Source organism: Ictidomys tridecemlineatus, chromosome 1, assembly GCF_052094955.1.
Source record: "Ictidomys tridecemlineatus isolate mIctTri1 chromosome 1, mIctTri1.hap1, whole genome shotgun sequence".
Classification (NCBI taxonomy): domain Eukaryota; kingdom Metazoa; phylum Chordata; class Mammalia; order Rodentia; family Sciuridae; genus Ictidomys; species Ictidomys tridecemlineatus.
In genome coordinates this window covers 585,743-707,638 of record NC_135477.1, presented here as the reverse complement: position 1 = coordinate 707,638, position 121,896 = coordinate 585,743, and the positions used below count along the sequence as shown (strand labels likewise).

Here is a 121,896-nt window from a genome sequence, read left to right as displayed (position 1 = left end):
CAAGGAGCCAGCACCAGGCTGGTCCACTGAACCTCCAGAACTGTGAGCCCAGACTCTGAGCCACCCAGCCTGTGACATCAAGTCATCAGCAACAGAAAGGGCCAATAGGCCCCCTGGACCCTGGCGGACCTCCAGCAGGAAGCTGGAGGGACAGTGGGGGTGCAGACTTGGCCTGGGGGCTGTCCTGCCTTCTCTTTCCCTGGTGGAGAGCCCTCGAGGAAGCAGGCAGCGGGCCTTCTCAGCCCCATGGGAAGGGGCCACCCAGTGCCCCTGCTGGCCTCGCTGGCCCAACCAACAACATCAAAACGTGTTGGGAATTTACAAAGGCCACTCAAGGGGCTCCCCACCTGGAGCCGCAGCCCCCGGGCGCTAAGATGAGCACAGCCCGGTGCCCATCTCCTCCCGGGCACAGCTGCTACCAAAAGGCAGGAACAGTGCCCCCTTTCAGTTCTGATGGTGCCTGCGCCCAGGGCCATGGCAGGAGGGCAAGCACCCCACGGTGGGGCTCCCACGGTGGGCTGACCCTCAAGGGCTGGGGTCTGGAACCACACTGCAATCTTTTTATTGTTTATTTAAACACCAAACCCAAACCCAGCTTGTGGTCTGACCACTTCTGTTGTCTGAGAGGTGGAGCAGGAGCTGGGGTGTGGCCCTGATGGTGGTGGTCTCGGGCTTGTCATGGGCAGAGGCCTGTCCAGGGCTGGGGGAGCCTCAGGTGGAGGCCAGGCCAAGGAGTCTGGGGCAGGGGCAGAGCCCAGGCTTTGGAGGAAAGTGGGACAACCTGGAGCACTGTCACACAATGGCTTGGTTCGGCAGCCCGTAGAGGACCAGGCCCAGGGTGGTGGAGAAGGGCTCCACACTGGGGACCGGCTGGAGGGGCGCGGCCCGGTCCTGAGAAGCCTCGTCTGTGGAACACAAAGGGAGCCCTGAGGGCCTGGGAGTGGAGGCAGCGTGTCCACCCCCATTGAAGGTCAGGGCACAGGGGCCTCGCGGGCTCCCAGTGGGCCAGACCCAGCTCAGGCCCTTGTGAGCTCCACCTGTGGTGGCTCCCCTCAGGCTGCAGCCACACGAGGGGACAGTGGCAGGATGACTCTGCTCCCCACCACATCCTGCTCTAGGTGGGCACGGCCCCAGGACCAGGCTCTGTTCCACATGGGTCAGTTCAGCCTCGCCATATCAGGGCCTTTCCAAACACCTGGGTCAGTACCTGATAGCGGGGGTCACCCGGGTACCGTGTGGAAGTAATAGCCATCCCTGCTCAATGGCCAGGAGCCTGGGAGAGTGTCCACTGCTATTTCTCGGGGCTAGGAAGGGCACTGCCCCACAGCACCTGCTGATCCCTCACTCACCCACTCCTACTATCACTCACTTACACACTCACTCACTCAGATTCACTTATTCACCCACTCACCCACCCACTCACCTGCTCACCCACTCACTTATTCACTCACCCACTCACCTATTCACTCACTCACCTATTCACCCACTCACCTATTCACTCACTACTCACCCACTCACCTATTCACTCACTCACCCACTCACCTGTTCACTCACTCACCCACTCACTCACTCACCCACTCACCTATTCACTCACTTATTCACTCACCTATTCACCCACTCACTCACCCACTCACCTATTCACTCACCCACTCACCTATTCACCCACTCACCCACTCACCTATTCACCCACTCACCCACTCACCTATTCACTCACTCACTCACCCACTCACCTATTCACTCACCCACTCACCTATTCACCCACTCACCCACTCACCTATTCACCCACTCACCCACTCACCTATTCACCCACTCACCTATTCACTCACTCACCCACTCACTCACCCACTCACCTATTCACCCACTCACCTATTCACCCACTCACCCACTCACCTATTCACTCACTCACTCACCCACTCACCTATTCACTCACTACTCACCCACTCACCTATTCACTCACTCACTCACCCACTCACCTATTCACTCACTACTCACCCACTCACCTATTCACTCACTCACTCACCCACTCACCTATTCACTCACTACTCACCCACTCACCTATTCACTCACTCACTCACCCACTCACCTATTCACTCACTTATTCACTCACCTATTCACTCACTCACCCACTCACCTGTTCACTCACTCACCTACTCACCTACTCATCCACTCACCTACTCACCCACTCACTCACCCACTCACCTATTCACCCACTCACCCACTCACCTATTCACTCACTCACTCACCCACTCACCTATTCACCCACTCACCCACTCACCTATTCACCCACTCACCTATTCACCTATTCACCCACTCACTCACCCACTCACCTATTCACCCACTCACCCACTCACCTATTCACTCACTCACTCACCCACTCACCTATTCACCCACTCACCCACTCACCTATTCACCCACTCACCCACTCACCTATTCACTCACTCACTCACCCACTCACCTATTCACTCACTTATTCACTCACCTATTCACTCACTCACTCACCCACTCACCTATTCACTCACCCACTCACCTATTCACCCACTCACTCACCCACTCACCTATTCACTCACCCACTCACCTATTCACCCACTCACCCACTCACCTATTCACCCACTCACCTATTCACTCACTCACCCACTCACTTACTCACCCATTCACCCACTCACCTATTCACTCATTACTCACCCACTCACCTATGCACTCACTCACCCACTCACCTATTCACTCACTCACCTATTCACTCACTCACTCACCCCACTCACCTATGCACTCACTCACCCACTCACCTATTCACTCACTCATTCACCTACTCACCTATGCACTCACCCACTCACCTATGCACTCACCCACTCACCTATTCACTCACTCATCCACTCACCTATTCACCCACTCATTCACCTACTCACCTATGCACTCACCCACTCACCTATTCACTCACTCACCCACTCACCTATGCACTCACTCACCCACACGCCTATTCACTCACCCACTCACCTATGCACTCACCCACTCACCTATTTATTCACTCACTCACCCACTTACCTATTCACTCACTTACTCACCCACTCACCTAATCACTCACTTACCCACTCACTCACCCACTCACCTATTCACTCACTCATCCACTCACCTATTCACCCACTCACTCACCCACTCACCTGTGCACTCACTCACCAACTCACTCACCCACACGCCTATTCACTCACCCACTCACCTATGCACTCACCCACTCACCTATTTATTCACTCACCCACTCACCTATTCACTCACTTACTCACCCACTCACCTAATCACTCACTTACCCACTCACTCACCCACATGCCTATTCACTCACCCACTCACCTATGCACTCACCCACTCACCTATTCACTCACTCACCCACTCGCCTGTTCACTCACTCACTCACTCACCCACTCGCCTGTTCTCTCGCTCACTCACGCACTCGCCTGTTCTCTCACTCACTCGCCCACTCACATATTCACTCCCTTATTTACTCACTGTACCAGCCTTCTCATTATCTCACAACTAACTGCCTTCCGGGTGCTCATGTGGGCCACCGCCAGCTGACATCATTCTGGGGTAACCTCTCGGTCAGGGTAGGTCACCCTAGTGTGTGGCTCAACGCTTGGCCTGCATGTTTTCTGATCTCGCTGCATCCACATGTGAAACATTGCTTTGCTGTTCCACATGCTGGCATCAGGGTCTGCTTGCTCTGATAGGTGGGCTTCATCTCATCTGCGAGAACAGTCACTTCCTGTCCCCTCCTGAGACTGTGCCCATGATGCTGGGAGGCTGTGGGGACTCAGAAGCCCTAAGGAGGCCACAGAGACTTTCCCTGCGACTCCAACAGGACTCGCACCTCGGCCTCGAGGTTTCATGTCATGGCTGGGCTGACTGTCCCTGCCCTGGGTGTAGGGGAACCGCAGGCGTCCCTGGGCCTTCTAGCTCTGTAGTTCAAGCCTGTGGTGCTGAGAGGAAGTGGCAGCCCAGCGCTGGCCTGTTTCCCCAAGGGCTTGTGCTGGGTCTTGCCAGCGCTCCTCTGTGGAGGGTGCAGCGCCTCAGCTCGGGCTGCCCGCTGTGCACGCAGCAGCAGCATCCTGCAGGACAGCTCTCTCTCTCTCTGGTGCTTAGCTCCTGGCTCAGAAACCCACTTCCTCAGCAGAGGCAGGGGCACCTGTCCCTGCAGGGCTCCAAGGACACCACCAGCCCAGGTGGCTGAGCCCAGTGACAGAGGCAGGCAGGGGAGTAGAATTGCAGGAGGGAGGGGCGAGGAAGGTGGACAGGTGCTGCCTGACCTGGCTCAGCCATCTCACTGCCTTCCATTTTCTGAAGGAGCCGGACCGTCTTCCCAATCGGCTTGCCCAGTGCCAGCAGATCTAGGGCAGAGCAGAGCCCTCAGATGGGCTGTGGACGCCTGGCAGGCTTCCAGGACACCCCAAAGGGCTCTGGGCGGCCAAGTGTCCACTCACTGTCCCACAGGACGCTGGCCCGCAATGCATTGTCCTGCAGTGATGTTGGCCACTGGTTGGCCACGATGCTCTGGACTCCCACCAGGCTCAGGAGGATGGCAGTCTGGACAGGCTTCTCCAGGGACAGCTGAGAGGTGCTGTGCGGACCCAGCACTGAGTGAGGGTTGGAGAGGGTAGGAGGCTGCCCTGAGGTGGGCAACTCTGGATGACGGTCCTCCCAGCTGCTGCTCCTCCGTCCCCAGCCCCCTCAGCAGGCCCTGAAGCTGTGGCCAGGCCCAGGTTTCTGGAGAGTCCCTTCGCCACCCTCACTGCCCGAGACACCGCCTCCTGCACCACTCCCCAGGGCCTTGGCCAGGGCAGCATGGAAGCACATCCTGGAACCTCAGAGCCCTGTGGAGCCCTGTTATGTTGGGTACAGGAATACTGTGTCCTCCTGCCCTGTCACTGTGCCGGTGGGCACTCTCCCCGCTGGGCTCATCTGCTGCCCCACCCCAGGTCCTGCCCACGGGCAGGGACTCCAGGCACCTTTTGCTCTCCGAGACCTCCTTGTGCCTCTGCAGGCTCTCATAGGACCGTGTCAGGTGCAGCAGGACCATCATCTGGCACTCTGCAGGCACAACAGGGCCGGCTCAGCCACTGCCAAGGTCCATGCCACCAGAGAACCCCAGAAGATTGCAGAAACACTGACCATCAGCCTGAGGCTTGCACTTCCCATCCAACAGGCCTTCCTGCTCAGAGACCCACTGACCACATCTAGGCCAGACACCAGGAGGTGGGGATGGGCACTGGACCCCAGCAGTTCCCTGCAGGCAGCATGGCCTCTGCCTCCTAAGGAGCTTGGAGCCCTGCTGTTCCACAGTGATGGAGGGCTCAGGCCTTCACCAGTGCAGAGAGGCCCCAGCTCTTGCCTGGGGTGGTCCCCTCGGTGTGTGGTAGAGGAGGCCACAGGAAGGGCCAGCCAGAGATGCTGTGGGCAATGAAGGCTGATCAGGGGCCTCAGCTTGCTGGGGACATGGGACATTCTGGGAGGTGAGTCAGTCACTAGAGGACATAGAGGATAGCCAGTCACCCTGAGCAGGTGTGCCCGCTGAGATGGGTGCCGGAGTCTAGAGTGTGGCTGGGCGTGACCGTCTGCAGGAACCCCCATGGATGCAAAGGGGATGGCTGTCCACTTGCCCCTGAGGCCCGGCTGAGAGGGACTTCAGGGCTGTTCCTCAGGCCACCTCTGTCAGGCCTTGTGCAAAGTGTTTCTTCTACTTCCTGCACCATCTCACTTGGAATCAGGCCCTCAAAAAGGCCTTGCCTGGACCCCTGCCTGGGATAAGGAATGGGCTTCCAGGTGCTGCCTGTGGCTGAGGCCCAGTGACAACTTAGAGGGGTGGGGGTTCTGCTGGCCCCACCCACGTCTCCTGGTGCCTGCCCAGAGGCAAAGGGGGCTGGAAAAGAGACTTGGGCACCAGGCGACTGTGGTGGCCATGGGCACCCTGCTGTGGGACAAACATCCAGGAGCTGGCCATGCAGCCACACATGGGCCAGCACATCTCATGAGGGCAGGAAGGGATACTCCAGAGGTCCCCGAAAAGGCCTCCTGCGGTCCATGCACAGCCATGGGTACCCCAGCAGCCCCACCAGGAGCAGCTCCTCATGGGGTGAGCCAGGCTGCCCCATGGGCACCCCGGCAGCTGCAAGCCCTCTTGTGAGGAGTGTCCAGCCTGGTGTCCTGTGGTCGGCTACACCCCTTCAGTGTGGGTGGAGTGTGGTACTGCATACATGCTCTAGACACTGGGCCATGCCTGTCCCCTGGTTGTGCCCCTGGGGACTCCTCTCAGTCCACCTCCCCGCAAACAGCCGGTGTCCTTCCTTCCCCTCCCGCTGAACCACTCCTGCAGTTCTGTTGGAGTCCAGTTCTGCACCCAGGGCACAGGGTTCCACCTGGAAGGCCCTCTGTTAACGGTGGATGGTGAGAGAAACAGCAAGGTTCCAAGCCCCACCTTCAGACTGGATGGGGGCTGGGGAGAAGAGCTGTAGCCCCAGCCCTCCTGGATCCAGCAGCCCAGCCCTGGAGGTGACACTACCCCAACACTTGACCCTGGCCTCTAGGTCTGGTGATCTGACCTTGGGGCCTGAGGAACAGAGGAGGGGGCTGAGGACTGCAGGACCCAGGAGTTCAGAACCCTGCGGCTGCCACACTGGAGCAAGCCAAGCGAGGGCTGCAGGGCCAGGCAGAGGAGGCCTGACTGCAGACAGGAGCTTGTGGCTGGAGGTGTCGGAAGAGGGGGTATGGGGTGGGGCCGCCCCCTCCCAGCAGCCCAGGCCTTTGTCAGGTGCGGCGGGGTCTGCTCTGCCTCCCAGTGTGCTCACAGTGCACCTGCAGGTCCTGGTAGGTCTGACTGTGGTGGAGGGCACTCACCCTGCAGGTTCATGGCCACCAGTCTCTCCACTAGTATGTGGGACAGGAAGCTCTCCATCCCGTAGAAGAAGAACCCTCTGCAGCTGCCCAGCGCCTGCTCCCACTCTGCCTGGCTGCATGGGTGGCGAGAGGGGGGTGCTGTGTGGCCAAGTGCTTGGGCCAGGCCTGCCCCTCCTGGGGATGCATCTTGAAGCAGGGTGTGTTCTGCCTTTGGCCTGCCACCCCACATCTTCCCTGGAACCCAGCTGATTTTCATTTTCCCATTGCCCATGGTGGCGTCTCTCCCATGGACTCCGTCTTAGAATGGATAGACCTCAGTAGGCAGGGTTGGCCCTGGAAAGTACTAAAAGGGGCTTCCTGGACAGCTCCCTGCCACCTGCCCCACACCCACACCACACCACCCACAGGCAGTGGTGATGGGGGCTTGTGGCACAGAGCAGCCTGGCCTGGGGACCGCAGTGCTCCCTCCCTGCCGGTTGCCCCTGGGGTGTCAGGCCTGCGCCTTGGAGCTCAGACCCTGTGGAACCCTGAGGTCAACTAGGGACCCTGCTGGACCCCACCCTGGTGTGTGATCCTGGGGCTCCAGGCCCAACTTCAGAGTGGGACAGCCATGGCACCCCCCACCCCAGCTCGATGCCTGGGGCCTTTGCAGGAGAGACCTGGGAAGAGGAAGGGAGAGAAGGGGCTATGTGAGGGTGCCACAAGTGCTTGACCACTGGGGACTGGCTCCTGGAAACCCAGATCCGAACCTTGGAAAGTTCTGATTTCCCAGATGCCCCGACCATCGCAGAGTGTATGTCTCTTGGAATCTTTCCAGAATATCCCCAGTCACAGAGACAGGAGTCACCATCTCTGCAGGGAGAATTGGAGGGAGACAAAGTCCAGGCTCTGACCCTGGGACCTCCAGGGCTCGGCCCAAGCCCTCTCACCTCCTTGACTGGGGGTCAGATGGAAGGTCAGCCCTGCCCCTCCCTTGGGGAGAGACTGCTAACAGCAGTCTAGCAAAAGAGAGAGAGGGAATGTTTTTTCTCTCTCTCTCTCTCTCTCTTTCTCTCTCTCTCTCTCACACACACACACATACACACACAGAGTTCAGAGCAGCAGGAGGCTCCAGATGCCATGTGGGGTCATTTCCAGGGGGTTGGAGGAGGAGCAGTGGCCCTGGAGCACTCACCAATGACACTGATGCTCTGGGCCTCGTCGAACGGGTCTATGACGACTGGATCTCAGTCAAGGACAAGCAGGAGCACAGGGGGGGATCTCGGGGCCAGGAGCACACACCCCTCAAAGGATACACCTGAAGCCGTCTGAGTCAATGGTGAAGCAATCTGGCGGGACGACCCGGAGCACGCCCTGCAACAGCAGACATGTTGGGGCCGTGGGCGGGGCCCTGGCACAGGCAGCAGTGCTGTGGACCCCAGCCCAGCGCCGCCCCTGCCTGACTCCCTGCCCTCATCCCTACCTTCACACCCTTCTTTGCGGGGCTTTTCCTCTTGAAGTCTCTGCTTCTGCCCTCCTTTTTCACTTCTGTTGAAGACAATGAGAGGAGGGCTGTGCTGCCGAGCCCTTGCAGAATCAGCAGGAGCACAACTGATTCTAATTCTGTCAAGTTGGAACAGCAATAGTTTCTGAAAGGCAAAGCCTCACAGGGCTGGGAAAGGCCCTCAAGAAAGGACCAGCCTCCAAAGGCTCCCAGACTCACCAGCTGCCCATTGGTATAGTGTAGGAGGCTCTCCAGTGCGTCCTCCGGGTGCAGAGGCCTCTGTGGGAGACTCACAGCCCTCCCTTTTCCAAGGCCCCTCGAGGCTGGCAGATTTTCTTGGCGGCTCTGTGTAGACACCTGTGTACCCAAACTAACCTTCCCTTCTCTGCTGCCAGGCCCTGGGCTCCCTGCGCCTGCCTGGGCTCACAGAGTAGAGGCCCTGCCTGGGCCAAGCCGTCCAGCTTCTCGGGAGCTCCACCAGGGAGCGAGCTCTGGAGCCTCTCGGGTGCCACCAGCTGCACACGGCCTGAACCCTCAGGATCCTGCTGCCCAGCCCCTGCAGGAGCTGTGCCTCTGCTTCCTGGGCCTGGAGCAGTGGCCCTGCAGGAATGCTTTTGTGGAAACTCTCAGGCTCCCCTTTCCATCCGGCTTCTTCCACGGGTGTGATTCCCTGAGCTCTGTCTTCACTGCCACAGGTGCCAACATCCGTCCTTCCACTGCCACTGAAGAGTGCTCACGGCATAAACGCGCTATGAGTATCCACCCATCTCAGTGGAGTGCTCAGTGACCGACCGCCAACTGGCTGGCTGGCTTGATGGACACTTGGTCTCAGGGGCTTCTAGATTTGGGCCACGGATGAAGAGCTGCTCTGCCTTTCTCATGCAGGTCTCATGCTTTCTAACCCCAGGTAGATTCCCGGGAGTACAGTGGCCGGGCCACATGGCAGGCCACGCTGGACTGGGGGTGGAACCCAGGGTCTCTACCACTGAGCTAACTCCCAGCCTTTTTATGTTTTATTTTGAGATAGGGCCTTGCTAAGCTGCTGAGACTGGCCTCCAACTTGGGATTCTCCTTCCTCAGCCTCCTAAGTCTCTGGGATGACAGCCGTGTGCCATTGTGCCTGGCCTTAAGAGACTTTTCAGCTGTTGTCCAAAGTGGCTGGGCCTTTTATCATTCCCCCTGGCAGCGAGCGAGGGCTCCAGTCTCTCCACACCCTTGCCAATCTTTGTCATGGTTGATCTTTTCAATACTTGAAGATCTTCGTGTATTTTATTTGTCTTCTGATCCTCACAGCAGGCTGCTCCTGAATCTGCATGCTCCCCGTGGGCCAGGTCCACCAGCTGAGACAGGCGCTCTCCCACCCGTGGCTTCCTCTTGCTAAAGTGCCTGGAATCTCGCAGTCCTTCTGCTGAACAGACACCTCGCTTCCTGCCCTGAGCTTGTGGAGCTCCCGTGCTTTGCCCAGGCCTCCGGCCTCTCCCTGCCACCTGGCTGGAGTGGGACAAGGAGGTGTCTGCACCTGGCTCACCTCACTTAGGCCACATGCTTTGGCCCCTCCACGTGGTCCCAGACAAGGTCCCTTCTTTCTGCAGGGGCAGTGCCATGTGGGCCTGAGTGCGATGTCAGCCACTGGCTCCACACTGGCAGCAGGCCCTGTGTCCCGGCTGCTCTGAGCTACACGGAGCTGCCCTCGACATGAGGCTCGGCCGCCCATCCTCCCGCAGGCAGCGGTTGTGGCAGATATCATGGCACCCGGCCCAGTGGGTCTTTGCTCAGCCAAGTTTGCGGTGGCTTTCCTGCCCCTCCCCCAGGCACAAAGTCCTGAGCACCCAGGAGCGTTCACGCCTGTTCACACCTGTCCCCGCTGCACGGCCCTCAGCGTGAGACCCAGGGTGTCTGTTTCTGTCTCTTTAGTGGTTGCTGAGGGCTTTGACTTTGCAGTCACCTTCAAGGGCATCCTGCCACCTTATACGCAGAATGAGAACATTCCAGAACACTCCCTGACCTCCCGTGTTCTTGCATGTTGAAACTCCTCAATCAGTATGATTTTATTCTTTGTTTTTGCTCAAATCTTTTTGAAAGATTTTAAAACGGGAAGAACTCATATATCTCTGTGCGTCCCCTCCTTTCCACCACGTCAGCTGGTGGGAGGTCTTTCCCTGACCTGTGGGTCCCTGTGCCAAGGTTGCTCACGCTCATCTGACCTTTGTCAGGGACTCTCCCCTGGTTCCCTGTCCCAACTCCACTCACCCTGGTATCCCAGCTGCCGCTTCCTCTCACCCAGGGGACCCCAGGCTTTCCCTGGTCACCCCAGCCTTGCTTTGACCTGAAAATCTTTAGGAGCACCCTAGGGCCTCCCAGGAGCACATCGGGGCCTCCTTTGTCTCAGTCTGGGTCTCAGTTGTTTCAGTTGGAAGGGCAAATCTGGTCCTTGTTACATCATCTTACACAGAAGCAAACGTGTAGTCTACTTATTTTAGTTAAATGTGGTATCTACTGAAGTGCAACGTATGTGCCCAAGCTGCACATGCCCCCAGAGTAGAGGCGGGAGAACCTTCACAGACCAGGAGAATCTGTGCAGCCAGCACCAGTGACAGCACCGTCGAATCCCGAATCCCCACGGCCATGCTCTCCAGGCTGAGCCCGTCCCCCTGGCCTCCCCTGCAGCTGCCACCAGCTAGCTTAAGTCTCTTCACATGTCTGGTTGCCCACCACCTCCTGGGACGGTGTGTGCGAAGCTCTTCCTCCCTCCTGTAGGCACCTGTGAGTGAGCACAGCACAGAGCAGCACAGAGCGGCTGGATGTGGCTGGGCGTGTTCTGAATGACCAAGCACCTGGGATGAGGTGGCAGGAGTCAACATTCTCCTGTCTGGAGAGCACCTGGGACATTTCCATTCTAAAATCAAACCCAGAGGTGCCTGGGCAGCTCTCACCTGGCTCCTCGCGGTGGAGGCGGTTGAACAGCATTTGGAGAGAGAACTCCCGCGACACAGAGGAGGCCGCCCCCTCGTGGAGCACAGAGAGTCCTTCCAGCGGCAGCTCAAGGAGGTGCTTGTCTGCCACCAGGATCACATGGCTGGGACCCTCAGGCTGAGCTGCAAGTGTGGAGGGGACAGAGGCTCCTGGGGGGGCAGCAAGCCCCAACTGGCAGCTGGGCACCTGGCCTGGCATGTCAGCGCTGAGACTTGGGAAGAAGTCTGACCTCAGCTGGGCTTGCAGAGAGACAGGGTTGCGGGGATGGCCAGGTCCCTGGGCTGTCCCTGGATTTGACTGCAAGGCCAGGCTCACAGCTTGGGCCTGGAGAGAGCCTCCGTCACGGTGGGGATCAGGTGGCTCCCTGCCTCGGGATTTCCACCCAAACGGATCCTTTAGAGGGTCCTTGGTAGAAGGGCAACATTACTCTGCTGACCCTGCAGCTTCTCCAGGTGACCAGAGACTGGGCCCCAGCTGAAATCCTGAAATCCTGCCATTGGCTGTTTTCATTTGAAAAAAAACAACACAAAAAAAGAGTGCCTGGGACAGAGCCTGACCCTCCCCTCCTGACGCCAGGAGCCAGGGCAGAGGCTCAGCTCACGGTGGCCCCTGGAGTGGAGCTCTGTTGCCAGCCAGGACTGAGGGGGACTCCCAACCACTGCTGGAGACCCCGGCCTCCCTCCCCAGGTGTGGGGTCCGCCGTCGGCAGCTCAGGACACTGTGTCCTGGCACTTCTGGGAATCAGAGTGCTTTTCTGGCAGGGTTAGTGACCACCCCTGTCCTTGCTCAAGGAGTCTTTGTGGGTGACAGAAAAGCAGACAACGACATCTGCTGGGACAGGGCTGTGAGCACAGCCAGATGTCCCCAGGCTGAGGAACAAGAAGTGGGCCTGTGGGAAACAGGGACAGGCCTGGGAGCCAGCAGTGGCCAGGCAGGGCAAGGTGAGGGTGGAAGGGCCTCTCCCGTGAGCTCTCTAGGGTGGCTTGGCAGCCCTCTCTTCCCATCCCTCATTGGCCTCCCCGCCCCACAGGGCCTCTGGTCTGTGCCCGTGACTCTGGGCACCTCATGCACAAGGGTGGGGTGCCCAAGGGTGGGGCGCCCCCTCAGGGTGCCTGACAGCTGCTGTGCACAGAGCCTCCAGGGCCTCCCCACTCAGCCTGGCACCCAGGGCCCTGGGGGGCCTCAAGTTGGGGCCAGCACATCTGTGTGGGGCTCCTGGTCCACCTCAGCGTTTCCCGGCAGAAGGGTGAGTCCCAGCCCACCTCCCAGCTTCCCCGCACCACCAGCTCCCACAGCCTGCCCTGTCTCCCCTCGCACCCCAGCTCCCAGGGTGCTGGGGCCTGCACCACTCCACACACCTTGTACGACAGACGTCCGCCGCTCTTTCTCTTTGCCCTTTGACTTCCCTGGGTCGGTCACAACCACAGGCATCTGTGTTCTGAAAGCCAAAGCTACGCACTGAGGCTTGAACCCAGACGACACCACACACAGAACAGCAGAAGTGCCCCTCCGGCCGTGAGGGCAGAGGCTTTCTCACTGTGCGGGGTGGTCTTCCGGGGCCAGGGCTGGGCTGGCTTCCCAAAGCGTGAGCAGAGAAGGGCTCAGGGGGAGCTCTGCTCTCCGGCAGAGTGCCCATCCCCCCAACCCCCCGATTTCCTCCCACATTAGACCTGAGGGGCCAGACCTGGGCCCCGGGCCAGCTCCTTCTCCCTGCCACGTCCAGCCTGGGGCTCACAGGCGTGGCAAGGCCCTCCTGCCACATGCCCAGGGCCTCTCTGGAGGTGGTGTCTGCACGATTCCCCCTCTGCAGTGGCAGCGAGCTCTGCAGTGCCACGGCCTCAGACCTGAGTCTCCAGGGGAGCAAGATCCAAGGAGAGAAGCCCTTGACCCCTGCTACCATCAGTGCCCCTGTTGGTGGGGTTCCGCGAGTCCTGGGTGTGGGAGCTGGCTTCCAGGCGGCTGGGCCGGCCCCCGCATCCCAGGAGGATGCGTGGAGCCCCAGCTCCCACACTCCACACAGGGGAGGCCCCCATCGACCTCGCCCAGCCCTGCCACTGCCCCAGGGAAGTGGCCGGACATGCTCAGCAGCCAAAGGCCACGCAGGCACCTGGACTCAGGGAGGCTGAGCAGGGGGAAGAGCGGCTTCAGGTATTCCTCCATGGGCGCCAGCACACCGCTGGTCCTCTGCTGGCTGCTGCCCGGCTCCTCAGTGTGCGGGCTGTCTGATTCCTGCCTCAACCCAAACCACAGCCTGCCATCAGGAGGGCTGTCAGGGCCCCACCCCACCCAGGTCAGCCGCGAGGGAAGACCCACGGGAAAGGACCTGGCTCCTGTCCCTCCGACACAGCCTGGTGGACGTGGGGCCCAGCTCAGGGCATGGGCAGACCCTGCCCTGTCACACACCCCACCTTTCCAGGCCCCCAGAATTTCATTCTGAAGCCACTCTGACACCCGATTCCCCTCTGGTCTCTGTTTATACCAAGGACGGTGTCACCTGTGGGGACAGGACCCCGTGAGATGACCCTGGGCACTGCAGAGCCTAGTTGGGTGGGCCCCCTCCTCAAGGGTCTGACGGGGTCCAAGGATTCGAGAAAGAGCCCTCACCACAACCTGGGTGGGTCGGTCCTCACCCACCTGGGCTCTGTGCCCAGCGCCTGCCCGTCCTACCTGGTTCCCTGACCTGGGGCCTCACCATGCCTGTGTTCTGGGTGGTGTCCTCACTGAATATCTGATCCTGGATCTGCTCATAGAACTGCTGGGCACTGGCCAACAGGTCTGAGAGGGCAGCTGGATTCACAGTTACACGAATGACCTTGCAGTGGCCTGTGGAGACCCAGACACACCCATGGTCCCCATCCAGGGCTGAGCAGAGCCCCTGGGAGGGTGAGGAGGCAGGTTTGTCAAAGTACTTGGGAAGGACTCCCTGTGCAGGCACCCAGCCTAGTGCTGCTGTCCCCAGAGGGAGCTGCAGGATGGGTGGACCTTCCTCCCTGTGGAGTTGCCCGCCTCCCGGGGCCACAGGAGGGGCAAGGCTGTGGTGCTCAGGAAGAGGGGTCAACAGATGGTGGGAGGCTTCAGGTGCTGCAGGGAGAGCAGAGCAGGGTGGTGGAGCCAGTTCCTCCAGACCCCTGGAAACACTTCCTCGCCCGCTCTGGCCTGGCACAGCTGCCCCAGTGGGGCACTGCGCAGGCATTTGCCTCCTGGAAGTGAGAGGCCTGCAGCCCAAGGTGTCTCAGCTGGCTTCCCACAGCCCACCTGCAGAGCACCTGTCCAAGCCGACTCACCACCCACTTCCTGCACCTTCCCCTTGGCTGTGGGCTGGTGCTTGGGTCTCTCGTAGGCAGCGCCGTACAGACGGGTCCTGGGGCAGGATGTAGGGGTGCAGGTGAGTCCCCACAAGAGATGGGGTCAAGGCTTGTGGGTCCTGGGGAAGCCTGAAGGGGCCAGTTCTGCAACCACACACCCCGACAGGTGCCCTCCCGTTGTGAGTGGAGGGCAGAGGCTGGGCCCAGGGCTGGTGTCAGACAGAGCAGGCACAGCGGTGTGGGGGACTTCTCAACCAGCAGTGCTGGTTCTCCTGCCACTGGGGATGCTCTGTGCAGACCAGCAAGAGCAGGCTGTGCAGCTGTCCAGCTCTCTGCTGCACTTCCACAGTGACCCCAGGTCCTCAAATCTAGGCCCACCCAGACCAGGCACAGACACCCCGTGAGGGGATGGATCTCAGAGGTGGCCCCACCCCTCAGAGAAGGGGCAAGTGGCCATCCCAGCTGGGTTCACACCTCCCCAGTGGGCTTCTCCAAGGGAACAAGGCCTCACCTGTCCTGTGAATGGTGCAGGAAGAGGACACGGTAGGTGGGTGGAATCTCGTGCAGGAGATTGAAATGCTGCTCTGTTACACAGAGGTTCTGCCAGGCCTGTGTGAGGGGAGGCAAGGATGCACGGAGGACCTGGGGCTGGCTTCCACGGCTTTTCCACAGGAAGCAACCATAGCGGTAGGCATCCTGCAGAGCACTGGTCCAGAAGTCCTTCCCATGAATGGGAGTGACTCACGGCCACCACCAGGGGGCAGCAGGGAAAGCCACTGGCCAGTCAGAAATGTCCTATTCTGTCCACTTGTTGAGTGAGCAACAACACAATGGAGCACCTGGCCCGTTCTGCCTCCTGCACCACAGAAGTGCAGGCACACGCAGACTCACAGACACACAGTGGTCCCTGGGGCCCTGCAGGAGGCCTTCCCTTGCCCAGCCCTTGGGGTGCTCTGTGGGGCCCTGGACTGTGGTCAGGGGTGGCTTCTGCCATTGTGCCCAGGCCTTTACACCCTGTGTACTGTGGGCCTTGGGCACTGAGGGTCCGGAGTGACAGAGACTCTGCACCCTGGCTTTTCCCTGAAGTGACAGAGGGCTGCTCACCTGGGCTAGGGGGTCTGGGCGGCCTGTGTCCTGTGTGTGAGCAGCCCTCCCTAGTCCAGCTGTGAATGCTTGCAGCTTCAGGTCCAAACTTTTCAACTATGCCACAGAAAACCCACCTGAAAGGCAAGGTGGCTCTTTCTCCATGGGCTATGCCCATGGCAGGTGAACAGATGGTATGGCTGGCCTCACTGGCCGGCCCTTCCCCAGGGTTTCTGAGCAACTTCTGATGGCCCAGGCTGGCCCCTCTGCCCAGTGGCTCATGTCCAGCTCCAAGCAGGTGGCTCCTCTTTGCTGCCACATCTCTGATCCACTGCCGTGAAGGTGGCCATGAAGAGGCCTCCAGCATGTGTTCTCTGGAGCACAGTGAAGCATTTCTGTGGGGCCCAGAACCCAGCAGAACTGCTGGGGACTGCCGGCTCTGCCTGTTCTCCAGCGGGATTATGGTACCACCTTCAGCCAGGCTGACCAAGAGTCACCGTCAGAGGCCAGCCCCCATTTTCTTTTTTTGATATCTATTTTTTAGTTGTAGTTGGATACAATGCCTTTATTTTAGTTATTTATTTTTATGTGGTGCTGAGAATCGAACCCAGGCCTCGCACATGCTAGGCGAGCACTCTACCGCTGAACCACAACCCCAGTCCTCAGCCCCCATTTTCTATTTAGCTATTCCAGTGGGTGTCTGTTGGTATCTGATGTGGTTTTAAATTTTGCATTTCCTTGAAGACTAATGAACTCAAATACACTAAAAATGTCACTGGGCCTGTGAGGACATTCTGTCAAACCCGAGTCTTGGCCTGAGTGTTTGTCTTGTCAAGGAGGGATGTCTGCCCTTCAGCAGGCAGGACAGGACCTAGCCAGTGGTGTGCCCCGAGACCTCTGTGTCCCACTCCACGGCCCCGTGGAGCTTTTCCTTCAGTGCACACCATCAATCACTTCTCCCCTTCCGCCGTTAGTGCTTCTCTCTCTCCCCACAAGGGAAGGAGTGTCACCTTCCCAGGAGCAGGACCTGGCACAGCTGCAGGCTCCCCACAAGGGGAGCCCAGGAGGGCAAGAGGGGCAGCTCTGTGGCTCACCTGTGAGGTATTGATAACACCAGGCCAGCCAGGTCATTCTTGCTGACCAAAGCTCAGGGGAACAGAGACAGGGCAGCAGCTGAAGGAGAAAATGGTCTCCTTTGTCCACACAGAGGACAGGTAGCTTAGTACCTGGAGCCTCCAGCCCAGGCACATGGACCTCTCTCCATTCGTTCCACTTGTCCTCACCTATGAACACGGACCTCTCTCCGCTTACTTCCTTGTTCCTCAATCAAGATCATGGAGCCCTTCTCCATTTACTTGCGCTTCACCAACCTCACACAAGGCACCCTCTCCATGTGCTCTGTTCTTTCTCGTCCATGGACACGGGACCTCTCTCCACTTCTCATTCTTCATTCCTCCTGAAGGGTTTGCAGTTTCATTGTCTAGGTTCTATGAGTGGTTTCCTACATGGTTCCCTACGTTCTCACTTTCTGCCTTTTTTTTTTTTTTGATGCCACTGAGAATGAGAAGGTATAATTTACACAATTTCCATTCTTCACTACTGTTTGTAGCTGGCATATAAAAATACAAGGAATGTTTGCAGATTGATACCTTGGTGATTCTGATTGATAATCATATTCTCTTTAGGACAGTTGAGGCTCACAATCATGTTGACCATGGGTTCTATTATTTGATCTTCTGTCTGAATATTTTCTATTTTTCTGGAGCATCACATATTTTTTTTTAAGAAACATTTCTATTTTGGGGTGATGTGGTGCACAGTCCTTTTTGTTACCTTTTTGGTGTCCTGTCTTTATGTTGCAAACATTGGAATTCCGTCTTTTCTCTCCTTTTCCTTTGATAGGTCTCAGTGTTGACTAGTCTTGCTGCCCTCCTCTGGGGGCCAGCTTTGCAGTGTTGGTTTTCTCTGCTCCACAAGTGTTTCCTGCATCCTGTCTGCTCCCTCCATGCTCTGTGGATGTGGCTGCCAGCTGCTGGGCCTCTGGGGAAAGTCGGAGTCGTCTCTGGCCTCCTTCTCCTCTTCCAGGAGGCACCCCTCCTCGGAGCTCTGCTGGGGCCAAGTCTCCAGGTCTGCCCTGGGACCATTTCACTCTGTTTCCTAAGCTCCGTGGGATTCCTGGCCGACGCGGGGGGTGATTCTGAGTGTGCTGTCCACAGGCCTCATCGTCACTGATTTCCAGTCTGATGGTTGTGTTTGGAAACTGGGCCGGGGATCCCAGTCTCCTGGGTTGGCTGAGGCTGTGTGGCCCAGTGCTGGTGGGTCTGGTGGACATTCTGCTCGCTCGGGCATCAGTGGGGCAGCAGGCTCTGGCTGTCTCTAGACCAAGGCCACCTGGGCCCTGCACAGCCTCTGGATTCCCCTCTACCTGACCCCCAGGGACTGAGACAGTCTGCAGTGTCCCACTAGGACCATGGGTTTGCCATGACTCCTTTATTTCTGTCCATGTTTTGTGTATTTCAAAACCACAGTACTTGGTGGACGGTGACTCCTGGTTGGGCTGGCCCCTGCACCATCAGGAGTACCCCTCGTGCTAGTGATACACTGTCCCACGTCTGCTTTCATCTGATTTGTCTTTTTGTGATTTATGTGTTTTTCACTTTTACTTTCAACATTTCTGTGTCCTTATATGTAAAGTGCCTATTTAAGTAATGTACAGATAGATTTTTTTTCTTTTCTTTTTTTAAAAAAAACCTCAGGGGGCTGGAGTTGTGGCTCAGTGGTAGCATGCTTGTCTTGCATGTGTGGAGCACTGGGTTCAATTCTTGACACCCCATAAATAAATAAAATAATAAAATAAAGGTATTGTATCCGTCTACAACTAAAAAAAAGGAAACCCAGGACTGGGCCCAGGGCTGTCTGCCACTGAGGGACAGCTTCAGCCCTTTTTATTTTGAGACAGGGCCTTGCCAAGTTGCCCAGGCTATCCTTGAGCTCGAAACCTCCTGGCTCAGCTTCCCTAGGAGCTGGGCTGCCAGGTGTGGAGCACTGTGCCTGGCCTTTGTTTTTCTTTTATCCAGTCTGACTGTCTTGTCCTGGATGTGGAGTGTCTAGTCAACTTACATTGTAACTACCCATATATTGCTTTTCCCCTACTACTGAACTCTCCTTGGCTACGGGGACCATCTCTTTTACATTTTTTTTTTGCCCTCTTGTGGACTGATGAAATACTATTGTCAATGGTTGTATTGTACTGAGCTGGCCACACATGTGTCCGTGCCACCCACGGGGTGTAACAGTCATCTCTGTGGCTGTGGTGGCTGGATCTTAAACTGTCTGCTCTTCTGGGACTGTGCAGCCTCCCACTGTGGCTGCAGCACTCCGCCCTGGCCCCTTCTCCATCCCCTCTTGCCGATTTCTGCTTCTGTCTGGGTATTCCTCCCTGCCTGAGCCTCCTTTCAGCTTTTTTTGTTTGTTTGTTTTATTGTCCAGTTGCATTTTTATTACAAGGATCTGAACATGCCCTTATTCGCCTTCATTCTGAGCCTCCATATCCGGGACCGGCCGCTCTTCTCCAGCCGTGGAGGCGTGCAGGTCTCTCTGCTGCCTGAGGGCTCTCTCTGTGCTCTCTGCTCCCAGGTGCCCAGGGTGATTTTCTGGTGTCATCCAGTGGGGGGTTGGTGGGGGTCGGAAGCCCATGCTCCCCAGCTTTAGAGGCTCTTGGCTTCCAGCCTGTGCACCCTGTGCTCTGGTGACGATGCAGCGAGAGCATGTGCTGGGCCCTTTGTCCCCAAGCCTCCTCTCCTGCTGGGCCTTCTCCTGTCTGTATTCCAGCCCCCAGTCCAAGCTGAGGCTGCCATTCTGTTCCTGAAACCTGCACATCTGACTCTCCATCTGTGGTGGCCTCTATGAATGCTTGTGGGACCAGAGGGTCCTGGAGACGGCTGGAACCCAAGGTCTCCACTCAGTTTCCCGGGTCACTGCCTTCCAGAAGCTTTGAGGTGGACTCCAGTAAGCCCTGGACACTGCTGGGTCCCCCAGCTGGTGTCTCGTGACCCCGTGGGACCCACAGCCTGGTTTTCCACCCCCGGGGGCTGTGCTGATGTACTCTTTGTTGAGTCTGTCCTAGCCAGCGACCTGGGACTGAAGATGGACGCTTGGCTCACTTTCTGTTGTCATTTCAGCTTAGCTACTTCTCAATACTGCCACAGCTGGGACTACGCACTGGCTCTGTGGCGGTGGCCGTTGCCTTACCTAGGACGGAGCCCTCCTCCGCTCTGTCCCAGGTCTGTGCTCTTCCGTGCTATGGCCCCATGCTCCACACTGTGGATGCCATGACCTTGTCCCCGCCTTCCCCACGAGGTGAGCACTGCCCTATCCCCAGTCCCAGGGCCTGGCTGGCAGCAGCAGCATGGGGCCCGCCCCTGGCTGGTGTGCTGGCGTCCAGTAGCTCACTCAGGTCCAGCCTCCTTGCTCACTCACTTTCTCTGCTCTCAGGACTGGGCCAGCCTCAGACCTCCAGCCTCTGTTCCCGTCTCCCTCCTGGATCCAGGAGGCTGGGTTTCCGTTTTGGGCTGAAGGCACTGGTTCTTGGAGGGACGATTTGCTCCTCTTGGTAACACCTGAAGACGTTGTCTCAGTAGGGATAGGAAGTACTGGAAATGCCCTGGTCCTTATGGGGGGGCAGGGATGCTGCCCCACATCCTCCAGTGAACAGGAGGTTCCTTTGACCCCATCAGCAGAGAAATCTAGCCCCAACTCTCCTAAGAAGAGTGGATGGAGGGAGCTGGAAGCAGTCAGTAGGAAGAGGCCAGGAGGACCTGGCTAGTGCTCCCACTGGTGTCCAGGAGGTGGAAGTTCACTTTTTCCCTCTCAATGCTCGGGTTAAGCTGTGGTGTGAGTAACAGAAAGGCAGCACAGTGCGGCCACAGGGTTCTGAGCAAGCAGGGGTCCCGCAGACCCCGGTAGAGTACCTAGATCAAAACCTTCCCCACCCTAGCACTCGCAGCGCCTTCAGAGTGAGGGGTCACCATCCCACAAGGCCAGAAGGCCACAAGGCTCAGAGAGGTAGAGAGGCCTCCCAGAGCCACACAGCCTGAAGCCAGAAGCAGAACCTGGGCCTGAGCCTGCATGATCTAAAGCTGCCCTCTTGGCACTAGGGCAGACGGGAGGGGGTCTGCAGGGTGCAGGAGATCACCTTGGATATGGTGGCCAGCCTCTGCTCCACGCTGGCGAGCAGGCTGGTGGAAGTCTTCTCTTGTAGCTGTAGCTGGTGCCAGAGCTGCAGCAGGGCTGCCAGCTGGGAGCTGCTGGTGTTGGCGGCGGCTGTGGACAGGATGCCCCGCATGACCTCGGAGGCTGTGCAGCTCTGGAAAAGATCAGCCAGGTGCTGTGGGGGGAGGCTCACTGGGCTGGACAGAGGGCAGTCAGACTGTGTGGCACACTCCCCCGACAGCCTCGCCTCTCCGGGCCATGCTCTCTGGTGTCTGTGCTGGCCCACTGTGGGGACTGAGGGGAGCTCAGAGTGTGCTTGAGCCCCAAGCATCTGTGGCTGGACTCTGCAGCTTCAGGCCCAGCCTCCTTCCAGCCGATGGCTGTGGCCAGGCCCATTGGCCTGCAGCTCTTCTCTCTAATGGAGCCAATTCCCACGATGACAGTCCCAGCCAGAAGGGGCCCCTGGGTGCTGGGGGATGCCTTCCATACTCTGAGCTGCAGACACACAGGGCAGAGCCATACCTGAGACAGTGCCAGGAACTGGCAGGTGGCCACCGGGTCCAGGGTGCCGATGCATTCCACCATCTCTAGGCTGGCGGCAGCTGCGATGCCCAGGAGGCCTCTGTCCAGGGCTACCTGCAGGCACTGCAGCAGCACCTCAGAGGTCTGGGCCAGGTACCTCTGGGCCAGCACCATCCTCCTCTGCAGGTAGAAAGGGCTCAGGCTCAGTGCTGTGCGGACAGAGGCCACTGGGGGGCAGCAGTAATGCACATACCCTCAGACTCTCGCCCTTTTTGCAGTTCCCCTCAGGGGCTGCTCCGAGGGCTGGCAGGTCCCTGAGAAAGGCCTTGGCACTCTTGTTCTCTGCTTCTTGCTCTAGAGATCGGAGCCTGCTCAGCTTAGCGCCCACCTACAAAGCACACAGCAGGAGGCAGAGGGCACTGTGGATTCCTGCTTGGTCAGCAGGGGTCCCCAGGGCCACTGTAGACTGAGTTCTGGCCTTCCACCGCCCGAAGCCTGCCTGCCCTTGTCCAAGCCTGGTTTAGTGGACTTGGGAAGGTTTTGGTCTGAGGGCCTGAGCTGATTGCCAGCTGCCACCAGGTGGGGAGGTGGCACTCAGGGAGACCAAGCACCCTGGTCTTGGGACAGAGGCATCAGGCTGGCGTGGCAGCACCAAGCTGAGGTGCCCACCTGTGCTCTGGGAGCTCAGTCTGGCCAGGAAACAAACAGAAGGAAGGGAAGGGGAAGGGCAGGTCAAGGGAGAGTGGCCAGGGAACTGGGGCTGATGGTGAGCCCTGGATGTGTGTAGCCCAGGGTCACAGTCCTAGTGGGACACTGCAGACTGTCTCAGTCCCTGGGGGTCAGGTAGAGGGGAATCCAGAGGCTGTGCAGGGCCCAGGTGGCCTTGGTCTAGAGACAGCCAGAGCCTGCTGCCCCACTGATGCCCGAGCGAGCAGAATGTCCACCAGACCCACCAGCACTGGGCCACACAGCCTCAGCCAACCCAGGAGACTGGGATCCCTGGCCCAGTTTCCAAACACAACCATCAGACTGGAAATCAGTGACGATGAGGCCTGTGGACAGCACGCTCAGAATCACCCCCCGCGTTGGCCAGGAATCCCACGGAGCTTAGGAAACAGAGAGTGAAATGGTCCCAGGGCAGACCTGGAGACTTGGCCCCAGCAGAGCTCCGAGGAGGGGTGCCTCCTGGAAGAGGAGAAGGAGGCCAGAGACGACTCCGACTTTCCCCAGAGGCCCAGCAGCCAGGAGGAAGGAACAGGTAAGGTGAGACTGGGCCTGGGGTGGAGAGGTGTGTTTCATGGGGCCTGGTGGCCCCATGTGCAGGTTGATGCATCTCTGGGGACAGCCTCTGTGGGCCAGGGTGGTTAACATGCTCACACAGACCATGCTCAGAGGCACCTGGGTAGGTGCTCATGAACACTGGTGAGTGGAGAGCCAAAGCTCCATCAGTCCACCCTTAGGACGCAGGACAAACGGGCTCGGGGATCACCAGGCTCACGGTCTCCTGCCAGGATTTGCACTAGTGCTCAGCCTGGTGGACACAGTGTGCTCTGGGCAGGAAGAGGTGTTCTTCAGGAGCCGGTCAGCGGGAAACCCTGGCTTGTGCCCTGGGCTGCCATGCTGGAGGAGGAGCCACCTCTGTGTGGGCTCTTGGGAGGGTACCTGGTGCGTTCGGGGCCGTCCCTGGGGTCCTGAGTGTGTAGGCTGTTCCCAAGCACCAGCCTGGGGAAGCAGCCCTGCCCTGGGGAGTAGACTAGCCCCCCTACCCCAGGGATCGGTCCTGCCCTGGAGAGCGGCCTCGCCCCGGCCCTGGGGGTTTCAAGTGAAAGGTCCTCACAGCCCTTCTTGGAGGGGCCTGGGCCCACGGGCGCAATGGGAGCTGAGTTTTGGTTTGGCTCCCTGGGTGGTGCATGTGGGTAGAGGGCCAGGGGCTACAATGTAACCGTTAGAATGACCTGAGGGGTGTGTGTGGGGTGCTTCTCAAGCTCCCAGGGGCCTGTGTGTGACCAGACTGAGGTGGGGAGACACCAGGGCAGACCTTCCGTCATCTCACCCCAGGTCTACTGCGGAGCCTGGACTGGGAAGCGGGATCACCTACCGAGAAGCCGTCTTCCCAGCACAAGTCGGGGCGAAGAGGGTCTGCCTGCATGGCCAGCAGGTGCAGGGCCCTCCCGGCCAGGCCCAGGAGCTGGGCACGGATCTCCACGCAGCCAGCGCTCAGTGGCTGCAGGCTCTCCAGCTGTGCCAGCACCGAGTGGGCCAGGGTGCGCTTCAGCATGAACCATTGCTTCAGGGGGAGGAGAGGCTTTGTCAAGACCAGGGGCCTCTCTGCAGCCTCTACCTGCCCACCACATGGCGCAGCCCACCAGCCCTTAACAGGCCCTGGGAGGTGGGGTGGGGGTCTCCAGGGCTTAGGTGTGGGAAGGCCAAACTGTGTTCTTATATAACCTTGACTGGCAGCTCACTGGAATATCAAGTTCAATTTCAGGGCTGTCTTTGGTTCATTTGTATTTATGTCAAATTGGTTTGATTCATATTTCATGATATCTAAGCAAATGTAAAATGGAAGGGTTCATATTTCCTTCCAAATATCTTGCATATTCAATTCATTTTTTGTTTTTGCTTTTGCGGTACTGGGGCTGAAACGGGGGCCTTGTGCTGCTGGTCAAGCCTGTACCCCTGAGCCACACCCCAGCCTGCCTCTGGGTCTTTTTAAGTGCAGTGTGGCCCTCCACTGTCCCTCTGCAGCCCACTGGCCACTCAGCTGAAGCCCAGCGCTATCACACCATTAGTCTCAAGACCTGGGGGACAACCCTGAGGTGGCACAGGGAGCACCTGCTCTACTTAGCCAGGTGAGCCCTCAAGTGACCAGATGACGGCTCTCCTCCCCAGGCTGGGAGCTCACAGCTGTGCAGGGCTGGCTGGGGTCCCCACTAGAGCCAAGGGTGCCCTAGGTGTGACTAGATGGAGGGTGGCCCGGCCCAGGCAGCCCCTGAGGAGATGTGTGCGGGGCTGTGTGGTCACCAGGTCGGTGGACGTGTAGTCGCTGGTGCTCTGCAGGTAGGTCTCAAGCAGCTTCTCCAGGGACCGTGGCTCCAGCTGCTCCAGCCCCTCCTCCCACATAAGCTGCAGCATGTCCAGGGACACCTCCACCAGGCTGAGCTTGTGGCGGGCCAGCTTCCTCATCAGAGGGGTGTTGGTGTTCTGCAGCTGACAGAGCCAGGCGGGCGTCAGGGCACCGGGCACTTTCAGTGCTCCCGAGCCCACACTTCAACAGCGCTAAGGGACAGAACGAAGCTGTGAGCATCTCAAGTGTGACATGCACACTCAAACCACCACCACCGAGGCCACAAAGGTGCCCTTCCATGTCCCTGGCCCTGGCCACCCCACATGCCACTGCCTCCTGAGCCTCTCTCCTAGGCAACCCCTGGGGCTTTCAGTGAGCTGCCTCTGTACCTCTGGTGTACCACCCTCTGGTGTACCACCCTCTGGTGTACCACCCTCTGGTGTACCACCCATCTTGGTGCAGCCATTCTAGGTCTCTCTGTGCTGTGGCCACATGCTTATTACGTTCCGAGTCAGTCGACCCCACTGTGTGGGCTACTAGAACCCAGCTGCCGCGAGCACGGCACACCGGTGTTCCTCTGGATGGGCACATTCTCTCCGGGACCGGAGGGCATGCCTGGGGTGGGGTGCCAGGCCACCCCGCGGCGGGCCCGAGTTTCACTCCTCTCAGGACTTCCAAAGCAGTCCTTCAGCTCCCATTCTCACGGCCTGAGGGCTCCAGCCTCCCCACACTCCTGCCACCATCCTCACAGCGCACGGTTCTCCCCGTGGTGACCTGGATTCTCTAACTGACTGACGATGCTTGTCTTCCATGAGCTTATTTATCATCTATACAGTTCCTTAGAGGAGATGTCTAAATTGTTCAAATATCTCCCTTTTTTTGTGATGCTGGGGTTTGAACCCAGGCCTTGTGCCCGAGAGGCAAGCACTTTACCATCTGAGCTCTATCCCCAGCCCTATTTTCACTTATTTTCGATGGGGCTACATGTTTTCTTAATTAGCTTTTGAAAGTTCTTCATATACTCTGGATACGCTTTGCAAATACTCCACTCCTGCCCATCTGCGGCTTCTCTTTTCATCATTCTTTAACAGTATCTTTTGAAGAAAAGTCCAGTTTTTCAATTTATTCTTTTATGAATCATGCTTTGGGTGTCAAATAAAAGAAATCTTCAATCAGGTGTGGCAGTGCACACTTGTAATCCTAGGAACTCAGGAGGCTGAGACTGGAGGATCACAAATTTGAGGCTGGCAACTTAGGGAAACCCTTAGCAACTTAGTGAGAACCTGTACCAAAATTAAAAAAAAAATTATATATATATATATATATATGACTGGGGTTGTGATTGAGTGGTAAAGTGCATCTGGGTTCAACACCTAGTATCCCCCCCCCAAAAAAAGTGGGCCAAATCTGAGGCCACAGAGGTGTTTTCTGTGTTCTTCTAGATGTTTTATGACTCTAGGTCTTCTGCCTAGGACCACAGGCCATTTTGAGCTGACTCTTACATGCAGTATGAGGTAGGACTTGGACTTCCGCTTTCTGGACTTATGCTTCCAGTTATTCTAGCACCATTTAAACACTGTCCTTCCTGCTGTGGACAGCATGGGCTCCTCTGTTGGGAGTCAGTCTCTGGTGTCTCTGTGCACCAGATTGATCTGTTGGCCTGCTCTTACTCTAAAAATATACTCTCAATTCCTGTAACTCTATAACAGGACTTAAAATCAAGGAGCATTAGATGTCTAATACTGTTCTTTTCCAAAGTTGTGTTGGCTGTGTAAGGCCTTTTGCATTTCCATATAAAATCTAATATCATTCTATTTCTATTAAAAATTCTGCAGATAATGTAGGGAGAATTGACATCCTAGCAATTAACTGTTCTGATCCATGAACCATATGGTTCTTCATTCACTTAGGTCTTTTAATTTTTCTCAACAATGCTTTGTAGTTCTTAGGGCACAAATTTTCACATTTTGGGGGTAAAATTTCATTTTTTAATGCTACCACAAATGATACTATTTTTTAATTTTTACTACCTGATTGATAGTTCCTAGTTCATAGAAACATACGATTGATTTTTACATATTATTCTTCTGTCTTGTGACCTGATTAAACTCATTGGTTAGCTTTAACTTAATTTGCTTATGAGCTTTAATTTAGCTTTACTAGTAGCTTTAATGTTTAATCAGTACATTGCAAATAATTTTCTATACCATCATGTTACTGTCAAGCTTCTTCCTACCCAAGCTGGATCCTTTTACTGTCTTTTTCTTGACTTATTGCATTGGCTAGAATTTCCTAAATAATACTGGATAAAAGTGGTACAAAGATACTTCCTAGCAATAGTCCTAATTAAAAGAGGGAAACATTCAGTATTTTGTCAATAAGGATGACTTTAGCTATAGTTTGTTAATAGATACCTTTCCTTGGGTTGAGGGAATTTCCCTCTTCTGTATATGGATTTTTGTGTGTATGTGTGTGGGGGGTACCTTGGATTGAACTCAGGGGCACTTGACCACTGAGCCACATCCCCAGCCCAAGTTTGTATTTTATTTAGAGTCTCACTGAGCTGCTTAGTGCCTCGCTTTTGTTAAGGCTGGCTTTGAACTCGCCATCCTCCTGCCTCAGCCTCCTGAGCTGCTGGGATTACAGGCATGCTCCACAGCGCCTGGCTTTGTCAAACAATATTCCTGCATCATATGGTTTTTATTTATTGGGTCAAAAAATATGCTGAACCACATTTTTTAAATGTAAAATTATTCCTGAGATAACCCTAACTTGGTTATGATGTATTACCTTTTTAATATGTTGTTGGATTTAATTTTCTAGATTTTTATTTAGGATTTTTTTGTACTTTTTTTTAAAATTTTTTTTTAATATTTATTTTTTAGTTTTCAGTGGACACAACATCTTTGTTTGTATGTGGTGCTGAGGATCGAACCCGGGCTGCACGCATTCCAGGCGAGCACATTACCGCTTGAGCCACATCCCCAGCCCTTTTTTGTACTTTTATTCATGAGAAATATCAATTTTGTTGTTGTTGTTGTTTGAATGTCTTTGTCATATTTTGGAATCAGGGCAATAGTAGACTTGTAGAAAAGTTGGGATGTATGCCCTCTTTTTCTACTTTCTGGAAGGATCTGTGCAGAGCTGGTATTATTTTTCTTGCATATTTGGTAGAATTCATCATAGAGTCACCTGAGCCTGGCTTCTCCTCTGTGAGAGTACTCCCAATGCAGATGAGATCCCTGGGCACAGAGCTGTCAGTCACCTCTTTCTTCCAGGGACTTGGTGGGTCATGCTTTAAAGGAGTCTGCTCACCTGAGTTGCCAGTTCATGACATTCCCTTTCTATGCTTTCACTCTCTGTGGAGTTGGTGGCAACGTTGCCTCCTTTTTGATATTGGCTACATATGTCCTTTCTTTTTTGTCGGATCAAATTGACTAGAAGTATATTAACTTATTGGTCCTTCCAAGAACCAGCTTTGGCTTGGTAGGCTTCCTCTTTTCTGTTTTCTAATTCACTGATTTCCACTCTGACCTTTTAATTTCTATTCTTCTACTCATTTGGGTTTAGTTTGCTCTTTACTTGTTAAGGTAGAGAGTGGACTGAGATCTGATCTTTTTTTCTTTTTGCAGGTGCTTACTGCTGCAAACCCCAGGTCCCTGCCCAGGACTGCGCCAGAAACATCTTTGCAATGATGGACATTTTTTCCTTGAATTCAAACACTTTCCCTTTTGATTTCTTCTGTGGCCCATAGCTGTATGAGTGTAGGCTTTTTAATTTCCAACTATTTGGGGCTTCCCACATATATAGCTTTTGATTTTTTGAATTGAGGTAAAAAGTATATAACATAAAATCAACCATTTTAAAGTGTACAATCAGGGGCCACCACATGGTGCAAGCTTCAGCTCTTGTTCCTGAACATGTTCATCCCTCCTGGGAAAGGCCTTGTCCCCCAGGTCAGCCTTCACCTTCCTCATTGCACCCCCCACACCCCCTAGTCTGCTTCCAGTAACTGTGGATCCATCCATTTCAATTTTAACTCCACTGTGGTGCCAGTGCAGGCTTTGTCTGACTTAAATCCTTTGACTTCATTGAGACTTGTTTCATGGTACAGAATATAGTCTGTGTTGAAGGTTCTTTGAGCACGTGAGAGAAGGTCATCCACTGTTGTTGGTTGGGTGGGATACTTTATAAAGAGCTGTCAGAGCCTATTGACTGACTGATTCAGATCCTCCAGTCCTTTGCTCATTTTCTTCCTACTCATTCCACTAATGATTGAGAGGAAATTGAAATTTTTCACCATAATCATAGATTTGTCTCTGCCTTCATTGTAATTTTAAAAAGTCAGGTTTTACTTAATTTTTTTTTTTAGAAAATCAGCCACTTTGGAAAGTAGCATGGAGATTCCTCAAAAAATCTGGAATGGAACTAGCATATGACCCAGCTATCCCCCTCTTTGGTATTTATCCAAAAGAGTCACTATAGTGACACTACATTCTCACGTTTATACAGTGCCACCCACAATCACCAAGTTAGGGAACCTCAGTGCCCACCTCCATGGGCTAATAAAATGTGGAGCATATACACAATGGAATTCTATCAGTTAAATAGAAGAATGAAATCATGGCATTTGCTGGCAAATGGATGGAACTCAGCAGATCCGAAAAGTTGAGAGTCAAATGTGAAAGCTAGAGAAAAGGAATTTAAATAAAAGGAGGAGGAATCTCATGAAAACAGGAGGAGGAAGAGTGGAGTAGGGGGTGGGGGTTGAGGGGGAGAGAGGAGGGACAGCAGGAGGCCACTGGCCCAATTAGGCTGTGTGTGGACGTGTGGACACATCACAGTGGAGGCCCTTTATGCCTAAGCCTAATGCACCAATTTAGGAACAATAAATAAAGGGAAGGAAGACCAGAGAGCAGAGGGGGGCAGGTAGGAGGAGGGGAAGGGGAAGTGCTGGGGACCCTGGAGTAGGTCACCTTTGGTGTGTTCCTGCCAGGCACACGAGTGTCTGGAGAGCCAGGTCTTCCTGCCTAGTCCCGTGCAGGGCAGGGGAGCAGCTTCCCTGGACCCACTTATCTGACCAGTTGCAGCCACCCCACTTTTCCTGGGTCAGTGCTGGCTTGAGATACTTCCCAACCTCTCTGTCCTTGGGTCCATGTGCTTTCTGGCAGGTGTGCAGTGGTTTTGCCTCCTTACATGACCTGGCCACTGCTCAGGGCAGGCCCTCTCTGCCCTCGCCCAGTACCCCAGGCTGCTGCCGTTTCTCAGGGGGCTGCAGAGAGCAGGCACTGCTTCTGCCCTGTTCCTACAATCCTCCAGGCCGCTCTGCCCAAGCTTGAGCAACTGGGCTGACCAGGCTCAGCTGCACATGCTGGGCACCTGACCACCTAGGTGCAGCACTCTCCTTCCTGGGGCTCCATCCCACAGGGTCTGGCTGCCTGCTTCTCAGCTCTCAACTCTATCACCTGAACTTGGGTAGCCATGGCTGTGGCTCAGGGCTGTGGTTTGCCGTGTTAATGCTCAGCGTTCTGGCAGAGCAGGCCTCATGGGTTCTGTCTGTGCTCTGGTTGTGTAATGAGAGTGTGAACCTAGTCATGGCTGCTCCTCACACAGAAGGCTAGGGGAGTGAGCATGCAGATGGCCGGCGGTGCTCACAGAGCCTGGCCACTCACCTCCTGAAGGGCCAGCAAACCTCGGATCCTATGAAACAGCTCTTCCTCTGCAGCCACGGCTTTCTGGATCAGGTCATGTGCCTCCAAGTAATGTGTGACTTTTTGTTCTCTATCTGTCTCATTTTGGGCACAAAACCTTTATAAGACATGAAGGTGGAATTAGGAACAGACAGGTTAAACGTGCACCTCTGGTACCAGTGAGTGTGGAGTGCTTCATCTCTGCATGCCGGAGCTGCTCACTGCGTCAGCACTGAGGGCACTTAATGAGACACTTACTGTGAAGCCTTCTCAGAACATTTCAAAGCTAAGGTGAGCTGCTGGAATGATGTGGCCTGCAGTCTGACCCTCTGCCTACAAACCGGGGGTCTGCCCAGGAGACGTCTGGGGAGCATCCCACAGCACCAGGCAAGGTGATCAGTTGTCCCCCACAGCACCTGCACAGCACTTGCATGGGATGGACACGTGGGCATCCAAGGTTGGTAGAGCATCCACCCAGGCCTTGCTGGAGGAGTGGGTCCTGCCCTGGGAACGGGGTGTGTGTGGGTGTGAACACAGTGGAGTCTGTGGACGTGTGCATGTCTTCAGGGTGCCCCACCTCGGTGGGACAGGAGCAGGAGGAGAGCAAAGTGTGACTCCAGACAGGTGGGCCAGGACAGAGGGAGGAGCTGCCCAGGACCCCATGGGACTGCAGGGAGAGGGACAGGGATGAATGAGGGCTCAGGAGGGAGGCAGTGGATATCCTCCATGAAGGGGCAAAGGCTGCGGCTGGGCCTGCTGTGGGCAGCAAGGCCCTGGGGTGCTCCACCACAGGTAGAATTGGGAACAAGGCCCTCACCTCTTTATCTTTGCACGCTGTAGTTTTATATTGACACAATGCTCCTCATAGCCATACTTAATAAAGTCTTCTTCAATTTTCAGCAGTTGATCATCCATCTCCTTGAACAAAACCCAGCAGTCAGGAAGTTTGCTGTGCTCTGAGTTCTGGGTGATTTGGATCCGAAGGTTCATGATCCTGCAGGGACAGAGGGGGCTCATGCATCTGCAGGGACAGAGGGGGCTCATGATCCTACAGGAACAGAGGAGGCTCATGCTCCTGCGGGGACAGAGGAGCTTATGCTCCTGTGGAGACAGAAGGTGCTCATGCATCTGTGGGGACAAAGGGGGCTCATGCATCTGCAGGGACAGAGGGTGCTCATGCATCTGCAGGGACAGAAGGGGCTCATGCTCCTGTGGGGACATAGTTCTGTCCAGGTATTTAGCTTTGAGGTCTCTGTCTAGAATCAAAAGCCCAGGACCGTGGTGATGCTCTCACTCTCCAGTGTCTGCACAGGGAGACTTAGTCAAACACCTTCAGCCTTTCTCACACACTGCAAGTCATGCAGTCCCATTCCTGGGTCAGACACAATGAAGTGAGACTAACAGTCCTGCTTCAGACATGATATCTATTTGGCAACTAAAACCATGTCCCTAAGTCACTTAGAAGTTAACAGAACACCATTGCCAAAGGTCTCAGACTAGACTGAAGGGACACTGCCAGTGGGACTCAGGTGCATGCACAGGACAGCTGCGGGCAGCTCCTTCTGCTGCAATGAGTACTGCACGGAGAGCAAGCAGAAGCAGATAAAGCCAAGAGAATCCCCACTGCTGTGGTCCGTGAGTCAGAAGCCGCGGCTTCTCACAGAGACCGAGAGCCCATGATTCTGCTCAGAGACAGAGGGAGGCTCCAGTCGCCCACCACCACTGGCTGAGCCTGAGAGAGGCTTCTGGGGCAGGGAGAAGCCCACGCCCAAGCCGGAGGGAGCACCCCTGCGCACTCTGCCCACAGCACCTCCCCAAGCCAGGCTGCGGGACCTTGAGATCCTGGAGACCGAAGAAAGGGGTTGTGGCCCAGGCAGGAAGGTAGCCAGTGCCCTCCTGGGAGCTGGCCCTCTACCTGGCTTCCAGGTCCATGGTGAAGAACTTCAGTGTGTGTACTCGGTTAGGCCTGTCTTTCTGGAGGTGGCTGAAGGCATCTATGAGCTTCTTATATAGTCGGCAAGCCTGGGGACAACCAGCCATGGTGTCACTGTGCTGCTCAGCAGGGCCAGGGACCGAGCCGCCCCTCGCCGGGCACCAAGGCTGCTGCACCCTGCATCTTCTCACCGCAGCTTCTCTCCCATTGTCTTCTGAGGACAAGACGGCGTTGGCCAGAGTCAGGGTCAAATTGTACCAAAACTCCTCACTTCCGCCCAGGCACTGGGCCTTCTCGATCATCCTCTTAGCTTGTCCATGGTTCTTCTCCTGGTTGGCCAGCTGGGCTAGGAGTAACAGGCACTGTGATTCTGCACAAGGATCATTGAGCTCCTAAGGACACAGACGTACGGAAAGAGGAGAAAGTATGGGTGGGCTTGGGTGGCCCTGGGAACACAGGTGACCCTGGGACTTCTCTGGCAGCTGGAGACGAGGCCCCACCTTTGCCCTTGGGTAGGACCTTTGTATGTGTTAAAATCCAGCTCAAGGGTTGGGGACTGTCACAGCCCTGCAAAGCTGAGGAACACATCCTGTTCCCTGAAGTGCTTTCCAGAGTGACCCCTGCCTGCCAACAGAGGTGGTCACTACCTGGGCTGGTTGCCTCCCAGCCTGGACAAGAGCCCATAGAGAGCTGCAAGTGCCTCTCCTGCGGACTTCGTCTGCTTTGGTTTCCCCGCTGAGGATCGTTGTCCTGCTGCCCTGAGGTCTGGAGCCTTCTCGTGGAGGTGCTTTGGGCTGCTTCCCACGCATGCCTACCTCTTGCTCTAGTGTCACTTAGTTTGGGTACATGACGGATACCACGTGGCCCCCAAGGCTCAGATGTGAGTGTAGACAGAGGTGCTCTTGGGAGGAGGTGTGTAGAATGCCAGCTCCCTGAGACTCCTGGGCAGCTGCTGCACCCTGCCTGACCCTCCTCTTTTCGGGTTCCTGCTTGGGGAGAGGGCTCTGAGTTTAGGCCTGGACATTCCTCAGTGTCCAGAAAGGCTCAGGCAGCTCAGAGGCCAGCCTTGTCCTCACTGCCCCGTGGGCCTGCCGACCGCCTGGTAAATGCCAGAAAGGAGGGAGATTTATGGTAAGAACAGGAGGGAGAATCCAGTGGCGACAGCACCTGGACATCAGCGCCCCTTCAGAAGAGCAGGAAGGCTGCGTCCTCTGGTGCTGGGCAGCACTTTCTGAGAAGTGTGGAGTCCTGTGCAGCTTGGAGGAGACAGGAGCTGCACATACCTGTCCTTTGACACCCCCCACCTGTTCCCTGCCGGACACCCTGACCTGTCCCCTGACACCCCCACCTGTCCCCTGCCTGATACCCCCCACCTGTCCCCTGACAACCCCCACCTGTCGCCTTCCTGACACCCCCACCATCTGTTCCCTGCCTGACTCCCCCCACCTGTTACCTGCCTGACACCCCCACCACCTGTTCCCTGCCTGATACCCCCACATGTCCCCTGCCAGATACTCCCTCCTCACCTGTTCCCTGCCTGACATCCCCCACCTGTCCCCTGACACCTCCACCTGTCCTCTGACACCCCCCACCTGTCCCCTGCCAGACACCCCCACACACCTGTCCCCTGCCTGATACCCCCCACCTGTCCCCTGGCAGAAACCCCATACACACCTGTCCCCTGCCAGACACCCCCACACACTTGTCCCCTGCCTGACACTCCCCACCTATTCCCTGCCAGACACCCCCTTACCTGTCCCCTGCCTGACACCCCCACTTGTTCCCTACCTGACACCCCCTCACCTGTCCCCTGACTGACACCCCCACTTGTTCCCTGCCTGATACTTCCCCACCTGTCCCCTGCTAGATGCCCCTCACCTTCCCCTGCCTGACACCCCTACCACCTGTCCCCTGCCTGACACCCTCCACCTGTCCCCTGCCTGATACCCCCCACCTGTCCCCTGCCTGATACTCCCTACCTGTTCCCTGCCAGACACTCCCCCACCTGTCCCCTGCCTGATACCTCCTACCTGTTCCCTGCCACACACACCCCCACCTGTCCCCTGCCAGACACCCCCCACCTGTCCCCTGCCTGATACCCCCTACCTGTTCCCTGCCAGACACTCCCCCACCTGTCCCCTGCCTGACACCTCCTACCTGTCCCCTTCCAGACACCCCCACACACCTGTCCCCTGCCTGATACCCCCACCTATCCCCTGCCAGATACCCCCTTCACCTGTCCCCTGCCTGACACCTGCACTACCTGTCTCCTGCCTGACACCCCCACATACCTGTCCCCTTCCTCACACCCCCACACATCTGTCCTGACTGACACCCACACACCTGTCCCCCTGCCTGACACCCCCACAACCTTTACCCTGCCTGACACCCACACAAGCTGTTCCCTCCTGACACCCCACACACCTGTCCCCTCCTGGCACCCCACAACCTGTCCCCTCCTGACACCCCACACACCTGTCCCCTCCTGGCACCACACACACCTGTCCCTTCATGGCACCCCACACACCTGCCCCCTCCTGACACCCCACACACCTGTCCCCTCCTGACACCCCACACACCTGTGCCCTCCTGACACCCCACCCACCTGTCCCCTCCTGACACCCCACACACCTGTCCCTTCATGGCACTCCACACACCTGTCCCCTCCTGACACCCCACACACCTGTCCCCTCCTGACACCCCACACACCTGCCCCCTCCTGACACCCCACACACCTGCCCCCTCCTGACACCCCACACACCTGCCCCCTCCTGACACCCCACACACCTGCCCTAACTATAAGAGATGGAACCCAGCCTGACAAGGCTTTCTTGGTGTCATCACATCTAAGTACTCTCTTCTGGAATTCTTCAGAACAAGTGACAGGCGATTTGATGCTGGGGCTTCATCCCAACCTGCAGTCAGGTGGAAGGGGAGTTCCAGTGGGTGTCCCCCAGCCTGACTCAGACAGGGCAGTGTCTGTGGGAGCAGCACCAGGGGCACAGAAGAGACCCATTGCATCCAGAGCAGGAGGCTGCCCGGGCTGAGCCCCAGGGGCCACTTCTGGCTGCTTGGAGCAAAGCAGGATTTCTCCACACATAGGAGAGGAGCACAGGGCTCCTGAGCTTGGGGAGATGAGCTGTGCAGCCTGTTCGGAGGCTGATTGGAACCCTTCCAAGGGGCCCCTAGGGACTCCAGCAAGGCCACAGAAGCTGGGCAGCCCAGACCCTGTGAGGACACAATTAAGCAAGGCAAGACTGGACCACACCGCCAGGGCCCAGGGGCCCTGAATGAAGTCAGCCTCTGGGAACAAAGACGCTCTCTGGCAGGAGACACCATCCCGGGCTCCCCATGCACAGCCTGAGAAGTGAAGAAGAGTTATGTAGCCACAGAAACCCAGGGAAGAGTAAGAGGGGCAGCAGAGCAAACAGGAGAGACCAGAAACAGGGACTTTCACACATGCCATCAGTGCACTAAGGAAAGTAGCAGGAAGACAGGCAAGGGACCACAGAAAAGAGCCTTCCCCAGAGAGGGGGTCCCGTGAGGCGTGGTGTGGGTCTTCCTCCACAGAAAGACACAAAACCAGCCTCAGAGGGGACAGGCCTACATCCCAGACAGAAGCTTCTCACCTGTGCAGTGGAGGGAGCTGCCTCAGGTGGCCACAGCTGGGGCTCCTTACCTGGAAAGCCAGGTAAGCCTCTGACAGGAGCAGCCGGGCCGGCTGGTACAGGTTCATTTCCAGCAGAGCCTCCGCCTTGAGCAGCCACAGCTGGGGATAGGACGTTCCCTCCAGACCCCTCCCGGTCTCTCCATTTATCTTCAGAATCTGTAAGACACCACAGGACTGAACCCCACTGATGCACCCTGGTCAAGGAGGCACAGAGGCCAGCTGAAGCCACGGGTGCACAAAGGCCATGCTCTGTGGGGCTTCTCCAGCACCGGCCTTGGGGCGCTCACCACCCCCTGTGCTCAGAGCTCAGGTCTCTGGGCGCTGCCTGTTTCTCTGACAAGTGCTGCCACCTGGACCTCTGTCTCTTCTTACTTTCTCCCTCAAGCCCACCCAAATCCACCACTGGCTGGGAGGCTCCGCACCCCAGGGCCCAGGCAGCTTCCTCAAGTGCTGACCCTGGTTCTGAGGAGTGCCCCAGCCTGGCCTTCCTCAGAACCAGGGCGCTTGATGCAACAGCTGCTGTTTGGGAAAGTGACTTTCCCTCTGGGCAAAGCTCTGGGATGAGCCGCATGGCCTCGGGGGAGCCGGTAGTCAGACAGCGGTCCTCGAGGGGCCAGCTGGCTGCAGGAGCTTCCCCAGGATGTGCTCTGCTCCAGGGGAGTCCCTGCTCCCTGCCTGCTCTCATTTGCTGCCCAGGCCCCTGGCAGACTTGCTCCATGGTGGCCTGGGTGCACATGAACCTGGTCTTCCCTGAGGACCTGCAGGGTTCCAGGGAGGATCCAGTTCCGTTAGGCCTCTGGGTTTCCACAGGAGTTCACGCAGTAAGCATTTAACTAAGTTCTGGCTCTCTGGTTCCCTCCATAGGCAGGCCAGCGGCCAGGTCCCCAGCACACTGGGCGTCGCACTTGGTTACCTTGTCTTGGGCTATGAGTGGCTTCACCTCTTCTGGGTGGCTTGGCGCCTCAGGCTCAGTCAGCACTGGCAGGCTTTCTTCCAGAATGGGCTCCTTGTTCTTCTCCTTTCTCAATGCGATCTCCTTCCTGCAGCTGGTGGGAGGTGAACATGCAGCAGGTGAAGTGCGACGACCACTTTCACGGCAACAGTCACTTCCATCAGTAACCGAGATGATCGCCACGGCCACAAGAAGCTGTAGTCCACACTTTTAAAGAGACTAAAGATGTCCCTGGGATTTGGCCACAGTCTGGCTCCCAAACTCGTGTCTTGGGTCTGTTTTCTCCACAAAACAACTAGACCTCCTGATGTAGAGGTCTAATAGCAGACCCTAGTCTCGACACACCCAAAGCAGATCTCCCACCACCCCAGGCAGAAAGACTCCACTCCCCGGGGCTCAGCACCCACAGGGAGCACCTGGGCAGCCTCCTGCTACTCACTACCAGCCCCCGGCATGGCATGTCCAGAGCTGTCCTTTAGAAAATGGACTAGCCTTCGAGAGCTCAGCCCAGGCCCGCCCAGCCTCTCAGCCCACACAGGTCCCTTCCTTCAGGACCTTAGATACTCCTTTCGTCCAGGAGTCTCCTGACCACCTGCGCCTAGAGTGGGGTCCCTCACCTCTGGCATCACTGAGTGGAGCACACCTCACCCTGTTCCACAGCCCCCCCTTGGTCCTGCATGAAATCCTACTCAGCAGGTGCTGGCCAGTGAGCCCACAGCAGAGGGGAGGGGCTACCGCGCCTAGGGCTTCCGCAGCTGAGACCTCAGAGTCAGCAGGGGACTGTGAGAGGCTGAGCCAGGACCAGCCCTGGGAGACCCCCACACTTCTGGAGGCTTGGCAGCTCGCAGAGGCCAGTGAGGGAGGCCTGGACAAATGGATCATGCAGCTCAAGAATGCAAAAGTGATGTTGGACATGGACACTTGTCACCATGGGCTGCAGAGTGAAAGGTGCGGACAGCATGATTCCCTCAAGGAAAATAGTGTGAGTTCTATATCATGGGGAAAGTCTGTTTTTATGCTGATGAGGTACATCACCAGAACCATGTATCATTGCAGGAAAAGAGCAACTCCCAAGGGACGTCTGGATCCTGGTGGGTCCAGCTGTGGGACAGCTGACCTCGGCAGACCTCTAGAACCTGGAGTGACAGGGCTGGCACCCATGCTGGTACTTTTCCAGGCCCTCCTGAGCATCCACCTGACTTCTGCATGCACAACCCCGGCTGTCCCGGTAGGTGCTTCCCACCAGGACTTCCAGGCCATGTGGCTGCCTGAAGTCCCCTGCCTGGCCCTTCTCTGTAGGGGAGCTCTGGCCCTGGCTGCACAAGCCCCCAGGAGTGAGTGTCCCACTGCCTGGGAATAGCACGCACCTGGCCTGCTCCATGTCACTGATGTACGTCTGCCCGACCACCGCCTCGTGGTGGGCAGCCGCCGCGGTCAACCTCAGGTCCCAGCACACTCGGGCAAGCCTGGGGGCAGACGGATGGGAGAAGAGACAGTCACACAGGCTGCAGTCAGTGGGGGCAGGCAGTCCTTGGGCTGAGTGAACTTTGTGATCTGGTGGATGGAGAAGATGCAGAAGCTTTGATCATGTTTTCAACAATTTTTAAAGCTAAGCAAAATTACCAGGGGAAAAACTGTCAAAGCTCAGTTGCTTGCTCACACATCATCTTCCCTGTGTCCTTTTCCACCACTGTCACCTTCTGGAGGAAGGCCAGGCACAGAGGTGCCACCGGAAGCTGTCTCTTTAAAACACTCTCCAGTGGATGTGACTGCAGCCTTCGGGAGAGTGCAGAAAGCGTCCAGGCATAGCCGTGTGCTTGGCCTCCACCCCATCGCCATGTCTGTCCCGTCCACCCTCTCCTGCTCCTCGAGGGCACAGTGCCCCCCACCCCTAGTGTGCGCTTCCTGAGCATCACGTGGAGATCTCATACCACCATTTTTACATCAAGTGTCTTGACATGCCTAGATCACAAACCTCGGGATTCACTGTTTACACAAATACCCAGCCTTAGAATTCACACTTCAAAAGGTGGTTTCTGCATTGATTTGGGCACATGTTCAGCCTGGCCACTTCAGTGTTGCCAGCTTCCCTGGAGGCACAGGAGGCAGATGCACCCACCGAAGGTGGTAGAGGTCTGCCAGGCTCTTGCTTTCCACCACTGCATCTGCGATGAGGACGCCCAGCTGCAGGACCGGGATGGTGAGCTCATGCAGAGACATCTTCTGCAGGGCCTTGACCAGGAGGTCCAGGTAGTACAGAGTGTACGTCTGCAGAAACCCAATGAGCACAGTCACAGGCGGGGAGCAGTGGCAGCCTCCCTCCTGGGGCCGAGCAGGGGCCTGGCAAGCAGGGTCAGCAGGTCCTCCCTTCTCCTTCTGTCCTGTGCAATGACCAGTCAGCATCAGCACCCGAGAGCCGCTGGAGACCTCACAGGGGCACACCCACTCCTGCGTTCAGTCATGAAATCCACGCTTTGCTCCCCTTCTTCCCACTGGACTCTACTGGTCCGTCAAAACCAGGATTTCTTCATGAACACATACAACCACTTTAAAATCAGACCTAGGAAGTGGACAATGTGTTCTGTGGGTTGGAACTAAGCCCTGAGTGATCATGTTTTATGATTATGTTTATGGGAGTGGTGGAGCGAGGAAGCAGCAGGTGCTGAGGTCTGCAAGAAGGTGCCCAGGGGAAGTGGCCAGGCTCACGGGGGCTAAGCGCTGGAGGCTCCCACCTGTCGGCCCTGCTGCTTGCCAGGCCCAGGCTGGGGGCACTGCAGGTTTGGACACACAGATGGTGCACTGTGGAGGTGGGAGGTACCCGAGGCCTCTGTGAATTCCATAAGGGGATACCTGCAGCTCCTCCACTGGTTTTCCTTTCCATGAACAGACGCCACTAGGGCGGGAGGCAAGCCCCAGGCAGAGCAGCCTGCTGCTCATGGATGGCCAGCGGTTTCCTCCCAGGATCCATCCAGTCTTCTTCCCACACCCTGGGGACACAGAGCTCACCACCAGGTTGGCACATGTGAAAGGAGGCCAGCTTGCTGCTCCCAGGGCACCTGCTGACCCACAGTGCAGACGACCACTACCACGTGGATTCTATCAGGAGGGCGGACCTGGCCACAGAGCTCTGGCTGTGGTGGGTGGGGCTGGAGGAAGGCACAGGCACCCCCAGGCCAGTTGGCAGCCAGGGCCCCCCCATTGTTGAGGACTCCCTCGGGCTACGGAGACCTTCTGGAAGGCAGGAATGCCTTTTAGACACGTGGGCTCCAAGGCACCTGGAACAGTGTTCCCAGATGTGCCAGCCGTGGACTGGAACCTGTACCATGTCCACCAGCAGGAGAGAGGGCCAGCAGACCATGTCTGCTCACTGTGGCAGATGCTCTGTAGCAGAGGGGAGTGGCCACTGTGACCAGAAGTACAGATGGACCCAGAAAGAAGCCGGCCCAAAGGTGATGAGTCCATGACTCAGTTCCTATGAAGCCCCAAGCTGGGCAGACAAAGTGGGCTGGACTGCAGCCCAGAGGCAAGGTCCTCCTCCAGGACCTGGGAGACCACATGGCCAAGATGGGCTGTGAGTGTGACCAGGAGGAGGGTGTGTGCAGGACATAATCCTGGGGTCCCTAAGGAGGGACGTGACAGTGAGAGGGGCTGTGTGGCAACGGTGTGGAGTGGGTGAGGAGGCAGGCAGGAACCTCCCCTACAGACAGGGATCTCTGTGGTTGAGGCAGCTGGTTTATGTCTGGTGTCTGGGCAGGTGTCTGTGGTGGGGTGTGGGAGGAAGGCATCCTGGTGGACGAGTGCTGTCTCACACCTGCCTACCGGCTTTTGGATGGTGGTAGAATTCACGGTGAAGTCACTTTTGTCCTCACACCTGCCTACCGGCTTTTGGATGGTGGTGGAGTTCACGGTGAAGTCACTTTTGTCCTGCTTGAACACTGCCAGCAGCTCCTCGGGGCAGGAGTAGAAAGCCCACTCTTCCGCACTGGCTGGCAAGTCTTCAAGCTGCTTGTGGGGAGCCGAGGCCTGAGACTGAAAAGGAGAGAATGCGGATTGGCTTTAAAGAATGAAGTTCAAAGCAGACACCTCTGTGGCCCCGCCAGGACAAGGGCAGAGGGTGACCCTCTGCATAGCCCTGGGGGGCGTACACCTGCCGTCCCTGGTGCCCAGGGCACACGGCGCCCTGCCTGCCCTCCGCCTCTGCAGCTTCTCTGCTGGATCCACATCTGACTTTCCGTGCACCAGGAAGCTTCCAACCTCACTGCCCAGGGACACCAGGGACACTTGTGGCCCTCACGGCACAGAGTCTGCCTGGGCCGCCCAGGCTCTGCAGCCCACGGGGTTGGGCATGAGCTCACACACTTCGGGCTGGAACCTACTGAACTTCCAGCCACATGCAACGTGTCAGATCTGCTTTGACCCAGGAAGGAGCCAATATTTTAGGATGAAATGTCCCATGTGCCCTAGCGGCTTCCTAGGTGAGGCACTGCACTTCTCACCGGTCCCCACCTCCCTGGCCTCTGGGCTGCTGTTTATCGGGCTCATCAGGGAATAGGGTTACTGTCACCCTGGGCGAAGCATGTCACTGTCTCCATTGTCCAACACAGAGGAGGTTGCAGACCCCACTGGGGGTACCGGGGAGGCTGGGAGGCTGTGGGGCCTTGCCTCTGTCTCTGGGGAGGCCATGTCTGAGAGAGAAGGCACCCTCACCTGCTTCCCGTCCTTGATCTTCTCCTTCTCCTTCTCCTCCTTCCCCTTCTCCTTCTCCTTGACCTTCTCCTTCTCCTCCTTCCCCTTCTCCTTTTCCTCCTTCCCCTTCTCCTTCTCCTCCTTCCCCCTCTCCTCCTTCCCCTTCTTCTCCTCCTTCCCCTTCTTCTCCTCCTCCTTCCCCTTCTCCTCCTTCCCCTTCTCCTTCTCCTCCTTCCCCTTCTCCTCCTTCCCCTTCTCCTCCTTCCCCTTCTCCTTCTCCTTGACCTTCTCCTTCTCCTTCTCCTCCTTCTCCTTCCCCTTCTCTTTTCCTTTCTCCTTCTCTTTTTTAGACAATGACATATATGAACTGGCTGCTACTAGGATTCTATTTTCTAGAAATGATTTTCCGGCTGTCAACAAAGAAACCTGTGGAAAGACAAAACCCAAGTTGGCAGTATTAGAAGCAGAGCTGTGCCCACCCCCCTGCACCAGATGGAGGGGCCCTGGCTCTGAGGGTGCTGCTCTGCTAGGGTCAGTCTGGGGAGCCGCTGCAGAGCTGAGCCTCCGGGAGGGCTGGGCCCCCAGCGGCTATGTGACCCAGGCCTGTGAGCACACAGGTGTCCCCCAGGGGTACTTCCCCACTGTAGGTGCAGCTGGACATCCTCACACTGAGGCTTCTGTGGACAAACCTTGCCATCCCCCAGAATCTCCCTCCTGGTGGCCAGGCCTGGGCAAGGGCAATGGTGGCTTCCCCCAGGACACTCAATGGATAGGGGCTGCTGGGACAGAGGCCCATATTCCAGATAGGACTTGGGTGGCCAGCAAGGAAGGCACAGCTGGCCTGTGAGGGGGCTTTCCCCTCCACAGGTCCTCAGTGCAGACGTGTGGTGATGGTGGCACCACTGGAGGAGAGCTGGGGATAGGTAGACTCCAAAGTCCTTCCTGGTTCCTCCACCCTGCTGGGGGCTCTAGGGTCACTGGGTCTCAGGAAACCAGCCTGTCCTGGTGGACACTGCCCACAGGGCCTGGGACAGTCGCACATGGGCAGTCCTCAAGGGCTGGAGACCAGCCAGAGCTGCCTCTGGTCCCCACAGGGAGCCGTGGAGGAGAAAGGCAGAGGTGGCCCTTCATGGCTGGGGGTGGGGTCAGAAGAAGGTTCCAGAAGACACAGCTATTGACAGGAAGACTAGGCTGCTCTGTGGGTGGCCTCAGCTGGGACACTGTGGGCACAGGCCCGGCAAACGGGGCTGGGGTGGGTTTGGGGAGTAGCAGGGGCTGGCTCAGAGGGGGCCCAGGGAGCATACCAGGCCAGAACAGTGCCAGCAAGGTGTCTCTCAGGGGAGGGACATGGGTCACCAGAGCGGGGTCTGCCCTGTCCAGGACCTTTGGAGAGTCCCAGGAAGACTCCCAAGGAAGCAACAAGCATGGCCTGCACTGTGGCCCAGAAACGCAGGCCAAGCACCTGCCAGATGTGCCTGAGGAAGGTGTAGGCCGCCAGGCAGTCGTCCTGGTAGTGGGTGGAGCTGGGGGTCTCTATCAGCGCCCGCAGGATGTGCACGTGGGCCAGCGCTTCCAGCTGCTTCACATTCCATGGCTGCTCCCAGGAGACGTGCTCCTCCTGGGTCACAGCATCTTCTGCTGGGGTCTGAACGGAGGTGCACTCCCCTGCAAACAAGATGCCTGGGCTGAGTGCACCTCCAGACATGGGGTGCTGTGGGCCAGGGGCTGCCCCTCTCCTGCCTCCTACTCGCTGGCTCCTGCCCAGCCACCTACCCTCCACCAGGCCCTCAGGTGGCGCCCCCCTGTGGAGGCTCATCAGAGCCGACTGCTCCCCAGTGTCCTGACCCTCTCATGGGCCTGGAGACCAGGAGACTCCTGACTCCCGTGCCTGGCTGGTGTCCTGCAGCCCTGCGGTCTGCTGTCAGACTAGCCGAGGCAGGGCCATAGGCCAGCTGCAGAGTTTTCCCTGGCTGGTGGGTGGGGGTCTGGGGCCCTGGCTAGTGCAAGTCGCAGGCAGCACAAGGTGTCTAAAACCTGGCCTGAGCCAGCCAACCCCAGGCCTGCTGCCTGGGACACAGCCTGGGGCCGAGCTGCCCTGGGCCTGGGGCTGCTCTTGCTGAAAGACACTCCCCCTGTCGAGGCGGAGGTCTGCGACCCTTCACCTCTCCCTGGAGCAGCGCTGTGCATCTCAGCTCCCTGGGGAAGGATCCCTGGGCTGGACTCAGGACTCCTTCAGGTGGCCACAGTGGCGGCTTTCCTGGCGGTCCTGACCATTTCCCTCATGGCCTGGGGTCTCTGAGAAGAACTGTCCATTCTGACAGCAGGCTCAGGCCGGTGGCCACTGGGCCAGTGGCCCTGACCAGGCCAGCACCAGGGAGACTGTGGGCTGCACCTGTGTCCCTGCACCTGTGTCTAGGGCCTCAGCTCTCCTTCTGCTTAGGTTGGGTCAGGGCAGGCCTGCAAGGTGACCTAGGACTCCTCATAGGGAACTGTTCCCGAGTGTCCTTGGGTCGGTGCCCGGACAGTGGGGTTTATAAGCAAGGGTCCCCGTGTCTCCCAGCCAACCTTCCCTCACCCAAGGCCCCCCTTGGCCCCCCCATGCGTCACAGACAGGGCCCTGGGAGTTAGAAGCCCGTGGGGAGGAAACCAGAGGCCCGCCGGAGCTGACTGGAGTGTGGACCAGAGGAGGTGCATCTCTGCCTGTCTGTGATCCCAGAGAGGCAAGGCCACCTGCCCCTCTCCTGAGCAGGGTCACATGTGGTCAGGGCCCCCTGCCCCCACAGACCATCTCCTAGCTGACCTTCACTGGGCACAGTCTTGGTGTTTACCATGAAGCCAAGTTCCCCCAGTGAGGACTGGGCAAGGCTGACCAGGACCTGGCACCCTGAGGGGAGAGCAGGGAAGCGTGGGCAGGGAGGACAGACAGGCGTGGCACCCTCACCTTCCAGCCCAGGCTCCCACTCAGGCTCCAGCTCAGGGTCACCCCTGGTGGGTTTCATGACCATCAGGATCTCCACTGCCCAGTTGAGGTGGAGGACCACGTCTTCGAGAGGAAACTGATGGAAGCAGAGCCACTGGCTGAACTCCAGGATGTAGTCCACCTTCTGCCACTCACTCTCCGGCTTCTTTGGGATAAGACAGAACAGCAGGCTAGAAGTGCAACACTGCTGGTCCAGCATGTGGGAAACTGGCACAGAAGAACCAGCCGACGGCCTGGAACGGTCACTGTGAGGACCACCTGACATTCACTCTGCTGCGGTCACCACAGAGACCTCTTCCACTGAGACTTGTGGCTCCAGAATGGACAGTAGGTGGTAGGAGAACGTGTACAGACTAAGGCCTGGCACAACACTGGGCCCATGACCTCTGCTCGATGGCAGCTGTGTGGCTGGCCCCGCAGGGCTCAGCAGCGCCCAGCCCTGAGCTCCATCTGCACACAGCTGCTCCCCCAGGGCTCCTTGCCCTCTGCCATGGCCCAGCCAACAGCATCACTCACATCTGCACCTGTGCTGCCCGTGATCTGCATTCTCTGAGCACCCACCTGTGCCCACGTGTTCATTCCACCAGGCCCGTGGGAGGGCAATGCCAGCCAGGCACCCAGGAGTCACCCTCACGGGTGTGGAGCGTGGACACACGGGCGCCTGGCTGGGGGGCCATCCACTGGGGTGCACAGCTCTCAGGATGGGGCCATGGGCACCAGGGACAGGCGTCATCAAGAGGGCATGAGTGAAGGCCAGGGAGCGTGTCCAAGAGAGCCCTCCAAGCAGGGGTGGGAAGAGGCTGACTGGGCAGTAGGTGGCAGGCCTGGGCTAGGCCACAGCAAGTGACAGGAGAGCACAGAGGGCAGCTGAAAAATGGAGTGGACTAGATAGAAGGACTAGGTAGGGACAATTGCTCACATGGGGTGACAAGGAATTCCATGGCCAGGGTGGAAAGTGACAGTGCATCCTGGGTATGTGTGATGGTAGAGTAACACCAGAGACCAGGGGCAGGTGTGTGTGGTCCAGCAAGTGGACAATGGGAGGGTGCAGATGCCAGGGGCAGGTGTGTGTGGTCCTACAGGTGTGGGTGGGGGAGGGTCAGATGCCAGGGGCAGGTGTGTGTGTTCCTGCAGGTGGAGTAAAGGCGTAGTAGGGTGGAGCAAGACACTTCCCAGAGTTCTGCTGCAGGAGGTCTACAGCGGCTTGGCTCAGGGCTCCCTTCAGCAGCCTTTGCCCTAGCACCCTCCCTTCTTGGGGCAGCTTCTACCTCTCTCTACCAAATGACGTCCAGCAGGAGAAAATACTGAGATGAGCTCCCGTGGTTCAGAGCAAGGCCAGGGCCTCCCTGCACCCCTTGTAGCAGAGCCCTGGCCTCTGCATCGGCACTCTGGGCCCTGTGATGGGCCTTGCCTAGCAAGCATAAGAATTGTATTTGGACCTGGACATCTTCCTGACCAGTCCACCACCCGCTTGCTGAGGGATGCCCTGGACCCAGCAGTAATCCGAAGGCCTCTTGTTGGGATGTGCCTAAGGCCTATAAACAGCCATAATACAGAAAACCCCTTTCAGATGCTTGCTGATGGTCCAGGCCTTTCAACTCACACCCGGACACCTCCAGCCCCCATGACCAGATTTCAGGGGTGTCCCTCTTGGGCCTCCCTTAGGAACCACTCACATTGAGTCAGTGGCCAGCACCCACCCTCGCCTGGTGAGTGTGTGTGGGTCCTGCAGGGACAGGTGTGTGTGGTCTTGCAGGTGTGGGGTGGGGGAGGGTCAGATGCCAGTGGGGGAGAGTGGCCCACTGGATGCAGGAGGTCTCTGGGGTTGGGTGGGAAGGGGGCGGGTCCTGGAGGGCTGCATACAGGTGCTGTGGCTGTAGGGGCTCCAGGGTAGTGAGGCATCTCCCCTTGGGGCCTCACCAGTCCTCCCACGCTGGAAAGGGCTGCTGGAGGGCCAGCCAGCCTCTCGGCAGAAGGGAGGCCTCCTGTGGCAGCTCCCTCCAAAGGCCTGGCCAGCAAGTCCCAGTGGTGGGGCTCCTCCTCGTGTGCCCAGGTGGGGCCCGGGTGGGACTGACCTGCAGTGCCTTGATGGCATTCTCGTAGCAGGTCAGCTGCCCACACACGGTCTTTGAGTTCAGGGCCAGACGGTGCCACATGTGGGCCAAGTAGTCCTCGCTTTCGTCCTTGAACTTCTGAATTTCCATAGTAAAATTCTGGCCAAGTTTGGCTTTCACGATGACCATGTGTTTGAAAATCAAGCTAAGGAAGGAAGAGGGAAGTTCGTGGGGAAACTCCAAACAGACACGGGCACCCAGAGCTCAGTCTGTCTGTGCTCCTGTCCCAGGCAGGAGGCCAGAGGGAGCCCGAGGCCTCTGGGAGGGCGTCCTGGGCAGCAGGGGCCAGGCACTCACAGGCGGTGGGCGGTGCGCGGCAGCACGTGCACAGCCTCATCCAGCACCTTAAGGCCACCCTCCCAGTCATCCTGGTCAGCGTGGCTGTGGAAGAGCAGGCCATAGAGGGCAGCACGCAGTGTGAGGTCATCCTCGGCCCCTGTGGCAGGGAAGAGCAGAGGCCTCAGAGGAGCCAGGTAAAACCTGGCTCCTTGCTAACCCTCGCCCACTGGCCTCTGACCTCCTGGGACCCTCCCACCGCCTCACCGTCCCCCTGATGGGAGCCTTACTACACAGGTGCTGGAAGGCCAGCACTTGCCCTGCAGCACAGATGTGAGGAGTGCTGCCTGCTACTGACCCAGGCACCCTCCAGGCAATAGAACCAGAATTTTGTGTCCCTATCTGGTCTCTGCTGCTTTCTCCTGTGGATCTGGGGGATCTTGCTCTAACAGAAGTGGCCAGGAGTATGCATGCATTAAAGGTCAGCATGTGGGACTCAGGGTCACCCTAAGACCTGAGGGACTCAGGTCACGCAGCACGTCTCCAGGATGTGGGCATCTTATGCGTCGCCAGTATGGACCAGGTTGGACCTGCACACAGCCTTGTCCACCCCTGAGGTCATGGCTGGCTTGGTGCTGGTGCCCTGCATTTGTGATCCACCTGCAGTCCCCGCTCACTCATAGAATTGGCTCGGTAAGACTGTGTGAGCTGGACCACTCTGGCTTAATGTGCTGCCCACCCTCTGCAGGCTCAGGGCCCAGCAGGCCCACCCTTCCAGCCTGGAAGCTCAGTGGCTGGGTGAGGAGCCGGTCACTTCCAGGGTCCTGCTTGATGTCCAGCCCCTCCTCCTCCAACTGGCTGAGTTGCAGTGGCTTCTGGGGCAGCCTGCACCCCCTGCTGGCCATTTCCTCTGCGAGCTGTCACCTGGGTGGCTTTGGGCCACACCAGGCCAGACCCAGGTCCACTCTGGCACTGGAGCTTCTCAGATGGTGAAGTCCTCTACACCTGGTCCCTCTCCAGAGATGCCAGCACTTTTCTTGTCATTTAGAAACAATATCACAATAAGGAAAGCAGAAACTCCTTCCTTCCAGTGCCTGATCCAGCACTACTTGGGACAGGCTACAAGGTGCTGAGAGTGGGCTGGGCCCTCCTGAGCCATGCCCAGGGCAGAGACTGCCGGTGGTCCCAGCCAAAGTGGGGAGCAAGGAGCTTCCTTCTCTTTCTGAGGCGGTTCTCTTATTTCTCCAGAGCAGGAGTTCTGGGGCAAGAACCGAACATGCTCACGGCTGAGAGAGGGCCCTGCTGCAGTGCCCAGAGTGGTGTCCAGGGTCTGCTGGCCCTCTCCTGACCCAAGTGTGGCTGCAGGAGTGGTCCACTTCTGAACCTGGGAACCACTATTTGAATTTGTCTCCTAAAGCATGGCCAGCTGAGGTGCAGGGTGGAGGTGCAGGGTGGAGGTCTTGACACCAACCTACCTGGAGGCTGCACTCCAGCAGCGTCTCAGCATGGAAGAGGGCTGAGTGGGCGGAGCTGGCCATGGGGTCTTGGGCCACACCATCCCTACTATTGCAAGCATTTGTGCGCCACAGAACCTGACAGTTCTGCTGCCAAGTTGATGCCAAGTATCTCCCGCACTTTCCTTTTTAATTTTCTGCATCTGTGGGAAAGTGTGCCCCGGGCCACAGGTGGCCTGTGATACCCAGTTCTGCTGAGACTTCCTTCTGCAAAGCTCTTTCATCTGCCATTGGTTTCCATGGGAGGAGGTCCCCCACAGGCCTGGCTGCTTCCTGCTCCGGGGCTCTCTGCATCTCCCTCATGCAGCACTCGAAGAGAGCCTTTCTGCAGGGCCTCAGTGCTCGGCTCACATCTAATTCTCCACAGACACATTTTTAAAATTTTTAAGCCAATTTTCTCTCTAAGTAGACTCCACAGTGCTCAAGGCTGGAACTACCTTCCTTATCTAGGGTTGGAAGACCCACCCAGCACAGGCCAAGTCTCTTGACAGAGAGGGAGGACCATTGTTAGGAGATAACCAATTGCTCTGTAAACTGGACCTGGAATCATAGAGTGCTGTTCTCATGATCTAAGGTCAGGTGTTTCTTTTCCTTCTTTGGGAGTCTATCTCCACATGATTTAAAAGCAAGTGTGATTTATCTGTCAGAGTAACCTGGAGGCCAGTGCTGACCCTGGACTTGCAGGGTGTGGCCCTGGAGAAGGCTGGAAGCACAGCCCGGGGCCTCTGTAGGGTCACTGTGAAGGTGCCGAAAAGGCACGCCTGCAGTCACAGAGACCAGGCAGCCTCCTGCACGGGGCATGGGCTCTGAAGGCACAGAACACTGGAACCGTCCAAATCCTTTCCTCCCCTCACCCGGAGCATGGGAGTCCTGCACCCACCAACCTGGGAGAAAGTGGCCCTCAGCTGTCATCCTGCTGCTCTGGAAGTCTGCCGTGGGCCACTGATGCAGCAGCAGCGTGTTTCCTTTCTCCTGCAGGAGAGACAAACGGTGCACCCTCTGGAGGACTGTGGTGTGTGCTTTGGGAGAGGCCCACTCTCTCCAGGCCTGTTCCACACAGCCCTGAGCTCCAGCCAGAGCAATCAGGCAAGAGAAGCAGGTGAAAGAAATGCAAACAGGAAACAGAAGAGTTAAATTATCTCTGTTTGCTGATGACATGCTCCTCTATCTAGAAGACCCAAAAATATCCACCAGAAGATGGAAGTTGACAGAAGAATTCAGTCACATCACAGGACACAAGATCAACACTCATGAATCCACAGCCTTCCATGCTCCAATGATGAATCTGCTATTCCATTTACAAAAACCTCCAAAAAAAAATGAGAATAAATCTAACCCAAAAGGTGGAAAATATCTTTAATGAAAACATTAGAACATTGAAGAAAGAGATTGAGGAAGACTTAGAAGATAGAAACACCTCCCATGCTCTTGTATAGGCAGAATTAACACTGCTAAAATGTTCATACTACCGAAAGTCTCCTACAGATTGAATGCAATCTCCATCAAAATACCAATGATATTTTCCTCAGAACTAGAAAAAAAAACAGTCTTAAAATTCACTTGGAAGAATAAGAGACCCAGAATAGCCAAAGCAGTCCCAAACAAGAAGAGCGATGACGGAGGCTTCATGGTACTCATGTCATATTACTCTGCAGAACTACTGTAGCCAAACACCAGACAGACTCAGAGACCAGCGCAGCTGAAGATACAGACTTTCAGTCATCTGATGCTCGACAGAGGGGCCAAAATAAGTGTTGGAGTAGAGATGGCCATTTTAACAAATGGTGGCTGGAAAGCTGGATATTAATATGTAGAAGAATGAAATTAGATCCCTAGCTCTTACTCTGCACAAAAATCAACTCAAAATGGATCAGAGACGCAGGAATGAGACCAGAAGCTGTGCTACTGCTAGAAGTAAAGAGACCAGTGATCCAACACGTTACCGGAGACAATGACTCCCTCAACCGGGACCCTAAAACCCAAGAAATAAAACCCAGAATCAATAAACGAGATGACATCAAATTAAAAGCTTCTGCACAGAAAAAGAAATGATTCAGAGCATGAGGAGAGAGCCGACAGGACAGGATGAAATCTTTGCCAGATACTTTTCTAATGGGGGATTAATATCCAGAATATGTAAAGAACCCCCAAAACTTCACATCAAAAAACTGAATAACCCAATCAATAAATGGGCAGAAGAACTAAACAGACACTTCTCAAAGGAAGAAATACAAATAGTCAACAAATACATGAAAAAAATGTTCAACATCTCTAGCAATCAGGGAACTTCAGATAAAAAATTTATTGAGATTTCATCTCACTCAGTCAGAATGGCAATCATCTAGAATACAAACGATAATCAGTGCTGGTGAGTGTGATGCATTCTGTTGTCATGTATAACAAATTAAAATCAAGAACAATAAAAAAAAAATTCTGAAAGTGGGTAAAGTGTCAACCCAGATTCAACATATAAAGAAAATGCCCTTAAGAATGAAAATAAAATAAAGGTATTTTCAGAAGAAAGATTGAAAGTATTAATCACCAGCAATAAATGTTAAAGGAAGTTCCTCAGCCTGAAGGCAAATTATACTAGGTGATAGTGGTATCACCAAAAAACAATGACTAATGCAAAAAATGGTCAATGCAAAAAAAGAATAATTTTGATATTTTCCTCTTAATTTTTGACATGAATCATATAACTCTAAAAATTAGAGCAGTGTCTGTGTGACATAATAAATTGCAAATGCAATATTTTAAAAATGCTGGTGAGGACGAGGGGGAAAAGGATACACTTGTACGTATTTGGGAAGACTGCAAATCAGGGCGACCACTCTGGCAAGCAGGATGGAAACTCCTCAAAAGGCTAGGAATGAAACCACCAGTGACCCAGCTGTCCCACTCCTCGCTATGGATCTGAAAAGAGCTACATCAGCACACGGCAGTGATTCGGCTACTTCAGTGTCTATTGCAGTGCACAATAGCCAAGCCATGGAACCGCCCGGTGCTTGTCAGCAGATGGATGGACCCAGAGAAGGTGGTTTACATGCACAATGGAGTCGTACTCAGCCATCAAGAAGAGAGAAATTATGGCATTTACGGATAAATGGGTAGAACAGGAGCCCGCCATGCTAGGTGGGAAAGCCGGACTCATGAAGGCAAGGGCCCCAAATTCTCTGTGGTATGTGGAGCTAGATAGAGCAAGATGCAGGGTGGTGGGGAGGGAAGGTGGTGTGTGGTGATGGGTCCCGTGGAAGTAGGAGTGCAGGAGAGGAGGGGACTGAGGGGGAGGGTGGAGCTGTGGGACCAGGGGGTGCTGAGCACCCCACCACAGGGAGCCAGCTGTAAGTAGACCACAAGAAGGCCAGAGAGGAGGGGAGGGGCTGGGAAAGGGCAGCAGGAAGTGCGACTGGTAACAAACCACAGGACCCATAGCCAGACTGCACATGTCACCCTCACCCAGGGCACCAGCAAGACGAGATACACCCCATAGCACACACACCACACACTCACTCCACTCCCCCCATACCACACACCATCCACTCCACACACCCACGCCACACAGAGCACACACCCCACACCATACAGGACAAGCCGACAGCGTCACCTGCCAGGCACTACACACCAGGTACCCATGCTCCATGCCACAGATATAATCACACACGTACCACACACACCATGCAGACCAGTCCCCTGGCCACCTGCATCTTGCAGTGATGTGAAATCTCTAGTGAGTCTTGGCACTGACCCAGTGTGACGGAAGCACACTGGGAAGAGTGTCTGGACACAGAGGAACGGCGTGCAGAGGCCAGGTCCCTGCTCAACAGAGGAGAAGAGCAAAGGCCCCGTCTGGCTCAGCCCTTCAGACCAGCAGGACAGGCAGAAGAAAGACCAGGGAGAGGAAGTGCAGAGCCTCGGGGAAGGCCCTGCAGGGTGGCTCTCAGGCTGGGGGACCGCTGTGTGGCTGATGTCCATGAAGGGCTGAGACAATCTGTGCCTAGCCACCCAAAGGTCACAAGGGCAACCCCCACAGAGCTGCTTAAGAGGAAAGCACAGTGTGGGGGAGGCCGGGGGGGGGGGCCCGAGCTCAGTGCCCGCCTGCAGGGACCTTGAGCTTGTGGTAGTGGCTGGGGCAGGCACCCCATCCTGCGGACCTCCGGCTGGCCCACACCCCTGCCCACCTGCTTCCTGGCCTCCGTCTTGTTGATGATGCCGATGAGCTTCTGGACAGCCCCCTGGGCCTTCTTCCTGTTCACAGCGGAGGATAGGAGTGGCAGCCAGGCATTCCAGTAGTGGCGCGCGGCCAGCATCACCAGGGCGCTGCTGCCTGCGAGGCCCCCAAACCTGAAAGCACATTCCACACCCAGAGGGAGCAGGCGCAGGCGACAGGTTGCTGGCCACACCTCCCCGAGGGGGGCACTGCTTCCACGGGGGGTGGGGGGGTGGGGGGGGCGTGGGGTTCCCGGTGCCACTCTGCAGGTGCTTGTGCCCCCCTCAGCGAGGCCTCAAGCCCACCCAGCCAGTTCTCCCTGCACAGCAGGGCAGCAGTGGTCTCCTGGCCACCTCTCCTCAAGCGCCCAGGCCTGGCCTGGCCTTGCTCAGGCCACTCAGGGGCCTCTGGTCAGCGTTCCTCTGGATGACCCCAGGGTCACTCAGGGCAGCCAGTGGCCTCTGGTATCCCTGGGCCCCTTTTCGGGGGGCACAGTCCTCCCTGCACCACTTCAGTGCCCCAGCAGGCACCTGTGCCCGGGCTGCACGGTGCTGTCTGCACACCTGGCACTCTCCACAAAGGCCTTGGCGGCCACCAGCCGCAGCTGCTTCCTCCCCTTCAGGTTTTCCATGATGCTTCGGCCCTGGATGCAGGTAGCTGTGCACAGCATCTCCGCCACCAGCTGGGTCTCCACCCTGAGGCAAGAGTGCTTGAGGAGGGAGGCCATCTGTCGCAGGCCTGAGTCCTTCCCTGGGAGTCTGTGGCCTCACTGTGGCCCTTGAGATGGGGGCACCTCCCTCCCTCCTGGGTGCAGCCCCCACTCCCTCAGAATTGGAGCAGCCACAGGGATGTGCCCACTGGCTGGGGGCCAGTGCCTCTGGCCTCCGGGGCCCTGCCGGTGGCTGGAGCACACATGTGGCTGGGGTCTTGGACACTTGCCCTGGTTGCACTCAGAACCCACAGGGGGAAGGGCCACCGGGAGAGCTGGGCAGCCATGCTGGGGTAGAGAGCATCACCAGGACACCTGGCTGCGGAGGGAGCCAGGGCCTGATAGTTAGCTTTGGTCAATGGGCTCTCCATGACTCTTGAGAGTGACCTTATGAGAGACCCCAAACCAGGACTAACTGGCTGAGCCTAGTTATCCACAGAACTGAGAGCCATTAACTCATGTGGGGGCCAACTGTGGGCAGCAGTGGGCCAGCAGGTCCAGCCGGGCTCTGTGTGCTGGGCCACTCAGAGCCCTCTGAGCATTTCCTGTGGCCTGGGCACCTGCCCATCACACACACTCAAGCGTGACCCCCACCATTGCAGGGAGCACATGCTTGCCATGCAGCTCAGAGTTCACCTGTGAGAAACAGGCTGGTCATGGCAAGCGTGACCATTGCAGGGAGCACACGCTTGCCATGCAGCTCAGAGTTCACCTGTGAGAAACAGGCTGGTCATGGCAAGCGTGACCATTGCAGGGAGCACACGCTTGCCATGCAGCTCAGAGTTCACCTGTGAGAAACAGGCTGGTCCTGGAGAGATTCCTTCAGGGACCAGAGTCCTGGAGGCCAGCCACACCTGGCCCTTCCTAAAGCAGACAGAGGAGGAAGGCGCTGGCTTTGGCCTGCAAGGATCTGCCCTGCAGTAGGAATCTGGTCGGAAGGGACCCTGAGGCTGAGTGATGAGGGCAAGGGAGCTGAACACACTTGAGGTGAGCATGGCTCGGGTCCATGCTGTGTGCGGGCACCCTGGAAATCAGGGTGGTCTTTCTGAGGCAGTTGCTGGATAGGGTGTCCTAGGAGTGTCCTCAAGGTGAGATCTGTCCTTGGGGATCTTTGAACCTGTGCCCTTACTGATTTTCCTACTCTGTTCTCCTGGGGGCTGTTAAACTCTCCGCTGCTGCTGTGTAGTGTGCTCGGCGGTGCTTCACCACTGAGGAACACCTCCCTCCGATGCACCTGGGCTGGACCGCGTCTGCATGATGCAATCCAGTGGCTGATGGAGCCTGTCCTGGGGGAGCACTGGGAGAGCTGCGTCTGCCTGGGGGCATGGCTGGTCCCTAAAGGGGCACTGGCTCCTGCAGGGTTAAGGGGCCAAGGCTGCCCTCTGCTCCCTGCTCTCCTGTGCTCCTGCTCCTCTCCACTCTCCTGAGTCTTTCCAACCTCTCCCGGCTCAGGTTCTGGAGACCTCTTGGTTGCCATAGGGACACCAACACTACCCTCGACTCAGACGGGGTTGCTGCACGGGTGACCGGACAGCTCTGAGGACAAGCCGTGGCTTCTCTTCCCGTCCTGTGGCACTGCTGCCAACACCGTTCCCTTCTGTGTCTTCATGGATCCCACCAGGCAGGGTGAGTTCTGCTCCAGTCAGGTGTCCTTTGCAGAATTCAAGAACTGGGGAGGTGGGAGGCCTTTTGTGTACCACCTGGGTGTTCAGTACTTCCCAAGCCTTGTTCCCATTTAGAACCACGTTCCTTTGGCTTGAAGCCTCTCCCCCCCACAGCTGCTGGAGCACACCCCCCCAGACCCCTGCAGTGGGCAAGTCCTGTGGTGAGCAATGGCACCAGTCTCCACGGGGGGTGACAGTGGTCCACTGATGATCTGCCCAAGACCCAGTGTAGACGGCAGCTTAGTCTCTGACCTCTCCTCTTCTCATGCCATTCGTTTGTAGGTCATGGCGCTTGCGCACACGCCAGGCCTCACCCTGAGGTGGGGGTTCTCAGAACCCAACTCCCAGGTCAAATGCCGGCTCTGCCTCATTGCCAGTAGGTGGCCCAAGAAAGAATGAACCTCTGCCTGCCCCAGTCTCCTCGTCTGCAGTGTGAAACAGGACACCTGCCCACTCAGAGCAGCCCTCCATGGGATGCCGGTCACAAGGTTGCTTGTCACCTTGTTCTGTCCACGTCTATGCACCTGGGAGTGTGGGAGGCCCTGGACCACAGAGGCAAGAGGTTAGTGAAGCTGCAGGTCATATTTCTTTGATGACTCCCAGATCCTCACTGGGTGTGTGGATGTGGCCCCCAAGATGCTGTTTGAGCAGGACCACACGTTGCCCAAGCTCACCCTTGTGAGAGTTTGGTCAAGCTCTCAACTCTTGCCCACATGGGCTGACCCCACCATGCCACGAGAGCCAGGAGGACCTGAAAGATGAGACTGGCAGATGGGGCCCAGGCCAGGAACACAAGCCCTTGGAGGTTCTCCTGAATCCAGCCTCAGGGTTGTCGCTCAGGAAGGCCCTGAGGGCAGGACTCTGCAGCAGCCCACGAACCCCTCATCTTCAGAAAGGGGACAGTCAGGCACTGTGATTGCATTCCAAATGAGAATACAGAAGCAATAGAGGGGAAGGGAGGTGCCCAGGGTGTGTGGGGGCAGGTCCTGTGGGAGACAAGGCGGGAGCGGGCAGGTGGAAGGTCAGTGTCACTGATTCTACCCATGCTCCTTCCATCGTGACTTGACTGGTTCAGGCATGTCCTAATGTCTTCAGAGTGACCGTCACAAGGCTGTCTGCTGGCCATGGAAGACCCTTGATCCAAACCCCCTCGGTGCCCCAAACTCACAGGACCCCAGGGGACGGTGCCAGGAGGCGGGTCTGTGGGTGGCCTGGAGGACATGGGGTGGAGCTGCAGATGGGATCCGAGGGCCGCCTGGCCTTGTGCCTGTGAGCACGCAGGGAGGAGGTGCTGTCTGCAGGCTGTGTCCTGAGCTGTCTTCCAGCCTTGGAGCAGAACAGGAGCAGGGGCCTCCCTCCTTGGTAGTCCTTGGTCCCAGCAGTCTGGACTGACATCCCCTGCTCTATGCCCACCATGCCTATAGGCAGCGGGTCACACCCGGCCTCAGGGTCCCTCTTGACACTGAGCTTTGTGGGGAGCTCTGTGGGGAGCTCTGTGGGATGGGGAGACAGGAGGTGGAGGCCATCTGTGCTCGAGGGCAGGCCTGGGTGGAAACTCACAGGATGACCTGGGGCCCCGCCAAGCCACAGCAGCCATCTTAACTCAACATGCTCCTGTGCCCACACCCTGGTCCATATCCTGATCCCTGCTCATGCACCTGGCTCCTCTGGGGGCCTTGCTTCTGCCTATGTCACCGATAGAATGTCATTACGGAGGTTACTTACGGACCGAACACCCTCAGGTACTTGATGCCCAACTGTGTGGCCATCTGACAGCAGGTCATGGTGATCTCATGATCATGGGCCGCATAGGCAAAGTGGGTCAGCCTGGTCAGCGTCTGCAGCTCCACCAAGGGCTCCGACCAGCTGCACTCGGAGGCCATTTTCACTACCTTCCCAGGAGGGAGGACCAGAGAGAGGGGTGTCACGTGGGTGACAATGACTCCCACAGGCTGTGGCTCACAGCAGTGAGTCTGCTGCCAGCCTGGAAAGCCATGGGATTCTGAGGTCTGGACACGGCCAAGCATTTGCTAAGCTTAGGTCATTCGGCGTAGCCATCCCAGACACCTCTGTGATCGGCAAACACCACTGCACTGTGGACACCACACTGGCCACGTTGCTGTCCCCAACACGCGGTAGCTGCTGTCCCAATACAGTGTGCAGGTCCCCACAGATGCCTCTGCCTGTGCAGAGGGCTTGGCCAGGGTGGAGGCCCAGAGGCACACCAAGACAAAGGACCACTCCAGACAGCAGCTGAGGCTGTGGGCTTGGAGGGGTCCACAGCGTTCTGTGGGAGAGTGCCGTGGTAAGAAAGTGGGTGGGCTTGAGTTCTGCAGCCCCAGGCAAGACCCTCTGAGACTGGTTTCCCTGTTCCTCTCTGCACTGAGCTGTCAGGCCTCTAGGACACCATGACACCCACCTGGGCCAGGGGGGGCACCGTGAAGTCCATGAGGCCCAGCCCATTGCAGGAGTACATCTCCAGAGCTACGAGGACTCTAGTCACAGAGCTGATGTCCTCGCTGGTGCTCTGTGGAAAGCAAGGGGCATTGAGTGTCCATAAGCCTGAGGCACTGGGGAGGGCGGGCAGGGAGGACCTGGAGTCTTCCTGATTTCAACCTGAGTTTCATGGCAACAATCATCCTGGGAAGTATGTCGTCATTTGGCCTTAGGCTACATTGTATCCATCTGCCTCCAGGTTGCTTCCCAAGTAATGACCAGGCTGTGGCCGAGCAGGCCAGAGCAGGTCAGGCAGTGCTGTCTCCTGCTGGGGATGGGGCTAAGGTAGAGGCTGAAGGGCCTGGGGCAGCAGCTGCCCAGGCAGGGGCTCCTCCTGCCTCTGGCTGTACAGCCCTCCCCAGGCTCCCATCTGGACGCTTCACTCAAATATCCCTCCTGCCTCCTCTCCTGGCTCCTTCCCTGCCATCCCCAGTGACGGGGCCCCAGAGGCTCTGTCTGTGGAAGCAGGGTTGTTCTGGCCCGTCCCTTTCCAGTTCTCTCCCACACCCTTGTGTTCCCAGCTTGGGGCCTTGGCACCTGCCCAGGAGGTGACCATCTGCTGATGAGTGGCGCTGAGTGTGGGCAGTATCTCCTGAGGACCAGGCTCAGGCCTTGCAGCAGGCTGGGTCCTGGCCCTTGAGCGCAGCTGGGGCGGTGGTCTCAGTGGGAAGATAGCCTCCAAACCTCACGAAGGGCAGTACTCCCCACTCTGGTCAGGCCTGGGGCCCAAAGGAGGATCGAGGGCCACTCTCTGGAGAAGGTGGCCTGAAGGTGCCCCATGGGCCCTGCTTGCACACACCTGGCCCGCAGTGACCATTGGGCTCACCTGCTCGTCAGTGCCCAGCCGTGGCCCGATCTGCTGCTGTGCCATCTGCTTGGCCTTCACCCAAGTGGCAATGAGCTGCTGCTGCACACTGGTGGGCACCACCTCCTCGGGCACACTCCCGCTGGTCTGGCTCAGCGCAAACTCGCAGACCTGCAGTGCACAGGGCCTCCTTCCCAGATCTGCCTCCGGCAGAGGCGCCATGTCCCCACTGAGTGCCCAACAACACAGAGGCACAGCTGCTGCCCAGATGGTTCATGCTTCCTTGCTGACCACCACCAGTGCTCTGGCTGCCACCCAGGGAGCAGGTCAGACCCACATCCACGCCCTCAGCAAGTGAGGCCAGGCATTCCCCCGCTGCTGGGGCAGGTATTGGATCTGGACATGGACAGCTAGGGCCAGGACCCTGCACATGTGCCCTGAATCCACTGTGCATTTTCTTATGGTGACAGGACAGGGCCTGTGGGCTGGCCTGGACCCCAGCTCCGGCCCTTGCCTGCCGAGTGCCTGTTTCCTCACCCTCACAGAGGCTGAAGCCTGTGCAAGGGTCACTGCTCAGAGCCCGTGCAGAGCAGTGAGCACGGCCACCAGAGGTGGCCACTCACCAGCCGGGACTGGCCTCTGAGCCCTGGCATGGGTTCTGCAGAGGCACACAGACTGCAGAGGCACACAGCTTCCACGTCTTCCCCATGCCCCCATGTCCCCTCCATCATGGCCCCCATGTCCCCTCCATGCCCCCTCACCCCCACACTCTCCACCGTCCTCCCACACCCCACGCTCCCTCCATCCCTCCTTGTGTGAGCTCCAGGCAGCCCTGTGGCACCCACAAGGACACTGCCAGGTGCCGTGGCTCAGCGGGCTGCTGGCCTCCTGTCCGACAGCAGATGGGTCTGTGATCTCTTGGGCTTTCACTGCAGGCTCAGCATTCGTGCCTGGCCTAGCTGCCTCAGTCCAAGAGGCAAGCCTCCCTCCCGCTGACCCAGGCCACTCCAGCCCTCCCCAGCTCCTGTTCCAGTCCAGCTCCTCCTGCCTGCAGGTTCCTGGTGCTAGTCCTGGTTCCTTCAGGAATGAAGACCTGAACGGACCCCGCCAGGGCCTCCCAGCAGCCGGCCCTGGCCTCCCGGCTCCACAGTCATACCCTTGGACCTGCCGAGGCCGCAGCAGGAGAGCTGCCTGGGTCCCCGTCCTGGCATGGGTCCTGGGCCTCCAGACTGCAGAGGCACGCAGCTTCCACATCTTCCCTAAGTCCCCTCCATCATGTCCCTCATGCCCCATGTCTCCTCTATGCCCTCTCACCCCCACACTATCTGCCAGATGCCCGGGAGGGCATGGGCAGAGGCTCTGTGACGATCCTCCCCATCTTCTCCCCCATGTGTGTCCAGGCTGCTGTCCACGTCCCCTCCCTTCTCTCCCCCTGGCCTTGGGCCTGGGGAAGCTGTACCTCCACTGCTGTTCGGATCTCAGTGGCAGCCGCCGAGTCCAGGGGGATGTGAAACGTGTTTGGTTTCGGGAGCTTTTTTGCCTTCTCTGGCGTCTGGGTGGGGATCCAGCTGATGATCAGGCCTCGAGCCAGGGCACTGCAGAGCATCACCAGCAGGACCACGTCCCTAGAAGACAGGGTAGAGGCCCAGGCCCTCGAGCCCCTGCAGAGATGCGGGGACCTGTGGTGACCACTTGTGTTTAGGGACCCATCTGCCAAGATGTGGCAGAATGGAGCCGCCCACTGTCCTCGGGAAAGCTCAGGGTCTGTGGCTAGGATTGGGGAAAGAGCAGGAGTCCCTGCTGCTGATGGGGAGGCAGGACCCAGGGCCCCTCCTGCCGAGCGGGACACCCTTGCCACAGGATGGGCTCCCCAGTGCCCAGGGTGGGCTGGCAGGGCAGAAAGGCCACTGTACCCATGCTCGTGTGCCAGGGTGTCCCGGAGGCCCTGGGAGATATCCAAGTCTGATTCCCAGGTGTAACGGGCCAGCTGAAGACATTACAGAAATAGGGCTTGTGGGACACAGTGGTCTCCACACACCAGGAGTGAGAAATCAGCCTGGCAGACACTCGTGGGCAGGGGCATGGCAGGGAGCTCAGCTTCAGGCTGCCCGTCTCTCCTGAGCCATCTGCTGGACCCCAGGCTGCAGCCTGCGCAGCTGGTGGACTCATGCCCTGGGAAAGGTGAGTGCAGCACGTGGCACCATGTCACGAGATGCTCTGCACTGCTCATCACTTAAAGTCATCATGGACATGTGGCTGCAGCCTCGCCCATTTTAGCTCCTACTAGAATCTGGTGTAAAATAATTAAATTCCTGTTGTTCAGACCAAAAAGCAAACCAACAAAAAATACATTAAAATTGATCTTTCTGATTTAACCGGGAAACCAGTCTCTCAAGTTCACATACACCTGGATGTGGGAAACCCAGACACAACCGAAACCCAGGAGGAGGTGGGTAGGCAGCACTCTCCCCCATCTTCAGAGCATAGGCCTGGCCCCTGCTGACCACTATAGGACCCAGAGCAGACATGCCTGACCCCACAGCTGCAAGGGTCTTGGGGCTCCATGCTCTGCCAGTCTGCACCCACCATGCCACACCCACCCTTGGTGGTCAGAGGCCTTGATGATGCTCAGGAGCTTATGCAGGGGGTCCACCAGCTCCCTCTGCCGCCCGGCCACGATGAGATGGTGGTTGTGGTTCAACATGTAGACGGCGGCATTTTGCACCACCCAGGCCTCCCCGATCTCCAGCCCGATCTCCGCCGAGCGCAGCCAGTTGTTCATGGTGTACTCCGACAGGCTTTCTATCCAAGTTCTGCAAATGCACACCCACCAGCATTGGCCACATGCAGGTCTTTCCAGAGGAAGCCGCTGCAAGCTCTCCTGGGTCTGGAGGGGTGCTCCAGCTGTGGGTGCTGCCCTCCCTGAACCCCACACATCCCTCTGCACCTGCCCCCTCAGCTTGAGGAGGGGGACTCTTGGCCCCTCTGTCCTGAGTGCCACGCTCCTGCTCTTCCCATGTGTGAGCTCTCCTCAGCCACTGGATCCTGCCACTCACCTGCTTGGAGGAGGAGCAGCGGGCCGAAGCCTGGCCCACCCCGGCAGCTGCCCTTGCCCCCGGCCTCCTCACCCTTCTGCAGTTTGCCTGCCCTGTCACACACAGAGCTGCTCCCCCTCTGTCCTCTGCCCCTGTTGGTGACCCTGGGGACTCACACTCACCAACAGTGGGAAAAGTGAGAAGAGCTCACTGGATCGGGAGAGTGGGGTCTATGTAAAGGCACCTCTGCTCACTCTCCTCTGCCAGGCTGCACTGCCAACTGCATACACCCTCTGTGATTCTGGTCCGTGTTGAACACTCTGATCTCTTGTGTGACAGGGGGACTGCTTTATCAGTTGGGAGGATGTTCCCACTGCAGCCCCAAGGAGACAGAGGGCCCTTCCACCCTGAGCTGGCACATGGGCAGGAGTCGCCACCCACCTGTAGGTGATCCACTCTGGGTTCGTCTCTGGGGGCTCAGGCACGTAGCCAGCTGGGTGCTGGCTCAAGTCCTCAGGGGGGACAGCCTGGTCATTCAGCTCTACACCTTCTGTGTGCAGCAAGTGGATGGTGGCCTGGAAGAGAGTGTGTGGCTGGAGGGGTCATGGGCAGGCAGGGCCCAGCCCCAGGGAACAAACAGCCAGGCATCTCTCCTTAAAGCTAGGGTTCTGAAACACAAAACACAGGAGTAGACTCCTGGGTAGAACCGCCCCCCACACACCTGTCACCTCACTGCAAAGACACACCTTGGGGAGAGAAGAGCTAGTGTTAGCACACCCTCCCCCCTACAGATCTTCCTGCTACCAAAGGCCCAGCCATCTCTGAATCTCCTGATGGCTTTGTGAATCTGCTTTCCAGAAAAGGGCTGCTAAGCCCACAGGGGTGGGAGGGAACTTCGAGAGAAGTGGGGCTGGCGCTGGCTGGAGAGAATCCACGGTCACGGCCACCTGTGTCCACCATCTGGGGACCAGCTTCCTGAGCACAGGGCTTGGCTTCAATCCGTGCCATGGACCCAGAGCCTCAGCCAACAGATCAGCAAGGACTTCCTGCCACTGAGGGACCCCAGAGGAAACAACAGGCACGGGCTTGGAGGATTCTGAAGTCACCGCCAGCCAGGCACAGGCACAGGCTGGGAGCTCATGCTGGCCTTAGAGTGGGCTTGGATCCAGCTGGCTGCCTTCTACCTGGCTGACTGAGCCGGGCAGGCAGTGTGTCTCAGTACCCACACATGCAGGGGGTCAGGGCCAGGCCCTGGGTGGGGCCTGAGGGAGCACCCAGTAGAGGTGACAGCTCCTCCAAGGCTTCCAAAGTCCTCTCCAAATACAAGTCCCCCAGTGGAAAGACCATGACCTGCTGTGTCCATGTGCCTTCGGACTCGCCATCCAGAAGTTATTTCTCACAAAAGATTACAGCAGTACACAGCATGACAGGTTTTGATTGGCATCTTCCTCCTAGAAGAGCTTCCAAGGACTTGGGAAATTTTCCTCCCCTGACCCACTGTTTTGGGAGCCCAGGTGGGGCCTATGATAAAGATCTCCAGTGTGTTAACAAGATCCACGGAGGCTGTCGCCCAGGGTCACGGTGGGCCCTACAGACCAGCAGGAGCCTTGGGACGCACCTCAGCGCTGATGAACCCCACCTCGGCGAACTTCCGCAGAAGGCTGTGGGACTGCTGCCTTGGCAGCACCCCTTCTGACTGGCCCCAGTCCTGCACAGAGCCTTCTGTGGTCCGCTTCTTCCTTCCTGGGGAGGAGGAGCAGGAAGAGGGTGAAGAAAAACTCAGGAACTCTGTGGCCCTGTGCCGGGGGTCTCCTCAGCTTCCTATAGGATGCCCTAGGCAGGGGGCATGCACTGTCAAAGGTGAGGATGGTGTCACACTCATGTCCAGTGACAGGGGGTGTGATGAGAGTCAGTGGCAAGTTTGTTGCCATTACAACCTCCATGAACTGTCATGTGAGCCTTGCCTCAGCGTCCATGGGGACCCAGACCAGGACCCTGAGGACCCCAAGTCCCTCTGTAAACAGTGTGCTCTTGATATACCCTGCAACTTCCTCTGTGTGCTTCAAGTCATCTAGGGACAACTTAGGCACCTCACACAGGGTGGGTGAGACGCAAGTGGCTGTCACACTGTATGGTACAGAGAATAGTGACAAGAAACACATCTGACATGTTCAGGACAGATCAAGCTTTGTTCAAGGGTTTTCAGACCTCGACTGGCTGAGACTGGGGACACAGGGGGACATGGGGGGCAGGCTGCACACACATTCAGAAACCCCACTCTCATTTGAAGGCTCCTCTGGACCTGGGTACCGACCAGACTCGTTACTGTGGGGCCAGTCTGGCCTCTCCAGGAGGAAGCCCCTCCCCGTGGCCCTCAGTGGGAGGAGCCTGGCCTGCTGAGGCACCTTGGTTCAGGGTTGCCCGGGGCCAATACCTCTCTTCTGCCTTGGGGACTTCTTGGCCTTGGTGCTGTCATACAGCAGGCAGAAGCGGCTGGCTGTCCGGCACACATCCCACACCTCTTGCTTCCGAGCAACCTTGGCCAGCTCTGCCCAAATCTGGATTCTGCTCTCCAAAACACAAACAGGGGAGGAGCAGGTTCAGGCATAGCTGGTGAAGGTAGCAGACACACAGGTGGCTGCCCTGGAGGAAAAGCCACGCTCCAGGGCTTTGGTTCTGTGCTCCAGCTGGACAGCTCTAGGGCCAGGAATCAGGGGCAGCTCCCAAATTCCCCTCCCAGGGGTAGGGCAGGCCCTCTTGGGTTGATGCCATGGTCTGCCCATCACACAACACTGATGGCTGCAGCATGTGTCCCCTGAGGAAGAGGCAAGTCTCTCGCTGGCCACACACCTGTGGGCTGTGGCCTGTTTCTCTCAAGAACAAGCAGGCCAGGCCTCATCCATACCCCTCCTGGAGTTCACAGAGCTGGAGGCTCTCCCAGGTGCACATCCTTCTAGGAGCACCTCCTGCCAGAGGCACACCCTCCCAGGTGCACGACCTCTCAGAAGCACATCCTCCCAGGTCCATCTCCTCCCAGGTCCACCTTCTCCCAGGTCCACATCCTTCCAGGTGCACGCCCTCCAAGGAGCACCCCCTCCCAGGTGCCTGCCCTCCCTGGGGCACTTCCTTCTAGATCCACCTCCTCCCAGGAGCACCTCTTCCCAGGTGCACATCCTCCCAGAGGGACACCACCTTCCAGGTGCATGCCCTCCCAGGTTCACCTCCCCCCAGGAGCATGTCCTCTGTCCCAACAGGCCCTCCTCACTAGACTCCGCTTTGAGCTTCTGTTCTCCAGAAAAGTCTCTTTCCTTGCTCACCTCTCCTGGTCATTCTCGTTTCCCAGACGCCGCAGATGCCCCGCAGCCTTGTCCACACTAAGCATGTGATGTCGAGCCTTTGCGAAGAGGTAGGAGAATCTGCCCCTGGTTTTCCCAGTGGAAACTGAGACAGAAAGCAAAATGTGAGGGTCGACATCATGTGCTGAGGAAAGGGGTGACAGGAAGAGCAGCTGCATTCAATGGGGACATTGGTGATAACAGCAAACCGTGGCACCTGTCCTGCGGCAGCTGGCTCCTGGGGCTGAATCTGTGCAGAGTCGGTGCACATGGCTGTGTCCTCTGACAGTCAGTCGAGCTGACCGTGTTGTGTGTGGAGGGGCAGAGATGGTCTGGGAATCCCGCCTGACCCCTCCTTGCCACCCACTCTGTGACTGGGTCAACCAGCCAATCGTCCCATCAGAAGCATCGGCTCTGCCCCAACTCTCAACCCTGACCCTCCAGCAGCCCGATGGTCCCTCAAAGCCAAGTAGTTTTATCTGCTTCAAGTAGGAAGTTCTGAGCCCACTGCTCCTTTTTCCGACAAATAAAAAAAGGGCCCCTAGAACTGAGCTGCATGCCCAGGGCTGGGCTGCCCAGGGTAGCTGCTTGGGGACCCAGAGGACACTAGCCTGTCTCTGGCCCAGGAGACGTCTGGGCAGGAGATCGGGCCTCAGGGATGTGCTTCCCCCAGGCTGGCCTCCTGCCCTGTCAGACAACACAGAACACTCCAGAAGCCAGCTCTGCCCTCCTTCCCCAGGAGCCCCTGCACCTCAGCAGGGTCCCAAACTCCTCCTGCTGGGAGTGGGTGCTGCTGGGCCCCTCAGGTGAAGGGCACCTGACCCCAGGCTCCAGCAGATCATGCTGAGTGTGATAAACCTGGAATGCCACACAGATGTGCATAGGTGACACCAACAGACCTACTGCTGCTCCTCAGTATCCTGAGAACAAAATGAAACCAGGGAAGGAGGTGATCACGGGGACAACCATAGCAGACAGGCGGCACCCTTCCTGGGCTGTGACCCACCCCATGCTCCTCTCCCTCTTCTTGAACATGATATACGGACCTTGCTGGCCCCCTCCAGACCACTGCTCCAAGGCTCCAGTCCCTGTGTGACCTGGTGTCAGAGCATGGAGCTGAGAGGACCTCCAGAGGCCAGCAGGCGCCCCAGCCAGGCTCAGGCTGCCTGGCTGCTCCAGGGGAGCTGGACACAGGGCAGGCACCACAGGCCCCGCCTAGCCACTCACTGCTTGCCTTGGGGAGGTTTGCTGTGCACCCCATCACCTACACTGGCTAATCCTCGGGGATGAGGCCCGTGGCTGAGGTGAGTGGGGTCAGCCCAGGCTGACCAGAGTGATCACTGATATGGAGGGGCAGCCCAGGACCCACACACGGTCCTGGTGTTGGACCAAAGAGGCTGTGTCCTGACTCTGGAACTCAGGACCTGGAATGCTGCCTCAGGTGGGCCCCATCAATCTGACCATGCCCCATGAGAAGAGAGCATCAGACAGAGAGGAGCAGTCAGGACAGCAGAGGAAAACCACCTACGAGCCAGGGAGTGGGCCACGCTGCCTCAGCTCTACCCAGGACTCTGGTTGTGGCCTTCTGCTGTCACTGAGTGTGGATGAGCCCTCCAGTGCTTGGAGAGAGTGAGGTATCCTGTTGCAGGTGGCAGAGTGCAGTGGGTTCAGGGTGCAGGCTCGTGGGGCTCACCTTGTCAGGGGTCAGCCTGGAGGCAGCAGGGGGCCCAGAGGCTCCCCAGCAGCCAGGAACCTCCTAAGACAGGAGACCCCCAGACCTGGCGTGGAGAGAGGTACTCACCTTTGGCTTCATTCTCACTGTCCAGCACAATCTGGAAGGTGTCAGGGGCCAGGGCCAGGCCCGCATTCACCAGGAGGGCCCGCTTCTTTCTCACGCTGTCCTTTGGGATAGCTTTTTTTGCCTACAAAGAAAAGAGCAGGTTGCCTAAGTGGCCCCTGCCCTGTTGGCACCAGAGCCCCTCTAGCTTCTGCCATCAGGTGGGCCCTGAGCAGTCCCCTTTGACCTCTGCCATCAGGTGGGCCCTGGGCAGTCCCTCCTGGTGCCCTGCACCTCAGCCTGTATTCATGCTGGGTTAGCCTGGCCCTAGGTTCCCTGAACAGCCACATCTCTCCCCCAGGTGGCTATGTCTGCACCTGCTCGATGACCATGATGGCCCTGTCCTCAGCACGCTCAGGAGACTGGTACAGCATGGTGCACAGTTGCAGCCGGGTGAAGGCCATCTTGAGCTTGTCCTGGTAGAGGCCCAGTGTGTCCAGGCGCATGGCCTTCTGCAGGTGCTCCATGGCAGGCTCTAGTCGGTCCTCGTCCTCTTCGATGTGCGCCATCTCCATGTGTACTTGGCAGCGGAGCAGAGTCATGAGGCTGGGGGAGAGGTAGCATGCATCAGGGGGCGGCACATGTGTCAGGCCAGGCACCTGCCAGAGCTGGGGGTCAGAAAGCAAAGCTCTCAGCACGAAGCTCGGGAGTGGAACACCCCCCTCGAACAATCAGCAGCCGATGTGGGGCACTGGGAAGAGTGGGAAGACTCCCGGGCTTTCAGCAGGGCCACAGCACTGCCTCCGCCTCTGCTATGACACCCGGAGAGCAGCCCGGCCCAGGGGCTTCGCAGGTGAGCTCCAGAACCAGATTCCTCTGCAAAGCGCTCCTGAAATCCCTTCGAGCTCACCACCTGGGAGTCAAACTGACACCCGGGAGCTTTGAGCAGCTCATCTGTGGGAAGACCGGCTATATTCACAGGCGTGTGAAAGGTGCTCCCCGCTGGCCTGAGGGGTGAGAAGGGGTCCTGGCAGAGGAGCAGAGCAGGACCACAGCGATAGCCTGTGTTCGAAGGAGGACAGGTCCCAGGCTGAGGCAGCCACACGCCTGGACACGCCAGAGCTGTGTGGGCACTGGGTGCCCCCCCCCACGGCCACCAGGAGGGTGTCCTGGAGTCCCCTTCCCACAGCTGGCCAGCCTCTGAGCATGCTTCACAGACTCCCACACTGTCCTCCTGCAGCTGTCCCCTAAAGCCCATCAGAGGTGGACTGACCAGGGGGTGAAACCCTGGACGTGGCCAGTGGAAGGCGCCACCTGAATGGACTAATGGGGGTGTGGCCTGGCAGGTGGGCTGTGGCTGGAAGGAGGTCCCTGGGCTTTGCCTGTGGGGTCTGCACTTTGTCACTTGGTCCATGTTGAGAGCGCGCCTGGCTCCCTGGCTGTCCTGAGCTGCTTTCCTCCTCCACTCTCTTCCACCACGATGATCTGCCCCACTCGGGCTCAGAGCTACCCAGTGGCCTTGTGTGGACTGAACCTCTGAGACCAGGTTCTTGTCAGGTCTCTTGGTCATGGCCACATATCAAGCTGACACAAGGTGAATGAGGCGAGCATTCAGTGCTCATCCCAGGGAGAAAGGAGGCACTGCCCAGTGAGCACAGCAGGTGGGCTCCCCATGCCCAGGCAGGAACATCCACCCATCCTACCAGTGTCCGTGTCCAGGGCCAGCCCCGGCCCACCTGTCCACCTTCTCCAGGATCTCCGCCACGGTGGTCAGTGGCTTCCGCAGGTGGTGCCGCAGGCTGTGCTGTAGCAGGGGCAGGCAGGTGTTCCACTGCGTGGTGCACACCACGTGGATGGCCTGGGGGTCGCCCAGGCGGATGGCACGCTGCAGCACCACGTCCAGTCTGCTAATGATGCTCAGCTGGGCCTGGGGACAGCGGGGGTTTCCGGGAAGGTCAGAAGCCTGCTGCCATTACCAGGCCCTTCACAGCACAACCTGGGGGGGTCTGGCCTGAGCAGGGCAGAAGCTGGTCCAGGGGCTAGAAGGTGTGGGGTCAGATGCAAGCAGAAGCTCTGAGCCTTCCACAGACCCACTGGGCCAGGTCGCCTGAACCTTCCAGAATCCCCCCCCCCCGCTCCCAGCTGGGGCAACACCCTCACCTGCCCTGAGCTGAGGGTAGAGCCAATACTGGGGCCTCACTACCCTGTCCTGGCTGTCCAGACCCAAGCCATAGTCCCAACTTCATGAACGGAAGCCACGCCCTGAGGCCTTGGAGGCAGGCAGGGGCACAGCTGTGCAGGCCAAAGGGCCACACTCACTGCCTTGATTGCAGGTCACTAGGACCTGTGGGCATTCATAGCTGACCCCATCCCCAGACCCCAGCACGTGGCAGTCGACCAGCAGCCGACCTGTCCCTCAGGAGCTCAGCTCTGCTGGGCAGACACACAGGCAGATCATGGAGGAACCAGGCCTGCAGGCAGTGAGCGGCCCCCGTCCTGTGCTGGCCCCTGAAGCACACTCCCTGCTGGCCTCCCCTCACTCTGCTCCTCCAGTGCAGCTGTGGTCTTCCAGACCCAGAGGGATGCCTGCAGGTGCTGGTGGCAGGAGGGGGTCCCTGAGCCCCTCCCATAAGCGCCTGGGCCCACCTCAGCATTCACAGGGCGCAGAGTCAGAGGCCTGCTCACTGAGCTGCAGGCTGAGTGAAGGCCACACCTCTGTGGCCACGACTGCTTCCCCAGACCTCAGACCCGCTGCTGAGCAGCGACAGAAGCCTGAGGTCAGCTCACCCACTGAGGCTTCCACAGCCCCTGCCTGAACAGGGCAGTGAGGGTCACATCCCACCCTGTCCTGCCCAGGGACTCCACAGCACCCTCCCTCCGGTCTCCAGGCCATCCGGGCCCCTACTGAGGCTGGGGGTGGCTTTTACTGCTCGCCCCTGGACAGGACAGAAGCTGCACAGAGTCCTGGTGGGGACGGGGAAGCTGTCACCCCTGGCAAGCCCTGGTGGGGACGGGGAGGCTGTCACCCAGACAAGCCCTGGTGGGGACGGGGAGGCTGTCACCCAGACAAGCCCTGGTGGGCACGGGGAGGCTGTCACCCAGGCAAGCCCTGGTGGGGACGGGGAGGCTGTCACCCAGGCAAGCCCTGGTGGGGACGGGGAGGCTGTCACCCAGGCAAGCCCTGGTGGGGACGGGGAGGCTGTCACCCAGGCAAGCCCTGGTGGGGACATGGAAGCTGTCACCCAGGCAAGCCTTAATGGGGACATGGAAGCTGTCAACCAGGCAAGCCCTGGTGGGGACATGGAAGCTGTCACCCAGGCAAGCCCTGGTGGGGACGTGGAGGCTGTCACCCAGACAAGCCCTGGTGGGGACAGGGAGGCTGTCACCCAGGCAAGCCCTGGTGGGGATGGGGAGGCTGCCACCCAGGCAAGCCCTGGTGGGGACATGGAAGCTGTCATCCAGACAAGCCCTGGTGGGGATGGGGAGACTGTCACCCAGGCAAGCCCTGGTGGGGACGGGGAGGCTGTCACCCAGACAAGCCCTGGTGGGGACATGGAAGCTGTCACCCAGACAAGCCCTGGTGGGCACGGGGAGGCTGTCACCCAGGCAATCCCTGGTGGGGACGGGGAGGCTGTCACCCAGACAAGCCCTGGTGGGGACATGGAAGCTGTCACCCAGACAAGCCCTGGTGGGGACGTGGAGGCTGTCACCCAGACAAGCCCTGGTGGGGACATGGAAGCTGTCACCCAGGCAAGCCCTGGTGGGGACAGGGAAGCTGTCACCCAGACAAGCCCTGGTGGGGGCGGGGAAGCTGTCACCCTGGCAAGCCCTAGTGGGGACGGGGAGGCTGTCACCCAGGCAAGCCCTGGTGGGGACGGGGAGGCTATCACCCAGACAAGCCCTGGTGGGGACGGGGAAGCTGTCACCCTGGCAAGAACTCGGAGTCTAGGAAGTCACATCTCAGCCTCCAACACAGGACAGAAGAACTCGGGGTCTAGGAAGTCACATCTCAGCCTCCAACCACCAGGGAGGCCAAGGTGTCCCGGGGCCACTGTGGACTCTGGTGTGTCAGCTCTGGAAGCTCAGTGTGTGCAGGCCCAGTGCTGGACTCCAGGGTTGAGCCCTCACCCACTCATGGCGTGGAGGTGAGGCACAGCTGGGCAGCACCCAACCTGGGCACCAGCACAGAGCCAGGGCAGTGAGCACGGGGACCAGGTGCCTCCCCAGTGCAGGACCACCTGGCCTAGACCTGGCTCTCCCGGGGAGCCACAGATCATAGCGCCGTGCGCCATGACTCTGGGCTCAGACCCACCTCCACAGCTGTCCGGAGGTAGATTCTCACTTTATTTTCAAGTCTGGAGGCTTCGAGTTCACACTCCAGGCATTCAATCTCAATCAGCTTCCCGGGGTCCTGTAACAAACAGCACTGTGTGTGAAGAGCTGGACGAAGCTAACCTGCAAATTCGCCAACTTTGAGACCACGTAAGACACCACCGCCACGCCAGGTAGAAGCCCATAGAGGAGAACCACACGCCGAAGCGAAGGCACATCCGAGAATCTGGACACGTTCCCCAGATACAAAAGCTCAGGGAGCAGGCAGAGGAAACCTCCACCCCGTGCCCACCTGCTGTGGGCTCAGCTGCAGAGGGGACTTTGCAGAGGCTGGCCCTGCTTCTGAAATCAGAGCCTGATGTGCCCACCGTCTAACAATCCCTGCATGTCCAAAATACCACTGCAAGTGCGACGAGGTACGTGAGCCCTGAGGATTGTCGCCTGTCGCCTCTTCTCTCTGTGGCCAGCATCTTCTCATCACCAACAGTGACATCCCCAGCGTCAGCAGGTGTCCTATGCTGGTGAGAGGTGCCTGCCTCCCCTCACGCTGGACATGGGCTTCTTGCAGCAGCATGGACAGGACCTGCTCTCCCCAGGATGATGGTATGCGCCTTGTCCCTGGCATTGGGCCATTTGCACTTACTGTCATCCCAACATGATTGGGTTCAGGGGACAGACCCTACTGATGCCACGCCACATATTCCTACTCATCCCTCCTTTTCTTAATTCCATTTTCTCTCCTTCTGTCTTGTCTGTATCCACTGACTCTCCTTCATGGCTCCACTCCACCTGCATGGCTGGGTCCCCAGCCACAACAGCTGTGCCTGTTGCAGGGTTGCTCCGGTGGCCTTCTCAAGACGTGCGTGCACACAGCAGCTTGGCAGAACCCTGCAGTCCCTGGGTGTGCAGCACAGTGCTCTGGCCAGCACAGTCCCTCCTGCCCTTGGGCCACAGCTGCCACAGGCCCAGTGCCCCTGCCTAGAATCCCACAGGACAGCCGCGCTGGCCTCTCCAGATGGCTGGCTCCCTTTGCTGCTCTTCCTTGCCCTGCGCATAGACCCCCTCAGGTCCCATCTTCCAGTTGCCTGAGGAACTTCCTTTGGTTTCCGGAAGTGGAAGGCACACTTTTTCGGCTTCTGATCATCTTAATAAATCATAGGGATCTCTGTTTTCAGTTTTGAAGGAATTTTCCCTGGGTGCAGATTTCAGGGTGGATGCCTCTTGTTTGGGTAGAGATGATCTCTGTCCTTTGGTCTTATTGCTTGCAGCAGGAAATCTGCTGTCATCCCAACTTCAGTTCCTCAGAACAGAACATCTTTTTTGAAGATTATCAGACTCAGTATCTTCAGCCATTAACCCCTCAAGCACCTTCCAGCTGCCCTTTCTCCCTTCTCCTTCAGGGATTATGTGGCGTGTTTATTACTCTGCGGGAAGCTGCCCAGCCCCACTCATGGGCAATGTTTTCTTCTCCACTTTTCTCCTTCCTGGGTTTCATTCTGTTTCCATTACAGAGCCTTCAGGTTTGCTAATCTTTTATTCTAAAATGTCTGACCTGTTTAAACTCTGTCCAGTGCAGCTTCATTTGAGAGAGTTTTCAGCTCTAGAAATTCTGTTTGGGAGTTTGAATTATCTTCCTTGATCCTATTTAATATAAAAGTTCAAACTTTTTACCTTCCTGAGCACCTGGAATACTATGATGACTGTTTCGGTGTCTGTGTCCACTAATCGGCAAAGTTTCTTGGTTGAGGGGTTTTGATTGGTGATTCTCTTCCTCTTTTCCTCTTGGGGTGTCTGGCAATTCTTTCTCGGATGGCAGACATCGTCCAGTTCACATTATTGGGTGCTGTGGACTCTTGTATTCTGTGTCTTTGAGATTCGTCCTGGTATCCAATCACACCACTCAGAAAGAGTCTGTCCCTTTATTTTTGTGTCCCAGGCTTGCTATGCATGACCCGAGCAGTATGCAGCCTAGGGATAGCTTTCTCACTTTGGGGACAAATGCCTGAGTCTCCAGGACCTGAGGTTTTGTGCCTGCCTGGTGAGAGTGGGAACTGCTCCCCACCCTGTAGTCTGCCTGCAGACACACACCACGGCATCAGAAGAGGCCTGAGGTGGCGGGGGCTGTGGAGCAGAGATCCTGGAGAGAGACTAGGGCTGGGCAGCATACCCTGCCTCTCTGTGCTCAAAGCCTGGGTTCCACTTCTAGGAGATTTGTCCTGTAGAGACAGAAACAGAGGCTCTGGGGGAGCAGGAAGGCTACTCGGCTGGTGAGGGTGGAACTCGGGTGCCGTCCATTGTTGGATGGCAATGATGAGTTTGGGCCCCCACATTATGAAAACCCAAAAGATGGGCATGAAGCCCACCAAAGAACTCGGCAAACTGCTTCAAGAACAAGTGACTCCCAGGCTAAGCTGGTCCTGCCCAGGTGGACCTGACTGTTGGGTCCACAAGAAGCCTCATCTCCTTTTCAAAAACTGTCTCCCGATCACGGCAGCCAGGAGAAGAGTCGACTGCTCTTTGCTAAAGAAGCTGTTTCTTTTGTCTGCATGTCAAAACTCCTGAGGCCGAGGGGGTTTCACTCCAGGTAACTCGGACCAAGCCACAGCCTGTGCTCAGTGAGGATGGAGTCCAGGACCACACCCTCTACACAGCTGTCCTCTACCCTTCTACACTGTGCGGAGGCAGGGACCAACCCCGTGCTCTCTTCACAGCAGGGTACACCCTCTGAAACATCCCCTGGAGGGCAATGTTGTTGTGTGTATCACAGGACCTCGGCAGCCAGAGTCCTCGGGGACCTGGTCAGTGAACCTACCTCAGGGAAAACCCTCAATGCAAAAAAGGCTTAGACCCAAAATGTCCCTCAGAGCCCTTTGTGAAGTAAGCACAAAATCACACAGGATTGAACCGTCCCTCGGCCGAGGCAGGGACCCAAGGCTATGCTCCACGTGGAACGTCACACAGCCCTCACGTGAGGGGCAGCTGAAGGTGAAAAAAGGGGGAACCCAGAATGGCAAGGGTCGTACCATCCCCACCGCTCCCACACTCAGCCCCCCGGGCTGGGCAGAGCCCAGGGAGCGACTGTCACCAAGCCACTCACTTTGCTGTCCATTTTCTTCAGGTCTGAGAGGCAGTCAGAGGTGATGTCTTCACATTTCAAGGTCAGAGAGAAACGAGCTAATTCGAAAAGCAAAAGCATTCTGGAAAGAAGCAGATGGGCATTGGTTCAACAGGGGACCGAGCACACGGATGGGGCAGGTGGACAGGGAAAAGTAGAATAAGAAATAAAGCAATGAAATCAACCAGCTAATGAATGAGTCCTGGAGAGGCCCCAGCCAGCCCCACCAGGCCCAAGCTGCTCTCTGCAGGGAGTGGCCTCCCAGTGCAGCCTCCGCGGGTCCTCAAGTCGAGTGCACACCTGCAGCAAGCCTACACAGTGTCACCAAGGCCTCCAGCACAGCCCCAGAGAGTGCTGTCACCTCCACACGGGGCAGCAAGGGGCAGGCAGGAGCAGGTATGGGGGGGGGGGTGCTGCAGGGAGGATGCTGGGCTCTGGAGCAGAGTCCTCCAGCACAGCCCCAGGGTGTCACCTCCACAGGGGCAGGCAGCAGCAGGTATGGGGGGGGGGTGCTGCAGGGAGGATGCTGGGCTCTGGAGCAGAGTCCTCCAGCACAGCCCCAGGGTGTCACCTCCACACGGGCAGGCAGGAGCAGGTATGGGGGGGGTGCTGCAGGGAGGATGCCTGGGCTGCTGGAGCAGAGTCCTCCCTCCCAGGGTCAAGCACTGGCCGTCACCCACAGGGGCCAGCTGTGTGAGTCAAGAGGAGAAAAACTGCAGGGTGGGTTACTGGTTTTCAGTCACCACACAGTTTGAACAGAATGGATCCCCCTGCCCAGAACTCCAGACACACAAGCCCAGGGGGGCTCAGCAGAGCCTGCAGCGAGTCCAGAAGCCTCCACGGCCCTCTGGGCATCAGGGAAGGACCGATACCCCCAAGAGGCTGTGCTGCAGTGCAAGTGGTACCTCAGCCTGCGGACACCACATCCCCTGGGGCTGACAGCAGGACACAGGTCACACACTGGATCCCAGGGAGACCCTGTCTGTTCACACGGAGACGTTGTGGCTGCATTACCAGATGTGGTGCCCAGATCAGCAGTCCACATGGCAGCAGGTCCAGGACCACGCTGGGTGGAGACCCTTCCTCCCTATCACAGATGCAGGGCTGGCCAGAGCAAGGCCACCTGCAGTCCCTCTGAGCACCTAGTCTGGGAGCCCAGGACGCAGGAAAGGACATAGGCACCAAGGCCCCAAACAGTGTGAGGCCCTGGGTCAGTGGGAAGAGCAGCCCAAATCACTCTCATATTAAATACCACATTTCTGTCCACAAAGAAACTGAAGAGAGTAAGTGGTGAACAGGGGCAGCGGTAGTCATAGTGGAGCTCAAGAGTCCAGACTTTGACAGAAAAGGCTCCTAGAGTCTGATTGGACTCATTTATACTCACTTTTAAAACACCAGGTAAACAGAATGAACAGGAAATTAACAACCACAAACAATGCCTATAAATATTTAGAAAACACATTCCATTTCAAAGTGGCGCGAGAAAAGAGGAGTGAAGTGGTGGCAGGCCATTCTTCAGCAGACAGGCACAGACAGCACGCCTTCGGGAGGGGGGCACTAGCCACTCACGTGCCTGTCAGACAGCTTGGGCAAAGAGCACCCAGCACCCCGTGTCCACAGACATCCCGTGGGGGACACGAGCAGACCAGGAGAGCCTGGCTCCAGCCTCAACTCCTTAGAGGATCTGACCACGGATGTGGATGTCCCTCTTGGGACACCTGTGTGTTCACCTGCTCCCACCAGGAGCCACTGCTGACCTGGCCCACCTGCAAAAGGGGACTTCAGCCCTCTGCTCTGCCCGTCTCCTGCCATAGGATCTGCAGGTCCTGGTCCTGCCTCCAGTGTGCCCTCCTCTGAGAAGACCCTGATGTCCTCACTGGACTGTCCAGGCCTCCGACCCTGAGCTTGAGCTGACTCTTTCCTTTCTGCGATCAAACACAATGCCACCAGGTCCGGTATCCATGGGCATAGAATACTGTCAGCACCCAGTGGGCTGGGAGGTGCTGCTTCCCTGGTCCAGCCCCAAAGACCTGAGGTGTCCAACATCCTGCTCTGGGTTCAACAGGACTCTTCCCCACGGACACAGCCAGGAGGCCAGCACGTCCTGTTTTACGTTGCAGAGTTGTGGTCATGTGTCACACAGCCATAGATGACTCACAGTTTCCTCGACAGTCTCACCCAGTGCCACAGGCTCTTCCTCACAGGGAGGACCACCCTCACTCCATGTGCCTCCTCTTCACTAAAATACGCAGAGACTGTCCTTCTAATGAGACATGTCGTGGGGGCAGAGGCCAAGCCTGGGGTGCACCCTTCTGGGGAACACAGTCCAACATACCATACCCCGGACCCATGATCAAATGGCAAACTGAAAAAACACCCCAAACAGTTGTTTTCAGGCCCAAGGTCACAATGCTGCTGATGTTAGGGGTGATTGCAAGTTAATAAGAGTCTCAGAAGACCCCAGCCAAAAGATGAGGCTCAAAAGGTGAGGCCGAGGCCCAGAGGCGGCTGCATGTTAAGCCGTGCTGGTGATGAGTCATGCAAATGAAACCGGGGTAATCTGCCCCCAGACCCACTTGTCTCCAACACAAAGAGCTGTTCGGGAGCCACAAACAACTGGGGGATGGGGGGACCAAACCCCTGCCACCTGCCCTGGTGGGGAGGAGTTTTTAGAGCCCTTGGGCTGCCCAGGCTCAGCACCTCTCCTGGGAGTCATCCCTGGACAAGTGCTCAGAGGGCTCCAGGGACCTCCAGATGTGCTCAGGAAAGACGAGCCTCCTGCGACGCCATGTGCGTGAATCACGGGCTCTCCCACCTGGGGGATTCAGACACTGTGAAAGGCTGTGACATTCGGAAATGCCTGTGCTGATTTTGCAAAGTGGGATGTGAGGTCACATATCCCAGGTGCACCAAACAACACAGACCTCAAGAAAGAAAGACCAGAGAGGGATGTATTAAAATCTCTGCTAGCTTTTGCAGGTGCTTCTAGCTGCTTGTTCTGTATCTTTTCATGTGTTCCAGCACTTTCTGAATGCTGCACAGAGATCCCAGAGACTACACACTGGAAACACAAACACTCACTTTTCTCCTCTCATTGCAGGGAAGCGCTGGATGTTACACAGACCTATCTGTCTGTAGGCCCTCTTCAGAATCGAAGAGACGTCTTCCGGTAACTCATTTTTGTCCAGCTTTCTAGAATTGATTCAGAGAGCAAATAACCAAAGCATCCTTACAGATGTTTATTATTATTCTAAGGGAAATGTTAAATCCATGAACCTGTATTTCCCAGTGAACATAGGCCGAGCCTGTCCCTCCTGCTATCTACCCACCACTCCCAGAAAGGTTTTCACTCCTCATCTTTCCTCACCTTCTAGGAGTTATTTCACTGAAAAAAAAAAAAAAAACACTTTGGAAAAATTTACATGGGCCACCAAGACAGAGAAGCACTTCACCTAAGACCACCGGCACAGAAGCCCTGGTCTCCTCTCCTCCTCACAAGAGAGGAGGCCAGACTCCCCTCAGCAACGCCCCACTGAGCTGCCTAGCCTGCCTCCTCCAACCCTCTGTACCCAGGTACACTGTGGCCTGATGGTCCTCAGCAGGCAGAGTCCCTGGGCCCCAAGTCCTCTGGTTCCTGCAGCCCTGACCCCCACCCACTGACACAGGACCTCCATGAGTGGGCGGGGCAGGCTTCTGAGCTCAACCCTGGAAAGTTCAGCCTTTGCTGCCTCAGGACTACTCACGATTTGAGGGAATTAATGTGGAAAGACACTGACAGGCTGATGGAAGTTTTCTTTTCCATCTTTAAGTGAAGCTCATCCATTAATTCATGACGAACCTGTTATAAGATGGAACAGGATGAAGGAGGTAATTAAGTAGTGATTCAGGTTTGTGCTTAGATATTATTTTCTTCTTCCTGTAAAATCAATTCTTGTAATTAAGATGTATTTTCTCATTGAAGTTTTATAGCTTTTTATATATAACTTAAGGTGATCCCTATACCTGAAAATAATAGCCAATGAATAATATAAAAATTAACGCTTTAGGGACACAATCCTATAGTAATCACTTATACCTTTACAAATTATTGGTTAAACTTGAAAAAATTCCATGCTGTTACAAAAGAAATATGTAAAGAGAAATAATGAGGGCAAAGATCCTGTTTTGTTTTTTTAAAAATAATGGCTATGTCCATCTGCTCTCAGGTGAATGATTGGCCATGTCTTTGTTTTGCTCAGATGTGAACGTACCTTTCTTTAAAAAAAAAAAAAAGAGAGAGAGAATTTTTTAATATTTATTTTTTAGTTTTTGGTGGGCACAACATCTTTATTTTATTTTTATGGGGTGCTGAGGATCGAACCCAGCGCCCCACACATGCCAGGTGAGCGCGCTACCGCTTGAGCCACATCACCAGCCCGAGCGTACCTTTCTATACTCTCAGTTAATGGCCTTGTTGGTGGTTTTCATGCATAGCTTTCTGAACAATGATCTTCAGGGAAACTACTGCTAATATCTGTTTTTAAACACGTCCACTCACCATGACGGAGTATATCTGCTGGTACTTGTGGGGCACGTTGGCTTTTATGAATGGCGCTGCTGTCAAACAAAACTTGGCTGCCTCCTCCTTTTTCCCAGCTTGCAGGTAACACTCAAGAAGTTCCCTTGATAACAGAGAGGGTGGGCACTGAACCTCCCAAAATGTCCTTCTGTGCAAATGCCAGGCCTGGGTCACCTCCTCTCATAGCTGTGTGTCTCGCCGAGTTTAGAAAGAGGACTACAGTGTGACCAGGAACTGGTCTGCAGGAGGAGAGCCACTGCCCCACACACGGGAGGGAGAGAACTGTATCCTCCTGAGGGACAGGGAGCTGTGGGCGTTGTGAGCACCTCAAAGATCTCATCTATATCTACTTTGTTTTAAAATCTCCCCACATGGCCCCTAGTGGTGCCCCTAACCCACAGCCACGGACGTGGACTTGAGTGGGGATCTCCGCGGTCAATACAAGTGGGACCCTGTGGCCACAACTGCCCAGTCACTGAGACAGGCCCTGTTTCTGTCCAGCTGGCATGCTGGCCAGGCCTTGCTGACCATCTGCCCTTGTGGCTTCTCAGGCCAAGCCCGAGTCTGTCCCCTGTGCTGCCTGGCAGATGCGCAGGCTCTCGATGGCTCAGGCATTTGTGAGAAAGCCTCCCACGCTGAGCGTTGACCACACCAGGACCACACTGCCTTCACTTTGAGTCTAGACGTATGTCTCTGTTTTCTGTGGAAACACCCCCAGGAAGACTCACCCATAGATTTCAAACCTCTGCCGAGGTGCAAACCCAGTCCCAGTATGGAAGGGAAAGTGGGGCTCCGAAGGGAGGCTGGTGGGGAGGCTGGCGGGGAGGCAGGCAGGGAAGCGGCACCTGGACTCACAGCATCAGCTCCGCCCGCCATTCCTTGTCTTCCTCCTCTGTCTGGTTTAACACGCTCACGATCTGGGAGAGGCTGGGGATCACGTACTGGTGGCATCCAGGCTTGAGGAATGGCCTCACCATGTGCCAGTAGAGCACGGAGGCATTGTACACCAGGAAGTAGTACCTGCGGCCAGAGGGATCTGAGCAGCTGGCGCACAGGAGGCCCGTCTCCTTGTGCTCTTGTGGCCTCCAGCTGATGGAGGTGGCCCCTCAGGAGCACAGGATGCAGAGCCATCCCCTGGGCAGGGTGGCAGCCACTGTGAGCAAGCCAAGGTTCCAGACCAGGGAAGACCCAGCCATGGCTCCTCAGTTTACACTGGCTCCTGGAGGTGCCACCACCCTGCCTGACCTGGAAGATGACCAGGAATCGGCTGGGCGCCAGCTGACTGTGTGCATTCCCATTTGTGTGAAGACTCCGGTTTCAAAGCCACACTGACTGTGGTGTGGGAAGCTCCAATAGAATGGGATCTGGGGACTCGGTGTCCAGGGGCATGGATGGCCAGCCCATGGGGGACACAGAGGGTGGCCAGGGCACCACTCAGAGGGATGCCATAGAGAACGACGCTGACTGCCCCATGCAGGCCAAGGAAACCAGAGTAGCAGGCGGCTCTGTGGGGATTTCTACCAATGTGGTGGCTGCACCTGCCAAGACGCATCTACCACCACCAATCAATCCACTGACAGCACAAGACACAGGAAAAGTGCTGGGAAACCGACAGTCCAAATACATGGGTCCACAGGGCCACCTTTGGCGACTGTCTTCACACAATCCATTAGAAAAGGGTTCAAGCTTGCCTACCTGGGTTCCCCTTTTGCAAAGTTTATAGCTTTCATGTACTGAGTCACGCAGTTTTCAAATTCCTCCTGAAACGGCACAAGAAGGCACAGCTCGATTTGGCTCTGCTCAAGTCACTTCTGTGAACACCATATCCCCACACAGTGGCCCAGCAGACAGGCAGCTGCACCTGTCACACACCTGGCCTCCCTGTGCTCCCTCCCTCAGCTCAGGGACAGCTGCAGGGGCAGAAGGCAGAAAGACCATGACACTACCACGCCAAGGTAAAGGGTCACACACAGGACCAGACACCTGAGAAAACTCTGGACATTGACATCACTGTGAAAACGAATGTGGAGACTTAATTCCCTTCTGCTCCAGCACCTCAGCACTTGTCTAGCCTGCCCTGCTTCTAGAGGCTGCTGAGCACCAGCCCTCTCACCAGGTTGTCTGACGACGTAGGGGCACACAGCTGGGCCCTGCACAGGTGTGCTCGGCCCAGAAACTGGGTGACTGGTCCCTTCACCTTGAAGTACATTTGGATGCAGTCCTCGCTCATCTCTGGCTGCCCCATCTGCAAGATGACACAATGAGGGCAGGAAAGACCCTCTTTGGATGGAGGAGCCTTGACTGCAGACAGGGAAAGCAGGGCAGGCCCAGCGAGCACTGTCCCCAGGAGCACCCATCAGAGCCCTCCCCACCAGCTGCTGGGGGCCAGTCACCTTGAGGGCCTGCTCTGCACACAGCACGAACAGGTCCGGGCTAAAGCTCTCTGAGGGGTCGAACTCAGACTTCCCCATGTTGGCAGACTTGATGAGCTCGTAGGCTCGCTTCAGGGCGGCCTGGTCTATGGGGCAGAGGGTCCGGAGGAAGTGGGGGTATGAAGAGGACAGCCCCGGCCAGGCTCTCCTATGTTCCCCTGGCCTGTCCTTGGGACAAGCGGGGACATATTCCCTGGAACCCTAGTCAGGCCCCCAGAGCCTCGCCAGCGCTGTAGTCAGGGGCAGGGATCACAAAGAGCCAGCCACTGCTTAGAACAGGAAGTCCTGGTCTCTGCCCTGCCGCGGCCCTCCAGGGTCTCCACCTCCCAGAGAGTGGGGTCCAGAGGTCTCCTGGGGCGGAGTTAGGGGTGGGGTGCTCCCCTCCTGGGGGCCGTTTGTTTCCCTGGACCTTCCAGGTGTAGGGTCGGGGTCCACTGCCTCCCTGGAGAGGGGTCCCTGGGTCCTTTCCTCCAGGGGTCTGGGGTCCTGGGTCTCCTCGAGGCGGGGGCGGGCCCACCTTGGTGGCTTTCGGTGCGGGCCAGCTCATGCGTGATGACCAGATCCATGGTGCCGCTCGCTGCCTACAGTCAGCGGTCAGCTGCCCGGCGGACCCACGGTTGCCTAGCACCCGGAGGGACGCGGGCCGGTGGGCGGGGCCGCCCAGGGCCGAGCGGACCCGCAGGCGGGGCGGGGCGGGGTCGCCTGCCAGGAGTCCACAGCTGAGGTCGGAGGTCCCCGTGTAGCGCAGAGCCCGGGCGGGAGCAGCAGGTGCCCCGCCCTCCGCCCAGGGCAACGGGGCTGCGCCTGCTGAAGGGCGGCCTCGGGCTCAGACCCGGCTGCGGGAGGACCTTGGATCAGCTTGAGAAGGAGCTGCAGGCTCTGCTACCCTGAGGGTCGTCCCTGTGATAGCGGGAGGTGTCCCCGCAGAAGGAAGTGGAGGGAGGAAAGAATGGGAGGCCTTTGGTCTGGAGAGGGGCCTCTAAAAGTAAAAGACGCCCAAGCGCTTTGACAGTTTGCAGGCGTTTTGCGGTGCAGTAAGACCTTGCAAGTCAAGGATCCGCAGCAAGACGGCAGCCTGAGTGAACTGGCCCAGAGCAGGAGGCGTGGCCCACCCAGAGCCACAGAAAGACACCACTTAAACCGGTACCACCGAGCCCCTCCTGGAAGGGGCCAGGGACCAGGAGGTGCGTGATCTTGCTCCAGGGGTGGGCTGCCAGCTGACCAAGGGGCCCATCGGGAGAGGTTTGCCTGTCTTGAGCTGGGAGGCCTTGGCCTGTGGGTGCTGCCGCTACACAGGTCCCTCCCCAGAGCAGGAGGCCCCAGGCACAACCCAGACAGGGATCCTTCAGGACCCCCATGAGCCATTTCCAGAATCTAGGCAGAGACACAAAGGGCTGTGCAGCCTGGATGGCCCTGGGAAAAGCAGGGCAGAGGGCCACCTGTGTCTGCAGCCTAGGGTGGGCCAGGCTGGGCCTGGTGCGTGGCAGGCACTGAGGCTGGAGTCAGGAGGAAAGGCCACTCCTCAAGCCGCAAGGCTGGACGGACCAAGGGGCGTGGACCGGAGGAGGCTGGGGTCCTCCATCACCAGGCCTGGTGCAGAGACGGGCAGCCTAGGATTTGGAGAATGAAGACCATTCTTCCTCCGTGGAGCAGGCGCCATGTTCTAGGTTACCAAAAGCAAAGTAAGAGAAAAACTAGACCACCCAGCCTCCTGGAAAGCCACCCTCCGCTCCGCCAAGGGAGACTGGAGTCGGGGAGGAAAGGCCAGTCCCCCAGAGAGGCCTGGAGGCGGTCATGTCAAGGACAGAGAGGAAGCCATGAGCCTAGTTCCCACGGCCAGTGGCTCAGATGGCCGCAGGAGCGGCAGGAGGCCCAGCGCCAGGAGGCCCAGCACCAGCAGCACCTGGGTGAACAAAGATGGCCTGGAAGCCCCAGGAGGGCCGGCCGAGGGGCAGGGCCGTGCGGTGGTGGGCATGGCTCGGGCTTACCCATGCGGGTGCGACTGGCACGCCTGGCCAGGGGTTTGGAACACAGTCCAGCAGGCACCTGCCCACCATCCAGAGGCCAGCCCTGGGCGCGGCCGAGGCCGGAGTGTGGATCTGCGGAGCCTCCAGGGACCCCGGCTGCCCGCAGTGAGGCGCCTGGAGCAGCCACACAGCGCCTCGCCACAGTGGCCCAGTGCCCTGAGAAGACCAGACCTGAGGGCCTGCGGCCTGGGCCTCACCCATGGGCAGGCTGGTCCCGGGGCTTCACACGGGATGGGATGGTCCATGGGGGGCATCTGAGGAGCCGGGTCTGTGGCAGGTGCTGAGGAGACGGATCTATGGTGGGCGTCTGAAGAGATGGGTCCATGGTAGGCATCTGAGAAGATGGTCAGGACATGGTGGCGGGTGCCTGAGGAGATGGTCCGTGAAGGTGTCTTAGGTTGGTCCGTGGCGGGCGTCTGTGATTGGTCCGTGGGGGTATTTGAGGAGATGGTCAGGCAATGGTCCGTGGCGGGCGTCTGTGATTGGTCCGTGGCGGGCGTCTGTGATTGGTCCGTGGGGGTATCTGAGGAGATGGTCAGGCAATGGTCCGTGGCAGGCTTCTGTGATTGGTCCGTGGCGGGCGTCTGTGATTGGTCCGTGAGGGTATCTGAGGAGATGGTCAGGCAATGGTCCGTGGCAGGCTTCTGTGATTGGTCCGTGGCGGGCGTCTGTGATTGGTCCGTGGCGGGCGTCTGTGATTGGTCCGTGATGGGAGTCTGAGATTGGTCTGTGGCGGCTTCTGTGGTTGGTCGGTGGCCAGCTTCTGAGGCGATGGTCAGTGTCTGGTGTCTGTGGTTGGTTCTTGGCAGGCATCTGTGGTTGGTTCCTGGCCAGTGTCTGAGGTTGGTCCTTGGCGGGTGTCTGAGGTTGGTCCGAGGTGGGCGTCTGAGGTTGGTCCGAGGGGGGCGTCTGAGGTTGGTCCGTGGGGGGCGTCTGAGGTTGGTCCGTGGGGGGCGTCTGAGGTTGGTCCGTGGGGGGCGTCTGAGGTTGGTCCGAGGTGGGCGTCTGAGGTTGGTCCGTGGGGGGCGTCTGAGGTTGGTCCGAGGTGGGTGTCTGAGGTTGGTCCGAGGTGGGCGTCTGAGGTTGGTCCGTGGGGGGCGTCTGAGGTTGGTCCGTGGGGGGTGTCTGAGGTTGGTCCGTGGGGGGCGTCTGAGGTTGGTCCGTGGGGGGCGTCTGAGGTTGGTCCGTGGGGGGTGTCTGAGGTTGGTCCGAGGTGGGCGTCTGAGGTTGGTCCGTGGGGGGCATCTGAGGTTGGTATGAGGTGGGCGTCTGAGGTTGGTCTCTGGGGGGCGTCTGAGGTTGGTCCGTGGGGGGCGTCTGAGGTTGGTATGAGGTGGGCGTCTGAGGTTGGTATGAGGTGGGCGTCTGAGGTTGGTCTCTGGGGGGCGTCTGAGGTTGGTCCGTGGGGGGCATCTGAGGTTGGTATGAGGTGGGCGTCTGAGGTTGGTATGAGGTGGGTGTCTGAGGTTGGTCCGTGGGGGGCGTCTGAGGTTGGTCTCTGGGGGGTGTCTGAGGTTGGTCTCTGGGGGGCGTCTGAGGTTGGTCCGTGGGGGGCGTCTGAGGTTGGTATGAGGTGGGCGTCTGAGGTTGGTCCGTGGGGGGCGTCTGAGGTTGGTCTCTGGGGGGCGTCTGAGGTTGGTATGAGGTGGGCGTCTGAGGTTGGTATGAGGTGGGTGTCTGAGGTTGGTCTCTGGGGGGTGTCTGAGGTTGGTCCGTGGGGGGCGTCTGAGGTTGGTCTCTGGGGGGTGTCTGAGGTTGGTCTCTGGGGGGCGTCTGAGGTTGGTCCGTGGGGGGCGTCTGAGGTTGGTCCGTGGGGGGCGTCTGAGGTTGGTATGAGGTGGGCGTCTGAGGTTGGTCCGTGGGGGGCGCCTGAGGTTGGTATGAGGTGGGCGTCTGAGGTTGGTCCGTGGTGGGTGTCTGAGGTTGGTATGAGGTGGGCGTCTGAGGTTGGTCCGAGGTGGGCGTCTGAGGTTGGTATGAGGTGGGCGTCTGAGGTTGGTCCGTGGGGGGCGTCTGAGGTTGGTCCGTGGGGGGTGTCTGAGGTTGGTCTCTGGGGGCGTCTGAGGTTGGTATGAGGTGGGCGCCTGAGGTTGGTCCGTGGGGGGCGTCTGAGGTTGGTCCGTGGGGGGCGTCTGAGGTTGGTCCGTGGGGGGCGTCTGAGGTTGGTCCGAGGTGGGCGTCTGAGGTTGGTCCGTGGGGGGCATCTGAGGTTGGTATGAGGTGGGCGTCTGAGGTTGGTATGAGGTGGGCGTCTGAGGTTGGTCCGAGGTGGGCGTCTGAGGTTGGTATGAGGTGGGCGCCTGAGGTTGGTCCGTGGGGGGCGTCTGAGGTTGGTCCGTGGGGGGCGTCTGAGGTTGGTCCGTGGGGGGCGTCTGAGGTTGGTCCGAGGTGGGCGTCTGAGGTTGGTCCGTGGGGGGCATCTGAGGTTGGTATGAGGTGGGCGTCTGAGGTTGGTATGAGGTGGGCGTCTGAGGTTGGTCTCTGGGGGGCGTCTGAGGTTGGTCCGTGGGGGGCGTCTGAGGTTGGTCTCTGGGGGGCGTCTGAGGTTGGTCCGTGGTGGGCGTCTGAGGTTGGTCCGAGGTGGGCGTCTGAGGTTGGTCCGTGGGGGGCATCTGAGGTTGGTCCGTGGGGGGCGTCTGAGGTTGGTATGAGGGGGGCGTCTGAGGTTGGTCTGAGGTGGGTGTCTGAGGTTGGTATGAGGGGGGCGTCTGAGGTTGGTCCGTGGGGGGCGTCTGAGGTTGGTCCGTGGGGGGCGTCTGAGGTTGGTCCGTGGGGGGCGTCTGAGGTTGGTATGAGGTGGGCGTCTGAGGTTGGTCCGTGGGGGGCGCCTGAGGTTGGTATGAGGTGGGCGTCTGAGGTTGGTCCGTGGGGGGTGTCTGAGGTTGGTCCGTGGGGGGCGTCTGAGGTTGGTCCGAGGTGGGTGTCTGAGGTTGGTCTCTGGGGGCGTCTGAGGTTGGTCCGTGGGGGGCGCCTGAGGTTGGTATGAGGTGGGCGTCTGAGGTTGGTCCGTGGGGGGCGTCTGAGGTTGGTCCGTGGGGGGCGTCTGAGGTTGGTCCGAGGTGGGCGTCTGAGGTTGGTCCGTGGGGGGCGTCTGAGGTTGGTCCGAGGTGGGCGTCTGAGGTTGGTCCGTGGGGGGCGTCTGAGGTTGGTCCGTGGGGGGCGTCTGAGGTTGGTCCGAGGTGGGCGTCTGAGGTTGGCCCGTGGGGGGCATCTGAGGTTGGTATGAGGTGGGCGTCTGAGGTTGGTATGAGGTGGGCGTCTGAGGTTGGTCTCTGGGGGGCGTCTGAGGTTGGTCCGTGGGGGGCGTCTGAGGTTGGTATGAGGTGGGCGTCTGAGGTTGGTATGAGGTGGGTGTCTGAGGTTGGTCCGTGGGGGGCGTCTGAGGTTGGTCTCTGGGGGGTGTCTGAGGTTGGTCTCTGGGGGGCGTCTGAGGTTGGTCCGTGGGGGGCGTCTGAGGTTGGTATGAGGTGGGTGTCTGAGGTTGGTATGAGGTGGGTGTCTGAGGTTGGTCTGAGGTGGGTGTCTGAGGTTGGTCCGTGGGAGGCGTCTGAGGTTGGTCCAAGGTGGGTGTCTGAGGTTGGTATGAGGTGGGTGTCTGAGGTTGGTCCGAGGTGGGCGTCTGAGGTCGGTCCGAGGGGGGCGTCTGAGGTTGGTCCGTGGTGGGCGTCTGAGGTTGGTATGAGGTGGGCGTCTGAGGTTGGTCCTTGGCGGGTGTCTGAGGTTGGTCCGTGGGGGGCGTTTGAGGTTGGTATGAGGTGGGCGTCTGAGGTTGGTATGAGGTGGGCGTCTGAGGTTGGTCTCTGGGGGGCGTCTGAGGTTGGTCCGTGGGGGGCGTCTGAGGTTGGTATGAGGTGGGCGTCTGAGGTTGGTATGAGGTGGGTGTCTGAGGTTGGTCCGTGGGGGGCGTCTGAGGTTGGTCTCTGGGGGGTGTCTGAGGTTGGTCTCTGGGGGGCGTCTGAGGTTGGTCCGTGGGGGGCGTCTGAGGTTGGTATGAGGTGGGTGTCTGAGGTTGGTATGAGGTGGGTGTCTGAGGTTGGTCTGAGGTGGGTGTCTGAGGTTGGTCCGTGGGAGGCGTCTGAGGTTGGTCCAAGGTGGGTGTCTGAGGTTGGTATGAGGTGGGTGTCTGAGGTTGGTCCGAGGTGGGCGTCTGAGGTCGGTCCGAGGGGGGCGTCTGAGGTTGGTCCGTGGTGGGCGTCTGAGGTTGGTATGAGGTGGGCGTCTGAGGTTGGTCCTTGGCGGGTGTCTGAGGTTGGTCCGTGGGGGGCGTTTGAGGTTGGTATGAGGTGGGCGTCTGAGGTTGGTATGAGGTGGGCGTCTGAGGTTGGTATGAGGTGGGCGTCTGAGTTTGGTCCAAGGTCCGAGGTGGGCGTCTGAGGTTGGTCTGTGGCGGGTTCTGATGAGGTAGTTCTACCTGATGTGGTTTGGAAACTGAATATCTTTCTCTCTGTGTCCTTGAGCTGGCCCTCTGAGGTAGGGGCGTCCATCCTATAACCTGGCCTCCTCTAAGTTCCTGGCAGCTCTAGGCTGCGGGTGGTCCTGAAGTGGCACCCCCTTTCTCCACAGAAAGGTCCTAACTGGGCCTCTCCAGAAATCTTCCCCATGGCTGGTTTAGGACTGTCAGCAAGCGTCTCTGCAAAAGAGTCCCATGTAGACAAACTTCCTATTTTCCTGTCGCCCTGTTTACTTGGCCACTGGCGGGGAAGATACCTGCACTCCAGGTGCTGGACACCCCTTACTAGTTTTTCACAAATATCCAGGACAGTCGTTTGTAGAAGTGTGCAAACAAGGCCTCTGGCCTTGATCTGGGCTTCACAGAGGTGTCTACACTTTTAAGAGAAGTCACAACTGGGCTCCATGGTAACAGCTGGCAGGGGAGGAAAGAGGGGGGAGAGAAGCTCTCCCCTTCCCAGGTGCTGCCCTTGACGGGTGAACTGCCCAGAACAGTGAGAGAAAAAGCTGCTTTTATGTGAGCTTCTGCAGACTGTGAACTTTGGAGCCCCTCCCCTTAGATGCTGGGGATAAAACTCTGAAACTCCCTGAACTCGGGGTTCAGGGGATTGATTGATTACAGCAAAAGCTGTGCCCTCTGAACCTGGCTGCAGCCAATAAAACTGTTTCTTGCTCTCTTTGGTGCCCTGCCTTGTTTGTCCCTACAACAGTCCACTAGTTTCTTCACAGTGGGCGTCCAGCAGGTAGAAGGGCTCTGGCATGGCCCTGGCCTCACGTAGCAGGATGTTTCTGAGTCTTGGAGCACTGGACACTGGAGCCCGCAGTTTTCTAGGTAGCCAGAGGGCCAAGACTGTGGTGCGTGTCGCTTCCTCGCCAGATGGTCCTTTTTTGCCAGGACAAGTCAGGCCAGTCCAGCCTGATTTTCTTGTCCGAGAAGCAGGGGTGGGAGTCAGGGTGCTGTGAGGGGTGCTGTGGCTGTCCTGGAGCCCCACTGCACTCCTGCCAGTCTCCCTCCTGCCCTGCATCCAGAGCACCGGGGCAGTGGCGCCTCCCTGCTTCTGTCCCACGGACCTGGGCCACCCCTCGCAGCAGTGGTGTTCACCAGCCTGGACATCCCTGAGCCCCAGAGTTCCAGGATTTCTGCAGAGGCCTAATCAGCCTCCAGCCTGTCGATCCCCCAGAGGGGGGGTGCGAGGCTCAGGCATCCATCCTGACCTGGGGTTGTGCTGACCAGCCCCATTCAGGAGTCCTGGAAGGAACCAGAGATGCTCCTGTTATTACCAGGAGACCCCAGAGCCACAGTCCTGTCACCAAGGAGATCTCAGGACATAGTCTTGTCACCAAAGGGATCTTGGGGACACAGTCCCATCACCAAGGAGACCCCAGACTAGAACCAGGCCTGGTGTTCTTTCTCATTGTCACATCATTTGCTAGAGCCAGAGGCTGCAAGCCCAAGGCCGAGGACCTCTTGAGGCCCGGCCCCAGGCACAAAGAGGGCGGTCACCTTCCACACTCACCTGCATCACGAGGCAGGAACTTCAGATCAGGGCCCACCGTGGTGCCCTCGTGCTGAGCAGTGGCCTCTGTAAAGGCCCTCCCACATTCTGAGGGGCCAGTGGGCAGAGGATCCCTGGACAGGTGTCAGGGGACAGGAACTCAGAACATCTCCTCCAGAGTGTGGGATTCCCCACTTTTGCCACTTCACCATCTGAAAAGAGGAGGGCTTCATTGAACTCTGAGGCAGCACTGAGTGTATTTAAGGGACCGAGCGAGGAGGCACAGCCTCTCCCAAGGCATGGGGATCTAGTCCACAGAGCCCCTGGGGGGACACACCTGGAAGGGAATCCTAGCTCCTGCAGTCAGGCAAGGAGAAGGGGCAGGAGAGACGCTGGCCATGGGGTCCCCACTCACACCAGTCCTCAGAAGAGCAGAGCTCTCCCCTGAGGGGGCCAGGAGGAGGCAGGAGGGGCACTAACAGGCGGTTCTGCAGGAAGATTGACAGCCTTCCTGCATTCCTGTGTGTACACGTGCCAGATGCACCCTGTTTCAGTTTTCCCTGGGGTCCACCCAGCTCATCACCTCCTACACCTGACCAGCAGGCCCACACCAGCTCACCACCTCCTCTACCTGACCAGCAGGTCCACCCACCTCACCATCCCTCCACCACTGGCTGAGTTCTGGGCAGCAGGCTCCCATGGGGTCCTGGGAAGTGGTGAACTTCTGGCGGCCAGCCTGGTGCACATGCTCTTGTGGGCACAGGCACACACACACGCCTCCCCAGGAAAGGGCTGCACACACCATGCTGGGGAGGCATGTGGGCCTGTGTCTGTGCTCAGGAGTATGTGCAGCCCCTTGCTGGGGAGGCGTGCGTGTGTGCCTGTGCCCATTAGTGTATGCACATCTCAGCTGTCCTGGAGGTGGAGACAGCCCTCTTGCCCCCAGGCGTACTAGAGCACTGCTTGTGTCGGGCTCTGAGACCCACAGAGAGCAATGGTGGCAGAAGGCCCTGCAGCCTGGGGACCAAGGCTGCCCATGTGGTCCAGCAGCCAGGAGGAGCAGCTTTGTGCTTCCAGGTCAGCAGGTTCACTCCTAAAACTGGAGCAGGATCAGACAAGGCTCCCACTCACCCTCCATCTGTTCCTTTCCCGGGGGGCAGCCCTGGGACAGGCCACCTTGGCATGCACTGTGGGCTTGCAGCTCCCCAAAGGGCTATGAGAGGCTCCATGCATTTGCTCCCAGTTTCTCCAGTAGACTCGCCCAGCGTTCCGGGCTTCCTGGTGTCACAGGGCCTCTCCTGGCCTCTGCCTCCTCCCAAGTTTTTCCCATGGGCTGTTTTCCCTGGACTTTCTTCTTTGACCGATCTCAGCCCCTGAGCCTCTCCTTGTTGGTCCAGCTCTGCAAGGACCGTGTTCAAGAAGCCAAGAGAGACTTCCCAGGGCTGCTGCCCTCCATGGCCAGCAGGTGCGAGGAGCACTGGTGGCCCAGGGCCGGTGATGCCCGATGATCACGCTGGGTGACGTACATGTTCTGGAACTCCAAGAACCGGCTCAGGGTCCATCTGACGTCCCTCAACATGACATCCCCCGTCATCATCCCCCTGTGGCCTCACTCAGGGCTTCTCGTGCCTCCTCAGGACACCACACGGTCCCTGGTGGGCACAGCGGCCTGTGCGTGTCTTGTGCCCGCCTGCCCTGCTCTGGGCCAGGAGGAGGCAGGAGGGGTGCTGACAGGCCCCCAGGACGCTCCTCTCTTTCTCCCAGAACCTTTGGTGGGCCCTTATGGTCATCATGGCAGGCACAGCTTCCAACCAGGGCTCCTCAGCGTACCTGACGCTGGGCCAGATGTGTCTTTGAGCAATGGTCCTGACACCACAGGCTCAGTGCTGCTGTCGAGCAGCAACCCTGGCTTCTGACCAGTTGTGACAACATTGCCGAATGTCCCTCGGGGCAGAAAGGCACTGCTGGGAACCCTGGGAAACTCCTCATGGCCCATCTATGTTAAGAGAATAAGAAGCTTTGTCCCTCTTAGGTTTTGCGAAGGGGGCCCTGCAAACTAAACTGATGAAAGACAGATGAACAGGATACAGATCTTGATGCTGCTATTTTAATTTTGGTGTGTCTCCAAGAGTCTCCCAGGAAAGGAAGGGAAATACAAGGAAGCACTTGGGTACCCTGAGAACTCAGAAGCCATGTTAGCAGACAGTGATGTTTTTGTGGAAGTGTGAAGGATGAGGGAAGAGGGTTGGGGCTTCTAGGGGCAGTGATGGTGGGTAGGTAAATATACGAGGGGAAAGTAAGGGAAGGTGGGGTGATTCCAGCAGATTCTAAGGGCACCCTCTCCAGGATGGGCCATTCCACCAGAGCCGGAGGAGACAGGCCACAAAAGGAAGCCATGCCCAGCTCCTAGGTTGAACGGGGGACGCGAGGAAACCTCCCTGCACCTCTGCCTCCTGGTTGCCTTCAGCTCAAAATACTCTTCATGCCAACGTGGGGCATCCTGACCATCTGTGTCCACCCTCAAGAACTCTGGCGCCCAGCGTGGCTGATGTCCCCTGACAACTGGTGTGTGGGCTCATGTCCTGCTGGCCAGGACCACTGGCTGTGCCTTCACATCCGTGCAGGAGGGAACTGTCGACTCACGGAGGAATGGGAATGCCCTGTTCTGAGGCCCCAGCTTGGGTTTTCTTGTGGGAAGGGAATGCAGATGTCTGTTGGGTCGCAGCTGCCCTTTGGTCAATTGGTCATCTTGCCCTTTCTGGATGGTGTCCACTGGGCATTGGGTCATGTCAGATGGACTCGTCAGACACTTTGTGTGGGAAGGAAGTTCCTTCCTTGTGATATGAAACCCACGTGTTTCTCATACTTCATTTTTGTTTTCTTTGATTTTTGCTTATTTTGATTTTTTTCAGCCACCATGTTTAAATTAAATGTCGTTGAGTTGGTAAGGCTGCCCCTGAGGCCCCTCACATCAGTGCCCCATGCTGCCACCCTGCCGGCTTTGTCTCCCTGAGCTATCTGTGATGATGCTGAGAGTCCTGGACGGTGTGAGAGCCAGGCACATCCTCGCCCGGCGTAGTCCTGGTCTGCATCGCTGCCCGTCCATCAGCGCAGGGCCTGCACATGCAGTCTTGGACGCTCCGACTTACAATATGCTTCAACATCTGCTGCCAAAGCCAGCCTCCGACTGTCTCTGTTCTTAAGATCTTCCAGGGCCATGTTTGCATGTTTATTTCTATGCAAATGCTGAGTCATCTGGTCTAGTTAAAAACACACACAACACAAAACCAAAACACACTGCTGGCTCCTGCATGGGGACTGTATGCAAGGTGCAGCCTGAGCGAGCAAGCGGCCCTGGCTCCAGGGTGTCTCTGCACGGTTTCTGGTCCAGCAGGGTGCGCTTTCACCTGCTTCCTCTCACCCTGCTAACCTTCACGGAGGCTTTGTGTCCTCATGTTGGTACAAGAGGTCTCCTAAACAAAGGACCTGGAGGCTCACCCTTTGCTCTCTGCCCTTGCACAATTCACTGCCGTGTGTGTGTGTGTGTGTGTGTGTGTGTGTGTGTGTGTGTGTGTGTGTGAGCTCCTTGGCAGTCTGCTGAGACTGGGGGACTGGACTGTGTCCTCACTTCTAGTCTGAGGATCCGTGTGTGTGTGTGTGTGTGCAGTGTGTGTGTGTGTGCAGTGTGCATCTGAGTATGTGCAGATATTCAAGCGTGCACATATGTGCATGCTTGTGTGGGTGTGTGTTCATGTGTATTGGGCATGTGTGTGTAAGCACATATGTGTAAGGGACGTGTGTTCTTGAGTGCATGTGTGTCAGGGGCCCAGTATGTGTGGGCTCGGGTGGATGTGTATGTCAGGGCCCAACCCTATGCTTCACCTTGAGGGGCTGCAGAAGAGCCAAGAATCCAGGGAGAGGTTCTCCCTCCTCTGCTCAGAGCAGACCCTTCCAAGGGCTGAGCCCTGAGGCTCCTTGGGGGAGGAGACCCTGGCAGGTGGAGCAGCCACTGAGGAGAAGCCAAGTGGACCTGTTGCCCAGTCGTTCCCCCACTCACTGTCCCAGGGAAGTCTTTACCCTCTCCTCTCTGAAGTGACACAGAGCCCCCAGTTAACTGGGGACGTGACTCGAAGATGGAATGTGTGCTCAGCGTGCACGAGGCCCTGGCTTCCGCACCACACACCCACAGGAAGCCCTGATTCTGTTTCTCTGAGCCCGTTTTGGGAGCTCCCGAGCAGACCAGTGGAGAAGCTCTCTCCTCTGGCGAATTTGCCTGTGGACAACAGTCCCTGTTTTTCCTGTGGTTTTCTCCTTCATCTGGATTTCAACATCTGCTATGACCCTTTCTTCTCTCCCTCCAGGGCCAGTTTCTCATTATCATTCTTATTTTGTGTAGCCCTCATTTTCTTTTCTTGTTTAGATTTGCTAATGCTTTCTCTGTTTTGTTGTTTCATTTTATTTTAATTCTAAGAATCAGCTTTTGGATTTGTTTACTGATCCTATCATTTTCTGTTTCCCAGATCATGGCTCCTTAAGTCCTGCTAAATCCTCCCCTGGCTTAGCTGAGTGGTATTTCATGGATCTTGAGTTCACTGTCCACCTTGGCTATGTCTGCCCTCTTGCTCACCAACAGGTGGCAAGGCTGGGATTTCCCGGGGCTCTGTCTCCACTGCACCCAGTCCCTCGGAGGATACTGGGAGTTGGTGCTTCGTGGGCGAGATAGTGAAAGGTGAGTGGGGTCTGGCCCTGGCCATGCCCACAGAAGAGCAGATGCCCCTCGGGGAGAAGAAGGCCCTCTGCTCAATCGTCTTTGCACACCACGTCTCTAGCTGCTCGAGGCGGCGCCAGGGGTCTGAGCAAGGAGTCTCATGAGGCTCATCTTCCCAGAGAGGCAGGCAGTTACCTTGAGAATCAGTGTGCACTTGGCCATGTCCACGCCTGGGTCTCCTTCCTGAATGGCACTGTCCTCACCACTGCTGGCCAGTGCTCTGTAAAGAGAAGATACGTGGGAGGAAGTGATAAGCGTTAGAAGTGAGGCTTTCTGGTCACCATGTGGATTCAGTGTCTGGCCGGGTTGCACTGTGAGCCACATCTTCTCTTCTGCACTTAGGCAGCTTCCTCTGAGGCACAAGCAAGGTGTGCAGTTGCCCACGGGTGCTTGGGATGCTTGGGGACACCCGCGCTGGGGTGGCAGCATGGACTATGCTGTTGGGGCTGTGCTTTCCCCCAGGGAGCATCCCTCCCGTTCTCACACATCTGGGTGTGTGCTGTTGGCACACCCAGCTCTGGTGCACAGGGACTTGTGGCCCTGAGACCTCCACCCTAACCTTAGTCCATGTCCCTCAGTCTGTGCAGTGCTTTCTTCCTGGAACGCAGCCACACCCAGCAATGAGAGCACAGCCCTGCGCCCTCTTCTCTCCTGCTCTGTACTCGGGTCTACTCACAGGCAGTGAAATGGGGTCTCAGGGTCACACTCTGAAGAGTCCTGACAATGCACTGAGACTCAGCCCTCCTGGGATGCTGTGGCCTGTTGCCCCGTGGTGGCCCTGGATCCGTCCCCAGAGGCACTGCTTGACTCTGCTGTGTGGTGCTGGAACTGCCTGCAAGGCAGCAACAGCTACTGAAGTATTATTTTGCCTAAATCACACCACCCAAGTCACATGGGCGCTGGGCAGCACCTCAGAGCCTGGCAGCTCTGGAGCATGAAATCCGGCCCCACTCTGCTCCTCTCCTGACTAAATCCTCAGCATGGCACCCGTTCTGCCTGCACCTGGTCGGTCAGCAAGGCTTTGGTGTGGCCACTTTGCTTTTTGTCTGTTTGTTATCTTGCAAATTTAAACAAGGGCTTGATGTGGACAGAGGGGACACACACTGAAAGTCCAGCCTGGACTCCCATGTTGGGTTGGGTTGCCTGGGTGCCCTTGCAATGAGACCATGGAGGAGCTGTGAGAGGACCTCATGGCTTCCTGGAGCCTAGTGGATCCCCTCAGCATGGTCACACAGGTAGGACCCCGGGTTCCTCACACTGTGCCCTGGCTGCTCCCTGTGCTGGACTTCCCGGGAACACTGCTTCTCAGGCCTGGGCCTTGGACGAAGGAGCCCCACGTGGCTTGGCTTCAGCCTTCAGCCCCGGGGCTGCAGACATCCCAGGGACTTCTGACTGCACCACAGAGAGGACCTGTAGGACTCCAAAGAAGTGTTAGAGGTCATTACTCACATGCTCAGTGGCGGTGGCTGGCAGGTGCCATGGAGAGCTGCCCACAGCCACAGCAGAGGAGCGTGTGGGCTGGGCTGCAGGCCCACTGTGTGCAGATCTGCTCCAAGAGGTGTGAGCTTGCTCCCTGACAACCAAGGTCTCTGCTCAGAGTCTCTCCCCAGGATTGGAGAGAAGGGGAGTGACACTTCCCTCGCTGCATCGCTCCTCACCACACTCTCTGGTGGCCTTCTGGCTGGCTGCAGCTTTCCCGTTATGACACTCAGATACAGGCCAGTCTCTGGAGCATGGAAGTTGGAAGCCACAAGCCACGAGGATGGGGGGGCTGAACACTGTTGGAATAGAGGGTGTGCTGGCTTTGTCCCCATCCCAAGAGTGGACTGAGGGAGGGGGCTCAGTGTGCCTGCAGACAGTGGCAGGCAGGAGGCTGGTGTCCCCCATGGTTTGTCCAGTGGGGCCTACTATGGGTTGCAGACAGGTTTGGGGGATTAGCTGCGGGGCCTTCAGCCCAGGATTGCCCCAGCTCTCCTGACTGATCTGCAGTTACTGAACCGTCCTCGAGCTGATTTTGTCATCTTGAATTTTGGAAGCTTCATCACGCCCTGGTTTTCACATCCTCAGTGTGGAACTGTGTGCAGCCTCATCTGAGAAGAGCTCGTTCCGTCTCCCTTTCCCATTTCTCATTTTGTGCATTAGATTTTCTGAAAAGAATTTTTTTCTTCCAGTCAATTATCTGCAGTTTAGAAAATCCACTCTGGGTTTTTCTTTACTTAAATAAGAGCTCAGACAACCAGTGCAAGCAGAGTCTGTGGTCACGAGACAGCAAAATCAGAGTTTGAAAGCCCAACCCGAAACGGAGGCACAGCTACTGGAGAGACGCCTGTGCCTTGACTCTCAGGCTCCAGACGAAGCCAAACCTTAAATATCACACTCAGATATCTAACCGAGCACCCAGTAAGAAGAAAGCTGGCTCATGTCACTGCCACAGAGCCGCGGGAGGGTACCTCGGCCACCCATCCACACACGTCTCAGAGAAGAGCAGCCTTAACTGAGATGAGCACAAGGAGGGACAGAGCAGCCCTAAGGGGAGAGAGGCAGGAAGGGGGAGACCATGCCCCCACACTCGGGGAGCAGACCCATGGCTGAGCAGGTGGAAGGCGCCAACACACACCCAAAGATGAAGACACGCGGCATGCGCTTTACGTGAAGCGCCCCGGGGCTGCGCCTTCCTCGCCCTCGGGTTGCAGCATGCCAGTCTCCATAGCACACATGGGGACAGTCTAGGAGCCGTCTACCCACCCAGAAAACCAGCCCAGTTTCACAGGGAAAATGTGAGAGATGTTGGAAGACAGGGAGACCCAGCCTGGGAAAAGGAGAGCTTTGGCTCAACTTGAGGAGGGGTAGGGTGGAAATGAAAACACAAGCCCACCTGCTGCGTGAATATCTTAAATAAAACCTTAGCGGGCGACAGCAGCAACACAGAAAACTGCAGTGTGCCATCGGAGTCCACCATTCAACACCCAAGTCTGCTATTCTCATTCAGCTCACTACTGGCTCAGAGGGAAAAACAGAATCACCCCAGAGGTACCAAAAAGGCATTTGATCAAATCCAGCAGCCTGCCTTGATCCCAGACTCTGAGTAAATAAGGGGCACATGGGCACAAGAGCCCGCTTCATGGTACCATTGTGCCCTGCGAGTCAGGAGGGGGCCGTGCTCCACGCCAACCTGATGCCATTTGAAGCAGGAGGGGTCAGATGAACCCCGGAAGAGAGTGTTGAGCTGCCCAGGTAGGACGCCCTGGAGGGTGCTCTGGACACCTGGGAGCACTGATCCAAAGGCCAGGCACCAGGTGAACTGTGCGATCGTATCAAGGCCCATGACAGGAGAGATGAGAATTGTCTCCACCTAGAAAGGCGCAGATGAGAGCCCAGATAAGGAGCCCATGAGCGGGCAGGAGAGAGATTCCCAAAGAAACTTCACGCGTTCTGAAGCTTTACGTGTTCCTCCTAATGCCTATTAAGAGGCTGGAGAATACAGAAATACCTATGTTTTGGGGTAGAAGACTCAATGCTGTGAGGTGACTGTCCTCCCTAAGGGCCTGTGCACTGGTGGACCTGGGAGGACCATGTGAGGCAGCTCAGGTGTGCGAGAAAAGGAAAGTTCATCCTCTGGTTTGAGAAATGAATACATGTGAATCTGTGAATGTCTGCAGCAGGAGCGAGGACAGATGGACCCAGCTGACAGCAGCCCATCACCAGGTTGTGTTCTGCAGCCGGCAAGGCCAGACCCGGATGACATGGACTGCACTGCACTCCTATACCCAGTCCATCCGGGAGAGATCAACAAGCTGCAGAGAAAGGCACTTGAGTCTAGAATCTTCCAGCAGAATTCAGGACTGCAAACACCTCTCATGGGCGAGACCGTGGCATGGACACAGAGCCCAGGGAGTCAGCATTGGCCCCAGCGACCTCGAAGATCTCCTCCTCCCGCCAACCATCAGAGGGAGCAGTCCAGGGCCAGCACAGCCAAAGCACTGGTTTCCTCATAGGCTCCGGCACATCAGTAAGGGAAGCTGGTCAGCGGTGACCATGGAGAAGCGGGTCAGCTGGGTGTTCCTGGAACCCAGGAGGTGTAGGTCAGAGGCTGGGGGCTGGGCTTCCATCAGGGTAAGGATGATGCCTTCTCCCACGTCTCCCAACGCACGTTCTGAGGCAAGTGAGGCCAGCTCTGGGGCCGGCCAGAGTCCTCATCCTCACACTGACTGGGCCTGGTGGGCACTGGCCCTAGACAGCTCCTTGCAATTCTCACCACAGTGTGTGAGGTGACACTGCTATTCCAGCTCCGTTCCCTAGAGGAGCTGGTTTTCTATCTCACCGTGAGGTTTGGGCACAGCTCTTCCTCAGCTGGCAGCCGAGGGGCACCCGGGTCTGGTCATCCCTGACCAGAGATGTGGGCAGGCTGGCTTCCAGGACAGGGCCTGGGTTCAGGACTGGGTGGAGCCCTTCTCAGTGCAGCTGCTGCCCAGAGGGCAGCTACTGCCTCGGAAAGCCAGGCTGGGGCAGGCCGGGGCAGGCCAGGGCTGTGCAGTGCATGCAGGGCAACTTCCCGTGCTTGGTTGGGCAGGGTAGGTCTTCACTGGTGTGTGTCCAGCCCAGCAGCACCAGGTGCCACGGCCAGCCCCCTCAGGTATGCCTGAAGCTCCAGTTTGTGGCAAGGCCCAGTAGAGAGCTCTGTGGAGGCCTGTGTGGCTGACAGTGGGCAGAAGAGGGCCCTCCAGTTCGCCACTGCCCTTCTTGCATTCAAGAAGAAAGAGTCCTCACCTCTATCCAATCTCTGCCTCCGTTCTGGGGAGTCAGGGGCCCTCCTACTTCAAGGTACCCTTTTCTTATATCCCCCCCCTCTTGGAACAGCCTGGTTGTTGAGGACACCTCCTGTTGTTTTCTGAGCACCAAGACCAGCAGGCAGCTGTTGAAATGCAGCATCAGCCGACTGTGCCAGGACACACGGATCTGAGAGGAAAATGCCACGATGCTACCCAACAAAGCCAACAAAGTCGGAGACTGTGGAGCAGTTGGTGGTGATGGGCTGCGCTGGGCTCTGCCCTCCTGTGCACCCCCACGCCCCCCTTTCTAGACAAAGGAAATGGCCCAGAGGACCCGGTGCTCACCCCTGAGCCCCAGCACAGCCTTGGGCCCTGAGGGCTCTGTCAGTGTGTCTCCCCTACTCCCTGCCCACTTGGCCTCTTACTCACGAGGAAGACCGATGTCTGGCCAAGGCTTGTAAGGTGGTGAGGTTGTTAGACTTGCACAGAGCTTGTGTGTAGACTTCTGGGTACTCCAGAGGGTGATGACCAGCTGTGGGGTGGATACCATGGAGCCCTGCAAGCCCCGTGTGGGGCCGGACCATACCTCCTGCAGATCTTTGGCCACATGGTGGTATGCGTGGTGTGGCCAGGGTGGCCGTGGTGACCTCTGGGCAGGTCTGGAGCTGTCCCCTGGTCCTCTCAGGGTGTTGCAGCACACCTACAGGAGGGTCAGGAGAGCAGACATGGCCCGTGTTCTCTGAAAGCACCTACTTCAGCACTGGCCACGGTGTCTCCTGCTGGGCCCACCTGGCCCTCAGAGGGGCCTGCACCCCTTCCCTGTACCCTGTGCTCCCCTTTGACCTGAATGCCCCTGGGAGGGGTAGGTGGACACTGCATGGACATGACTTGGGTCCTGCTGCAGCCGGCCCATCACCCTAGTGCTGCCTCCCCTCGCTGCTTGGCTGGATGCAGCTCTTTGTGGGTTCTGTTTCTGGAGAGCTGCTAGTCACAGGTCTCCTTTCTGGCTGACCTCTCTATCAGGCTTCTGAAAAAGGTGACTGGTCTTCTCGTCCAGTAGACTTGGGTCAGTCAACTTCAGGGTGGGAGTTTTCACTTAGGAGACCCTACAGTGCAGGGAACTTTGTCCCCCTCACTGGGGAGCTGCCCTTTGGTCAGAGGGTCAACTTTGTGTTCCCTCAGGGCCAGGCCTGGCCACGCTATGTCAGGGGAAAATGGGCACTTCTTATGTCATCTTTTGAGCAGCAGCCCTGGCTGGGCCACACGCTGAGCATGCTGACCCAAGCCCCAGAGGGACCAGGCACAGCAGCTGGGCAGACCCGTGTTCCAGGTCGTGTGGGCGGAGGGACATGGCAGAGGCGCTGCTCGCTTTACATGGGAGCCTCTGGGATCTCCTGCCTCCAGCTGCCTCTGTCCCACGGGGTGGACCCCTCCTGGGCACCAACCTGCTACACCTTCAGGTCAGCTGGCTCAGGCGTGACTTGTAGTCCTCTGGGACATTTCCTCAAAATTGTGCAAAGCCATGGGTCTGCTGGTGGCACTGAGGGCCACTTCTGATCTGCAGGGACAGGCATGCCACACCCCTCTGATGTGAGGCTGTGCATGAAGAAGGATGTGGACAGCATGTGCTTGGAGGGCAGGAGCTGGGTCTGTCACCTGACTGTCACCTGCCTGGGTTCTGTACTCCTTTTACTCAGAGAAGGTGTTTGGGGCTCCTGCTATAGGAGAGGGCCCTCTGCAAAGCCAGAGGCCCAAGGGAGGAGCCCCCAGCCCAGTCAAGTGGCTCCTTATGAAAGGCCCTAGGGCCAGATGTTCCACTTGCAGGGAAACCCCAGACGGAGCCCAGAGGGTCCCTTTGAGGGAGAGGGCCCACCTGCAGTCAAGAAGGGGGTGGGGTGGCAGCAGCAGGCACCTGGCCCGGATTTGCTCAGAGAGGGAGGAAAAGGCACTTGCTACTGCCTACAGAGCCCCAGCTTTTATTTTTAAGCTCTTTGAAAGGTGGAAAAGATGATGTCACCAGTGTGTCAGAGCAGCAGAAATGCTGGACTGAAGCCACTAAAAGGCAGACAGAGGACAAAGGTTCTGCACAGACCAAAGCCACTGCCTCTGGGTGCCCTGGGGACCCCCATACACCTGTCCTGAAGGCCTCTCACCTCCTCCTGAGGATGTGGGGCTGGTGGGAGCAGGGGAGTCAGGGGGGGCTTCTCTGTGCAGCCCTACTGAAAGGTCTCCCAGCAACAGCAGAGCTGGGGCAGGCTCACTGGCCAGTGTACTCTGACAGGAGCTGTCCTCTGGAAGCCAGGGAAGTGTGTCATGAATACGAATATCTCTTCAACGAGCTGGAAAATGAAAGCAGCTCCTGTGTTAATTTTAAACAAGGGGCATCAAGAGCATCACGGAGGGTGGCCCCAGCCAGCCCCGGTTCCCTGACGGCTTTATTGTTGAAATCTAAGGGAACCTTCTATTATTTGCTGAAATATTCATAGCAGTATAAAAAATTAAGCATTAGTAATTTGTTTTGTATTCATTATTTATTAAGCTTATCTTTCTTTCGGTGAGGAGTTTCCAGTCTTTTCCAAGAAAAAAAAAATGGGCAAGAATTACAGCCCTTGTATTTTGAGCTATGGAAATTAAAATTTGAATGATCTCCGTGTCCAAAAAGAAAACCGAAGAAAAAAAGTATTTATAAAGCAGATAGATGGAAAATGAGAAATGAAGGAACTTTTTGTTGTTCGTTTTATGAATGTAAATTTTGTTCAGATACCTCTCCAAAGTTCATTCTGAGCCTGATTGGCCCCTTGGTAGTCATCTCCCCTGCATGGTGGATGCCCGGGCTTGCTCATGGTCATTCCTTCCTCTTGCTCTGTGCCAGTGTCCAGGGTCACAGGGAACAGCCCTGATAGGTGCAGAGAGAGGCAGCCTGCTCCTGCTGGGGAGTGAGAGGCCTGGGTACAAGTGGCCCCAGGCAACCCTGCCCTGCCAGCTCCCTCCCTCCAAGATGCACCAGAGCATCAGGAGGAGGAGGAGGAGTGGCCATGGGGACCCTGGGAAGAGGGGGTAAAACAACACAGAGTGATTCTCTCAGGATAAGGGGCCAGGAGTCTGAAAGCAAGGAGCTTGCAGGGCTGTAGGAGCAGGTCCTTCCTCAGCCACCAGCCTCTGGGGCTGCAGTCTCCTTGGCTGGATCATCTGAACTCTGCCTCTCCCCGCTTGGCTTTTCCCTGGATGTCCTTTTGGGTCTCAGATCTCTTCCCCCAGTCTCACGAGGACCCCATCTTCACACTTAGGGCCTACCCTAAATCCAGAGTGATCTCACCTGGAGACCCTCAACCTCATTATGTCTGCAAAGATCCTCTTTCCAAATTGGCCCCGTTGGATGGGCGTGGGGCCCGAACTGGGCATGTCTTACAGAATTCCCTCTGCACCTCAGACAAAGGCGCAGGTTGCTGGGTACTCAGTCCCAGCTTGTTCCAAGATTCTGGTAAGGAAGAGACTGGTCAGAATGCAAACGAGAGGCTGCCTTCCTAGGACATCCCCGGTTCAGGGTGGGAAAGGAAAGGCCTGAGGGTCAGCGTCCTGTGAGGTTCTGGTTCTGTTATGGAAATCACACTCAGCAAGAGAGCAAGCACCACTGAGAGGGTTGGAGACCCAGATGAGCCAGTGCTCTGAAATTCAACATCATTTTTTAAGCCTTTCTGGGGCCAAACAGCCCAGGGACCAGCCGCAGGGGACATTGCTGCCCCTCAGCCCACCACAGGGGAGCCCCCTGGCTGCCTCAGATAGTGGAGTGCCTGGTTCAGCCTCAGCTGGCAGCACCCCTGCTGGGTTTTATACTCTGCCTACTCATCTTATTCCACACACAACACCCTCCCCAGCAGGGTGTCAGGGCCAGACCAGCTGCAGACAGGCTGTTTGGGACTAGGCAAAGGAGGGACACAGAAAACAACTGTGAGAATAGTTGTCAATTTAGCTGACACATAAGACAGCCCCTGCTGGGCCTCAGGCCCAGCCCTCGCCTGGGGCCAGTTAGAGCCAGGAGGCCCAGAGGGTGCAGCCCAGCTCCCTTTCCCCTGCTGCTGGGACTATGGCAGGGCCTGCCCACACCGTGCCCTTTCTCCTGTAGGCCAGGGCCCAACACAGGCTGCCAGACCCGACACCAGGAAGGCCTGTGGGCCAGCGTCCTGTGGGGGTTCTGGTTCTGTATGGAAATCACACTCAGCAAGAGAGCAAGCACCACTGAGAGGGTTGGAGACCCAGATGAGCCAGTGCTCTGAAATTCTGGGCCCCGAGCTGAGGTTACACAGGGCTTTTATAGGACATTCGACATCATTTCTTAACCATGACAACACTGGTGGGTTTGAATTCTTGTCCTAGGTGACCAAAGACCACGTACAGGGATTTACAATAAGTAGTTCACAGGTGCAGAACAAAGACATAAACACCTGAGAGTGTTATCACAAAGTGGCCTCAGGCCCAGCCTGAGGTTACAGTGTAGACAGCAGTTGACTGGCCATAGTACCTTACAATTTACACTAGCTATTAAGTAATGCGGCTACATTCCTACAGAGCTCAGACAGTTACAAAGTATAGGCAGCGGCTCTTCATCAAGATGTTCTTATCATTTTGTTTTGTATCAGGTCTGATTCCTCCATCACAATTCAACAGGTCTGAGAAAGATTCCTGGGGTCTGAGGAAGGGTTTCATGTCACTTGCTGTTGTGGTTTAATCTCAAACATACACAGAAGCTACAAGAAATGACCTTACACGAAATGACCTTACACGAAATGACCATTGTCCTGTTCACCCAAATCCACGCTGCTTCCAGTGCCCCTGATGGTTTTACCCCACTGCTCTGCTGACCTGTGAGTGTGTGTGATTGTGTGCGTGCAAGTGTGTGGACATATGCATGTGCGTGTGCGTGTGTGTGTGTGTGTGCACGAGTGTGCAGGCGTGCTCCCTAATCTCTGTGGAAGCAGATGGAAGACAGGACGTCATGCCAGTGTCAGGCCAAACACTGAGTGTGCTTTTCCCAACAAGGGCAGATTTTCTCAGGAATCAGAAGTCAACACCGTTGGAGTCCAGCCCAGAGTCCATGCTCTTGAGTCCATCCACTGTGCCCAGGTGTGCTCTGTGGGGCCCTCGGTTTCCCTTTCATTCCGTCCCTGATCTCGTGCTGTGGGCTGTTTCCTAGCCCTGCTTTGTGTTTCTGGCCTTGGTGTTTGCAGAGTGTGGGTCTGCTGTCCTGTGGCACCCTCCTGTTGGGGTGGACATTCTGATTCTCCCCTTGAGCCTGTGACAGTTTTGGTAGACTGCACCTTCCCAGGAGTTTTCCTTCACCCATTATTAGTGGGAGCCCTTTCCTGCCTTTCCTGGCTTCCCCTTAGGGCTGGGGGTCTTTGGACCGCCCCTTCATTTTTGACACTGTGATTGGTGCTTGCTCTTTCTATCCTGGCCCACCTTTTAGGGATGTATCAAGACTGTATTGATCTTTAAAAGGACTAAGTTTTGATTTTCTCAATTTGCTCTTTTTATCTGTTTTCCATATTATTGGTTTCTGTCCTTATTTCATTACTTCCTTGGCTCTACTTATTCTTTAATTTTTTAATTCCCCTCCGTGTTGCAGTTCCAGCCAGAGGAGTTTGGGTTCCTGACCCTGGTCAACTTTGTATGCCGACTGACTGGGCTGAGGGGAGCCCAGGGGCTGGAGGAAGCGACCTCTGAGTTGTCTGTAAGGGCATTTCTGGAAGAGATAGGATTTGAACTGGTGGCCTGAGGGAAGAAGAGCCACCCTCATCCACATGGGTGGGCAGCATCCTGTGTCCTGGGGGCCTGAGCAGACAGAAAGACAGAGGAAGAAATGTTGCCAGGATGTTATCAGCTTTGGCTCTCAGCTCTGGGGCTAACAGTTATCAGACATCCCAGGACAAAGGGTGTCCTGGGTACACCCACTGGATAATTGCAGAATGTTCTTAGCACTGCAACAAGATAGCTGCAAAAATGTTTCTTCTAGCTCTGTAACTTTTTAGTGCACAAAGAAGCCTCTGACAACTTACAAGCCTAGAACAATTTACAATGCCCTTATAGCTCAACTTCCTGATTCTGAGACTTTATAATAAACTTGCAGAGCTAGTTCTGGGTCACTTTTCCTCCATCAGAGTGCAGTGTCCCACTTGGACCCACCTTTTGTGAAAATCCCCTGTGTCTTCTTTGTCTCCGTGTTTTTATTCATCTCCTGTTGCCCCTACTTGAGAATCCTCTGTTGATACTAAACAGGTAGTGACCGACTTCCTACTGACATCAATTTAAAATCAATTCCTCTGTGATCCAAGAACATACCATATGGTTTCAATGTTTTGAAATACATTGAGATTTGACTTTGGCTCAGTGCCTCAAGTGTTTAGGCAAGGGTTCAAGGTGCAGAAAGTGTGTTCTGGGCCTCATCAATGTCCTGAGGTGAATGTGGATGGTGGTCACTTAGAGTTTTAGCCTAATGCTGATAGCGCCAGTTACCGTGAGTCCTTGCTTCCGGAATGCTGAAGTATAACACCAGTGAAGCACACCGAGGCCATAAAGAGAGAAAAGCAAAATGCTTTATTAAAGGATAGCAGAAAAGAAGGGGGCCCAAAAGGCGAAATCCGTGGGAAGGGGAGTTCCTGTCCCTTCTATATCTAAGGTCTTCTTTTGTTCTTCTGCATTTCTGACCTTTATTTTGCTTATCTCCCTCTATTCTTCACGTGGTGGGGGATGCAGGTGGGAAGGCCACAAAGTGGAAGACAGGTGGGCCACTGCGGTGGGGGAGTGAAGGGGCAGGAAGGACCTAGAGTGATTTGATTAGTATCTCCCTGCCTTGCTGGGAGCTGTTTCATTAACAGTTCTTTGGGATGGGCCTGGGCCTTGGAGACATTAACATTTCAGTCCCCCAAGTGCTGTTGTGGTTTCCCAGGCTCAGATGGACTCCATTTTCTTTATTAGACTTGATATAACTACCTGTCTTTAAATCTGGCTTTATTGCTTCATCTGCTTGTTCTGTGAATTAGTCAGAGAGGTGTGTTTAAATATCCATTATGATTGAAACTTGTCTATTTCCTCTTTTAATTCTCATTATTGCTTTTTTATTTTGAAGTACTTTTATTAGTGCATACATATTTGTGATTCTTATGCCTTACTGGTGAATTGGCTCTTTATCTCTGGTAGTACTCCTGGTCTGAACTGTTTGTCTGATATTATTAGTAAGTAATTAATATTAATTTACACTAGACATTTTGTGTTTTATTATTGGCATTTTTCTTTTTTCATCATTTTTCTCTCAAATGATGTCACTTTGTAGTTAAAATAATATCTCCTAAATAGCACAAAAAGCTGTTTGATTTTTTTTTTAAGTGTTCAAATCTAGTCTGACAACCTCTGCCTTTTATTTAGGGGAATTAATCCATTTATATTTCATGTGACTACTGATGTGGTTGGATTTATGTCTATCCCTTGGTCATTCGTTTCCTTTGCCTCTGTTTTTGATTCTTGATTCCTTTTCTCCTGCCTCCTTTAAAGTTAATTGAATGTATTTTAGTCAACCTAGTGGCTTTCTACCTTTACACAGCTCTCAGAATTAGGATGTAAGTCCTTAGCTTTTCAGCTCAGCCTAAGTGTTAACCCACATCACCAGAGCCTGAAGCCCCTTTCAGCAGGGCAGCTCTGGGGCTGCCTCTGTTTCAGGTGTCTTAGGTCTGCTTGCACCATGAACTCTGAAACAATGTGCTGTCATTTTGATTTTGAACAGCCACGTGTCTTTTAAATTACGGAGAGTAAAGCAATAGTCCTTGGCCTTCCCTCACATGCTACCACTCCTTCATGCTAGCCGTGGGGATCTGTCCACCACCTCCACCCTTCAGCCTCTGCTGTGCTGCATCTGTGATGCGTGTTTCTGGTTCCCGTGCCTGAACACGTGCTCATCTGGAGACAGGCCTGTTTGTCTTTATTTTCTGAAGCTGCCCGCTGGGCCTAGGGCTCACGTCCCTTGAAGCTGCTCTTCTCTTTACTCTGGCTGCTTCAGGGTGGTGTTGTGGTTTTTAGGAGTTTGACAGGATGTGTTGAGGCTGGGGTCTTTGTATTTATTCTGCCTTGGCTGTGCTGGGCTTCTTGGATTTGTAAATAAATTTTCATCAGATTGAGGAAACTTTCAGCCCTTCTCTCTCTGAAACCTTTTTTGCTCCATGGTCTTTCTACTTCTGGGACTTGGAATACATGTCTATTCGGCCACTTATGTTATTATCCTGCATGCATTTTAAAACCGTTTTTTCTCTCTGTTCTTTAGGTCGGGTGATTCTTCTGATGTGGAGAGGCACGGAGGCGGGGTGGGTGCCAGCGGGGTTGGAGTCGGAGCTCTGCACCCTTGGTGATGACGAGCCGTTCCGGCTGGGCTCATTCACAGGGGCTAGGGTTCTTTCAACTGCTGTTAGAGGCCAGGGCTCTTTGCTGCAACAGCCCACAGAGTGGGCCCCAGTCCTCCCAGCAGCTGGAGGAGCAGAGAGGAGCCCTTCCACCTGTAGCAAGGGGGACTTAAGCACGTCCCTTCTGGGGGGCTTCAGCATCCAGGCTCCCGGTCAGAGGTGGCCGTGCAGGGTGCCCTCAGGCACAGACAGAGGCCAGCACCCTGCTCTGCAGCCTCCCAGGGCAGGCTGATGCCACATGACCACTCCTGCCAAAGGGCGACCCCATCCTTGGAGGGGGAGGCCACCTGGCTTGGGTGGTCCAGCTCCATCACACAAGCTCCAAGCTTCCAGGGTGGGAATGATCCGCCCTTGGCTGTGCTGACCTCTGGGAGCAGTTCTGGGCCTCCGTTGGCTGGACCTCTCCCTGGTGCCCCCTTCATTGAGCAGGGATGTCCTGGGGCCACCTGAGTGTTCTGCTGTCTGAGTGGCCAACCAGGTGGCCCCACCTGTAGCACACTCCGACTGCCGCCAGGGGGTGGCCACGGGCCAGCCCAGCTCTGGTCTATGCCGGCCTGACTGCTGGAGCCGCCTCCTCCTTCCTTGTGCTTCCTCTCTTCTCCTCCTCCTGCTCCTCCCCTCCTTCTCTTCCTCTTGAGGATTCACCTGAGACTTAGCCAAGGTCCCTGCCTGTGTTGTCAGCCCCTCCTGCCACTGGACAGATCCCTGTACAAATGCAGCTTGTCAGGTGCTCTTATCTCCTGTCCTGCAGGGCGGGTTGCCACACCTCAGAGCTATGGAAAGCCACATGGCACAACCTTACATCACAGGCTCCCTGGCCAGGGGGATTCTGGGGTCCACCTCGGGGGACAGCAGGACTTGCTTGGCTTTTTCTGCAATGGCCTGGTTTTAGCTGTGACATGGGAAGATGCTCTGGGAAACAAGGTGGGTTCCGGCACAAACAACTCAGGGCCAAGTTCAGATAAGAGTTTTCATGTTCAGAAGGCCAGTGAGTCTGGGCACCAACCAGGTGGTCTGGTCTGGATGCCCTGGTGGGGGTGTCGCTGGGGCAGAGGTGGAGACCTTTCTGCTGGCCTTAGGGGTAGGAGGCCAGAGGACTGGGGGAGGGGTCTAGAAACCCAGGCCGAGCTGAGGAGGCCTGAAGGCAGGCGAGGCCCAGGGCACATCCTGGAGCAGGGCCCTGGAGCCAGGGGTCTTATCAGAGGACACCCTGCAGTACCCAGGGGTAGCTGAGAGGCGGGCCAGCTGGAAGCACTAGGCCCAGTGCTTGCTGAACCAGGAGGGCTCTGCAGAGCTGGGGAGGGGTAGTGCTGGTCCTTGTGTACTATCCCTGCCCATGACAAGGTGTTGGCCAGAGTCCAGAGCCCCATCTCTATCTCTGAGATCTGCCCTTGCAGGCTGACTCTGGGGAGCAGAGGTGGGGAGGGAGCTGACTGGGACACCAGATGTTTATTTGGGTCAGCCCTGGGACCAGGGAGGAAAATGGATCACGTTGTGGAGCTGTGGCCCTCTGGGTCTCTGGATGCCATAGCCAAGTCCCCATGCCTGTCCCTGCACCTGCCCCTGCCCCTGCTCCGTGGCCTGACATGTGAGCTGACTCTGCTGCGCAGCCTGGTGGGGCTGGGGTGGAAGTGACCGTGGCCTTGATGGACCAGAGTCAGCCACACCTCAGTGAAATACATTTTAATATTTTACTTAAAAAAGAAACTTGGAGCCACAATAACCAGCAGCACCGTTAATGCACTTGTCTGAGATCCTCATAGGGCAGTAGCTCTGGTTCCCCTTTCCTCTCCCTAGGACTCCTCCCAAACCCAAGGCTTCTCTCTCTGGCTCTCCCTCCTGTCTGAGGTCTGGATGGGTTGTTTTCCCCAAAGCCAATTCTCTTGCAAATTCACCTCTGCAAGGGCTGAGAATGCCGGCTTGCCGCCCAGGAACTGTCCTCTGGCTGGGGGGTGGGGGAGACTGTGGTGCCCTTATCACCCTTGGCTGTCTATCAAACGCCTGTGACTGCATCCAAGGGAACCTCATGGACTGCTTTCCCAAACTGAGCCTAGAACTTGCCCTTTGGAGGGGACAGAGTGCCTGGATCACCAGAGTGGGCAGCCAGTGCCCAGAAGCATTCTGGGGGGGGGGCAGGCACAAGGGGGAACTACCCCACTTCCCTCCATGCAGGTGTGGAAGAGCCCTGAAGAGGAGCCCCAAGGGCATCAGGCCACGTGAGCTAAAGAACACTAACTAGACTGTCTAGGCACTGCAGTGCTGAAGTCACCTGGGTTGGGAGAGGAAGTAGGAAGGTCCCTGGACCCCAGGATGACCCAGCAAAGGAGCATACACATAACACAGATGCACATGTGAACACAGGCAGCATGCACACACTCACTGTGTGCTGATACACAGGCATGTGTACACACATGCACATCTACAAACACAGGTGGGAACCTATGCCTGTAAGCAAGTACACACATGCAAATGGTGTGTGCATAAATACACACAGGTATAAGCACATACACACACATGCACACAAGGTGCTTCCTGGTTCTGACCCAAGGGCCCAGGAACAGCACCTCCCAGGGGCGTGCTACATACCCAGCCCCTTCCTGGCTTCTGCCGGGTCCTCCAGGGAAGGGAAGCTGGGCTCTGGACACGTGACTCCAGGGTCAGGGCACAGAGCAGAGGATGCACCCAGACGCCGGCTGGTCCAGAAAGCGAGTGTGTGCTCAGGCAGTGGGGCCTCACCCAAAGGGCTAGGTGCCAGCCCATGGGTACCCACTGACCACCTCTGGGGCACTCGACTAGCAGTGACAGTCTCAGTTCCTGAGCTCAGTAGACCCCACAGGGCCACCTGACAGAGCAGCAGGCACCTTGGCTGACAAGAGGGAGGTTCTGCCTGGCTGAGGAATTCCAGCGACAAAGCTCAGGAAGTCGCCACTTAGCAACAGACCATGGGGATAATTGAAGTAGGCAAGAGTCCTCCATGGACAGGGATCTGGCTGGCAGGAGATGATAAATGGGAAGCTCACCTAGTTTCAAAGCATCTCCTCAGAAAACAGGAATTAATTGCTTTTTAATTAACGTAGGCCACATGTATTAATTTTCTGTGGCTGCTGGAACAAATTACCTCAAACTTGTGGCTTTGAACAACAGAAAATTATAATCGCCCTAATTCTAGAGGACAGACGTGACCCCAGCCTCCTGGAGGGGTGGGTGTGTCCTTCTGGAGGTCTGGTAAGGACCCTTCTCTGCCTTGGAGGTGCAGGCGCCCCATCCGTGGCCTCCCCTCCCCCTCCCACCCCTGCGTGGCACCATCTCCAGCTCTGCCCCGGTTCTAACCTCTGCCTCCTCCTCCACCTAGAAGGGCTTGGTCATACTGAACCCCCGGGAAGTGGCCTCCCTCTGCGAGTCCGCTATTTAACAGCCTGCTCTCTGTCTGCAACCTATTCCCTTTGCTGTGCAGTCCACCGCATGCCCCGGTGACCTTCTGCATGTGACCTCAGAGTGTTGCCTAAGGACCACGCAGCACAATGACTGTGGTGTTCTGCCATAAGCAAGTTTGAGAAAAATCAAGGTGGCCCATCCAATGCCTGATGCCCAGGCTCCAGACCCACTGAGACCAAAGGCCCAGGCCCAAAGGCTGCCTGGGGCACTGGCCTCAGGCCTGCACTTCCCAGGAAATCACTGGGATGTGGGGAGAGATCTGATGAGGTTTGGGCTGGAGGTTTGCCTGGCCCATGGCTGCCCTGGTGTCCAGCTGTGCAGGGTGATGGACACACAGGGACAGACAGGGTATCTCAGCAAGTCCTCAGTGGGTCAGGAAGGCTGATGACAAAGGAGCCCAGAAGAGATGGGAAGGCTCTGATGCTTTTGCAGCTTTCACAGAGGTTTTCCTGACTCAAAGTTATACTAGAAGTATGTGTGGGGTGAGAGGCAGGTGCGTGTGTGCAGCGCTCCCAGGGCCTCACAAGCTCCTTGCCCCCTGTCCATGGAGCGGTCCTTTGTGGAGCATTTGCTGATGCTCATATCACAGAAGAGAATGGTGAGCATTCTTTTTGACCAAAACCAAGAGTCCGAGTGTGATTGAGAGCAGACCCCTACAGCCCCCAGCCTCAGGCATCTGGTGAATTGCCAGGAAGAGCAGAGGTGGAGGAAGTCCGCAGACCAGAAGAGCCGTAAGAGACAAGCACACATGTGCAGTGTTTTGGATCCTGAGTCAAACAGACCATGAAATAACAAGAATCAACACTGTGACAAACAGTGGCGGACCGGACCAGGCTTTCAGAAAGATTCTGCCAGACGTCTTGCAGGACCATGTTTGCCAGAGCCACGTCCTTCAGAGGAATATCCCAAAATATTCACAGATGAGAAACAGGGATGTGCTCAGAGTCCAGCTGGGGCCAACAGACAAGCCAGCTCTGTCGGCTGACATGGCAGCTGGACATCCAGGGCTGCTTGTGCCATCCGCTCCGCTGTATCTGTTTGGAATACCCAAAATACATGAAAAAGAGCCTGGAGGGGAGCATCAGAAGAGGCGAGTCATCTTGGGGGGGGTCCTTAGTCCACTTTAGAATCACTTTATCATCAGAACCCTGAGCAGGTGGAACCCTCTGCTCCTCCACCTCTGGCAGATTGGCAGGGTCTCACAGGTGAATTCAGCTTGCCAACGTCCCCCTGAGGAGGCCTGATGGAGAAGCTTGTCTTGCAGATGGGCTGGGCCCAGTGTGCTCAAGAAGGAAGGGAACCTGGGGATCCTCAGCTGCAAGCTGTAAATGAACACAGGATTACCAGCCAGGAGCCAAGGTGGTAGCTGGCGACAGCTACGTCATGATCAGCTTCCTGCGGCTCTCAGCCATGGATGTCGACTGTCACATGTGCCAGGGCATCCTCCTTGCTGTCCTGCTCGGACACTTCCTGTGATGTCCCCACTGATGGGGAGACTTCCAAGAAACTCGATGTTTTAGTGTTACCTTGGCTGGGCTGGCTTTTGAGCTCCCTATGTTTATTAACTTCTTGGTTCTCATTAACTTAGATTCTGCAGGTTAGCAGCAATGTAATCTGCCATTTAGACATTTAATCTGGTGGAAAATTGACAGGGTTTTTCTCCTGCATTTAATTCTAATGCTTGGAGTCATTAAAGGAATGTGTTCATCTTGAAGTTCATATCCTGAGTAAGTGCAGCTTTATAGACTCCACAGGCATTAGGTTTGGGACGACAGGTAGTGAGGGCTGAAGTCCAGGTGGTTTGGCCAAAGGTAGGCTCTGTGAGGGCTGAGGTTCTGGTCTCTGGGTACATGATGGGCTCCCTGAGGGCTAAGATTCTGGTCTCTGGGTTGATGGTGGACTTACCTAAGGGCTGGGCTCCTGGTCTCTAGGTCCATGGTGAACTCACCTAAGGGCTGGGCTCCTGGTCTCTAGGTCCATGGTAGGTGTCCATGGGGAGAGGAATCCTTTGTAAAGGAGGGCCAGAGAGGGCTGAGGCCCCAGGCTGCAGCTGGGAGCCATGATGTACCTTAGGCCTGGGATTAGACCTTAGGGAGGGATTGGGGGGGAAGGGGAGGGAAGGGGAAAGGAGGAGGGTCCTGGCTGCATTGTTCTGGTTTCCATGTCACTAGTAGTCAGAGAACTCTTTATTTACTTTTGAGATAGGTCTTGCTAAGTTGCCTGGCTGGCCTTGAACTTGGGCTCCTCCTGTCTCTGCCTTCCCAGTAGCAGGTATCACAGGAGTGCACCACTGTGCTAGGCTCTGACACTCAGCCTTTGCGTGATCAGAAGGGCCCAGTCCCCCAGCGAGCCCCTCCTGGTCCTCCTTGCTGGCCAGGCTCTGCTGTCCTCCACTGGGTGCAGGGGCAGACGTAGGCTCCCGGCTACTTCCTTTGATGAAGATGTCTTGCAAAGATTACTTTTCAGAACATAAAAGGAGACCCAACCTGTCAGCTCAGGGAGGTATAAATGCACACTTCACAAAGCTCTATCACAGACTCCCACTGGACCATTTCTTAGATTTTTTGAACTCTGATCCGCCATTGGTGGCAGTACCCATGGAGCAGGAGGAGATGGGCAACCTCAGACCTATCCTGGTAAGCACAAGCTGGGTGGGTGAGAACACCTGAGAGGTCCTCTGGGTGGAACAGAAGCTTCAGATTCCAGGAGGTTCCCAACACAGCTATAGCACATGGCTTCTGCACCTCCCTGGGGTGGGGGCCGGCCTGGAGTGCACCCACCAAGCAGGTGAGCTGGGTGCCCTGGTCACCAACACCACCTGGGCTCTCACCTGCTCAGCTAGAGCTGCAGGGAGCTCAGGTCTGGGTCCACATCTGCCTTGCAGAGGGAGGCGGGCACCAGTCATAGGAAGCCCATGGTTCTTCACATTTTTTTAGGTAGAAGGACCTTGATATTACTGTACAAAATCTCACCCAGAATCCAGGACATACAACATCAAAACAGAGCCTCTGTGGTCAACCAAGACCAGAGGCTCTGGGGCTCCTGAGCGCCCTCTGTCCTCACCTTGCACCAGGGAGAACAGGCCTAAGGTCTATTGTGGCCCCCAGCTGCAGCCTGGCCTCAGCCCTCTCTGGCCCTCCTTAACAAAGGATTCCTCACCCCATGAACAGAGCTGGCTTGGACACGTGGGCCAAGAACAGCTGCACTGAGGGGACCTCGGGAAGCTGCTTGGCCAGGCACCCATTTCTGCCCCTCTCCTCCATGATGCTGCACAAGGGAGGTATTTCCTGAAAAGACACTGATGTCTTTGGTGCTGAAAACATTGTGGAAACGCAAGGAAGAAGCCACATTTGACAACCAGAGTCAGTCTTCATTCCTCGGGCATCTGGGGTTCTGCAGTGTGAGACCTTGCTTTCACTGCCACAAGCAATCCCTTGGGAGCCAGTCACCCGGTGGGGTGTTGGCATCTTCCTGTGCCTGCTTCAGGAGCCCTTCCTTGGGCATCGGTCTGAAACCCTTGGGGAGGGGCTCCCATGGATAGTGGCTCTTTGCTATCTGGTTCAGAGGAACTGTGCCCTGGGGCTGACACTTGAGAGGGTAGGAACAGCATGTAGATGCTGTGCACTCCAGGATGCCATCATCAGTGACCGCTCCAGAAACCTCCAAGGGGGCTCAGCTGTGAATTCTCTTCCTAGTATCTCCTTTGGAGGGGTGGCCTCAACAAGTGTTAACAGGTGTTTTTCTGCAGGATGTGGGTCTCCCCTGGGTGCCCTGTGGTTCACTTTCACTCTGGGGATGACATTGTTGAAGTGTCTAGGGGCTAGCCCCTGTGGACAAGGACAGAGGGCTGCTCAGGAGCCTCAGAGCCTCTGGTCTTGGTTGACCACAGAGGCTCTGTTTTGATGTTGTATGTCCTGGATTCTGGGTGAGATTTTGTACAGTAATATCAAGGTCCTCCTACCTAAAAAAATGTGAGAACCATGGACTCAAAGTTACTTTGCTATTTAGTTGTTGGAAAGATTCGGGTGGAGGGACTTTGTGGGCCCCCATCTGTGCCTTTATGCAGATCTCCCTTTTTAAACACAATGGTGGGTGAAGTAAGTAGGTTTAGATAAGTAACATGACTGATGCCAAAAACTGAGTTGAAAAGAATGTCTTCCCATTTTTCCTTCACAAAATAAATCATGCTTTTCTGTTCCATTCTATTATTAACCTCAACATTTTCCAGGTCATAGTTATACAATTCACCTATGATGTTTATGGAGGAGATGATAGTAGTAATGGTAATGGTGGTGATGATGATGATGGTGATGATGAACCATGGTGGGGATAGTGGTGGTGATGATGGTGATAGTGGTAATGATAATAGTAGTGATGGTGGGGGTGATGGTGATGGTCATGATGGTGATAATGATGGTGGTGACGGTGATGATGGTGATGGTGATGATGATAGTGGTGATGGTGGTGGTGATGGTGATGGTGGTAATGGGGTGATGATGAATGATGATGGTGATGGCAGTGGTGATGGTGGTAATGGGTGATGATGAATGATGGTGGCAATGGGTGATGATGAATGATGGTGTTGATGTTGGTGATGGTGGTGATGGTGGTGTTAGTGATAGTGATGTCGGTAATGATAATGGTGATGGTGGTGGTTGTGATGATGATAGTAGTGATGGTGGTGGTGATGGTGATGGTGGTGATAATGGGGATGGGGATGATGGTGATGGTGATGGTGGTAATGGGGTGTTGATGTTGGTGATGTTGGTGATGGTGGTGGTGATGGTGGTAATGGGGTGGTGATGAATGATGGTGGTAATGGGGTGATGATGAATGATGGTGTTGATGTTGGTGATGGTGGTGATGGTGGTGTTAGTGATGGTGATGTTGGTAATGATAATGGTGATGGTGGTGGTGGTGATAGGGTGTTGATAAATGATGGTGGTGATGGTGGTGATGGTGGTGTTAGTGATGGTGATGTCGGTAATGATAATGGTGATGATGGTGGTGGGATAATGGTGATGGTGATGGTTATTCATGCTGATAATGACAGGGGTGATGTCAGCATAGCAGTGGGAATGACAGTGACTGAGGCTGACTGAGGTTTTCCTGCATATCCAGCCATGTCATCAGCACTCTGTAGCATTCCTATGTTTGGCTGTCAATGTTGTAGGAGTCTCTTGGAAGGCTGATGTGGAGGTGGATTTTCAGTTTTTCTCCAGAGCCAATTTGACCCACAGAGTCTAGATTCCCACCATTTAGTAGCCATGTAGTCCTGGGAAGTCACAGAGACCCTAGACCCTGGATCCTCATGACAATGGTGTATGGCAACAGCCAGTGTCAGCCCTTGATGGCACTGTTACTCTGGACCTGGGCCTCTTGGTTCAGAGTCCCTCTTCCTCTGCCCTGATAAGGTCAGAGCAGAGCTTTGCTAGCAGGGAAAAGCAGTGAGCAGCAGGACTGAGGGCTTTCCAAACGGGCCCATGGCCAGTGCCTCTGCACTCCACCTGTGTTTCCATTCACGTTAACCCTTACGATGGGGAGCGTGAGCTTGCTCAGGAGCAGCACTTCCCCAGTGGCCAGGCCCGTTGTCTCACCGCCCAGAGGACTGTGTGCAGCCCAAGGCACCTGTGGCCATAGGAGGGCTGGCTGCCAGTCCATGGTACCACAACAGCTCTGAAAGGCCAAGCCATCTGTGCGAGGAACAGCCTAGAGGGGAGGTGACTCCTTTCAGGGGAAGGGGGAGAGGCAGCAGATGTGTACTCTCTGGGTAGTCAGATGGCAGTCTTTCTAATGGGGAGGCCCAGGGCTACATCCTGTCTAGCTGGACTTCATAGTGGTCTGAGGAAGGGCTGCACATCATTGCTGCTCAGAAGGTTGATTGGGGAGGGAGAGGGTGCTCTGTGGTAACCCTGGGTTGGGGCTCCTGGTGGGGACATGTGGGCAGGCGGTCAGGGGTATGGGACTTAGGCTCCATCACTGCTTGTATGCCTGCTGGCTGTCCCTCTGCCGTCCCTCTCAACACAGTTCAGTGTCAGATATCTTAGACTTGAGACATTGGAGTCAAGGTGGGCCTGGGGGAGAGCCTGAGAGAGCATTTGGAACCATGAGTGTCTTCTTCCAGTTAAGCTGCACAGCCAGGTGAGCAAGCCTCATGGAATGCACCCTGGAGGCGACCCTGCATGGGCCCGGCAGCCCCCTCTGCAACCTTCGAAATGAAAAGTGTCATGTTTTCAGAAACCCTGGCCACTACCTGGATCATGCTTCTTAAAACCTTTGCTGAAACCTTTGCTTCTCTCCTCTTGCTCCCTGGCCAAGGCTGCTCCTCGGTGTCCCTGCCTCTGTCAGGGGCAGAACCCATGCTCCAACCAATCTGGAAAAACACTTGGTGCTCAGCCAGCAAAGGGATTCCAAGTTGCCCTTGTAGCTGGCATCTGTGTAGACAGAGGACCCTTCTTGGCCCCTGCACTGGCTGGTGTGGACTCCGTGCTTCTGAGGGTCTGGGAGCCTGGCCTCACGGGAGTGAGAGTTTGGGCAGCTAGCAGGTGACTGGAATGGCTGACCACTGGGCCCACACAACGGCTGGTATACTGGGCAGCAGTAGGGTTGCACCTCCTCTCAGCAGAGGTCAGCAGCTCCAAGGTGGCTTTTGTTTATTTTAGAACTGAAGCGCTGCAGCCATCTCTGGTTCCAGATGTGACCCCTGCAGCAAACTATTTGGTTCCTAAATTATGGCATTTGGGTACTCTTGGCAGGGCTGGAAGTTGGCAGATCTACTGTGGGATCAAGGCGTGACCATGAGTCACACCAGTGCATCTGGCTTGACAAAGACTGGCGTCTGCTTTGCCCAAAGATGAGAGTGATCTTTCTGGTTGTGATAGCACTGCAGGATGCAGGGGGTGCTCCTGTGGAAGAAGCCAGCCCCCTCTTGTGTGGGGCTCTGAGCTTGTTTCCCACACTCACTCCTGGTGGGGTTTTGCCTGGCAGCTGGCCTAGGAGGGGTGCAGCTTCTGGCCACCCAAGTGGTGACTTTCAGGCCCAGCCAAGGGCCGCACCAGGCAGGACCCACCAGGAGCTGCAGTGAGCACCAGGCTGGCTGGGGGCTCACAAGTATTCCTAGCCCCAGCATCTCCATTCCAAGACATCCTTAGGGGAGTGTTCGGCTGAGAGCCCCTCTTTGGGCTAAAGGGGACCCTCTCATTCTGACTCAGAGCTTCCCATCCCCAGGCCCATGTTCCTAAATTGCAGGAGTCTTTTGTCCAGGGCTCCTCGGGCTCAGAGACTGCCCCTCCTGTACTAGTCCTGTAGCCTTCATCCAGCACTGGCCCTGGGGGACAGATGTTCCCTCCTGTGGGTCCCAGCCTGCAGTCCTCAGTGACCTTCTGCCACAACGCTCCGGAGGACAGGGCCTTCTGTCCTGCTGCACAGCCATGGTTCTGCCCCTCCAGGGATGTCCTTGTCCTCACTGCAGACAAGGCTGACACAATACCTGGCCTGGGGGCCATGGGGGCCAGGTCTGCGGACAGGGGTCTTGACCCCTTAGCAGTATCCCCTTGCACAAGGCAGGTCTTTTCTTTTTAGCAAATCAGGTTTAAGCCTGATTTGATACATCCATCCCTTTAAAACTGAGGCGCCCCCGGGTCTGCCTTATGTGACCCTGAGTTTCCAGAGGGTCATTCCACAAGCAAAGGAGAGTCTGCTGGGGAAGATGGAAACCTCTAGAATCCACGAGCGAGCCAAGGGTTTCAGCCTGGCTTCTGTGGGGCCCTCAAGCCCCCCGCTGCAGTCTGTGGAGCAGCCCTCCTACTCTGCATTGGTTCGAGGCTGGGGGTGGGTGGGAGTAGCAGGTATGAATCCTGCAGGAGCCAGCAGACCCTCCTGGCCAGGCTGAGCCCTGCAGAGGCCAGCCCCTGCAGAGACAGACCCACCTCGCCAGGCCTGGCTTTGCCCTCCCTCCCTGAGCAGGAGGCTCAGGTGGGAGTCCAGGAGGAGGGCAGGACTCCAGGCTCCAGAGCCCCAGCTCAGTCAGTCCTCTGGGCAGCCCCTAGACTCCCTGCCAGCCCCCCGTCATGCAGCCTGTGTCTCCAAGAGCTGACCTGTGGGGGCTCATGTATAGTCCTAGCCCCAGCACCGTCACGATGGACCCTGCCAGGGGCCCATGACTGGCCACACTCTGTCACCTTGTCCCATGGTGATGTGGGTGGCTTTGGTGCAGGCTGATGGGGAGGACATGAGGTCGTCATACCCTCTTTTCTAAAATAGTTGTCAACTAGTAGTCACCGTGGTAGCCTCTGAAGTGTATGATCTGGGGCACCCAATGCATGTGCAGCACTGGTGGCCACTAGTATCTAACTCTAGAGCACCGTGTCGACCCCCCAGTACACCTGACCCACAGCGGTCAGCCCGCTTGGCTGCGCTGCTGCTGTCTGGACACCTCTGCTGTGCTGGCTTCCTCCGTGGAGCTGGTCCCTTGAGCTTGCTCCTCTGAGCTGTTCTCGAGGTTCGCCTGGTCTCCTGAGTCAGGGCCTCTTTCCTCTCTATATGGGTAGCATTTCCAGATGGACAGGCCACCTTAGGGCTCACTCCTGTCAGCTGGCAGGCTGGGGGAGCCCGCTTCCTGGCGCCCCCACAGGTAGCCTCTCTCTGGTGTGGCTTGGAGGGCTGTGCTGGAAGGTGGGGCTGAGGTCCTGCACAGCCTCCTGCTTCAGACCATCCTCTCTTCTTGCCAGCGTGACTGCACGTGTCAGCGTCCCTGGCACTGGCCCTGCACATCCGTTCCTGTGCAGTGGGTACATAGCACAGGTGGTACTCAGCACTCAGCTGCACAGCAGCTGACGACATCTTTTTCCTAACCATCCTTTGACCCGGAGTCACACCATGTGACGGTGTTCTTGGCCATGCTGAATTCTGAGGTGGATTAAGGATGCCACTTCTTTATGATTCAATGCATCCTAAGCTTGAGAGCTTTTCATTTATAAAATAAAATGACTGTGTGGTTTTAAAATTAAAATATTATCTGTATACGGGGTAAAAATGGGAGTTCATAACCCACTTGAATCAAAGTGTGAAATATGATATGTCAAGAACTATGTAATGTTTTGAACAACCAACAATAAAAAAAAAGAAAAAAAAAGAAAATATTAGCAGATGTTATTACTGTAATGAATAGGTGAGGTCCTCAAAATAAATCGTCCCTCTTGGGGCACATCAAGGCATCCCCACAGGGCTGTGTCCTTGAGGCAGAAGTTCCCAGGGCCCGCTCAGGGCAGGGCCTTGGCTTAGCACTTTGAAGGCAGTGCCCAGTGGGCTACCCCACACACTTCCTCCTCGGCTCCTGGGCCAGCAGGCTTTTCTGACTTGTCTCCGCAGAGCGAAGATCCCACCTCGTTAAAGGGCTTTCCAGGTTGTGGCTGCCGCCATCTCCCTGTGCCCCAGGTCTGGCGTTTAGTGCTGATGTCACAAGTCCCCACACAGATGTCTTTTCTAGATGTGACCCAGGTGTCCCTGACATCCCATCTCTGATGATAAGTGGCCCCTCTTGGGTTTGAGAGCAGCCAGGGTAGTTTGAGGCTATAAGGGGAATTTCCTTGTTCTGAACTTGTCTCTGGTGCAGCTCAGAGAGCAGAGAGAACCGCCCCCCCCAATGTCCCCTCAATGAACGTTCATCCACCATGGGCAAGTGGGTCTCGTGGAGCCTGTGGAATGATGGCTGTGGCTGAGGGTGGCTGTCCTACCAGCAGATCAGTCACCTTAGTCCAGGAGGCCGGAGACAGTCCGGGTTAAGGCAAGCTGAGCTGGACAAGGGTGTGGAGAGGGAGCTCAGCTCCACGTTTCCTGGGGACTCAGCTGACATCTGCCCTTCCCCTCCTGTGCACTCCTCAGGGGCTCAGCCTGACAAGTCTGCAGAGGGCTGGCTGCCTTTGGAGACTGCCCTTCAAGCAGAGACCAGAAAGGCTCTGGGTCACAGAGAAGGCTGAGGTCAGAAAGCTCAGGGCATGTGTCTTTCGGATTGGCCTCTACTGTTCGAAAAACCCTGTTCCTTAGAGGCAGGCCCTTGGAAGCCTCCTTTCTGCAGCCCCTGGGTCCAGACTGATCCCTGTGCCAGAGTGGACCAGAGCCACCTGGACAGGCAGTCTTGTCACAACAGAACACCAGAAAACTAGAGGGAGGAAGAGAGATTCTTATCCTGATTGTGACGTTCGGCTGGCGTCGGCATCTGCCTAAACTGACCAACTCATACCCTAGAAGGAGTGCCTTTGGGTGTGTGCACTGCACCTCCACAAAGCCGGCTGTCACTCTTCATTCTTCAAAGCATTGAGAGCCATTCTTCAAAGCAGCCCCTGCCTCTCTACACTGTCCGGCTCCCTCTGCTTCTCTTCCCAAGGGCCAGAACCTCCTTCTCTGGCCACCAGGTCCCCTCCTGGCCACAGCACTGAACTTCCCCAGCTCCAGGCATCCAAGGTCAACCTCAAACTCTGGGTGGGCAAGTCCGCTGCAAACGAGGTGCCTAGACAGCAGGAACCCAGCCCTGCTCCACCCCCACATTGCTCATAACTCACAGACTCAAGCGGAAACCAGCCTCCACCCCCGCCGCACACGCTGCCAGGTGACTCAGCGAGGCTGGCCCTCGAAAGGCTTCCCGGGCTTCCTGTGCTGATTGCCACCACAGAACCCTGGTGGCAGCCCACAGATCCAACACTCAGGCGCGTTCGTCTGTTTCAATGAATGGTAATTACACCACTTGTTTCTTTTTCAACAACACAATGCCGGCATTCATTCTGTTTCCAAATCTGTTCTTGCATTCAGTTTTCATCTGGTTCTAGTGAAGTGTGCATTTTGTTTATTGCATATAATTTGGTTAAATAGTTAAAATACATCTTGATGAAAAACAGCCTTTAAAGTTGGGTGTGGGTTGTTGGATGGCAGAGATGGCATCAAACACCCACTTCCCCCCAAGTCCTCTCTAACTTGCTAAAAAGAGGCTGGAAAGGAATCTGGCCAGGCTTCCTACTGGAGGTGGTTTGCGGTCACTGATGAAGCCAACAGATGTGCAAACACAGGGTCACGGCCTTCTCAGGCATGAGTTGAAAGAGTGTCATCCTCCCCAAGTTGCCTGGCCACTGCCACTGAGGGTCTCGATGGCCCCGACAGGTCTTCACTTTCTCCTCTCAGGTAGGCAGTGCGCCCCGGGACAGGTGTCTTCACATGGTGGGAGCCTCTGGACACAGAAGCTTGAGAGACACCAGTGCCCACCTGCCACGTGCCTGAGACGTAGAACAGACCGCTCCTTTGAAGCCCTGCTTTAGACCCTGAGCTTAAACCTGTCTTTTCTGGAATTGGCTGTGGGTACCCCTGTGGGGGATTAGCCTGTGACCTTGCCATAAGGCTGGTTGTTTACAAGAGTTTGTACTTACCACGTGAATCCCCCCTCAGCAGCCCTGGTCCCCATTCAGCAACAGCCATCAACAGCAGTCCTTTGTACCTGCCGTTCCGTGTACTCTCTCAGAAATCAGCTCCAGACTGCCGCATCTCACAAGCTTCCCAGAGACCAAAACAGATGCCTCACGACCAGCGGCTTCCATTCCAAGCAAAGAGTCAGGTGAGTTCTCCAGAACGTTCTTGTCAGGACAGCCCTGTCCCACGAGACCGACTGGGCATGGGAGAATGTCTTTGTGATAAAGTGCCTTGGAGTATTTGAAGACTAAGGG

General features: G+C 56.7%; 1 protein-coding gene across 3 annotated transcripts; it reads right to left on the bottom strand.

The window, feature by feature from the left end:
• Positions 1-554: 554 nt before the first annotated feature.
• Positions 555-81,478, bottom strand: Cfap46 (cilia and flagella associated protein 46). 3 transcript variants are annotated; one of them, XM_078023845.1, is made up of 59 exons: positions 81,318-81,473; positions 80,762-80,886; positions 80,482-80,613; positions 80,064-80,128; positions 79,224-79,388; positions 78,348-78,471; positions 77,554-77,648; positions 76,892-77,002; positions 73,793-73,892; positions 70,676-70,774; positions 68,100-68,290; positions 66,741-66,969; positions 66,388-66,508; positions 64,569-64,692; positions 63,686-63,816; positions 62,870-62,994; positions 61,693-61,826; positions 60,817-61,029; positions 59,676-59,841; positions 58,238-58,387; positions 57,335-57,442; positions 56,641-56,807; positions 53,106-53,237; positions 52,514-52,676; positions 49,220-49,307; positions 46,843-46,981; positions 46,507-46,690; positions 44,393-44,576; positions 42,914-43,116; positions 41,473-41,877; positions 40,645-40,794; positions 38,885-39,033; positions 38,133-38,231; positions 36,727-36,859; positions 35,823-35,969; positions 32,335-32,535; positions 32,126-32,232; positions 31,028-31,204; positions 30,193-30,328; positions 24,478-24,663; positions 23,552-23,740; positions 21,707-21,841; positions 21,454-21,633; positions 20,915-21,085; positions 15,149-15,246; positions 14,617-14,693; positions 14,025-14,155; positions 13,440-13,561; positions 12,691-12,770; positions 11,293-11,454; positions 8,339-8,403; positions 8,172-8,229; positions 8,051-8,095; positions 7,626-7,728; positions 6,877-6,989; positions 4,992-5,073; positions 4,467-4,603; positions 4,293-4,373; positions 555-905 (listed from the first exon to the last, which is right to left on the bottom strand). In XM_078023845.1, the coding sequence occupies exons 1-59, from the start codon at positions 81,364-81,366 to the stop codon at positions 793-795; spliced, it is 8,049 nt and encodes a 2,682-aa protein (XP_077879971.1). In that variant the 5' UTR covers positions 81,367-81,473; the 3' UTR covers positions 555-792. The 3 variants fall into 3 exon arrangements, with proteins under 3 accessions (XP_077879971.1, XP_077879978.1, XP_077879982.1); XM_078023852.1 differs by having other exon boundaries at positions 777-905; positions 4,467-4,619; positions 81,318-81,474; XM_078023856.1 differs by lacking the exons at positions 555-905; positions 4,293-4,373; positions 4,467-4,603; ... (4 more) ...; positions 8,172-8,229; positions 8,339-8,403 and adding an exon at positions 8,427-11,120 and having other exon boundaries at positions 81,318-81,478.
• Positions 81,479-121,896: the final 40,418 nt, after the last annotated feature.

Bases quoted from the DNA above. Each gene is read 5' to 3' on its own strand.
- Cfap46 (XM_078023845.1), bottom strand. From the start codon at position 81,366: ATGGATCTGGTCATCACGCATGAGCTGGCCCGCACCGAAAGCCACCAA. The intron at 63,817-64,568 runs GTGAGCAAGGAA...TTTGGAGAGCAG, and splicing joins AACGAGAATGACCAGGAGAG to AATCCAGATTTGGGCAGAGC. The intron at 38,232-38,884 runs GTGGGTGCATCT...GTCTGCCCCCAG, and splicing joins GCAGACCTCTACCACCTTCG to GCTTGCCCGAGTGTGCTGGG.